This window comes from Crocuta crocuta, unplaced genomic scaffold (genome assembly GCF_008692635.1).
Source record: "Crocuta crocuta isolate KB4526 unplaced genomic scaffold, BGI_CrCroc_1.0 scaffold54, whole genome shotgun sequence".
NCBI classification, from domain to species: Eukaryota; Metazoa; Chordata; class Mammalia; order Carnivora; family Hyaenidae; genus Crocuta; species Crocuta crocuta.
In genome coordinates this window covers 2,458,363-2,589,934 of record NW_027530356.1, presented here as the reverse complement: position 1 = coordinate 2,589,934, position 131,572 = coordinate 2,458,363, and the positions used below count along the sequence as shown (strand labels likewise).

General features: G+C 37.2%; 1 protein-coding gene across 4 annotated transcripts; it reads right to left on the bottom strand.

The window, feature by feature from the left end:
- Positions 1-32,414: 32,414 nt before the first annotated feature.
- On the bottom strand, positions 32,415-80,180 carry AGTR1 (angiotensin II receptor type 1). 4 transcript variants are annotated; one of them, XM_077765851.1, is made up of 3 exons: positions 79,939-80,180; positions 70,010-70,094; positions 32,415-34,426 (listed from the first exon to the last, which is right to left on the bottom strand). In XM_077765851.1, exon 3 carries the CDS (start codon positions 34,378-34,380, stop codon positions 33,301-33,303), a length of 1,080 nt encoding a protein of 359 aa, XP_077621977.1. In that variant the 5' UTR covers positions 34,381-34,426; positions 70,010-70,094; positions 79,939-80,180; the 3' UTR covers positions 32,415-33,300. The 4 variants fall into 4 exon arrangements, with proteins under 4 accessions (XP_077621977.1, XP_077621978.1, XP_077621979.1 ...); XM_077765852.1 differs by having other exon boundaries at positions 79,962-80,180; XM_077765853.1 differs by lacking the exon at positions 70,010-70,094.
- Positions 80,181-131,572: the final 51,392 nt, after the last annotated feature.

The window sequence follows — 131,572 nt, the reverse complement described above, 5'->3', positions numbered from 1 at the left end:
AGACAGCATGAGCAAGGGAGGGTCAGAGAGAGAGGGAGTCACAGACTGAAACAGGCTCCAGGCTCTGAGCTGGCAGTCAGCACAGAGCCCGACGCGGGGCTCGAACCCACGAACCGCGAGATCATGACCCAAGCGAAAGTCGGACGCTTAACCGACTAAGCCACCCAGGCGCCCCATGCATGATCTGTTCTTGACAGAGTTTTATTTTCTCTATTTCTTTCATCATTTGAAACTTACTTTCCAGTCGATTTGCAAGTTTCTTTTGGACTGCTCTATTATCATCCACTCAAATGATTCCATTAGCTGCATCTACCCATTCTGCTTCAGCATGACTCATTTCTGTGTAGGGCTTATCATTTTTACTGTCAGCAGTTCTTCAGTACATTTTGTTTACACAGAAGTCCCAGTGTGCTGGGTTGTGGGGTTGTTTCCGCAGAGTCATTCCTATGGAATGATTTTGTATTTGTCTCTTCCAAGAATTTATGTGTTTTACAGGCTTGGACAAAGTATTCTAATTATTTCTCATGTTGAGATTTCCATACCCAGGGAATATGACCCTCATAGCCATGAGCGGCACAGCTTTGGGGTTCTGCTTTCCTGCAAGTGGTTCCTTTTCAACCTTATTCTACATGCACAACAAACTTCCTTTAGCTCTCTGTGGCTAGAAGGCAGAACTTGTAGAATAGAAAGCACAGCTGGGGTGCCTGGGTCACTCAGTTGGTTAAGTGTCCTACTCTTGATTTCAGCTCAGGTCATGATCTATGGTTGGTGAGATAGAGCTCTGCACTGACACCATGGAGTCAGCTTGGGATTCTCTTTCCCTCTCCCCTGATCATTCTCTCTCTCTCTCTCTCTCTTTCTCTCTCAAAATAAATAAACATTAAAAAAAAAAAAAAAAGAAAGAAAGCACAGCCTTTTATGGCTCCTGGTTATATGCAAAGCTTATTTCTGACTCTTGTGAGTATGACTTCCCCTCTCTCTCCTAATTTGTTAAATTCTAGCTTCCAGCCCCTGTGGCCTATATCTGATTTGGATACCCCTGTGAGTGGTCTCGTCTCTTGTTTAGCCTTAGGACTTCTAGTTTTCTCTTTGGTTCTGGCACCTACGAATTTCCCTATCTTGTACACTTGGCTATGTATTAAAATAGTTGTTTATTTTGATTTTTTGTTATATATTAGTTCACATTTTAATGTTTTGACCAGGTAAGTCTGTATTGTTTGTAGTAATGAAATATCATAAATGGCTGTAAAATTTTTAACAGTAGTGGACTGTTGAAATAAATTATAAATTAGTTATAAGATGAACTAATATGTAACTGTTACAAATTATGTAGCTGAAATACAATAAAATACGAAATGCTTATAATATTAGATCAAAAAGCATGATATGAAATGATAGGATGTTAATTATGTAAAACAATAAAAATAATGTGTAAGAAAAATATCAATAAGAACATACTAGGATGTTAGTATGGTTTTTGAGATTATTATTGATTTAACCTTATTCTCTGTAGAGATAACAGAAAAGTAACTTTGACGAACATTCCTAAAAATTCCATAGAATTCCTCAAATAATAATAATAACAATGTCAGTGAGTGGTACTTTATGACTCTAATATTAGCTAATTATCTGGATAGTGGTTGAAATAAAATACTTTGATGTTGAGGACTAGGGAAAACTAAGCAATTAAAATTGTGATTTGAGAACTAACTGATTTTATTCTTTCAGATTTGATATTACTTTAAAAATAAATAAAGAAATGCAAAGAGTATTCAAGGACTGTGAAGACTTAATGTCTTGACTGGCTGTACCTTAAAAGTAAAAATAGTTTTCAGGAGGCTTACTTGAATGATTTTTCCCTACATCTGGGATTGAATAAAAAGTTTTGAAAATGAAGAAAGTACTTTGATTTCAAACCATTGTAAACATTCTCAAAGGTATTTTGCCATTTGAATTGCAATTGAATATTAATAAGAAGTAACCTTCATATGATTATCTAAGTGTAAATAAAATTCTTCAGTTCAGCCAATTTTTTGTTTTCCTTAGTGCCCCAAGGACTAAAATTTGAATTTTATACTCACTAAAATAGGAAATACTACTAATTATCAGTTCATGGAATAGCATATATATTTGCATTCAAGCGAATTTTTAGAGTTACCAATACAAAATAATGCATGTTAAAGTCTGCCTATGTATATAATTAAAAGCTGATTAACTGTGTCCAGTTAGTGGTTTCATCATAGGGTGCCTTGAAATATATGCAGTTTTAAGTTGTGTAGTTATAAGAAAAAGAACCAAACTGAGGCAAACCAAAATATGCATCAGCATGTACTCCAGATGCAGACCTTATAATAAAGATGTTTCAGATGCTTTACCATCCTTAGACCATTTAATGTATTTATTTGCCTCTTTAACTCATCACCCATTATTTTCTCTGGAAATGCTCACAAGTATAAGTTATATTTCTAATCGTTGTGTTTTTTTGAATTAGCTACATCTCCATTGTTACTTGTGACAGGTTTTCCCATGATGTTTTTTCCCGTTCTGTTTCAAATCATTCTTCTCATCAATGTTTCTTCCATCTTCACTGTTGTTGTTTTGATCCTTTCTCATACATGGAAAATTATAGAATTTTTTCACATTGGGGTAAACTAGCAAGGCTACTTGATACAGTAGCCTTGAGGCTGAAGGGCCACTATCTCAACTCACCTGTCCCCTGCTGGCACACCTTTACCCTTGGAAGTGGCATGCCAAATGGGCAGCCTTGCATTATTCTATCTTGTCTCTATTTCATTAGAATTTCGTCTCTGGAGTCTGAAATTCTCATATGATTCAGCCCTTTTTACACTTATTAAAACTTTTGAGTGAGTGAATCAACACTTAAAATGTATAAAATTATTTGATTAAGTACTGAGATCCTCAAATACATATAGCTCTAAGAATGGTCCCAATCTGCATGCCACTAGTCTTCATCAATGCTTATAGGTAAATGGGTGTGGCTTTCCTGGAATCACTGGGTGCTTGTGGATGAACTGTCTTGAGTGGTTAGGAAAAATATTGTCAGCTGAATCCCAAGATCTTGAGGAAATTTATGTACAATTTTATAAATATATACACATATTAGATGCTGATTTTATACAATTATATTCTACTGCCCTCTTCTCCCATTCTGTCTTTCCTTCTCCTTTCCCCTTTTTCCCTCCCTTTCGTCTTTCTTTTCTTATTTTTTAAAAACTGTTGTTTTAATGTTTATTCCTTTTTGAGAAACATAGAGAGACAGAGTGTGATGGGGGGGGGGGGGTGCAGAGAGCGAGACAGAAATTTCCAAAGCAGGTTCCAGGCTCTGAGCTGTCAGCACAATGCCCAATGGGGGGCTCAGACTCACTGACCTTGAGATCATGACCTGAGCTGAAGTCGGACATTTAACCAACTGAGCCTCCCAGGTGCCCTATCCTCTTTCTCTTCTTAAATCTAGTCCTTTGAGCAATTTAAGGTTATGAGAAATTTCTCTCTTATTTTTTGAATTATACAGTATAGAACTTAGTTTATTTATTTTAAGGAAAGAACTGTGTTCAGGAACAATTCCCTGGAGAAAATAGTCTCAAAATCATATTATTTGAGAAAGGGATACTACTCTCTAATCTTGAATTGGTGTGAAATAAAGAAAAAAGGCTCTTTTAAGGGGAGGCAGGAAGAAGTTAAACATTTACCGAGTTAAATGTTAAAAAGTTAGACACTTTATACTAGGCACTAACTTTGCCTTATGATTTCTTACTTTCCTCTATGTGGTTCTTATTTTATCTTTTTATCTTTAGTGTTCTAGTTCATCTGTCTTTTTTGTATGTTCTTTCAAATCCTTTTTTCAGAATAAACAAGCATGTATAGATAAAATAAGGATTGGCAAAGATGATTGTGAAGGTACCTTTGACCCAGGAGTATGCTTTTCCTTTTTAGTGAGAGTAAAAAAAGTTACCAGATAGTCAAAATTCTGTTCTTCAGCTTTCAAACTGAGGGTGATTTCTCCAGTTCCTTATATCTGAATTAAAATACCTACCAATTTCTGCTCCTGTGAGATAATTTCACTTCAACCTAGAGAACATCTAATTTAAGGTTTTGGCATGTAAGAAGCATTTCACAGATTCCAAGGTCTGTGAGAGCATTTTCTTCTGAAGGAAAAATACAGTAAGAAGTAATACGAGATATAAATTGATAAAGGAAAAAAAAATCCAAGAGAAGATCTTTGTTCCTTGGAATGTTTTTGTTCCATTTTCAAAAATACCTGTGCACACCCTGGCTGTGAAATGAGATCTTAGGAAATAAATTATTTCTTTTTGGGTAAAAGCAATAAATGATAGATAGTGGAGAGAATAATAGACTGAGTGAGGTTCAAGGGAATAATCTGAGGTATTTGGAAAGAGCATGGATTTGGAGAAAGAAAGACATGGGTTCAAATCCCAAAATCCCAGTTTACTGGCTACCTGGCTTAACGTAATTTCCATAACTATTGACTCCAATTTTCTTATGAAAAGAAGAAAATAATACTCATTTGGTTGAGTTGTTCTGAGACATCAAGTACCTACTTCTGTGCCTGGCATTTGGTAGGCTCCCTATAAATAGTAGTTGTTATTATTAATATTAAAAAAGCCCTGGTTTAAGTTCCGGTCTTGGTACTATGTGATCTTGGGCAAATCATTATGTTTCCCTAATGAAGTTCATAATTTTTGGCCATATCTCCCAGGAGAATGTTACATGATAAATGTTGAGAATCATGGCTCTGTCTGGTACATCTGTCTTGAGTAATGGTCAAGAACACCTTGGACGAAACTTGAGGCTTGGCTGTCTGGATTTGAATTTGAGCCTCGATGCTTACCTGTCATTTCACTTTGGGCAAATTGTTGGTTCACTTTTTGGGTCTGAGTTTTCACATTTGTGTTATGAGGATAAAAATAGCACCTATTCCACAATATTGTTGTAGGAATTATATAAGTTAATGTATGAAATCAGCTGGCACATTATACATACTTAGTAAATATTAGATATTAGTGATATTTGGGTTATTTTCAGAGTAAAATTAATGCTGTTATTGAAATGAATCACTAAGAAATGTGGTTTACAGGAGGGGGGCATGGGCTTTGGCATGAGACATAGTAGTGTTCAAGTTTTTACTGTTTCCAGCCTTTCAGAGTTTCAGTCTTTTACATGGAGATACTATTATTCACCTCTTATGGCAGTTGTGAGGGTTAAATAACCTCTTGACTTCTTATTGTAGTGGTGAGAAATTTAGTAGGGGGTAATTCCATTTTCCTGTTACTAGAAGAGTACAATGGGGATAGTAAATCAACTAGGAGCTCATGGTGATGGGGGCTGTTTATAACCTAGAATTGATCTTTAAGCTCCTTAAGGAGCTGGACATTTTATTCTTCCATTTTCTCAAGTTGAGGAACCAGGAAGATGCTCTCTTTTAAATCTCCCTTCTGGCCCTCTTGCTTAAAACAGACAGCTATCATTGATATTACTAACATTTGCTGAGGGCCCAGTACCTACCAAGTTCTTTAATACACATTACTTCACTCTACCTTTCTAATAACTCTGGGGTTGAGCCAGTATTTCTATTTGACGGATGATTAAATTGAGGCTCAGAGAGACGAAGTGACTTGCTTTAAGAGTACATGACTCATGGCAATTGAACAAAGACTTAACTGATCCATTCTGCTGCACCCAGAGTCCTCCCTGTGAACCAAACATAACCTCCCACTGTACCTGTGGGAGGACTATGTCTATCAGTTGAGTCTGCCAGGATAGACAGGTGGAACTCTTGCAATCCACGCTAGCTTGAAGTACACAAATTTGCCCTTTAAGCTTGGAATCAAGACAGCAGGTTTGCAGAGGCAGACCTTTGATCTGGTAACATTTTTTAACCTTGACCTATCTCAATCTGTTCCCATCTGGTTCTGGAATAGACAGCACCAGTGGCAAAAGTGATCTCCATGAGGACTGTGTGCCTCTGTGGTAACCAAACCAATGGGTGATGAGGTAGTGGTAGTAGAGGTTATAAATTCTTGATTTACGTAGCCAGAAGCCACGAGTTTCCCTCCAGGACAATTCTGTTAAGTTCTACCACAGTATACTTTTGATACTGTTTTCCCAAGCAAAACTTGCATTTTGTTCATACATATTGGGTAATTGAGTGTTTATCTGCTCAATTTACATACTGACATTTTTATATGTAATAGACATGACTGTCATACTCAAGAAGACTGATGCAATTTCAGAATATGGAATTATGAAAATAACACAAATAGTAGACCTTTTTGGCTATGCACAGAGTTTTACAAATAGTGACAAAGGAAAAAGTGTGACTTTCAATGCTTATTATTGGTTGAGACATCTTCCACAGAAATATTAGAGTAGAATAATCGATGGCTTATCTTATGTTTTATGATCTACAGGTTCTTGAATGCATATTTGTGATATTTCCTTTTTTTAAATAAAGTTTATTTATTTTGAGAGAGAGAGAGAGAGAGGAGAGAGAGAAAGAATGGGGGAGGTGCAGAGAGAGAGGGAGAGAGAGTCCAAAGCAGGCTCTGTGCTGTCAGCCTGGAGCCCAACATGGGGCTCAGGGTTTGATCCCATGAACTGCAGGATCATGACCTAAGCTGAAACCAAGAGTCAGATGCTGACTGAGCCACCCAGGTGCCCCTGTGATATTATTTCTTAATAAAACTATAGGTATATTCATGTGTACTAAGACAGGCTTAATGAAGAATGTATTTATGATACAAGTTTAACGTGTGTCCCATCGCTGGATTCCCTGAAGTATACTCTAAATTCATGTGTCAATAGTTTATGCCATTATTTTGTGAATAATATAATTACTGCATTTCCTTGTTCTTATAAGGATTCATTTACTAAATATAAAGCTTTAAAATATACCACAAACAAAAAATCTGTTTGGGCACTAAAAAAATTTTTTTTTATAGTTTGTTTATTTTTGGTACAGAGAGAGATAGAGCATGAGTTGGGGGAGGGGTAGACAGAGAGAGGGAGACACAGAATCTGAAACAGGCTCCAGGCTCTGAGCTGTCAGCACAGAGCCCGATGCGGGGCTCGAACCCATGAACCGTAAGATCATGACCTGAGCCGAAGTCAGACGCTTAACCGGCTGAGCCACCCAGGCACCCCTGTTTTGGCATTTTTAAATTAAAAAATATGTGTCCTGGATCCCTGGATCTTGATTCCATATCCTAGTTTCCAGAACCTAAATTCTTATGTGGCAAACACATTACCTTATATAGCAGGGGAATTAGGGTAGATTAAGGTTGTGTACAAGCTAACACTGACATGGAGACACCTGGATTATCTGGGTGGGCACAATCTAAACATATAGGCCCTTGAAAGTGGGAGAGAAAGGCAGAAGAAGAGGTCAGAGTGATGCAGTGTGACAAAGACTCTACCTGTCTTTGTTAGCTTTGAAGAGGGAGGAGGGAGCTATAAGGCAAGGAATGCAAACACCCTCCAGAAGCAGGAGAAGGCAAGGAAACAGAACCTGCACAGCTCTCATAGAAGAATGCATACTTGCTGTCTCCTAGATTTTAATTTTAGCCCAATGGGACCCGGGTCAGATTTCTGACCTACAGAGCTGTAACATAACAAATTTGTGTGGTTAGAGTCACCAAGTTCATGATAATTTGTTACAGCAGCAGCAGAAAACCAATGCAGCATTTAATGTAATTATTGATAGGTGAGGGCTTGTTTTATTTATTTTTTCTTCTGCTGGTACTCTCTGTTTTTCATTTCTGTTTTCCCTGACTTCTGTGGACTATTTGCACAGTTTTTAAGATTTGTGTTTTATTTATGTATAGTGTTTCTGAGTATGTCATATTGTTTCGTTTCTTTTAGTGGTTACTGTAGGTACTATATTATGTGTACATAACTGCTCACAGTCTACTGCTAATGTCATTTTACCCTCCTCCATTTATAATTGGCATAATATTTCCTTTATGTACATTTAGGACCAAATCAGGTAGTGTTATACTTTTTCCTTCAACAGTCAAGCATAATTTGGAAAACTTAAAAGGAGGAGGAACTACTGTATTTACCATATTTTTTTCTTACTGTGTTTTTTCTTCTTTTATAAGGTTCCAAGTTTGTTCCTTTTACCATTTTCTTTCTGTTTAGAGAACCCCCTGGAGCCATTCTTTTAGGATAGGTTTTTCGGTGTCTGTAAGTTTATCAACTCTTGCCAAAATATGGAAAATGTTAAGCCATTTTTTTCTTTGAGTTCTTTTTCAGCTCTGCCCTCTCTCTGGAGCTCTGGTGACACGAATGTGAAGTTTTTAAAATAGTCTCACAGGCCCCTGAGGCTCGGTTTATTTATTTGTTTATTTTTACCATCCATTTCCTCACTTTTTCATATTGAGTAAGTTCTATTCTTTCATTTCTCTGTTGCTTTTCTGTGTCCCCTCCATTTTGTTGTTGAGATTATTCACTGAGATTTTTATTTTGGTTATTTTCCACTTTTAAAATTTCCATTTGGTTCTTCTTTATATCTTCTGTTCATTTGCTGAGACTTTCTTCTTTTGCTAATACTTCTAAGTTTTTTAAAATTTGTTTTAGGAGTGTTCATAATTGCTCAATGAAACATTTCTACACAAGCTGCTTTGAAGTCATTGTCAGCTACTTCTAACACCTGTGTCATCTCAGTGATTTTTCTTTTTTATTTAATTTCAAATTTCCTGGTTCTTGGTGTGATAAATGATTTTACATTGGAACCTAGACATTTTGAATCTTGTATTGGGATGCTGTGGGTCTTACTTGAGCCTTCTGATTTATCTGGCTTTCTCTGACACTGCTCTGTCAGGGGAAGGGACAGTGCTACCTCATTGCTGCCAGAGGGAGTTAGAAGTTCAGGTTACCCACTTAACCTCTTCTGCCACCTCAGTGGAGGGGTTGTTCTAACCTTACTGCAGGGAGGGATGGGAGTTCTGGCATATCATGTGGTCTCTACTGAGACTATAGTGGAGATATATTGAAATTCTTTACTTTCTACTAGGCCTTCTGATGCTACCCCAGTGGGTAGGAAGTGCCTTGTTACGATTGGAAGAAGATAGAATTCCAAGCCTCCCAGTGGTCTTTACTGACATTATGGGAGGAACTTTTTTCTGGCCAGAGGAGATGAAAGTCCCAGCTCACTACTTGCTTCTCACTGAGTCCACCCTGGTAGGGCTGTTGGGGCACCTCATTTCGGCCTCATGAAGGTTGGAATTGTTATATACATCCCTCTTATGACTGCCTTTGCTGCGTCCCAGAGATTTGAGGCTGTGGTGTTATCATTTTCATTGGCTTCCATGTACTTTTTCATTTCTTCCTTAACTTCTTGGTTAGCCCATTCATTCTTTAGTAGGATATTCTTTAGTCTCCAAGTATTTGTTATCTTCCCAGATTTTTTCTTGTGGTTGATTTCAAGTTTCATAGCATTGTGGTCTGAAAATACGCACAGTATGATCTTGATCTTTTTGTACTTGTTGAGGGCTGATTTGTGCCCCAGTATGTGATCTATTCTGAGAACATTCCACATGCACTGGAGAAGAATGTATATTCTGATGCTTTAGGATAAAATGTTCTGAATACATCTGTTAAGTCTATCTGGTCCAGTGCTTCCATGTTGATTTTATGTGTAGATGATCTGTCCATTGCTGTAAGTGGGGTATTGAAGTTCCCTACTATTATGGTATTATTATCAATGAGTTTCTTTATGTTTATGATTAATTGATTTATATATTTGGGTGCTCTACATTTGTAGCATAAATGTTTACAATTGTTATGTCTTGGAGAATAGACCCCTTAATTATGATAGAATACCCTTCATCTCTTGTTACAGTCTTTGTTTTGTCTAGATTGTCTGATATAAGTATGACTACTCCGGCTTTCTTTTGGTGACCATTAGCATGATAGCTGGTTCTCTGTCCCTTTACTTTCAATCTGAAGGTGTCTTTAGGGCTAATGTGAGTTCTTGTAAACAGCATATAGATGGATCTTGTTTTCTTATTCATTCTGTTACCCTATGTCTTTTTATTTAATGTTTTTTATTTATTTCTGAGACACAGAGAGACAGCGTGAGCAGGGGAGGGTCAGAGAGAGAGGGAGACACAGAATAAGAAACAGGCTCCAGGCTCTGAGCTGGCTGTCAGCACAGAGCCTGACACGGGGCTCGAACGCACGAACCATGAGATCATGACCTGGGCTGAAGTCTGACGCCTAACTGACTAAGCCACCCAGGAGCCACTACCCTATGTCTTTTAATTGGCGAGCATTTAGTCAGTTGATGTTTAGAGTGAGTACTGAAAGATATGAGTTTATTGCCATTATGTTTCTTGTAGAGTTGGTGGTGTTCTCTGGTCCTTTCTAGTCTTTGTTCCTTTTGGTCTTTTTTTTTCCCCCCATTTTTTCTCCCCTTAGAGAATCCCGCTTAAAATTTCTTGCAGGGCTGGTTTAGTGGTCATGAACTCTAATATTTGTTTGTCTGGGGAACTTTTAATCTCTCCTTTTATTTTGAATGACAGCCTAGCTGGATAAAGAATTCTTGGCTGCATATGTTTCTGATTCAGCACATTGAAGGTTGGAAGTCTGGTGCTCTGTATTTGTCCTTTGCCTTGTGTGTGTGGGAGTGAGGCCACAGTTTTTTCTGTGGTATTTATCTGAGTGGAGCAGTTATTATCTAAAAGTATTCTGTCTTTCTACGTTGCCCTTTTCCTAGTCCTTTGATTAGAGGGAGCAAGCTTTCATTGGGGCTTATTTTGTTTGTGCTCATTGATGTTTCTGGGTTGTCTTATTATTCAACTTCAGAAAGAGAACACCATCCTGTTTTCCCTAGGGTCCTGAACTCCCTGTCTAGTCTGCTGCCTCTCTCCATGTTTCAGAGTCTTCTTGTTTTTATCTTATATATAATGTCCATGGTTTTACTTAGTGGGAGCAATAGGGAAAAGCACCTCTATTCCATCTTCCCTGAAGTGAATATCCTCAGGGGCTATATTTTTATTATTCCTTTGGTATCTCCAACTGTTCCAAATGCATATGCAAAGTGTCAGGCACTTTTAGGAAAAAAAATATATTTAGGAAATAATTTTTAAGAAACAAAATTTGATCCTTTGTGAAGCACTTATCTATGTTCATTCATTGATTTGACAGATGTTTTTCTAGCTACAGAGGACACCACAGCGACTTCCTAACTGCTCTTGTTGTGTCCACCTGTACCCTCCCTGACATTTATTTTCCACATAGTTGCCAGAGTGAGCCTTTACAAAAGTAAAGCAGATCATGAACTTTTCTCCCTAAAATGCTCCAATGACTTCCCACCATAATCAGAATGAATTCAGAGTGTTTATTATGATTCATTCAAGTAAGAAAAAAATCCCAGAATGAGGAGCACTGGAGTTCTGACCTTGGCTCTGCCACCCAGATAAGGGTGTGACCTGAGAAAACACTGAACTCCTTTAGGCTTCTCTTTCTCGGACTTAAAAATCAGGGAGTTTGGTGACTCATTCCAAACTTGCCACTATCCTTTAATATTCTGTAAAAGTAACAGACATGAACACTTATATACTTATGTATATAGGATTTTTCATATTTGTATAGACATAACGCTTCTTGTTTCAGAAGGAATCCACAAAAATTCTACTCTGATGTCAGTAAGAATATAAACCTTATAGTAACCTACATAATCATTGCAAACTTCACATCCTCCCCACTTTGCATTTGCCGTTATTTCTGCCTGAAATGGTCCTCTCCCAGGTATTACTGACTGCTTATTACTGCTCTTACTGACTTCTTATTACTTTTGTTCAAGGTCACCATCACAATGAGGTCTTCCCTGATACTACCCTATTTGCAGCAGAATCCTTGCCCTACCTCTAGCCCTGGAAATCACTATATTTTTGCCTGCCTTATTTTCCCCATAGTACTTACCACCTATATGTTCTATATATTTTATTATTTACTTATATTCTACTTATTTTACTTGTCTGTCTCATTAGTTACCTTCTTACTTCTTCTAAAATGTAATTTCTATGATAGCAAAGGTTGTTTATTATTTTTTAATGTTTCTTAAGTGCTGCATATCCAACAATTTTAGGAGTGCTAAGAGCTCAAAAATGTTTGTTGAGTGAATATTAAATTCATGTCTGGTTGTGCAGTTTAACTCTACTTTGTCATAAATAGTGACAGAGAGAAAGAGTAGATACCTTTAGATCTTTCTTTTTCTTTTTTTTAATATTTTTAATTATTTCTAGGAGAGAGAGAGAGACAGCGTGAGCAGGTGAGGGTCAGAGAGAGAGGGAGACACAGACTCTGAAATAGGCTCCAGGCTCTGAGCTGTCAGCACAGAGCCCGATGTGGGGCTCGAACCCACGAACCGCGAGATCATGACCTAAGCGAAAGTCGGACATTTAACCGACTAAGCCACCCAGGCGCCCCTTTAGATCTTTCTTTTTGTCAGCCTTCAGCTTTGCTTGTATAGATAAGTTGCCCAGTACACTGAACCGCGCTCCTAAAGGTACATTTCATTTAAGTGCAATATCAAATTATTGCAAAGAATCAGATTCCAGCACCACTTGAAACATGTGAGAACAATATTTAGGCCAGGAAAATGCACAACATACTAATTGTCTCCCGAACCTATCAAGATTGTGTATGCTGGAGTGTGGTCTCACACAAATAGAGGCGTTGATTGACATGGTGCATAGTAGTGCTATCAAGACTGGCTCAGCTATGTGGATATTTTAGCCCTTGACTACTTTGCTCAACGCAGATGCTGAGCTATGGCTGGAGATGTGGGTGGACTTGTAGAGTCCTTTTCAGCATGTACATACACAGCTGCACTTTTATGGACTCCGACGCCTTAGCCGGTGTCCTGTTTCCTCTTTTATGTCTCCCTTTAGCAATGGATTTCTCATCTGTGGACCAAGAACGGCTCAGAGGAAAAGCTGGAACTATTAGCTTCTTAATTTGCTTTGAAGTGACATTAATCTTTCTGTTAGTAATTCTAACATTAGAATTATTATGTGGAAAGGAGCATTTTGTTTAAAAAACTGAAGACATAAATGTTGAAGTTTTCAGTTTGGCCACCAACTTTGAGTCTGGTGAACATCTAGCTTAAGAGTGTACGGAAAAAAAATCGCTTTTAAAATAATAAATCTTTATTTCTTTTGTGCCAGTATTTTTTATAGGCTTAACATTCTTGCTTAGCAGCGACTGGCCACATCCCAGGTCTTACTATGGACATGTGTAGAAAAAATAAACAAGCCTAAAGAGGAATCTTCAGCTTATTTGGTGCCTGTAGCTTTGGCCTCCTTCCAGTTATTCGGGGTCCGAGTAGATTTCTGCTGAGTTGTCAGTCATAAGTGAGGCCTGACATTTCCTTAGCTTATCCATGAAGTCAGTTTTATTTCTCAGGCAGACTATTTATCTTGTTCATTACATTAACAAACTATTGGGATAAGTAACTGGCCTGGACAGAGACGGCTTTCTTAATTCATGTTAGTATATGAGACAAAGTTGCGGCATTGCCATTCTGTACAAAAAAACAAAAACAAAAACAAAAAACAAACAACAACAACAACAAAAAGCTCCAACCAACCAAGAAAACTAAATCTTCTCTTGCGGATTTTATAGAATCTCCAAGTTGTTTTATGCTCTCCCTTGGTCAGAGTGATTTTGCTCATTATGCATTATAGACGGTGAAGCTGTTGGTAGGATTTACCTTCTTAGGTTTTATTTTTTTATTTTCTTGAAAACCAGGGCCTGCACAAAATGCCTTACATCATTTGAAAGAAGATAGACTGGAAATGGAAGCAGTTACTAAGTCCTGAAACATGAGATCCTGAGCCTGAATGGTGGCTTCAAGATTCATTCCCTCCAAGATAACCTGACTTGATAAAGCTAGATTGGTGAGAATCTCATGTATGATACGGTGTGTTTATAAAGTCACAGATCATTTCCTTTACTTTCCTGAACATGTTTTTTTACATTGGTTTCCAGTTGGTCCAGCTGCTGCTAGCAGAGTGTCTCAAAAGCATAACTACCCCAAATATGATAGCTCGCTAGCAGCTGGTGTTGCAAAACTGACACTGCATTGGGATTGCCTCAACAGTGAAGTTGTGCTTTTGCAGAAGCCTCACACTCGGAAATATTTGTCTTTGTGATAAGCTTTTGCATGAAGTCTGTCTCGATGGTAACACTGAGAAGGTGCATCCTGCCATTGGATTTTGTTATAAATCTTTCCAAGAGAGCTTAAGTTAACTGAGAGATGTTAGGCACATTTATCCATTGAGATTCAACATTTTCTACACTGACTTCACAGATATTTTTGTTTCCTGTATCCAATGCCACAAATTGACTCTCTCTCCATTAGCCAATAACTATGTACATTTGGATTTACTTTATGATTTTTGGCCTGAGGAATGCATTATTTCCGTGTAGGTAGAGAATATGGCAATATATAATGTTAAGTGGTCTTTGGGAAGGAAATGGAATTTATAAAAATCATCTAACCCATGTGGATATTTTCCAGCTCATCTTGGTACTCTTTTAATTCAAGCTTTTTCTTAAATACTGTATTTGCAATTTAAGCACTGCCACATGCTGCCACTGCCGTTACAAAGATACATTAGATCGATAGAATGATGCTGCATTCTTTATGACTAGAGAAAATAATGACTTCCTCTGTTCTCTCTAATCATGCTTTTATGGTTTGTTTTCCAAAATACTGCATACTTGACCTTAAAAGGGGAGAAAGACTGCACATTTCATTTAACGAGTAATAAAAAGTTGGGCTCTCATTTTGCATTTAAACCTATGGGGAATACATTTTACTATAAGATATTTTCATCGTGATCTCTAGGTCTCAGGCAATTCTGGCTGACTCTGACTGTTTGAGGACTGTATGTCTCAATAATTGAAAATAGAGGCAGTGGACTTTGACCTATTTTACTTTCTGTGTCTCTAAGTTGAAAACTACTTTTCAGTCTTCCATGATATTTTAGGAAGCCACTATTTTAAGCAAAAGGAAAGAATAAAACCAAACAAAACTCATACTTTATCCTCTCCCCTTCATCATGTACATTTTAATGGTGCTCCCATTATGAATTCTAAAATAAAGGGTGATAATGATATTGTCTGTCGCACTTTATTTAAAGGGTAGAGTGCTTCTTATGTGCTACTCTGAGAGAAGTACTTTATTTGAATACTTTTCTGACTTAAAGCATGCATTTAAGAACGCTGTTCCTTTTCAAAGCTTTAGATCTCTTATATTAGGAAATGTGTGTGTCTACCATCACTTATTTAAATGGGAAGAACCCCCAAAGAACACTAAGTATAGTTAGAACTATTTCAAACATAATGAAAAGCATAACTACTGCATTCCTTTGGAAATGAAATAGCATTGTAGATAAGACAGAAAATTAATTTGAAACTTTCCCTTTAGTTGGTTAAGAACCCAAACTCGCTCAATTTTGGTTACGTAGACCTTACTTCTAAGTTATGAGGTTAAGGAATAGAGTAAGTCTTTTTTTGTCAGTTTCACAAAATTTCCACCTGTCAGTTTGGGCCAGAGAAATTTAATAAAAGTGCATAATATTTGTATAATGTAGTGTCTAGAGTACTTCAGTAATGCCGGTTAATTTAGTAAACTGCAAAATTACACATGGCTCTGATAACTGATATAGTTTAGGTTTTTTTTACCTTAGTTATCGATAATTATACAATATTCATCTTTAAGAAGTCTTTGGAATTTTCAAATAGTATATTTTAGAGAGTACATTTCAAGGAATCCTTATGCCTTATTTTATTCTGACCAGCAATAATTGAGTAGCAATTTGACAAGCCTATTTGTTTTCTCTTGGGCTAATTGGAGAAAAATGCTCAGAGATTCTGTTATTCTCATTATACTTCTCTAAGCTTCAGTAGAGTATTGAATCCATGTTCTGTAGCCTCCTTTCAGAATGAATTATTAGCTTCAGTGAAACATAAACTATTCATTTAATTCATTTACTGGTCATTCAGGAATTTGGTGTTCTATTGCTCTCTAACAGTGTAGAAACATGTTTCACTTATCATTAGGATTTTATTTGATGAATGTCAACTTATTTGCAAAATATACAAGTGAATCGGCATTAAAATTTAATCATAAATTAGTGACTAAATTGTCAGTCTATACATAATCCAGACAATGTACTGCTACTTGGTAAATACATTTTTCAGATTTGTCATTTTCAGTCTTTATAATTGACATTCATAATCACAGGCGCTCACTCCATAAAGGAAAGCAAACAACAAAACTTGCTTGGAGGTTTATGTGTATATAGGAGTGCCAACGGTGGGGGATGATTTTGCTGAGTGTCCACTCTGCGCTGATGTGCAATTGTATGTTTGGAAAGTGAATCACACCTTGACCATTATGGCTTATGAATAATTTTAGTTGCTCAGCTCTGTCTGCTGGTTTCTTTGTCATTGCTTGTAGTAAAATCAGAGTGGGAAGCCATGGGGACTTTCTTATTCATCAGTGGCAGGATTTACTTATGGGATCTTAGAGCTGTCAGAGACTTTAGAGCTCATCTAATCCAATCCCCTAATTTTATGGAGGGGGAAACTGGAACTCAGGAGGTTAAACAACTTTCTCAAGGTCCCATAGTCACTAAGTTGTAGTCTTATTGTACTTCTGGACCATTTCCATGCATTCCAAGTCTGTGGTGTGTGGATGGGCTTTCTTAGGCCTGGAATCTCTGAATTAGATGGATTCCCTTATCTGGTTTTATCTTGTTTATTTTATTGTATATGTATTTTCTTTCATTGTCTACCTTTGCTTTCCATGCCATCTTATTTCATCTCTTTTGGTGGTATCTGGATCTTTGCAAGTATCTTCCTGTTGCTGTGTTGGGCTTAGGGATTCTGAGAAATCAAGCCAGAAGTTTGGCATTATGGGGCTTGAGTGAAAATAAATGACAACTTATTGAGATGTATATCAGGAAGCTTAGTCACAAAGTTGATGGAAAGACTAAGCCTGAACATACAACTCTTTCCGTGTGTTACATGATGCATTCTTTGATGCCTGCATTACCTATTAAACTTTTATAAGTGTTTTTTTTTTTTAAAAATTCAAGTCAGTGCTAGAAGAAAGAAAAATTTACGAAAGGATCAAAGCATTTATTCCTCAATTTCCTTGAGCTATAGTATGAATCCCTTAACATTGGGGAATCTATTCATACAAACATGTGTTTGTCAGAGCAAAAGAAGTCACTCAGTATCCAGTCAATGAAATATCATTCACTGCGTGTGTGTGTGTGTGTGTGTGTGTGTGTGTGTGTGTATCAGGGTGTGATAGATTATTTCCACAAACCTATGTTCCTTTGGGCTGCCAAGGAGATATTACTCAACAAGCTGCTTTGAATTCATTGTGAAAATAATTTTCCCCGAACTCTCTAACAACTTTGCTTTGCAATTTTTTTGATGATTATCAATGTTGAAGATCTAAGATATTTGTTACAATAATTGAAAATAACGTTCCTGGCGTGCAGCTTTCATCTTCTCGAAGTTCTTTTGTTAATGGTAGTCTCAGGCATGTTTGCACCATTGTAAGGAGCGCCGCCCTCTAAAGTATGTACTGGTATACTTAAGAGCTGGTTTTAGTTGACACAAATTAATTGGAATTGTGAATTATTACATAACTCTTCCATTCTTCATTGGGAGCTGTAGTTAAAATGCTGGCACTGCCTAATTAACAGGCTCGATCTTGCCTTGTCAGTGAGGCTAGTCCATAAAGAATTTGATGCTTTCTTTCCTGAAACAAACAAAAACATCTTTGGAACTGTCAGGAAAAAAACAGCAGCTCTTGAAGGCTAATCATTACCAGCTTTTGTCATGTGGTTGTAATTGTTGCATGAATTCTGCTTCAATCAGGGAAAAATATGCTTAAGTGCCAGTAAAAGTTTTTATGCTGCTATGAAATTTTGCAATTTATGGCTTTGTACAGATCAGCCTGTGTTACTAGGCAACACCGTATGTGTCGTTGACTCAAATTATTCCTTAATCCCCGGCATTGCTACAAACCCCAGCTAAAAAACCAAAAAACTATAATAAACTATTGTAACATAGGGTTAAATCTGATGACAAAATTGAAATAGAAGTTATGATGATGAAAAAAGAAGCAGTATTTTTTGAAAAAAATACGCTGGATGGGAAACAATAAGAATATTTAGAGCTTAGCCGTATTCACCTCAGGAAAAAAAAATAGTAGTTCAAATGGATTTAATGATTATGTAGTTCTCTGATTGGCCATTAAGCTGGCCAGGTTTTTGGCACTTAAGCAATCATATTTGTGATGCTGGGTTTAATTAAGAAGTACACTGCAGGATAGTCAATGACCAGGGAAGTGTGGTATTGCCGCTTGCTTGCTGTGTATCCATATGCATTTGAGAGAAGATAAAACCCTGAAAGAGATATAATGGCTCTTTCTCTCCATCTTTAAATAGACAGTCTGCCTGAGACATTGCTGCACAGACTGAGTCTTATAATTTACATGAAGCCTAAGCATTGCCATTTAACAGGCAAGAAATCTTAACTTGTTCCTCAAAGTAATACCAAATTAAATGACAAGGACAGAGTCATAGACACTTCAGAGATGTTTGATGACTCAGAACAAGATTAGAGAAACACTAGAATCAGTGTAGGAGCAGCCGTAGTAACCTTGGTGTATGGTTTGAAGTGTTTTCTGGTTTGAATGTGTTTAGAGTTTTGAGTTTCTGCTATTTTAATTCTTAAGCAGTCTAAATGATACTTCATAGATAGTTACTATGTTAAAAGTAACAAAAATCCAGTTTCAAGCAGAAGCTCCCCAAGGTTCATTTTTGTACAACTCTCACAAGGTAGGAAATGCTTACCAGATGACAGCCCGTGGCTTAGAGACCTAGGAAATAGGAAATTTGAGTTCAAACTCAGGCTGAACTCTGACCTCCCCTGCTGGATCTTCACCTACCATTTGGGAAGATAACACTTCTAAAGCAGGATTGGATTCCTTCCTGCCACAGTTCCTTTGCTTTCAGGTTCAGGGTCTCAGGAGCCGGGAATCATGATCCCTGGGGCATGTGAAAGTTGTCACTGTGAAGAAATAATGACAAGTTGCTGCTGAGCTGGATTTGGCTTATGTGAGCAGCTTCCACATGAACCCAGGCATCTCCTTCCTAATTACCTACAAACCTAACTTACTTTTCCCCCTTTCCCAGATTCCCTGAGGGATGATTTCTCATTGCCTCTAATTGCCTTTGCCTATTATCAGGGTTGACCTATGGTGTGATTTTAAGAGCCCTAGAAACATGTGTTTCAAAGTTCTCTCCCTTCTGTCTGATATTTAAAAGTTGGAATCCCATTTCTAAAATCCCATTTCTTGTAAGATATTGTCCTGTGTTAAAGCAGAAGTCCTCTAAGAGGGCCAGATTTACCTTTTAGGGCCGCAGTGTCATTGCCTGTGAAATGAGGGGTTGCAGAAGATCATATTCAACATTTTCCCTTTCCTAAAGTTGATAGCATGTGAAACTTTATTAGACCCTTTCTGGTGAAACTGAAAAGAGATAGGGGAAGAAAATTTATAAAAGTGTAAGGTATTTAGGAAGTAAGAGATTAGCCCTGAAGGTTATGAAAAGAACATATAGTTCAGGGGGACAAAAGTTAATCTTTAACAACAGTAAAATTAATCACCTGCCACCAGTATTTTTTAAGACATGAGGTTATATTAACACTGATAATTTTTATGCACACATATGGTACATGGAGAGTATGATTACTTAGAATGTGTGGATTTATGTATTAGCTACATAATGATTTATATTTTAAAATAGAGATGATGTCATTTATTTTCAAATGATTGTGGAATATGAGAACTTAGAAACTAAGCCCAGTAGATATGTTTAAATGGGTATAAGGAGAAAAAAGTTGATAAGCTGGTTCCACTTAAAAATCCATTGGATGAATGCCATGAGTGTGCCTTCATAAGTGGACATCCACACAGATCATGGGGGCATTTCCATATGCAAGGCAGTAGATCGTCTCTGGCAAGTAGGAATAGTAGGAAGTCACATATCAGATTGGCAGAAAAATATGAAGATTGGTGGAGGATGAATCCTGAATAAATAAAGAGGCCCTGTATTCCATGAGAAGTTTTTCTGCTTTCCACCATTTTCGACTAGTGCTAATATTGAGCATCATTAGGCTGTCAATAATGGGTGAACAATTCTCTGTCTTACTTGTATGTGTTAGAATTTCTCTAAGGAAATATTCTGACAACCTGCTTTGGGGAGAAGATGAGTCCCTGCTTCAGGTATGGTTGATATTTAGCAGTGGGGAGCTATTGAGATCAATGGCTAGGCTGCTTTAAGTGAGAAAATAAGAGAAACTGGATTTGCTTTCTCAAGGGAGGTGGTAATAATAGAGGAAAGTGTAGAGAAAGAAAGGGTTGCGGGTGAGATGGCATGAAGCTGGGGACTACATAGGGTCTCAGGAGAACTATCCAGAGGGATGGAGGACTTTTGGAATCAAAGGTATCCTTCAGTGCCTATGAATGTGGTGCATGAGTGTGTGTGTGTAATTGGAATTGTTTTACATCTGTATCTCATGGAGCAGGGGCATCCTACAGCCTGCATGTAATAGTGAGATGATGTCTAAACTGAACTGGGGGAAGCACATGGCTAGAATGAGACCATGGAAATGTAAACTTGGCAGACTTCTGCAGATACTTTTGGAGAACTTGAACTTTCTCAGGGAATCTGAGTCAATCTTCTCTAACATTTTAATGGGCCGAGAGGTCCCCTCTGACATCACACATCCATCACTACTCTTGTCAAGCACACCACTGGATGACTCTTAACGACAGCACTGGATACCCTCATGTTACCACCCTCACTGAATTGCTGGTATCATGCTCTTGGTCTTTATAGAAACTTTACAGAAACAGTCATATAAAAATCAGGCCTAAATGAAAGATGTTCCTTAAAAATGATCCATCATGTGACTTTTTATCTGCATCCACAATCCTGTGTGAGAAATTCCCTTAAGGATTCTAGTGTCAAGAATCCTTTCCATTTGGTAACCTGGTCTGCTGTTAATAAAAAGAACTGGAGGTGTTGTAATGTTCTTTTCATCGTAGCGGTAAGAAGTTTGCAAGCCAATATTTTTTTAGTCACAACCAATCTGGTAGCCTGCTGTATCAGCAGTCTTGCTTTTTCTTTTCTTTGGTTCTTANCCACGAACCGCGAGATCATGACCTGAGGGAAAGTCGGACGCTTAACCGACTAAGCCACCCGGGCGCCCCTCTTTGGTTCTTATTTCTGATTTCTATATTACCCTGTTTTAATGTGCTGTTTATTGGAAGCTGCTCAAATTCTCTATGGAAATATTTAGAGTAAAAATAAAATACACCTTTGATTTTATTCAATAAAAGTTTTCATCAGAATCACATCAAACACTAGAAATCCTATAGAGTGCCCTGGGGAAGCTGCCAGCTACACTGTCGTGCCCACATCTTTCAGTGCTGCCCTTAGTGTCTTCTCAGAGGATTAGCTGCCTAGTGGGACCCACACCTTCATTTTGTCTCCTATGGAAGTGGAAGTACAACCACTGGCTTTACATCATGCTACCTGCTGCCTTTTCCCCCAGCATTCATGAGTGAATTTAAAATATAAAACATTTTGGTGTGGCTGGGTGGCTCAGTTGGTTAAGTGTCCGACTAGGCTCAGGTCATGATCTTGCGGTTTATGAGTTTGAGCCTCACGTCGGCCCCACGTCACAGCTTGGAGCCTGGAGCTTGCTTGGGATTCTGTGTCTCCCTCCCTCTCTGCCCCTCCCCTGTTTGCGCTCTGTCTCTCTCTCTCTCTCTCTCAAAAATAAATAAAATTAAAGTTAAAAAAATGTATAAAACATTTTGGACAAGCCTAATAGATTTGCTTACATAGTCCCAGAAATGACACTGCATTCTTTATTACAGTTTTTCCACAAAATAGATAGTTTGGGTGAAGTTCACGTGCAGTGCAATTTGGGAAGGAGAGCAGGAACACATAAAAGAGGTGGGGGGGGAGAGGGGAGAAGAATGTAAAGGAGAGGGGGCCCTAAAAATTGGGAGACCAAATACTTATTTACCACCATGCATGGCCACTAATACACACTGCTTGCATGGTGCTCTTCCCTTCTTTCTTGATACCAGGGGTTCTCGACTTTGGCCCTAGTGACATTTTGGAGTAGATAATTCATCTTTGTGGGACTGTCCTAGGTATTATAGGATGTTTAGCAGCATCTCTGTCCTCTACCCACTGGACGTCAGTAGCAGTTTCCTCACCCAAGTTGTGATGACTAAAAGTTTTTCCAGACATTGCCAAGTATACCCTGGAGCACAAAACCATCCCCAGTTGAGGATCACTGATCTACTTCTCTGCCTTCCTTCCCTGTCATGATAGGTTTCATCATTAGTCTCTGAATCATCTTGGCTGCTGGAACTTTCATCATGTCATGATCATTTTTTCAGCCTGTGGCCAAATTGCCTGTTTTGTAATGTTTCATATGTAACCACTGATTTCTATCTGTCCTGCAGCTAGAAGTAAAAGATGGAGTGGTGAGTGTGTTTTGCCTCATCAGCTGCAACTCTATCCTTATCTCTCATTGCTTTGAGTACGATCCATTTTGTGGTGATTTTCTGTCATCCTTCTAGCACTGTCCTCAGGACTCATGGCTGTGATCTTATCATCTTTATCCTCCCATTTTCTAGGCATAGTAGAAATAAATCACACTTTTGTTTTTATCCAGGTATATTTTTAATTTAAATTTATTCCCAAATCTGAACATATACCTTAAAAGGAAATCTGTTTCAGAATGCAATATAGTTTCTCCACAATGCTTTTCCTTTTTTTCTTTTTCTCTTTTTTTTTCTTTTCTTTTTTCTCTTTTTTTTGAGAGAGACAGAACAAGAGAGTGTGCAAACGCACACGGGGTTGGACAGAAGAAGAGAGAGAGAGAGAATCCCAAGCAGGCTCCACACACAATGTGGAACTCCATGCAGAGCTCAATCCCATGCCCTTGGAATTATGACTGGAGTTGAAATCAAGCATCAGGTGCTCAAGTGACTGGCCACCCAGGTGCCCCCACACTGTTTTGTTTTGTTTTGTTTTGTTTTCAAAAGACTGTCATTCCATTAGGTTGTAAGAAGGTGAAATTTGTGATGAAAATTATTTTAGGAATTTCCTTACCTCTCTCATTTAGGAAATGCTATCTGAAATCTTGGATGGAGAGAGGACCAGAGAGCACTGAACTAATTACTGAGAATGGTTAGCAGTCATAGCCTGTTTATTTGCTAGACCCAGTAAAAGCTCATCCAAAATCAAATTACAATAAATGTAAAATCCAGTGTTATGTTGTATAAGGTCAATTAGTACTTTCCATTAATGAGCCCATGTTCAAGGACAAAGACTATTGAAATTCTAGCTTGAAACCTAGTAAGTAAGTGTGAGTTTAAGACAAAATAAAATATTACTTACATTGATTTTGAATAAGTAGATATGGGCTATAATTTGGAAGGTACCTACTATATGATTTGTGTTTTATGATGCCTCCCCTCTTTTTTTTTTTTTTTTTGGAGTAAGTCAGCATAGTTTAGTAAATATGAGCACAAATGCTGAAGTCAAACTGCCTGTCTTCAAATTTCAGCTCTAGCAGTTGTCAGACATGTTATCTTGCACTGGTTGATTATACAAAATCTCTAAGCCTCTTTTTGTGTCATTGGATAATAATAGAACTGATAAGATTGGTTGTTGTGAGGATTAAATGATATAATGCATATAAGCAGAGAACTCTGACTGTCCTATGTAAGTATTTGATAAATGGTAGCTGTCATTTAGATTTTGCTGAAGATTGGAGTTTGGTGGATAATTGTGACAACAAACCCATTCTCAACTGGTTTAAGAGAAAAGAGAAGTCTGGAAGGTAATGCTAGCTCCTGGCACAGATAGCGACTTTTAAAGTGATGTAATCAGGACTTGGTTTCTCTCCATTTCTTGGTTTGTACTTTCATATGTTGGTTTCATACATGGGCTTTATTCTTAGACTTCCTGTGGAAATTGCAAGAAATTCTCACCTGTCCATTTGGAATAATGAAATGGTTACAACCACTCCTCAAAAATTTTGTCTGACATAGCCCCTTTCAAAATCAGGAAATTCACCTTGATTGAGTCCATTTAGGTTATGTGCCTGTCTTATTGCAGTCAGAGGAATATGATGGGCGGAGTTGATTAGGTCTTCTCACATTCCCCATTGGAGGTACTGGCAATGGGAGTAGAGCCCTACACATGGGAAAGGGTAGGGCACTGAATGGAAATAGGGGGCTGTTTCCAGAAGAAGGTGAAACAGATAGGGGGACTCAAGGAACAGCCATAAAAGTGATATCACCAGTGGAAAGGTTCCTTCCTTCCTTCCTTCCTTCCTTCCTTCNTAATGCTAGCTCCTGGCACAGATAGCGACTTTTAAAGTGATGTAATCAGGACTTGGTTTCTCTCCATTTCTTGGTTTGTACTTTCATATGTTGGTTTCATACATGGGCTTTATTCTTAGACTTCCTGTGGAAATTGCAAGAAATTCTCACCTGTCCATTTGGAATAATGAAATGGTTACAACCACTCCTCAAAAATTTTGTCTGACATAGCCCCTTTCAAAATCAGGAAATTCACCTTGATTGAGTCCATTTAGGTTATGTGCCTGTCTTATTGCAGTCAGAGGAATATGATGGGCGGAGTTGATTAGGTCTTCTCACATTCCCCATTGGAGGTACTGGCAATGGGAGTAGAGCCCTACACATGGGAAAGGGTAGGGCACTGAATGGAAATAGGGGGCTGTTTCCAGAAGAAGGTGAAACAGATAGGGGGACTCAAGGAACAGCCATAAAAGTGATATCACCAGTGGAAAGGTTCCTTCCTTCCTTCCTTCCTTCCTTCCTTCCTTCCTTCCTTCCTGCCTTCCTGCCTTCCTGCCTTCCTTCCTTCCAACTGTCCACTTGCTACATGAATGAATGAAAAACACTTAGTTGTTTATAAGGGCATCAGATTATGTATTTGTGGACTCTCTCCTTTTTTGTTGGTGCATATCTTCAATGATTGAAATGGAGATACAGTTTTAAAGAAATGCCTGCATATCCTCTAGCTAATATACCTTGCTTTGTGTTCATTCAGTACTACTTAGAAACTTGGCTGTAACAATAGCAGCCAGGAGACTGCCAGATCAAAGTAAATCCAGATCTGTAGTCTTTCCCATCACACAGTGCTGGCTGATTCATAGCAACTCTGCTCAGGAGTCTGCATATATGATGTTCTCCTCTCTGTGGTGAACTCTATGAGCGCTTCTTTCTGTTGGTGAACCCCAGCCTGCTTTCAATCTGCCATTTGCCAGAATCAAAGCTTATTTTGTGAAAATTATCATTTAGCAGCTGTATGTACAGATATGGCATAGCAGAACTTCGTCAGGTGTGGAAGGAGTTTCTGTGAGATAGATCCCAACTCATTGGGAGGGTCAGCCAGGATAACTATTTTTCATCTTGTTCAGTTTTTCAAAGGAAGCTTATTAAGATATTGAAAGAATGAAGAAATGGACTCAGGCATATATGACTCATCACCATTTTGATATTTGAAGCAAAGTAATTATATAGTAGCAAATTGGCTTTTAATAGTTTCAAAATTAACATTTATTCATCAAATTTACATCTCTTGTGCACATAGATAAGTATTTTTCAATCATACTGCTTGAAGGGCAAAACTTAGGGTATTTAAACACTTAGAGGATTATTATACAGAGCTTAGTTGTATATGAGTGATTTAGAATTAAATACTGTTAAAACTGAATTCTCTTATTCTAACTTACAGTCTTTTGAAAAAAGATAGTAGTCTAATTCTGGCCCTTTCTAATTGTGGAAAATTATTTCTTTGGACCTCATTTACCTCATTTCTCAAGTAAGGTAGATCAACGTGTTGAACGAAGGTCTTGTCCATTGGATTTGGGCAGGGTGGGATGTGGGAGTCACAGGTTCAATGAGATTTAGAGAACATGCAGGTCATTTGAGCTCCCAGGTGATATGGGGTGCTCATTCCTCCCTATACTACCATTTAATGGTCTAGATCATATTTATTATAATTGTTTTGGGAACACAAGAGTGTTTTATCATTGTGCCACCCCAGGGGGAGGGAGATCTCCATTTATAGTACTTTGTAATAGTAGGTACTATCAGTAAGTCCCCTTAGTCTCATCCAACTGCAAATCCTTCCATATCACCACACCCCTTCTCCTCTAACATACATACTACACTGGATGTCCTGTCCTCACCCTGTTCTGAGAAGATCTATGAAAGTGGGACCCCATATGACTTTCTTTAAAATGTTTTTTAAAGTTTGTAAATGTTTTTAAATTTTTTTTAAAGTTTATTTATTTATTTTGACAGAGAGAGAGAGAGAGAGAGAGAGATAGACAGGGTAGGGGCAGAGAGAAAGAGGATCTCAAGCAGGCTCCACACTGTCAGCATAGAGCCCAACATGGGGCTTGAGTTCACAAATTGAGATCATGACCTGAGCTGAAATCAAGAGTCGGATGCTTAACCATCTGAGCCACCCAAGCGCTCTATACGACCCTTTATTAAGTTAGAGACCAAGAATATATTTTGGGACCTAGACTGGTGTCATTCCTGTGGGATGGCAAATGAGTGATGTTCTGGCTGCTACAAAAAGAAAAAAACACATTTTTTAAATTAAACATTTTTTTAAGTTTTAAAACTTATTTATTAATTGAAGTAAGGTTGACACACAATGTTACATTAGTTTCAAGTGTACAACATAATGATTCAACAAGTCTCTATGTTATACTATGCTCACCACCGGTGTAGCTACCAGCTGTTACCATACAACACTATTACAATACCATTGACTATATTCCCTATGCTGTACCTTTTAGTCCCATGACTTATTCATTCCATAACTGGAAACCTATATCTCCCACTCCCCTTCACCCATTTTGCCCATTCCCCCACCTACCTCCCATCTGGCAACCATCAGTTTATTCTCTGTATTTGTGGGTCTATTTTTCTTTTTTGTTAGTTTTTAGATTCCACATAGAAATGAAATCATATATTATTTGTCATTCTCTGTCTGACTTCTTTCTCTTAGCATAATACCCTCTAGGTTCATCCATGTTGTTGCAAGTGGCAAGATTCCTTCTTTTATGGTTGACTAATACTCCAGTGTGTGTGTGTGTGTGTGTGTGTGTGTGTGTGTGTGTGTACACACATATATAATATCTTCTTTTTTTTTTAAATGTTTTTTATTTATTTCTAGGAGAGAGAGAGCGTGAGCAGGTGAGGGTCAGAGAGAGAGGGAGTCACAGACTGAAACAGGCTCCAGGCTCTGAGCTGGCAGTCAGCACAGAGCCCGACGTGGGGCTCGAACTCACGAACCGCGAGATCATGACCTAAGTGAAAGTTGGACATTTAACCGACTAAGCCACCCAGGTGCCCCTATAATATCTTCTTTATCCATTAATTTGCCAATGGACAGTTGGGTTGCTGCCATATCTTGACTATTGTAAATAATGCTGCTAGAAATATAGGGGTGCATATATCTTTTTGAATTAGTGTTTTTGATTCCTTTGGGTAAATTTCCAGGGGTTGAATTACTGGATCATTTGGTATTTCTATTTTTAACTTTTTGAGGAACCTCCCTACTGTTTTCATCACTGGTTGCACCAATTCACATGTCCATCAGTGGTACATGAGGGATAATTTTTCTCCATATCCTTGTCAACACTTGTTATTTCTTGTCTTTTTGATTCTAGCCATGTGGATAGGTTTTAGATGACATCTCATTGTGGTTTTGATTTGCATTTTCCTAATAATGAGTGATGTTGAGGATCTTTTCATGTGTCTCTTGGCCCTCAGAGAGGGAATTCTTATTGGTCAAACAGGAAGGAAAACATGTAGATATCAGCTATGGATGCTGGTTCCGAAGTATGACATGGGCATCTGCAGGGGACCAGCCTCTGCAAGCCAGGGTTGGCCCGGAGAGTGATGGTTGGCATCGGCAAAAGAAGACACAGAGCCAGCCTCTTCAGGTGGACTGCTCAAATTTATTTTTCAGTTTAGGGTTTTTATATAGCAAATTCAAACAATTATGCTTAAACAATTTACATTTTTTGAGTACAGTCAAAGGACTTAACATTTCTAAGTTTTCTTGGCAACAGTGATTTCATGGCACGTAATTTCCACTTCAACCAATAAAATTTAACCAGGTAGTCATAACAAAGTTTTACATATTCTTTACTACGTATGACAGAGTATTTAAGGATAAGTGAAGTATATTGCCAGAATACATGAGATCACGGTGCCCTTTAGTGTTTAAATTCAGTGGGCATGCAAAAACAGGATATACTTGTACCCGCAGTTGTAGGTAACAGACTCTCACAACCCCTTACTAAGAAAAAACAATGTCAACATTTATCATAGATGATGTATGGAAATGTTTTACGTGGATCAACTAGAATTTGGTCTCTGCATTTACCAATCTCATTCTTTGACCAGAACAATCCATAAGTTGCCTTACAGGCTTGAGGTCAGCAGGCAAATATTTTTCTAACACTTTTTCGTGAAAGTCCTCCACAACTAGTAAGTCTTGTTTTTGTCTCTGCTTATGGCATAATATGTATTCTTACAATTAGACTCATACAAGGAAAATGAATTCTAGGTCTCTTATAGACCCCATGCATACCGGACTGTCTCCAGTTTTGCTAATTGCTACAATATTCATTAGACAGCATCTGATTGAGGGGGCAGACATGATATTTAGGTGCATTCCATTTTGCAGGAAGGGGGGAAATTTGGGCGATTCTGGTTTCATATTAACCCTAGAATAGACTAACAGCAGAAGTGAGAGTAAAAGGTACAGATAAAGTAGAGAAGAAGAATTCTTCTGGGGGTTCTTCTGACTGCATTGCAGTCTCTTCCCTGGGCCTTGCCATCAGGGATGACTTGTGCAGTTTCGGTGTCCGGCAGGCATCAGGCATGGGTGGAATCAAGAACTCAAGCATCTCGGGGCTTTTTGTCTTTTCTTCACTCTCACTGGGGATATGGTTACTAATAGATTCCAAACTTACGTTTCACAACTTCCAGGACTGGGGAAAGGCCGACTGTTCATCAGTATCTGTTTGAAAGATTCTTAAGGAAAGATATCTATGATTGGTTCACTTCAAGCCTGGGCCAGTTAACTGTGGCTTGGGATAGGGTTAGGTAAGAAAATGGCTCATTCTGAGGTGGTCCTGTCCTTGGGTGAGGTGGGGAAATTCCTATGATAAAGGGTGAAAGGACACTGTGTAGATAGTTGCACAGGTGTTCACTGTACAAATATATCAGACAATAGTGAATGTAGTTACAGATGTCATATTTTAACTTTCAAATTTTTAAATTTGAAAAATCTGACCTTCTGACCATTAGCTCCAATATTCTACCTCTTCCATTTTCTTATTCCCATTACATTTATTTTACGGTCTCATCAAAGCTTCCAGTCTGGTTCTAGAGAAGACCTTTTCTTCCCTAACATGTAGCCTGAAATAAACAAAAATCATACAGTTGAGTCTTGCCCCATACTATTGTCAACTGTTCATAACGTGCTTCCCTCCTTAATATTTAGGTCCTATCTTCCTCTGGTTGGTCTGGGTCCAGTGGATACAACATGGCCCTGGGAACCTAAAGATACCAATGCAGCTCTTTTATGAAGGTTTCATCCTTACCATTGAGGCAGTAGGCTACCTCCAGGCTTCTTTTCACTCCTCAGTCTCATCAGCTTCTGATTTACTTCCTTCTCTACCCTCAGGGAAATCACCTTTTGTTCCAATATCCAAAATTCCCTGGGACACTTTTGCTTCATTCGCTTCACTTTTGTGATTTGTCTGGATCAATTTTGTCTTCTCTGGCTCCCTATTTTGGCGTGTTTTCTTGGGGGTAAAAAGTGGCCCAGTGTACAGAGTTATAAAACTGAGAATCTCTGGTATCAGATCTCTATGAACCTTTCCATAGCTGCCAATCATGCTACTTCTTACTTGGCTCTATTTCATACTGCCCACATCAGCTGATTGAAATGTTTACTGTTGGACTGTATATTGAGATGATTGGGCACCTGGATTTCTGCATAATTTTATTCCTTTCTGCATAAATTTTAAAGTATTCCAGAATATAAAGATCTCACCTAACTTTGAATATGTCCATGAGGAGTAAATTATGGCATCTCATCCTAACATTTTGATAAGTAAGAGTTTCCACTTCAATATTAAGTTGTTCTTACTGAAAAAGCAAGACTGATCACTGAAGTTACCAATGTCCATTTCACAAAATGGGATTGGGAAAAACAGTAACAATATAATTTGATGAAATTGAAGTGCAAATGAGGCTTGGAACATGTTTTCATGCCAGCTAATAAATACATGATATAGAGGGTATCTTGTAAATACAGTTATCTGCCAGAAATCTTATCAACTGTAATTTATCAAATGGTTTGGCAAGTCTTAAGTACTTGTAATCACTTAGTTTAAGATGACTGTTGAATTAAAAAAAAGGAACAGTTATATGTTTGACTTGGAGGGAATTCAAATAGGATAAGTTTACACTATAACTTGGGATGAGCTAGAATTTAATTTTTAGAGGTAATACTTTGTGAAAATAGTAACAGAATGTTGAAAAGTTAGTGGTTGGCATTATATTAGTGAAATTAAAAACAATATAAAAGGAAAATAATATGAGACATTTGAAACCACACTTATTCTCAAAATAAATTCCCTGCCCTTTGGAATGTGAATGTAATAGTCTGCTTTGTGGAGATTCTGGCCATCCCGCTAAGGGCTCTCTGAATGCCCTCCACCTTGTCTGTAGCTTCCATCAACTATTTCGTACATCACCTCAGTCTTTTGACCACTGTTCACTGAGTCAGATGATCACATCAGCCTGCTCCAGGTGGACTCCCAAGCCAGTGAAGCCTCTAGTGAGAAAAAGGAGGCAACTTCCCAAGGGGAGCAGAAATGTTACAGTACTTTCTTTAGAGCAGGTGTGTCCCTGCTTGTGCATGTAGTACATGGATCCTTACAGCAATTTTTGCTTTTCTGTTTAAACCTAGTAAATATTTCATGCTGCTGGGGCTGTGGTGAGATATGTTCATACATATATCAATTGTAAATTGTTACAAGTTTTCTGGAAAATATTTGGCAAAATGTATTAAGAGTATTAAAAATGTTCATAAAGTTGTACCACTTCTAGAACTATATCGTGAGGAATTTATCAGGTTCATTATTTGAACGTTTATCACAGTGCAATTTATAATACCAAAAAATAAGAAAAAAACTAAATGCTCCAATTTGAGGACTAGCTAACAGATCAGAATGTGTCTTTCTCTATTTTATAATGTTATGAAATTATTAAAATATTTTAGAATAATAATGGTATAGCAAGCTACTATACTATGACATTATGAGAAAAATCTGTGTACAAAGTATACACATACGACTCCAGTATTATGATTTATAAATGTATGTGTGTATAATGAATACGGAAATATAGAAGAAAATGCCCCCAAATGTTAAAGATGGTAATTTTTAATAAGGAGAACTAAATAGAACTTATTTTTTATACTTTCCTATATTTTCTGCATTTCCTACAATGATCATGTATGTAATTAGAAAAGTCCTACTATTAAAAAGATTATGTGGGGGCACCTGGGTGGCTCAATTTGTTAAGCATCTGTCTTCAGCTTAGGTCATGATCTCAAAGTTTGTGGATCTGAGCCCTGCATCAGGCTCTGTGCTGACAGCTTGAAGCCCGGAGCCTGCTTTGGATTCAGTGTCCCCTTTTCTCTCTGCCCCTCCCCCACTTGCATGTTCTCTCTCTCTCTCTTTCAAAAATAAACATTAAAAGAGGGGTGATGGGCATGGAGGAGGGTACTTGTTGGGATGAGCACTGGGTGTTATATGGAAACCAACTTGACAATAAATTATTTAAGAAAAAAACTACTTTCAGACATAATAAAATAAAAATACAATACAGTCTCTTCCAGAAAAATAAATAAATAAACATTAAAAAATTAAAAATAATTATGTGTAAAATAATGTTTTATTTTAGTGTTATAAAATGAATTTTTTCTTTGTTGTATGAAAAGGTTTAAAAAACTCAAAATGGTGTATTTATTCCATGATGTGGATATAAAAGCTATAAGCAATAGTATTAAACTATCTGTTGTATTAAAATTTAAATGGAAATGGGTTCATATTTAGTTACACTTGTTTGAAAAATAAATCAGCCTCTATTTTAAGCAATGAAGATTGAATACATTGCAATACATTTTTTTAATGTAAATATGTTTGCCACATTTTAATCAAGTAACACAGTTTAGAGATATAGAATACATATACAGGTAGAACATACACTTTTTAAAACAGTAAGGCATACTTTATGGTATACAATCTTTTTACCACAAAATATATATACTTCTCAGATATGAAACAAAACTGATATGACTGGGAAGACACTACTACTTGGGACCAGAGTAACACCTTTACAAGTAGTTTAACTTTTATATATGACTTTAGTAATATCTGCGTACAAATAAGCCAGTTACCTGGCATGCTTTGGCAGTGTGAATCTATAAGACACTTGTTGAATTTCACAAAAGTTTCAGAAACCTGACAACTACTGCTTAGCAAGTCTATGTAGGAAAAGTGCAGTGGCAGGTCCAGGTGGGCCACAGTTGCTAGTAACTCCGCAGGCACAAAAAAGCTTTACTGCCCTTTGGAAATTGGGCAGAGCAGTCTTGAGCTCTGACCTCCTGTTACCCCTCTCAAGGTTGAACACATTCCACATACCTTCATGTGGAAGTCAGAAATAACAGAACAAGAGCAGACTGGGGAGAAGGCATTTCTGTCAGTAAAGTTTTCCTACTGAACACATTCATCCAGTTTCTGACATCATTCTCTGAGTGGCCAGCATCTATCTGATGCAAAATGTGGCAGGATGCGGCTTTACTTTTTGTTTTGTTGCACAGGAAAGAAAAGCTTTTGTTCAGATCTTTAGAAAGGTTTGCTGAGACCACATAACCTTTTTCTTCTTAAATTCTGGAAAGTAGCTAATGCTCCTTTGGTAGTGAAGTGCTGTAGAGGAATGTGTGTCTTGCTCGTTCTTTCACAGGATTACTTCATGGACAGGTTTCAGATGTGTCACTCAACCTCAATGCATGAGGCAGACTTCTTGATGGATGTGTTTCCATTATCGGAGGGGCGGTAGGAAAGTGTGCTCATTTTTGTTGATAGGTTTGAGTGAGACTTGGCCTTTGGAGGGATGTATTTCAGGAGCTGGAGAAAATATTTTTTAAATTTTTTCCCTAGAAAGCCATAGAAGAGGGGATTCAGGCAGTTGTTAAAATAAGCTATGCAAATAGTGATGGGCATGGCGGTGTCAACGATATCTGCAATTTTACAGTCATGTATGATGCCCAGCTGAATCAATACATCCAGAAAAGTGAATATTTGGTGGGGAACCCAGGAAAAGAAAAAGAAAAGCACAATTGCCATAATTATCTTGAAAATATCATCATTTCTTGGCTTGTTCTTCTGAATCTCATAAGCCCTCTTTAGAGTCTTCCAAATAAGAGTATAACTTGTAAGAATGATCAGAAAAGGAAACAAAAAACCCAGTATATTCTTAGTTAAGCCCAGCCCAATGGGGAGGGTTGAATTTTGGGATTCATAATGGAAAGCACAAACAGTGATATTGGTGTTCTCAATGAAAAATACGTTTCGGTGGATTATAGTTGGCAAACTGGCCAAGCCAGCCAGCAGCCAGATAATGATGCAGGTGACTTTGGCCATAAGCATAGTACGCCGAAGGCGGGCCTTCATTGGATGAACAATAGCCAGGTAACGATCGATGCTTAGACATGTGAGTAGAAACACACTGGCATAGAGATTGAAACTGACGCTGGCTGAAGCAATCTTACACAGGTAATTGCCAAAGGGCCAGCGATATTCCATGGCAGTGTAGACAGCCCATAGTGGCAAGGTCAGTAAAAAGCATAAGTCAGCCAGTGCTAAATTTAAAAGAAAAACACTGGCCACAGTCTTCAGTTTCATGTAAAAGTAAATGACAATCACTACCAAGCTGTTTCCAAATATTCCCACCACAAAGATGATACTGTATAAAGTAGGGATCATGACAAATATGTAATTGTGCCTTCCAGCTTTGGGACAGTCATCTTGGATTCTTTTAATACCATCTTCAGTGGAAGAGTTGAGGATCATTTTGATCTCCTGGGTTAATTAGCCTTAGACACTATGCCAGATGCACCTGGAGAAGATAAAAATGAAAAGGTAAAAAAAAAATAACTTTCAGTTATAAACAGATGTTTTATTTTTCAATCATAAGTACAGTAACTTCAATTTAGTCTTAGGAAAATATAGATCATATTTTCTGGAGAAAAACCGAACTGACAAAGGCTAGGATTACACATTTAAATTAATTTTTAGAACATATTGCTTTTCTAGAAAGTAATAAATATCCTCCAGGCAAATAGAAGTTGGGATGCTATGTGAATAAACTTATCTAGGTTCTTTGCCTTTTTTCTAGAAGTAAATCCTAGCTTCCAAACTGATTAAAAAAGCATACTGTAAATCTCAGAAAATGTTACTGAATTAAATTAGTTATTCAGGAATACTTGAGCTTTTCCAGAGGTAGGCAAGGCTAATTAGTTTTTAACCTCTGAAGTATGACATTCTGTATTTTATTCTTCAAACTATTTCTTTCATTTCACAATCTTTACTTAAATATTAAATTATTAGCATCCTCTCTGAAGTGGTCAGAATAGCTGCCTCTAGGTTACTGAGGACTTGGTCATGGGTGGAACTGATTTAAGTGTTTTTTTTTTTTTTTGTTTAAAATTTATTTATTTATTTTGAGAGAGAGAGAGTGAGAGAGAGAATGAGAGAGAGAGAGAGAGAGCGCACACACACAAGCAGGGGAGAGGGAGAGAGAAAATCCAAGCAGGCTGCATGTTGTCAGCCAGCATGGAGCCTGATGTGGGGCTCCATCTCACGAACTGAGATCATGACATGAGCTAATACCAAGAGCCAGATGCTTAACTGACTGAGCCACCCAGGACCCGCAGGGAAACTGATTTAAGAAGGGATAAAGGGGAGGGCTCAAAACTTTGTGGAATAGCATTTTTGACATAGTTTACTAGGCTGCCACATGCAATAACCTCTTTCTTCTTTAACTTCAAACTCAGTGTAGCAAAAAAGACTTAATCTCCTAACATTTGTGCCTGCCAGTGATTTCTGGAGTGAATTCTCAGTTTAACCATTTGTATCACAAGAATGTCAAATGAAAAGAATAGGTCAGGATTAACATGTATTTTGTGGGGGCTTAAGACATCAGTAGTTCTTTAGGATTTTTGGAAGAACCAGATGCTCAGGAATGAACTCCATAAAGACTTCTGCAAATATTTGCTTCAATATTTTACATAATCAGCAATCAAGCTATTCATTTACGTGATTTAGAAAATCTACATATTCTGCCCTAGAAGAGTCCATCAGAAAACCCTTGGGAGAGAGGCTGAGGATGCTGGGGCGGGGGTAATAACATCACAGGATGAGGCACAGACATACTCTGAGGTTAAAAGCTCAGCATCTGGCACAGGCAAGGCTGGATGGGCAGGGCACAGGTGCTGGGTAAGGATTGTCTTGCTCTCTCAGGCGCAGGTCCCTAGATGAGCAGGGCTGTGCATTCCTTTTGTAGTAAAGTGTCTTGGGCAAGAAGAGGAGCAGAAATACGCTCCTTCTAGACTTCCCAGGATAGCTGTGCTTGGCATCCAGGAGAGCTGGATGAACACATATACCTAAGGTAGTATCTATCTTGGTGTAAAGTGGTGCTATGAGAGGGATGAGACTTAGATAGCCAGGTTTTAAGAGAGAAGAGTAGGAAGAAAGAGCTTCTTAGGTGGCCTCTTTGCCTCCCCCAGGGAGGTAGTTGCTCTCTTTATCCAAGGTTTTGGCTTCAAGTCCTCATTATCTTCTCTTTTTGTACTCAGCATTATATAATTTAATGTTTTCCCTCTCTTTTTGTTCATGGGGGCATTAGCATCCACAAACAAGCAAATGTCACATCCTCTGTGGAGCTTTCCTGACTTATCTGGGCCATTGGCTGTTTCATTTGCCGAGTCACTTCAGCACTTTGGATGTAGGTTTTGACTATATCATAATGGTGTTGACCTGTCTTCTCTATCGGTGTGTCAGCTGTGTGAGGGTAAGGCTTGTTTCGAATAGTCTTGTTTACTAATGTAGGCCCTTGTCAATTCCAGCAGACAGATGGTAAGTGTCTGATGAATAAGGCAGCCAGTGGACAGATAAATGAGTAAATAGCATATAACTTAAATGCTAGTAACATAGCATAATGAAGTAGTTTCCGTGGGGCTAATGACACAATTTACATTTTGCTCCTGAGAGGATCAAGATAGAAAATACTCATTGTTAACCCAGGCTTCACCCTGGATAAAAAATCAAAACCAAAACTAAACAAAACAGACAAAAAAATCCTTGGTGCTTTTAGAAATATGTGGTTTCTAAAACAGAAGAAGATGAAAAGAGGGAATAATATAATGGAAACTAGGGCTAGGCTCTCAGGGAGAGATGACCTATTTCTTCCTCACCCAGAAGGATTTCCCTACATTTTGCCAATTTTTCAGTTTATTTTATTATAGTTATGGAAATTATGCCAGTTTAGAAGTATAAATTCCTTGAGGTAAACAAATATTCTCTATTAAAAATTAAATACTTAATAAAAGGTTTATGCGCTAGCAGTCATTTACACCTTAATGTGTATTAATTACTTATTTGTTCTTCTTCTAACATCTGGTTGAGATCAGTTGGATTTTGCCTAGGAAAAAAGTGGAAATGTCAAGGTTAAAAAATCTCAAAGATTAAAAAGCAGCCTGAGTGAACTCCACAATTGAAAACTAGGGCAGAGGTAAATATTTGTTTCAGTTTGGGCACAAGGACACTACTAACAGATAGGAGGGGACAAACTTAATGCATTAGGATCTCTTTGGTGCCCTGAGCTTGAGTGCTTGAAAGCAGGAGGAAATTCTCCTCTTTTTCTTCTTTTCTCTCTTGAGCCTAACTCTAAGGGTATATATCTCAGGCTGGGTCCACTAATACTGTATCTGGAATGAGTAGAATTTTATTGACTAGGTGAGAATTGTAACCATCATATGTATCATATATATACATATATGATATACATGTATGGTTACATATATATAACTTCTACGGGAAAAGAGTGCATTTGAAAGGACCAAGTTTTAAACATATTTTGGACTCTAATTCCTTCACAATCTGAGGTCAGTTTCTTTTTCAGTTCCCATTGATCAATATTGACTCATATTTAATACATAAAAGGTTGCTCTGAACAACTAGGGGAGCATCCCTGGAAATTTTAGTAAGGAATTTATTACTTAAATGAGAATATCACTGGAGAAACTCTGGACATCACATTAAATATACTAATAATACTTTACATAAACGTTTACATAAACGTTTATGTAAGTAATGACCAAGACTTCCTACCAGGCAAAGAAACAACTTTTCCGATTCCTGAGGGTAGAGGAAAGGGGAAAGGAATTTTAGGTGATAGAAACAGTGGAAACAAGCACAGGGAAGCATAAATGAAAATGGTGCATCCAATGGGCAGTCATCTATTTATCCCGTATTCACTGAACACCTACTAGGTGCTGGGGTTAGGGATGCAAAGTGAAAAAGTTCACAGTCCTTCTCCTCCTTTGAGGCATTTGAGTCTAGCTGTGGGGTGAGGGGGGGGAGGGGGATAAGACCTTTAAAGACAGAATTACCTCCAGTGTTGAATACTATACCATCAGTTGAATACTGAATACTATAACAGGGTCATGTGGAATGTTCTGTATTTATCATTGACCCCGTTTTTTTCATGGGGGACTTGGGGAGAGATAAGGGGCACTTCCCAAAGAAGATGGCATTTGGACATTGGAGGATGTATGGAAAACACAGCGGTTAGAACTTAAAGGCAACAGCTGGCCAGCAGAGGTAGAGTAGAAATTGTCATCACTTGAGCTGTCTCCGTACAGATGTCTGCAGCAGTATCTATGGGAGACTGCTCTTGTAAATTTACAGATATTGCACAATCCTCTGGGCAGTGCTGCAGGGTCTGAATGTGCACTGGATGCCATACTGGTGTGTAAGAAATAACATTCTCTGGCACTGTTGCCACTGATAGGCTTCCCTGGAGAAACTTGATTCATAGGAAAGAGGGAAAATGGAACACTTGTGATTAGTAGGCCCCTATGATTGATGCTAAGTGAATGGGAAAGAGTAGGGTTCTTTTCTTTTTGAAGCAGAAAAGGATGCTGTTTTGATGAGGAGCTGAAGGAAAGAGATGTGATCTATTAGGAACAGCAAACTTATGAGTCCTAGAAAGCAGCTACATTTCGTTCTTCTCCTAGTAGGGTTTTAGGCAGGTAGGATATATGGATTAAAAACACAGGAGGATCCACCCCTCTCCATTTTGGGATCTCACCATAGCTTTTACATAAGCTCTGTGTCTTATATGAATTCCATAACACTATTTCTTCTTGGGGGAAAGGAATGGGATTTGGAGTCAAAATACTTAGAGCCTTCTTTTGCCAATTACAAATCTGTAGGCTCTGGGTCAGTCACCCAATTTCTCTGAACATGAGCCTCAGTTTCCTTATCTGTAAGAAATGGGGACAGTGATTTTTATTGCACATGATTGTTATGGGAATTAAATAAGATAGCATGAAAAGTACTGGGCATATCTTTCAAAGAGTAAATGTTTAATTAAATGTGTTTTTAAAATCTTTACTATTATTTTTTGAATGCAAGTTAAACATTGACTTAGCCATGGCTTAAAAAAAACATGAAAGATTTTTTTTAAAGGTTTATCATTGGTAAGTGCCTTCTCTTGCCATTAAAAAGCTAAAAATACCAGGATTTTGTTCTTTCAGAGTATGAGTAAAACAATCATCTTAAGCAGCTGAATAATCGGCCATGAGTCAGGTGGGAACTTTCAGTCTGCTGTAAACACAGGGTTGGCTCCTGGTGGCCACACTACATTTATCCACAATTGCTTTCATAGCAGATGCCTTGTATTTCTTGACAGCTTCCCTCATTTTTAAAAACAAGCCTAAGATAGAAGATCCCTCCCTCCCTCCCTTCCTTCCTTCCTTCCTTCCGTCTAAGAATATTTCCCCAAGACTTTTGATTAGAATATTAATACCTTCTTAAGCTTTTAGGCAAGCCAAAACCAATCTAATTAAATTGTTCATTACATGCTCCTTTTTTAATGAGTTTGCAATCTAAGGGAAAAAAATACCGTATAGTTTCCTATGATAATAAAGAGAGAACTAAGAGACAAAGTAATTATATTTTAGAATAATCTTTTATCAAAGTATCTTTCTCAAATATCTAAAAGGGTAGACTAGTGTTTATAAGTCATTTGCTTTTAGTGCTGGGCAGCACAATAAACCATCCTGTTCAAAAGTCATTGTCTTTATTGCTTTTATTTTATAATTCAGACTTTAGAAAGCAAGTGTTTCTGTTCCTGTGTGTTTTTCCCCCTCAGTAATGAATGAGGCATTCTACAGGGAGCAACTGGTAGTCAGTATCCATTTGTGAATTCATTGAATCATAGAAGTTGGCAGTAAAATTTTTATGGTTTCTTTTTTCAGATTCACTTGTTCTTATTTCTTAACCTTCTGTTCTTATTTTATGGGGTCTATTTGTACCCTTTTCTCTTTAAACATTTTGAACATCTGTATGTTAAGAGCTCCTATCCAATTGCTTTACTATTGGTAGGTCGTAGTTCTTCTCATATAAATTCTATTTGTTTCATCTGTAGACACTCCTTCTTGGCATTTGCTTTTATCTTAGGTTTTATAATCTTTGACTACGAGTTAATCTATAGTGGGAATTAACCTCTTTAGGAGGCCTGGCGTCTGTATGGTGGTGGCCTGTGAAATTTCTGCTTGGGTATACAACACTCAATTGATTTGGAAGAGTCTTTAATGCCAGTTCTCAGCCTAGTTTCCAACACCATATATTTTCTTCAGGTACTGCAGATTAGGCCCCCACCCATTTTCAAATTTTTCCAGGTCTGCAGAAATTATCCAGTCTTTGGTCACAATCGGCAGTAATTTTCCAGTTTCTGGCTTTAACCAAGAAAGCCAGTTTTGTTTGCCATTAGTATGTGTTTCTAATTATCTTAACTTCCATCCTGGTAAACTCATTAAAACTTTATCTTGGCTGTGTAACTGGTATTGGTTCTTTTCTGGCCATGTGGTCTCAATTCTTATTCAGAGCTGTGATTTGATATTTTATGTGCTTAGAGAAAGAAGGGTAATGTTCATGATGCTTAGGTTCATTGTCTTCATATTGAGGAATTTGCCCTATACATTATTTGGAGATAATGGTTAAGTTGCTTGGACCCCAAAATCTTTGGATTATAGTCTTGCGATGATATTCATGCCCACCCCCAATCCCATCATGCCTTTCAGTGAAGCATCCAAGCCCTTCTGGTGGTACTCTCCTCCATGGTGGTAATCCTGGCAGACATGAAGAAGAGAGCATGGCAGAGAGCTTGGTTCCATGGGGCAAGTGACCAGAACTGCTTTTAAATCAGATGCATGAGAGAATGGCTGGCAATCTCAGCCTAACCTATGTTGTTTTATTTTAAATTATTTTTTCATGTTTACTTACTTATTTTGAGAGAGCGAATGAGTGAGTGGGGAAGGGGCAGAGTGAGAGAGAGAGAGAGAGAGAGAGAGAGAGAGAGAGAGAGAGAGAGAATCCCATGCAGGCTCTACACTATCAGCATAGAGCCCAAGGTGGGACTGGATCCCATGAATCTGAGCTGAAATCAAGAGTTGGATGCTTGAGCCACCCAGGTGCCCCTCATCTCTCTACGTTAAATACTTTTCTTGGAGTTGATTTTGTTCACCTGCTCATTGAGGTAGGTGGATGTAGGTGGATGTTTGTCTTAGCACACACAATATGTTTGATCACAATTACTAAAGCCATACTAAATAAGTACTCAAGATTCAGTGTCCTTAATGAATGGCTGCATGATAATGTCTGAGTGGTAAACAGTGGTTTCTGGCACTCTTCCCAAGTCGACATCATCCACTATGGCCTGCCCTCACAAGAAATGAAAACAGCACAGCCGCTTTCTTATTTCTGCACACACCAGTTGTAACCAACTGTGGTGATGGCGGTTAAATGTATTGTCATCCTCAACTAGCCCTCCCCTTTGCTTTCCAAAACAGCCCCCAAGAATAGAAAGAACTCAGCTTTATGAAAGAAATTCAGCAGTTCCTTCCCAAGTTAGGGTATACATTCCAAGGAGAGTAAATTGTGAATCCTAAATTTTTGCTTGTTAGAAATTATTCAATACTTTATACAATATAACACTAAATTACAATTAAATTTCTCTCTGCTTCAGATACTTCTACTTATTATAAGTTATTTTTTAAGCAACCTACTTGTCATGAATGTCCCAAGCCCCCAAACAACTCCTTTAATTCTTGTGATATTTCTTCCCATTCTTTCCTATCCTGAACTCTTGGCTGTTTTTGTTGTATACTTTTTTTTTTTAATTTCAAAAAGAAAAGAGAAACAGGGATGAGGTATATGTCATTAAGTCTAATCATATGCTAGAAATCTTCCTTTGACATATTGGTGCTAGAAAATATTCTTATGTTATATATAGAGGCCCATCGAAGGCTTTAGTGAGTCTCAAAAGAGCTGTGCTTCACCGACTAGGAGAAAAATAAAATAAATCTAACTTGGAAGAAAGCTTGTATATAAATAAACTCCTGTCCTTTTACACTCCCAGATTCCTCAAACTTAGGGACTCAGAGAATTTCCCCAAGGGAATCATAACCACATTTTAAAGAATCAGCATCTCGACCATTCATCAAAGGGGAGGAAACATAATTTTTAACAATATGGCTCTTGGAGACTGTTTACAAGCTTTTCTTTTTCAGCACGTGAGAAAAGGCAGCTCCTATGTGGGCATCTCAGTCAACAGCCCTTTTATCCGACTTGTGAGGAAAACCCACAATTCTGTTAAGCCGCTGAATGTTTGCTTCTCTGAGACTCCAGATCAGCAGCATAAACTGCTTATCTCATTTCAGATTCCACTTTAAGGGGGATGAGGAAAGTTACTGGGAAGGAGAGGAAGCACAGATTAATTCATACTTTTAAGAAATTATGCAATTTTTTATAGAATTTCTATGTGTTATGAGCTTTATGTTAGGAATTACTGGCCACATGGCAATTCATTTCAGATTAAAGTTTTTAACATTTTGGGGCCCATGGGAGGCTCAGTTGGTTACGTGTCTGACTTCGGCTCAGGTCATGATCTCATGGTTTGTGAGTTCAAGCCCCGCGTCGGGCTCTGCTGACAGCTCAGAGCCTGAAGCCTGCTTTGGATTCTGTATGTCTCTCTCTCTGCCCCTCCCCTGCTTACATTCTGTCTCTCTTCTCTCAAAAATAATAAACGCTGAAAGAATTTAAAAAAAATAAAATTTTTAACATAGAAATCACATAATCATAAATTTTAAGTAAAGCTAGAAGGATCAACTATTCCGTGTATTAGACATGTTACCCCAAATTGTCCAATGTTCAAATTGGTCCTACACAATGTAGAAGGAAACTAGGGTTCTAATTTTGGCTTTCTCATTCACTAGCTAGGTGACCTTGAACCAGTCACTTAGCTTTTCTATACCTCTGCATTCTCAGGGAGCTGACATATGGCTAAAGAAATCTCTTGAAACACGGAAACATTATAATCTTTTTTTGGAGTAGCTATATATCTTTTGAAGATAAAGGTAATAATGGCTTGATAAGTAGAAATGACCTGATAAATCATCAAATCAGCCAAAATCTATCAATACAGATGTTATTAATACCACAATGATTTAATAACATTCTCTAGTTAGATACAAGAAATCTTTTTCTTAAAAACAAAATAAATTTTACCTTTTACTGAAGATAAATAAACTCCACATAAGAGTATTATATTGCAGGGATATTGGTTTTTCTCCCCATTTTTTAGATTATCTACTTAAAGAAATGGTTTCCCAGCACAGCATTTGGATAGCTGGTTGTGACCCTAGGTTATTGAGGTCAAGGGTATAGGTTTGAGCCCTCTCTGGACTAGCTAGATTAGTTTCTAGACTGTGAGCCTCTCAGGCATCCCTTGTATTTATTATTCATTGGCAGTTCCACACGAGAAGGTAGACAGATTGTGTCATGGCTGCAAATCAAAATTAGAAGCAGGTCCTACAGTTAGGGAGTCAGGATTATGTCATTTTATGAAAAAGGAGGCAGAATGTGTTATTGTTAAAATAACTCCTACAAAACAAACCTACTTCCAGATTTGTGTGTGTGAGGGGAAATACAACTTTTTAAAGTTTAGCAAATAGCTAATGCGATTCATTTGCCCAAATAAGAACACAGAGATGAGGACAGAGAATTATAAAAGAACTCCACAGTAATATATTATTTAGAATAACATTTAGGAGTATTTTATTAGTGTTTTGAAGTGCTAAGTGGACTTTTAACCTAAGAAAATGAATTTTGTAAGATAATGTTTGATTTTATCATAGAGTTACATTTTTTTGAAACACAGTTTTGTATGCTACTTTTTTTTTTAACACTAAAATGCTATAAATTCTGAGAGCAGAATAGTCTGGCAGAGAAAGCACTGGACTAGAGTCCTGGCAAAGAGCTTGCCCTGTCACTAGCCAGTGACACAATCAGACACTTTGTTATCTCTTAAATATTACAAAATACTTGGAATGGAAATACTAACACTTGTTCCCACCTCTGTTTCATAGATTGTTAAAGGTAAATAGTGAGGTTTTAAGAAAAGATAAAAGCACTTTAAAAATATAAAGTTTACAATATCATTTCTGTAATGCAAGGATAAGTGGAATTTAATGAAAGCTCAGAACTTCAAAAATGAATCGAATTTCTTTTCATTCAAAAATTCAGCAGAAGTATTTTTCATTATTTTTACCTAACACATTTATTTCAAGCATTGTAACAAGGCATTTGATGAATGCTGAAAGAAAGATAAAATGGCAGATCTTGCGTGGCTTCTGCAGGTAATACTTGTGGCAGCAAACGTCTGGGTACAAAGTGGGGCCCTAAGATTGAATCTGACCAATACATATATTTTCTTTGGCCCCCAAAGACTTTATAATATAACTTCTGGGATTTGAATTTTCTGTAGTTTACTAATCCCCACCACTCTCTACTTTCTGACTCTGTTGTTCAGTGCTGTCTAAAAGAAATTAAATGTGAACCACATACATAATTACAAATTTCCTGGTAGCTGTACTAAAAAAGTAAAAAGAAACAGGTGAACTTAATTCTGATAATATATTATTTAATCCAATATATCCAAAATATTATCATTTCAGCATGTAATCAATATAAAAATTGAAGTATTTTACATTTTTTGGCACCAAGTCTTAAAAATTAGGAGTACAGTTTATGTTTCCAGCACATCTCAGTTGAAAGTAGCTGAATGCTTCAAGTGTTCGGTCATCACTGAGGACTGGCTACCCAATTAGACAATACAATGCTCGGTGCTTTCCTACCCGCAGAGCCCTTCCAGCAAAGGTTCTGAAAATGTCCCAGCAACACCAGCATCAGCCTGAGCTGGGAACTCCTTAGGAGTGCAAATCTCAGGCCCCACTCCCCACCTACTGAATCAGAAACGCTGTGGGTGGGGTCCAACAGGCTGTGTTTCATTGAGCCCTCCAGGCTGTTCTGATGCACACAAATGTTTTAAAACCATTGCCTTGCTGGCATCTTAATTTGCAACTCTGGCTTATATGCTGATAATCATGATTAATGGTGGTACAACCAAGTCCAACAAATGACAAAAGTGCCCTCAGCTAAAATGTTTTCATTTGGGCCTTCTGAGGCATCAAAACCTGAAGTAAGCATAACAGACTCCTAAAATACAGCTTGGGAATTATTCATTAGACTCTATTTCTTTCAGACATTCAGGATTGGTTTAGTTAAAGGGTGACCAACAGGATGTTATCTGGTAAAATACTCCTTGCACTTATTCATAAATGTCTGGAATTTCTTTAACTGGGATTGGGTTGGTAATACCCACTTCCATACCTCCAAGATCTACCTGAGGAGGAGATACACTGACGCAGATGAAAGCCAGACTAGCAGTAGAAGAGCGTAGTGATGGGAACCAAAAAATCTGAAGCAGTATGTGATTTACCTCTTATGACCTATGGGGTTTTTAGCTTTTCTCTTAACCTAGGATTCATTTTCTTCATCTGGAAAATGGTAATAATAATGAAGTTAATGATAATGATGAAGTAAACAAATACCTGTCCTGTCAGGCTCACCATGTTGTTGGGAACACGATGAGGTGATGCATATGGAGATATCTTAAGATCCTGTAGATTTGAGACTTTTGTTAGTTTTCTTAAATTTATACTATGGCGTAAATGACTAACTTTCCCCATGTAAGCACATCTGGATAAGAAGAACTGGGAAACCACACTCAGTGCTGGAAGTGGAAGAAGAAGCTAATGTACCAGAAAGAGGTAGAGAGGCTCAGAGAGGAAGGCTGACACACTGCTCACATGCTCCCTGGACTGGACACTTCTGCTAGCTCTAATCATTTTCTTAAATACCTATATAATTTTTAAATATAAATCTCAATGATAAACAGCACTGATTAGAATAAAAAGTTTAGCCCATTCTATCTGCTGTTATTTACCACTCCATTCATTTCTATGTGGGACTACTTGTGTTTTCTAACTAAACAGCCTGTGATGAGCAGCATGAACGCTGGGCCAATAAAAGGTAACAACACTCTGCCAACTGAAAAATACGATGAGATACTGGTGACTGCTGCTTCCTGTGAAAACTTCATTAGCAATAAACGGGTTACCAGATGTCACACGTCAGATTTGAAATTAAAATATATTCCCAGTATTTATGTGCAATCTGAGCGGCAGAAAAAAAAATGAACTCTTCCCAAAAGAGCCGCGTAGGATCCTGTACCACTTTTGCCTTTGACTGTTTATTTCTCCTCTAAATGTAAGATAAAAAGCATCCCTTGGTTTGTAAAGTGGAAATATAGCATTTCTGCACAGAAGGGCTAGGTACTGAAGCGGCGCATTACTCAATGCAGCAAACAACTCTTCAAGGACAAGGGGAGTATTTTTGAATAGTCTCTGCCACACCAAGACCACCATCTCCTCTTGTTTTTAACTTTGCCATAGCAATTTCTCCCTTTCTTGCCTCCGCTTTTGGCAAGCGATTTCTCCTTTTATTACTGACCACAAAACTGTTTAAGTCAGCACCTGTCAACGCTGACTCCACTCTCCCTGAACCTGTTGTAACAATGCTTCCCCCTCTTCATGATAGTACAACTCTCTTCTTGTTCTTTGAGCTAGCTAAGTCACTCTGTTCTTGTCCTCAAAGTCACAAGCCTCCAGTCCACAATCAACCGTGGTTAGGGAGGGAACCCCACAGCTGGAAATAGGACAGCATAATTGCGCTTGAACCAGCAGAAATTTCAAATGCTAAGCCAGTGTGATAGAAATATCTGACACCCTCTAGTTTTTATAAACAAATATTTTTGGCTAAAGAAGTTCTGTGTTCCTTTGCAATTTCAAAATCTCCAGTTATTCAGTTCCAGCTGAAGACCATGGCTGTTTGAAACTATTTACTGTTTTCTTCCCAATTTATTTTTGTTTTGTCTTTTTAAATATAGGTGAAGCCTATAAATCAAGTTAAGAGGGTAAAAGTGAATTATCACTCTTAAGCATCTTCGTGCAGAAATATTTATAGTACTCCTCCCTTATTTGTTGGGATACATTCCAAGACCCCCCAGTGGATGCCTGAAACCACAGATAGTATCGAAGCCTATATATAGTGTGTTTTTTCCTCTACAAAATCAGCTATGATAAAATTTAAGTTACAAATTAGGCGCAGTGAGAGATTAACAACAATAAATAATAATAAAATAGAGCAATGATAACAATATATTGTAATAAAAGTATGTGAATATGGTCTCTCTCTCAAAATATCTTATACTCTATTGACTCTTCTAATGATGGGAGATGATCCAGTAGCTATGTGATGACATGAAATGAGGTGAATGACATAGACATTGTGACCTAGCATTAGACTACTCTTGACCTTCTGACTCTAGGTCAGGAAGAGAATCATCTGCTTCCAGACCACGACTGGCTGCAGGTAACTGAAACTGCGGAAAGCAAAACTGCATGTAAAGTGGGAACTACTGTACCTAGAATTTCTTTACACATAGAAATCCCCCAAAGTATGTACAAGTTCATTTCTGGAACATTAACTGCTCATCAGATGCTGGGGATGTAAGAGCTACTGCCCTTTGATCTTTGCATAAAGGAAGACAGAGCCTCCTTGAAGTGATTAGCCATGTCAGTGGGGAAAATGTCAGTTTAAACTTTTCAGTTAACATAACTTCAGCACAAAGTGACACACAAGTGTTCAAATAAGCTTATTTAATGTACAGTTGTTTTATGCTCCTCTAGGATTTTACTGGTATCTATTTCACAAAGAGGACTTATAAAAGTGGCTTAGTTTTAACATTGGTAATATTTTGAGTTGTGATTAATTGAATGTTTATTATGTGCCAAGCATTGTGATAATTGATTTCATAACTACAAGAGCCCTGTTATGGACTGAATTGTGTCCTTTCAAAAGCCATGTGGCTGTAATGGAGAAAGAGCCGTTAAAGAGGTTAATTATGGGTAAATGAGGTCATGAGGTTGGGGCCCTAATCCAGTGTGACAGGTGTCTTCATAAGAGGAAGACCACATCAGGAATGTGCTTGTACAGAGCAGCAGCTATGTGAGGTTAATGAGAAGGTGGCTATCTGCAAGTGAGGGCTAGAGGTCTCACTAGAAACCAACCCTGACAGCACCTTGATCGTGAACTTTTAGCCTCCAGAATCGTGAGGAAGTAAATTTCTGTAGTTGAAGCCACTCAGTCTGTGGTATTTTGTTAAGGTAGCCCTAACAAACTACAACAAGGCCTATGAGGGTAAGCACCATTATTCCCATTCTTCAGATGGGGAAACTAAGGGTTAGAGGGCAGGTCCATTTTTATCAAAAATAGAATTTCTATTTTTGAGATTCTAAAGTTAAGAAGGTTCAATTATTTTTTTGAGGGGTAAGGTCATCATTTCATACTCTAGTTCAGTGCTTTCCAATGGGGGGTAATTTTGTATTCCAGGGACACTTGGCAATGTCTGGAGACATTTTTGGTTCTTATACAACTGGGGAGAGTGGGGAAGGGGCAATGTTACTTTCATTTAGTTGGTAGAGCCCAGAGACACTGCTACTCATCTTACAAGGCACAGGGCAAGACCCTACAACAACAACAAAAATTCTCAAGTCTAAGATGTCAATTGTGCTGCTCTTGGGACACCTTATTCTGGTTCTTACTTTTTTAAAAAATTCTTGATAATCTGTAGTTCTTGTCTTTTATGGAATAAGTTAATTGTATACTATATTTTATTGGTAGCTTTTGTTTCATGTATTACATTCATACATCCCAGGGAAACTATAAATCAAAAGATAAAATCCTGTTGAGTAACCTTCAGATATCCAAGGCCATTTTGAGTACTTAGGAGGAGCTCTGAAACTGTGAGCTGCCTAAATATCTGTTGTGTCAGATCATTCTAGAAATTACTCTCTCTAAGCATTTTCGGAACTCCAGGATTCTGCATAAGTACACCAGAAAAGATATTAGATTCATTTGAGCTTAGATTCATTATAAGGTCTTTAACGGATTTGATGGCTATTGTAGCGGCCCCAAAGTTGGTTCTGAAATAGGAAGCCACCATGTCCGGAAGTCAAACCCTGCCCTCTGGTGGCATCACTGCCATAGACACTGCTGGGAATCTGACAGGGCCAGAGTCAATCTGCTGTGTTAGGTTCCGAACTGACTGCAATATTTAAATGTAAATTTAACTTTGTATTCACATGAGGGCTTTTTCCCCCTGTGCAGCATAACATATTCAATGTAGTCTGTCATCGACGCTCTCATTAGAATAAAACCAAGTACAGAAAAGTGAGAGAGACAGGATGAACATACCATTAGTTACAAGCCATACTCTGCAAGTTTGGCAACCCAAGAGTTTCCGTTACTTAGTTTGAGTCTCTCTTACTTGTCTCCTCTACTCCACAGCTTTTCTGATCCATAAAGGCACTAGGTAATTGTTTCTGTAGCCAAAGAAGAACATTTCTGGAAAAAGGATTTCTAAAGGGGTAATATTGATAGAGTCCCATGATCAGAATTTTAATTATTGGTTCATGTGGTATTGTCTCTACAAAGTGGTTATAGACTAGTTCTAGAAGTCAAGTGCCATTGTGTTTGAAATACCAGGTAAACCTGAGGAAATTATATTGCCCCCTTTTCCCATTAAGAACTCTATTCTCTCACTAGGAAAACACCACAGTACTTCTTATCACAGAGTGCAGCCTTTTCTGTATACTGATGCCAAACGGGTAACATTTTAGTGAGGTATTTGAAGTTGTGATACGCAACTCCACAGGAGACAAACAAGGTCATCTAGAAGGTCTTTTCATTGAGAACATCAGAGCTTTCAAAAGAGGTAGGCAGCCTTTCCTGGATAATTGAGGTAAAGCAAATAAAAAAAAAAACCCCATAAAGTACAAAAATAAACAATTAGATGGAAACACTTAGAATTAAGAGTGAAAAGATACAGTGAACGCTAATGTCAGGTCTTAATATATAAAACCAAAAGCAGTGAGTGAGAAAGCAACATAATTTAAGAAGTTGAAGGGTAGAAATCAGATGATTGCAGGATTTAGCAAGGGTAAAAAAAGACTTAGTACAAACACTAATCTAGAACTGGGGATAGGAGATTTGGAGGCTTTTTCTTTGTCTCTCTAGAATTTGAGACCTCAGGGCATATCATTAAACTTGCATTGGACTTTGATCTGACAAATGGGAATGAGACCATAAGGCCTCTACCTTGACCTTGGAAGAATGTTGTAAGATGATATGTTTAACATACTGTCCTTAAAAGACAGTTTATTATAACCATTCCTTATAAATAGACTAGATACAGTTAAAACAAGTTTAACACATAACTGAAGTGGAAAGCAAATGTTTATATCAAGAGGCATATATTCAACACTTAGAATTTTAAAAGGAAACATTAACTTTAGCAGAGTCTGTTGGCTGTCAGGCACTGTAGAAAATAACCCAGAAGCTTTGCAGTCACAAAGGTCAGATAAGATCCTGGCTCCATCTCTGACTAATCTTGTAAGTGGTTAATATACTTAACCTCTTTGAGCCTTAGTCTTCTCATTTAAAATGGGATAAAAACTTACTATATACTGCTATTGTGAGGGTTAAATAAAACATGGTATGTTTGGGGGGGAGAGGTTATCTATTGTTATTACCATTATTTATATTCTCAATATATATATACCCACACAATACTAAGTAAATTACCCCATAAAATTCTACTTTATATATGTGTAATTTGTCACATAGCTTATGGTTATTACACATAGCCAAGAAGCAGATTGGAATGATGTTAGGGACCCTGTCCATACCATACAATATGGTGATACAATTTGTTATTAATACCATAAAGCAATGTAAAGGATTCAGGAAGAATCCATTTTCTAAAAGAAGTGAAAGTATGAAGATCTGAAGGGCAGATGATTTTAAGATTACTTTAAGTTGAAGGAGGAAAAAATACCACACTATAGACCTTTGGTTGGTGAATCAAGTCTTAACTAATTAAACGGGAAAAATTTCCTTCAAAATGCAGAATTCAGAGAAAAAATTTCTTTGCCAACAACTCCCCTAGTATTCATGTAAGTCTCTTCATTGAATTATCTGACTTAACATGTGGTAATTGTTGTTCTTTAATATGATTTCACGAGATTCACTTTCTAATAATTATACAGCAGTGTAACACTGTATTGTTTCTGGTAATAACATTTTTGGTATTACTTTATTACTATATAAAATAATGGAAAAACAAATTAGGCTAAATATTTTGTACTCAGAATAGAGCAGGCAGATTTGTAAAGTTCATTAGAACTTTGTGAGAATAACATAACGTGCTAATAATTTTAGAGATCTTGATATGAAATATCTGATTCAAAGGAAGTGTTTAGAATCAGTCTACTTCAGTAGGCGTAGTTGTACACAGGTCAATGATCAACTTAAAGCCATTCTCTAGATAAATTACACAGTTTATGTTGTACCAGGAAATTAAGATGTTCTCTTTCCATAAAAAGTCATTCTGCCGTGGTCTTTCAGCAGCTTTATCTCAATGCGGATCAGAAAGCCACAGAAATTTCTGGTATAGAAGGAAATTGATAGGTCATATTTATTTCTTTTCTTCTTCAGAGAAACACAGGAATATATATGTGTGTATACATACATATATATATGCGTGTGTGTGTGTCTGTGTATATATATGTATATACATATACATATGCCCTTTGTCCCTGTAAAAATGCACAATTACTATATTCTAAATGGTACTTTTGTTGTCAGGTTATTCAAGCAAAGTCTATTTTCACCTGTAATGTAGTTGAACTATTATTATCTACAGTCTTTTGCTTTTATTGAAACAACTTAAGTCAGAGATTCATAATATTTTATTGCTGGAGTAGTCTCTAGAAATTACATGCTCCAAGGTTCACATATTCAAATACTTACAGGGCTGGGAATAACAGAGTTCAGTGAAGCAGTTGTGGTGGTGAATGGAGGATCCTTCTTTTTTCTCAGAGGAGGCGGGGTCTGGGGGGTGGGGAGCCTCACTTCTCAGGTATACCCAATTAGTTATAATTAATTATGATGTGGGGTGATACAAGCTGATTTTTTAAAAAGATAAGCTGGAGATTTAAAATGTTATTTGAAATCTCCTATTTTGAAATGTTTTCAGTTGATGCAAATAATGACAATAATGATAATGATAATAATAACAGTAACACTATAGAACTAAACAGAATTCTTCTGCAGGTCAAGTTTGGTCCAAGGGCTGTCAGTGTATCACCTAGGATCCAGGCCAAGCACTTAATTTTACAACTGAGAAAACAGACTCTAACCCCCATCAGGATTCTGCAGTGTTTTTATATTACACTAAATATTTGAATTACACTTCTTTTAGAAATCCCACCTTCCATTTCCACATTCAACAACAATCTATGATGGAGGAATTGGAGGTAGTGGGAAAACAGAGACGCGATGAGCCGAGGTCATCCTTGCTCCCCTGCAGGCAGGCTGCCCCATCTGGGTATGCAGGAGGGTATTCTAGCTCAGATATGAGAACGGTTTCAGAACAGCAGCCTACGTGTCACTACCTGCTACACTGCTCCCGACAGCAACTTATTTTTCCCTTTTCATTGTCTCATATTGTTTAAGGTACTGTTGGCCCTTTAGAGCTGTTGCTGCATGTCACCAGAGTAGTGTCTCCAAATGGGTGAATACAACATAGAATCTGTGCTATTTGGGTATTCTGGCACGTTATTTTAACATTTATTCAAAAAAATATCATCTAGTGCCAAAAGGGTGATCAATAATGAAAGGCACTGGGGCTCCTGGGTGGCTTAGTCAGTTAGGCGTCTGGCTTTCGCTTAGGTCATGATCTTGCGGTTCATGGGTTCGAGCCCCGCGTTGGGCTCTGTGCTGACTGCCAGCTCGAAGTCTGGAGCCTGTTTCAGAGTCTGTGTCTCCCTCTCTCTCTGACCCTCCCCTGCTCACACTGTCAATCTCTCTCTCTTTCCTAGAAATAAATAAAAATATTTTTAAAAAAATGAAAGGCACTGATGCTATTTCATAGAGTCACATTCGCCAAATGACCTGGTTATATAACTGGCAATGAGGTTAAATTTGAAAATATTTTTAATAAGTGCTGAAAATATTTATCTTCATTGTCAAGTAAACGGTTTCTAAAGTGAACTGTGATGCTCCAAGCATGAAATTCTCTACACATTTGTGTGTGTGTTTTTTAATGTTTATTTCTTTTTGAGAGAGAGACCGAGCACAAGCAGAGGAGGGGCAGAGAGAGGGGGAGACACAGAATCCAAAGCCGACTCCAGGCTCTGAGCTGTCAGCACAGGGCTTGAACTCCTGAACCATGAGATCATGACCTGAGGCGAAGTTGGATGCTTAACTGACTGAGCCAACCAGGTGCCCCTACACATTTATGTTTTTGATACTAATATATTTTCTAGATTGATTCAATACAGGTTTAAAAACACATACAGAACGTACATAAAGACACTATATCTGGCATTGACTGAGGGAGTTCCACAGGATTAATAATGAATATGGAGTATTTCTGGTGAAAGGTAACACTTGGTTAGCAGATATATTTCTAGCCCTAATATAACTTCCTGGACAAGCTGATTTTTCAGTTTTGTTGTTAAAGTAGTTTAGTTCTCATAAGCATATTTTGTATTCTGTAAAAGGACAGCATGTACATTTTGGGTAATTGCTTGGTTGGCTGAAGAACACAGTTCGTGATTTTATGCATAGTGCCTTTGATGGACAGAGTAAGGAGCTATAACAATACTAACCTCTATCTTAATTTTATTTTGTGTGAAAAGATCAAACTTTTTCAAACCAGCGTTTTCAAGGTAAGACAGAAAATAAATATAGAAAATGTTGGTCTGATAACATAAACTTCCTTATAACTCAGGAGGTGTCAAGCTTCCAAACACTGCTAGCAGTTACTTTTTTTAGAAGTCTCTATGCTAGAATGAAGGAGTAGCAGTTCCTGGAAGGTAGTGGAATTTGCTCCATGGGCAGAGACAGGAGGAGGGTAGGAGGATCAAAATGAGACGGGAAAGGGCCACATGGCCCATGAAGGGTCTGTGGCTTCAGGAATGCTGCTGTCTTTAGCTGGAAACATTAAAGGTTTAAGGAAACATTGACCTAAGAGTTTTAGTTAATAAGCAAGTATTATTAGGCTGCTGGATCAAACTCAGGATCCAAGAAAGAGTATTCTGGGTACAGTGGAAGGAACATCTTAGTATCTGAAGATGTGTGTTTTTATCTGAGATACTGTAGTTTCTCCAGAAATTCAATTTCTGTCTTATGTCTTCCATGTCTCTACCTATGGTGTTCAAACTTTCCTCTAGCCTCTTGAACATATGGAACACAGTTATAATAACCACTTAATATCCTTGTACACTAATTCATCTGTATCATTACTGAGTCCGTTTCCATGGATTGATGTTTTTTCTCTTTATGGATTGTATTTTTCTGCTTCTTTGCTTGCCTGGTAATTTTTGAATGGGATGCTAAACACGTGAATTTTGCCTTGTTGGTTATTGAATGTTTTGTATCTTACTAAAATTTTCCAGCTTTGTTCTGGGAAGTTAAGTTACTTGCAAACAGTTTGATCCCTTTAGATCTGGCTTTTACACTTTGTCAGGTGGGACTGGAGCAGCATTTAGTCTAGGGCTGATTTTTTTCTATTCTGGAGGCAAAAAAAGAAAACAACCCTTCTGAGTATACTACCTGATGCCCCATGAATTATGAGGAGTTCTACTCTGGATGGTGGGAACAGGAATTATTTTCTGGGTTTGGATGATCTCTGAGGATTGTCCCCTCTAAACTACTTTTGGGTGATTACTCATACATGTGCGCTGAACTGCAAGGAGGATACTTTGCAGATTACCAGGCTCTTCCTTTGCAAAGCTCTCTACTCTCCGGTACTCTGCCCTGTGAACTCTAGCTCCTTACCTCTCTGGACTCCCAGCTCCATTTCCTACCTCAGGGAGACCTGGGAGCTCCTTCTCAATTCTTCTTCTTTGTGCCATGGTTGGAAACTCACCCCAGGCAGTGAACTGGGACAATCATAGGTTTTATTTCATTTGTTTTCCATCCCTCAGAGATTACTGCCCTTTGTTGCCTGATGTATACTGTCTTGAAAATCATTCTCATATATTATTTCATATATATGTATATATAAACACACACATATACACATACATACCATTGTTTCATATATGTGTGTGTGTTACACTCTATCATCTATCTGTCTATCTATCTACCTATCTATCTAGCTGTTTTAGGCAAGAAGGTAAATCTCTGTAACTCTATCTTGGTTGGAAGCAGAAGTTTCTGGGTTTGAGTTTGGACCCTACATCTTGGGTGCTATTTCATTTTGGAAGAATTGTTCAGCCTCTTCCTCTTCTTTATCTATTTATGACGTGGGGATAATAACATAATGATTAATCAGTGGAATTTTATAGAGGAGACTATGTCATAGTATGTGAGATTAGGCAAAGGAGTATCCATCCATACACTAAAAGTGAACTTTAAAAAGAAAAAAACCCCACCAAAACAGGGTGCCTGGGTGGTTCAGTCGGCTCAGGTCATGATCTCACAGTTTGTGAGTTCGAGCCCCACGTTAGGCTCCATGCTGACAGCTAGGAGCCTGCAGCCTGCTTCAGATTCTCTGTCTCCCTCTCTCTCTCTGCCCCTCCCCCACTTGTGCTCTCGCTTTCAAAAATAAACATGAAAAAAAATTTAAAAAACAAAACAAAATACACCTGAGTGGGATGAAGTTTCTCCCTAGCACAAATCACCTGAACCGGTTTCTCTTGCCTGAACAGGTACATTTGCCTTATTTTTTTGTCCTCACTCCAATTAATGACCCTGCCCTTTTCCTTGTGGTAAGGAGTCTAAAGGCCAAAAGGCAACATGTCTCCTCTGAGAACCCATGGGGCAACACAGAGGTTATGTGAAGCATTTTGCCAAAGCTATACCACCATATTAAGTAGAGTACCATTAAGAGAGTCTGTGTGATTTGTGGTTAAAAATTGATTTTTTTCTTATTTCACCTTAAAGTAATCACTTTTACCTTAAAGTAGTCACCTTAAAGTAATCACCTTTAAAGCAAAAACTCTTGTGAAGTAAAATGCATAACTACAAATTGAGAACATCTGCCCACAATTATAAATATGTGGAACTCATTCAGCTTATAATCAGTATATTTGGAAAGACATTTGAAAAGAAAGTGATCTTTTTAAAGAAATCCTTTTCTGACATATTAAAATTCCCACTCAGTAAAGTAATGTGAGGAAATAATAAAATTGTATGGTTTTTTTAAATTGAATGTTTATTTAGGCCAAACCAGTATGAGGCAGCTAGATTAATTACTTTTTTACTGTTAAGTACTGTACATAGTTAATTGTTTCATCTAAGTCATGTCTGAGCCAAACCTGTGAATTACTCTTCATGCAGGGCAATGATGGTAATTTACATACTCCCTCCATGCTATGGCTTGTTAATATTTTTGATTTGAAACTAGATGTTAAAAGTTTGCAAGAGGCTTTTAAAGACTACTCTGTGACATAACTTCTAAAATTATGGATTTCAAAATTAAGGTTGACAACATGCTATACTAGGAAGTTATTTAGATGATGGAATTATAACACATTTTGTCTGAAAAATATATTTTCCCATCTTCTACCCTGATCTGTTGACTCTTATGGTTTCAGTCTCTTTTCTTCTGCCTGATTTTATGATATAGATATTACTTTGGGCCCTTAGTAGTTTTTAACATACACAAAACCTGATCTCACCCACTGTTTCAGTGTAGCTAATCAGATATTTAACTGTGGCTACATGTGCCTGGTGACCACAAGTGCTTAGAAAGGTGCTCATACCCACCATGAACCGACCAAGCTAAACAGATGACACTGAATCCATTTTTAAAATGTTTGATAATCTTTACAAAACTTGAGTAACAGCTTCCCAGTGATAACGGTACATAGGTGAAAGAGAACTTTAAAAAGTTTTATAAATTCAAAAATTAATTTTTAGCAGATGTCTTTAAAGTAAAAAAAAAAAGATGAAGAATCAATAAAAATTTAAAAAAGTATAATTAAAAAAAGATGTTACAAAGTCTCCTTGTTACTGCCAGCAGGGTCCTGAACGAGCCCCATTAGCACCCCTGGGAGTTTACTAGTAAAGCAATCTCAGGTTCCAGCCACACCTACTGAGCCAGAATTTGCATTTCAACAAGATATTTCAGGTGATTTGTGCATTCGTTCAAGTTGGAAAAACCTAGTCTAGAGGGACATTTAATAATCAGGGTTGTGCATGGACACAATAGTTTGCCCTTCATGTAGACTGGAGAGCGCCCAATCACGGAGCCCACTCCAGTGGCCCGTGGGGCTGCCCTGGAGACACCTGGGAACAGGTGTGAGGGTCTCTGGCCTTTTCAGGGGGGAGTTTAGAGAAAGAAGAGTCCCAGTGAGCAAAACCAAGCAAAAAAATCTATTTACACATAACACAAATATCCGTCAGGTCCATTCATTTAAGAAATGAATTGTATGTTAATCTTTTAGAGGAAAATCAATACGAATCCAGACTTCTTGCTGGGACTGGTGGGAAGGTCCTTGTCTATTGTAGGAGAGTCAAGGAGCACTGACAGGGATGGAAGCTGCTCCACATACCCTTGGAGCACATGCTTACGTTTTTATTGTTTGTGTGAAATATATGAATTTTATGAGTAATTTTACCTAACAGCTGTTTTTTTTTCCCCCTGCTTACAATGCCTGCACTTGCCTCACAATTTCCTTCCCTTGCAGAGGCTTTCAAACTGTTCAACCACTAGAGGTCTGTATTACCTATTTAAAAAATCATACCCTACTGGCTCAACCGTTCAGTTCTCAATTTCAGTATCTATTTCTATTTTTTAAGCTTTAAGATCTTTTTAAGACATAACACCTGGGAATAAAAAAAATCCCAACAGTTTAGGAAATGAAGGGGAAAACCTAGCAGGAACCCTCCCATTTGGAAGGGTACTGAGTCTCCCCTGCTATTTCTAATAGACAGCTGAGCACACCTTCATACTCTGAAACTCAAAACTCCATGGCCAGTCACAGATCAGAGGAACACCACTCATTTTCTGCAAAATAGTTGTTTCCCTGATTTATTTGAAGATGTCTGTGTTTTGCAACTTTAAATTTTAGAGCATTTGCTTTTCTCTTTCAACAAAAGTTATTCTCAGTTTTAACACCGGTTTCACAACTTTTATGAGGGTTTAAAAATAAGATTTCCTTTTATTGGTCACCCAAGATGAGGTGAAAAATTAATGTTCTTTCAGGCTTACTTGATAAGGCTTTTCTGCAATCTTGTAAAGGAACAGTCAGCCTGGGGTTGCAGGGTTCAGGCTGCACTAGAGGTGACGATTGATAGTGGTACCTACTGCAGATTGGGTCCCCCAGGTTTTCCCTGAGTTCCGTGTTTTCCCAGGGATTTTCACTAGAATAGCCCACTTGGGTCTGCCCTCTGCCAGTAGCAGTGCAGGCTCTGAACCTTCCAGAAATCTAAAAATGAGTACCCTGTTTACAAGACACCTGATTAATAATAGTAAAACCTTTCCATAGCCTCATAGAGCAGGCCTCTTGAAACACAGCACACTCAAATATTCACCTATTTTAATAGAATGGTTGAAAATATTACAGACATAAAAGCTGTAATTTACAGGGTATTGCACCAGGGGTTTGCGATTCTGATGCTAGATTTTCATAGATTCTAATTATGTCTGCATTTGGAGTAAGTGGCTACATTTGTTGCCAGGCAAGGTGTAATGCTAAGAGGCTCCCTTCTTTTAAAAGGCATTATTGCATAATGTTCCTGGCCTGTGCTGCTTCCAGAAGCATAAGCAGGTCTAGTGTGGCTTCTCTCTCAGTCTGTCACTTTATTAAAACACAACAATTTGCAAGTGTTATTTAGCAGATCAGCTGGGTTCATTTCAAAGGCTAATATTTAACAGAGAGGGAAATAACCCATCCCGATCCTTTTAAAAAGTGTTTTCTATGTATTCTCAGGCAAATTGCCTAGTGTCTTACATAGACCTCAAAGCTAGGATTTGAGGATAATTTTAGTAATGTCTTACCCTGCTTGCTGACATAATTCAAACGATCAATTCTATAGCAGAAGGAATCTAATTCACAGTGCACTCATTTGTACTACAGACCACATTATTTAAAGTAGTTAAAATTTTCATTTCCTGTCGCATTTCTGTGTATGGCTGGTAGCATATGAATTAGCAATTTCCTCACTGAAATGTGACAGAAAAATATCTGCTTTACCCTATCTTCACCACTCCTGTCAGAGTTCTGGACTCTTCTATTTAAAATGTGCTAGCTTAAACTGGCACCCAATATCACTATAAACGAATATTGACATGGTGTTCACTTATATACATATATGTAAAAAAAAAAGTGCTGATGGTGTCGCAGTTAATTAAGAGCAACAGCAGGAAGGACTCTGGCTCTGGAGAATTTGATGGGTTACATCTGGAAAAGAAACGGTCTGAACCAGGGTGTTGGAGTCAGTCCCAAATTCCAGTTCTTTTCCTGACATTGGTTAGCAAAGTGGGCCCCTTAGGTCAGTGTCTGTGAAAAAAATGAAGCCAATAAGAGAGCCTAGCCTATAGGGTTTGTTTGTTGGTTGGTTGGTTGGTGGATTAAGTAACAAAATGCGGATGAAATGACTGACCAGTGCCTGATCCAGTAAGTGTCCAGTTAATGGATGTTAACTATTATATTCTCTGCTTCGTTGTGTCCACATTTATAAAATAGCAATTTAATACTATGGCAACAATCATAGTTCTCTCTTCAGTGTTGCTATGAGAAGTAAGATTATGTGTATGAAATCGTACCTGGCATGGTTGCTTCCCCAAACTGGTCTCCCAGAGTTTTCACCCATAAAACTAAATTGCAAGTTGGGAGAATTTCAAGGATGATTCATTCCTGAATTTGAGATTTTTTTTAGTTCAGTTTTTGTTTTGTTTTGTTTTGTTTTTTTGAGTGAGAAGATTTGCTACTTAGATTAAATCTTACTTTTTCTGATCTGGGAGATGACTTTAAATTTGTGAGCCTACCAGATTAAGAAAATAAAATACTGCATTGAAATAATAGTTAACTAGAGACAGAAATTATTTTCAGGGAAGTTAAAAAACTGAAATTAAGAATCTGTTCAACCTCAGAAAATGGAAAGCAAAAACATGATCGTGCTTAAAATACTATTTTCAAACCTTTCATTACTGTAGCCCTAGCAATTGAGGAAACTTTCTTTTCCCCAGAACGCCTTATTGTAAGTATCTCCTTTCAGGAGAGAAATCTGTGGGAGAGGGATTTGAAGGAAGCTGTGACTAACTAGCTTTTTATTAGGGACCAAATACTGATTAAATTACAGGCATTATTTTAACTCAACTTGTCTTCCCAATACTATTGGGATTTAGAATTAGAATTGCTGTGTTTTGCAATGAGCGCTTATGAGAACAAAGGCCAGCTACTGACATACAACTGAAAGGGTTTTTCTCAGTGAAGGACTAGACTTGGCAGTTTGGCCTTTATGCAGTGATTTCCAAGGACACAGTGGAGTTACAAAAGAGGTACATGCTTTCTGAAATCAGAGACACTCACCTGGACAGAAGTCCACATCAGTTCAAACTGACTTTCATGTTTTTGTGTGAGAAAAGGAAAACCTCTCATTTAAAGTTATGTATTGGATAGTCTCAAAATGTTCTAGTTCCTTGCCAGGCTGATTTTATGGGATGTCACTGGTATGAGAGGTACTGGGAAATAAATTCCTGTAGTATTACAAATAAATAACTATCTGTACTGTTAACTAGCCCTATGGCCTAGAATTATACCACAAGTTCTTTATGGATCATATTTCAGTTTAGAGAGCCAGCCACACATCAGCAGTCAAGGACTGAAACCCCATATCTTTCTGTCAACTCAGCACCACACCATTTCCAGGAATCTCCTTATATTACCACCACTTTGGAAATCAAATCGTCATTTCCACTTCTGAGTACATACCCTAAAACTCTCCACATGTGCCGGAGAATGTAGAAAAACGTTCACTGTAGTGTTGTTAACCAGCCATTGAGTACTGCTTTTCTAGAATAAAGGAAGTTGCATTTTTTTTTTTCCCATTCTGGTCATGATCACTTCTCATTTATTACTCTTGGGGAAGTCTCTAATGGAGACCTATAGGGCAGCTGGCCCATTTCGGGGAAGCATGACATCAGAGATGCTTGTCTTTTCCTTGGCTTCATCTGCTAGAAATAGTAACTAAGTCCTTTGCCTATGCTGGTAGGAGAAGAGCTGTAGAAAATCAAATTAACAGGAAAGAAACTATCAGTCTTCATTTTCTTGTTTCCAACCTGCAAATACAGATTGTTAAATGCACTTGTTCCCTAATCCTCATTAGGAAATCTTGAAGAATAGCAGGACAGGAAAAAAGCATGGGGATTATGAGAAAACAATACCACTAAAATAAAATGCAACGTCAGGATTGTTGCTTCTCATTCAGATGATCTTACATGTTTAGGACTGGTTGAACTTGAAATTTTCCATTAAATAAGTTTATATCTAGTTATATGTAGACAAATGTCACATTTACAATCCCAAATGTATCTTTTTATTTAGAGTTTTCTTTTTGTTTGACTTGAAGATAAAATAGTTGAAATGGGGAGGCGCCTGGGTGGCGTAGTCGACTTTTCGCTTGGGTCATGATCTCGTGGTTCGTGGGTTTGAGCCCCGCGTCGGGCTCTGTGCTGACTGCCAGCTCAGAGCCTGGAGCCTATTTCAGAGTCTGTGTCTCCCTCTCTCTCTGACCCTTCCCTGCTCACGCTGTCTCTCTCTCTCTCTCGTGGAAATAAATTAAAAAATATATAAGAAAAAAAAAACAATAAAAAAAATAGTTGAAATGGGAAAACCAATATATGAAATCATTTTACATTTGGTAGTATCCCTAGGATGTATTAAGTTCACTGGCATATTTGTCTAAGAAGGCAGAGCTTTTACTAAAAATAATCTAATGGCAATGTCGTGTAGCCCCAGCTCTTTATTGCCTGAGGAGTGTTACTTTCAGGCCCAGAGACAACAGATTACAGGTCAGGGATAGGCAAAGCATTTCTGGACTATACCAAAGGCCCCAAACATGTCAGTTGGGTGTCCAGGAGGAACTGACATTAAATGCAGGATTTTAATATTTAGAGGTTGAGTTATAGTCACAGAACCAACCACTGGGAATTGAATCATAGACCTGACTTCTTTTAAGATTAAAATCTTCAATTTTGGAAACATTTCACTACATTTCAAAGTATTTTAAGTCTTATTTAAATCACTTAGGTTTAATCATTTATTTCTGCTTTTCTGGCATCCATTCTTAATGTCTCTAGTTTCTACCTATTAGTCCTTATATCCTTCGATAACTTGATCTCCTTTGGTTATCCATTCTTTTGTGGTTTCTAAGAATATTGGGCTATTTGATGTGCCTTGAATTTGCTGGCAGAGAACTGCCAATGACCTTTATGCTTTGCTTCTGCCTAGAGGAGTCCTTCCCCAGATGTCCATAGAGTTCCTTCCTTCTTACAAAGGAGACTTTCTCTATATACACTTTTATTTTATTTATTTATTTATTTTTTAAATGTTTTATTTATTTCTAGGAGAGAGAGACAGCGTGAGCAGGGGAGGGTCAGAGAGAGAGGGAGACACAGAATCTGAAGCAGCCCCAGGCTCCGAGCTGGCAGTCAGCACAGAGCCCAATGCGGGGCTCGAACCCACAAACCGCGAGATCATGACCTAAGCGAAAGTCGGATGCTTAACCGACTAAGCCACCCAGGCGCCCCTCTATATACACTTTTAAAACTGCACCTTCCCCTCTCATTTCTAGTTCTAGTCTCCATTTTATGCAACATATTGCATATTTTACTTGATTGTTTTTCTGTGAACATGCACTAGAAAGTAAGTTCTCTGAGGCCAGGGGTTTTTGTCTGCTGCTCACACTTTGTCCTCAGGGCTGAGAACAGTGACTGGCATGTAGGTTCCAAAAAAACTACTTATTAAATAAATAACAGCAGATTATGTTGCAAACTACAACCCTAAATAGAAATAACTTATATTTAATATAATTCTCATTCAGAAGGATTCTTACTGCCATGAAACTTTGATATTTTTATTTTATTAAATTTTTTTAAATATTCATTTATTTTTTTGAGACAGACAGAGAGATACAGAGCACGAGCAGGGGAGGGGCAGAGAGAGAGGCAGACACAGAATCCGAGGCAAGCTCCAGGCTCCGAGCTGTTAGCACAGAGCCTAACGCAGGGCTCAAATCCACAAACAATGAAATCATGACTTGAGCTGAAATACGATGCTTAACTGACTGAGCCACCCAGGAGCTCCTGATATTTTTATTTTAGAGTCAGAGGAAAGAAACTTTACCATTAACCAATACACATTCAATAACATACTTCTAGATCATAATAGTTGTACACTGAAATGTCATTAGGATTTGGGCAGTTAAGTATATATGTGAAGCACCCTATATAAGGCATTAGTGAATGATGGGGTCTGTGATAAACAGTAGAGTTTATACAGTGCCCTACTTAAAGGCATTTGGATTTGAAAAAGAAACACAGCACTATCTGAAGAAAACATGTCTACCTTTGGTTTCTGGTCTGCTTCACCTGTCAGTATGTGGCTGACAGGACCATGAAGACATTTGCTAAGTCACACTGTTTTTAAACTGCATTTTAACTGTATATTCAGGTTTGGGTATGTGCCTGACTCCACATTAGGACAGAAATACTCAACTGATCAAATCTAATTACATTTGCTTCCCAACTAAATTGTGTATCACCTTCCCCTCTTGTGAGAGATATGGCCCCTCTTGGGTCCTCAGCATCTGATTATTGCAAACCTAATTGATTTGCGACATTTCATTAATAAAGTTAACTAAAACTAATTATACATATTGAATAAAAGTTTCCTGTGAAATGAATTATTCTATTTAGCTTAAGGGTTCTTAATTGTTAGAATGAGGTGCTGAGGAGGATTGCAGGATTAGTTTCTCTTGGGATCTTTATCTTTATCTATCTATCTATCTATCTATCTATCTATCTATCTATCATCTATCTGTCTGTCTATCTGTATATCTATGTATATATACACATACTCAACTAATATGGGTTGATGGACAGTGACACCATAGAAAATAAAAACAGAAAAAATTGATTAAATAGGAAAGTTAAAGATGTCAGACATATTCCTAAGAAGATAAAAATCATAAAATAGGTTACATCTCTTCATTTTAAGATGTTAGATTAGATCTGTTAAATTTGTCATGTATCTTAAGGAAGCTAAAATAAAATGTTTTTAACATTTTTGAAAGAGAGAGAGAGACAGAGTGCGAGTGGGAGAAGATCAGAGAGGGAGGGAGACACAGAATCCGAAGCAGGCTCCAGGCTCTGAGCTGGCAGCACAGAACCCAGTGTGGGGTTCAAACTTGGGAACAGCGAGGTCATGACCTGAGCCAACGTTGGACGCTTAACTGACTGAGCCACCCAGGCATTCCTAAAATAAAAATTTTAATTTATTTCCATTTATTGTTTTAGTCATAGTATGGATTTTTCTTCACTTAGTTGGTACATATTCTATTTCTCACTCTTTAATTCAAATGGCATATTCTATTTAACTCATCCATCTAAGCCTAAATTCTAGCAGAAATCCAGGGGTTGCTTACTACTACTTCAGTGGTCCCAAAGCAAGCTTGTGTGCTGTGGGCAATACTTCTCACAAATAGGGCCATTTCCAAAGCTCCCTATTCAACTGTATAAAGACAGACATGTTCAATGTAAAATGAAGACTAGCATTCCTTAATGGTTTAGAGTTGAATAAAGCATGGCTGGTCCATTAGTGTGATATAGATCACATGAGAAGCTGTTGTCATCCGTGACTCGAATTTGCATTGCTTTCACATTGCCAAAACAGGTTGGACTTCTTGCTTTACATCGTTAAGACAGTTGTTTTATCCTCCTGCTCTGGACACTGACCATACTAAGGGGACCCGAAGCAGTGAAATGCCCATCTTGTTCTTCCTGTTTGACTTGGGGGCATCACTGAGGAGCCAAGGTTCAGGGTCTATGTCAAGAGACAGCCTTTACCCACCACTGCCTGGTTTTTTCTACAGCAACTCTCCTTTCCATGGTGACCCATACTGTGTGTTGAAGTATTTTGGCCTTGCCTGGACGAGGGGAGGAGGAAGGCTGCTCCTGATTGGATTTTAGACTTGAAGTATGACATTGTTCCTGTTGTCCCAGGGTCCCCTAGCATTTGTTTAAATTCTAGAAAGGTGCCAAAGACCTAGTCCCAGATAACTTGTTACCTTCCACCAGGTCTGTGCTGTATTATTACATTTCTAAGATATCCTACACCTTTCTGAAATTTAAAAAAGTATCCCTATATGTCTAAATCGTCTTAAAAGCCTTTAAAAGTGTATATTTATTTTGAGAGAGAGCGAACATGAATAAGAGAGGAGCAGATAGGGAGGGAGGGAGAGAATCCCAAGCAGGCTCCATGCTCATAGCAAAGAGCTAGATGTGGGTCTTAAACTCACAAACCTGTGAGATCATGACCTGAGCCGAAATCAAGAGCGGGATGCTTAAATGACAGCCACCCAGGTTCCCCTAAATCTCCTTAAAAGGAATGACTAGTTGAAGTGGAAGGATGGCAGTATGTTTGGTACTAGTCAAAACTTCTCCCTGCCAGCAAAACAGAGCTTCTACATTTAGATGCTAATTCTCTGAGCTCTTTTAGTTATTATTATTTAGAAAATTAAAAAAAATTCTGTTTATTATTGAGAGAGAAACAGAACATGAATGGGGGAGGGACAGAGAGAGAGGGAGACACAGAATCCGAAGCAGGCTCCAGGCTCTGAGATGTCAGCACAGAGCCTGATGTGGGGCTCGAACCCACAAACCATGAGATCATGACCTGAGCTGAAGTCGGACGTTTAACCAACTGAGCCACCCAGGCGCCCGTAGAATTTTTTTTAATGTTTATTTTTTAAGGAGAGAGAGAGAGAGAGAGACAGAGCATGAGAGAAGGAGAGGTAGAGAGAGTGGGAGACATAAGAATCTGAACAGAGCCCTACAGGCTTTGAGATCGTGACCTGAGCTGAAGTTGGATGCTTATCGGACTGAGCCACCCAGGAGACCCTGAGCGCTTTTAATTATTAAAACTATTAACAGTAATCCAAGTGTGAGTTTCCTACCTAGTCAGTTATGTGCTAAGCATATCTAGTTCTATTTTTTTTCAAGCCTAGGAACAGTGTTTCTATACATATATTGTGAATAATAGGTTATTTGGAGTAAACCTGTTACTCTATAAAGAAATCTTTTTTTGTTTGTTTATTAAAAGAACCACCCCTCAAATGGCTACCCTTTACTTTGCCTTTTTTTTTCATTGCTAAGACTCTAGGATTCATATTTGATGATTCCAAACTGGGTGGATATTTCTATTACATATGCTTTTTATTGAAAAAATCATACTAAATATATAAAGGGAATATAGTGTGGATATTTAAATGTTTTTCTCACAGCTAATTATATAGCTATTTCAAATCCTTGATGCTTCGATAACTCAAAGACAAAGTTGTTTTTAATTTTTTGCCTTGTGTAACACACAACCATTAGTCCAGGAACCAAATGTAATTGAACTGCTAGGTATAACTGACTAGAAAGTAATTGAGATTGACATTCTAATAATGGGATCATATTAGTGGAAAAATGGTGACTAAGAACTTTAAGAATATACTATAATGTGTGATTACATTATAGTAATCACTATATATATAAATTTATATATATTTATACTAATTTTGTATTTTCTAATACTAATTTTGCTTAGCTCTGCAATTTCTTTTAAAAAATGTTAAGTCAGCTGTAGTTAAGTCAATGCAATTGATACATATATATTGCTGCAAGAAAAACTAATTTTACAGAATATAAAGAATAAAAAAATATGCAGCATGAAAAATGACCCTATATCTTTTCTAGTTTTGTTTACTTGGAGATATCAGTGATGCGGGTAAAAAACCCAACAGCTATATATTAGTTCAATAAAATTACATGTACCTCTTCTCATAATTTTTAAGAAAACAAGAACCTCTAACTTTAGAATAGTACACAAGATACTTAATTCCATGTATTTTAATATGCAAATAAATAAGAATAAGAAAGTTACTGTGAGAACTATATACCAGATAACCTGCAACTGAGAAAATTAGAATTTAGAAAATACTTTAAAATTTCCAAATAGGTTTAAAAGAGCATAACAATTGCTTAGCAGGTATCAGTGGAAGTGTACTGCATTATTAGTAATGTGTTTACAACAAAGCTATCCAATAAAACTTTCTATGATGATAGAAATGTTGTAAATCTGTGCTGTCCAATAGAGTAGCCACTAACTACATGCACCTACTGGAATTCCTGAAATATGCCTAGGACAGCTGAGGAACTGAATTCTTCACTTCAATGAATTATAATTAATTTACACGTACATTTTAGTAGTCACACATGGCACATAAATGGCACACTGGACAGTGCAGGCCTACAGATTTTCAGTCACTGAATATGGTTTTTATTGATTCTTTTAAAGGTCCTGGTTTTCCCCATTTGTCCTAAGTAGATTTCAACTTGAATTCTTTTGTTCCTGTAAAACAAGCTCTGAAATGCTGTTTACACGTTCCTGGTTCAAATCAATAAGAGATCAGAGTTCTCTAGCCATAAGTTGGTAAAAGGACATTGCAATGTTCAGAAGGTCCTTCTGAACACACCTTTTGTATTCCAATATAGTGCCCATGGATGGCAGCGGGCCATGGAGACAGTTTTACAGGAAACCAAAAGCAAAGTTGCTAGTTAGTGGCAGAATTGGTATAGCTTCAGTTCTTTAGCAAACAAAAAATAACTTAGAATTAAGCATGTTTTGCTTATTCATCTGAAACTTAAAGGTTTGAAAAAGTTAATTACATGGAGGTTTTTTTTTACTCTTTTGTTATTTGTAAGCAAAAAGTCATATTATTTTAAAAGTTTTGTTATAAATGTGTGAATGTTAGAAAGTGGGGCTTCCAAAACACAGGAGAAGGGAGGCTGTTATATAGAAATTTCTATCAGGAACTCCCCTGGATTACTGTCTTGCTTCTTCTGTTACAAGGTGGATGGCATATTACGGAGAAAGAGTTCCTTCTGTTCAGTACTCTCAGGATGTAAAATAAAGCTTCCTATCTTAGTGCCTTGCTAATTAGGACATACATTTCAGTGTACTTTCCCCAGAGCTGGATTTTTGCTGAAAACATGTGCAGTCCCGCCTTCTAAGCATATCTATACATCAAAAACAAAAACAAAACAAAAAATATCCCCCATACCTAAAGATTCCCAGTGGCAAAACTTTTAGAATGTACCCATTTTTGTCTCCAAAATTAAAGCAGCCCTCAATAGTTTCCTAACACCACTGTGGAGTGCCTTCCAGCAACTCTTTCCTTCTTGCCAATGAAAAAAAGCAGAATAAAATCAACATTTATCTACATACCTACAACCTATCCTATCTTCTGCTTTAATACAATGGAATCACAACATTTTCAGGAGATAAGCTACCCTTTTCATTCTCCCTAGAGGGACCAGGGGATGTCCCCCCTGTTAATTTAGGAAGCTGAGGAATTGTTCCTTGGGCTGAGTTTTTGTCAGGAGAAAAAAAATCTTTTGATCTGGAAAATCCAGGAGTCTTTTCATAAAAAATATCAGGCAGGGCCATGTGACAGGAAACGGATGGATAGAGCAGTCCCTGATTACTCATGCTGCCCTCTCGGGTTCTGAGTGTAATGCCTCGCTGCATGATTCATGCCTCCCAGAAGGGTAGGCTATATGAGGATTAAAGGTACCTTGTCTCCGGGGCGCCTGGGTGGCTTAGTTGGTTGAGCGTCCGACTTTCGCTTGGGTCATGATCTTGCGGTTTGTGGGTTCGAGCCCCGCATCGGGCTTTGTGCTGACTGCCAGCTCAGAGTCTGGAGCCTGTTTCAGTCTGTGACTCCCTCTCTCTCTGACCCTCCCCTGCTCACGCTGTCTCTCTCTCTCTCTCCTAGAAATAAATAAAACTTCAAAAAAAAAATTAAAAAAAAAAAAAGGTACCTTGTCTCCAACTCCACCTTGCCCTTTTTCCTGCATCTTACTGGAAATAAGGGAAACTTTTGTAAAAATGAGACTTAGAAAGGCACCTAAGTGGCTCAGTTAAGCATCCAACTCAGCTCAGCTCATGATCTCACAGTTCGTGAGTTCGAGCCCCACATCGGGCTCTGTGCTGACAGCTCAGCTTTGAATTCTGTGTCTCCCTCTTTCTCTGCCCTGGCTTCTCCTCTCTCTCTGTCTTTTGCTCTCTCTCTCTTCAAATAAATCAACATTAAATTTTTTTTTTTTAAATGAGACTTAGAGACATCTGGATTTTCTGAAGGTGATCAGGTCAAGTTTTAAGGTTTATTTTCTTTGGACATATGGTCTCTGGGCATGTGCTTTTGGAAGTGAGTGCTTCACAGAGCCCCATTGGGTGGCTGAGGAGAAAACACAATCATTTCCCTCCTGTTTCTCTTAAAGCCCTATATAGTGTGAAGAGTACTGTTCAGAGCAACCCCTCGATGGCCACATGGAGGTCCTTGCCGAGGGGTTGCAGGTCTCTCACATGGTTTATATTAACACATGAGTATCATGGCAATATTCTAACACTGTTTACCTTTAAAACCATATAAATATATATGTTCTTAAGCTGCATATAAGGAACGAGATAAGAGTGGAGTTTCATTCTTTTCTGCTTCCTCTGTTTCTGTCACTAGACAATGGTATCTGTGACTTGTTGTGCTACCTCCACTGCTGACACATTAGAGAAGACTACCGCCCAATGCTGTGCTATAGGTGTAAGACATTTACCTGGATGCAGAGCTTCTAGGATGGCTTCAGTGTCCTATTCAGATGAAAACTTGGCCATTTTAGACCAAGTTATCATGTATTAAATCTGGAAAGACAAAAAGATTAATGTGATTCACTGAATATGGTCAGATTTTAATTTCTTAATTACCAGAGTATGTATTAACACTACATCTTAAAAATGTTTTTGAAGGGAATGAAACCATCTGCTCCAAGAATATTTATTTCCTTATATAGAGTTAGGTCGTACTAAGTGGCAGCCTGTCCTGGGTACGCCCTCTTTCTGGTTATAGTCCGCGTCTTCCCTCATACCCTAGTAGCTACTCACTGGAGAAGGAAAAAAACAATGTTTTTGGGTAAAATAGTGCAATCTTATTCTAAGACACTTCTGTAGATGTAAGTACTAGTATAAGAAATAGATTAGATTTTTAGTTGTGAATCTACAGTTAAACTTCAATAAATGATTTTTTTTTTTTATTTCTGAAAGAGAGAGAGAGAGAGAGAGAGAGAGCGTAAGCAGGGGAGGGTCAGAGAGAGAGGGAGACACAGCATCTGAAACAGGCTCCAGGCTCTGAGCTAGCTGGCAGCACAGAGCCTGACACGGGGCTCAAATCCACGAACCATGAGATCATGACCTGAGCCGAAGTCGGCTGCTCAACCAACTGAGCCACCCAGGTGCCCCTGATTCTTTTTAATATAAGCCTATATAAGTGTTATTTCACCATAATTTTAAAAATCTTCTTAAAATCTTTTTTTCTGTATTTGTTTTTATTTTTAATTTTAGTAATACATGCATGTGGTATAAACATCAAGTTAAAAAAGAATGTAAAATAAAAGTATATGTGTCCTAGCTCTCTGTAATGGTCTCTCTAGACCCACTTCATAGAGACATTTACCACTAATAGTTTCATATGTATCCTTTTAGGACTTTTAAAAATGTATATACATGCATACAGACGAGTATATCCACATTTTTTTATTTTACACATCCTACTATTCTGTTCTTTGCTTTTTTTTTAAAACTTAACATGGCCAGATCTATACTATATAAATCTACCTCATTTACTTTGATGACTATACACAGTATTCATTGCACTGATACATGATAATTTACTCAACCAGCCCCCAGTTAATGGGCCTTAAGATTTCCTTTTTTTAGTTTCTCTTTCTGGCTGCTTAAAAACATGCCTTAATGATCCTATCTACATGTATGCATTTTTCAAGTTGTGTATCAGTAGGTGAGTTTCAAATGTGATTGTTAAAGCAAACTAACTGCATACTCCAAGTTTTTGAAAGATACTTAAAATAATGTCCACTATGAAGGTTATACCAATTTTTGATACCCCAAATCTGGCTTTTATCAAATCTTAATTTTTTTTCAATCTTATAAATGAAAAGTACATATTTGTCTCGATTTGGATTTCATCAGTTACGAATAGTTTGAACTTTTTTTTTCTACTGTATATAGTTATTCTTCTAGTTTGCCCATTAATGGCTTTTGCTTATTTATTTATTTATTTATTTATTTTAAACTTTATTTATTTTGAGAGAAGGGAGAGCAGGGGAGTGACAGAGAGAAAGGGAGAGAACGAAACCCAAGCAGGCTCTGTATGTGGTCTGCGCACAGCCGGACATGGGGCTTGGGCTCACAGAACTGTGAGATCATTACCTGAGTCAAAATCAAGAGTCAGAGGCTTAATCGACTGAGCCACTCAGATTCTCTGGCTTTTGCTTATTTTTCAATTGGGTTGTTCATGGCTTCTCATTTTAAAGAGCTCATGTTACATTAAACTAACTGGCATTTTATATGTAATGTGTGGCACATAGCTTTCCCAAGTTCCTGTTTATCTTTTGACTTTATTTATGGTCCTTTTTTTTTTTTTTTGCCATATGATCACTTTAATTTTCTTATGGAGCCAAATTAAGCAATATTTTTCATTATGGATTTGGGGGACACTTTTCAGTAAGAATATTTTTAAAGCTGAGGGGCACCTGGGTGGCTTAGTCGGTTAAGCGTCCAACTTTCGCTTAGGTCATGATCTCGGGGTTCGTGGGTTCGAGCCCTGCATCGGGCTCTGTGCTGACTGCCAGCTCAGAGCCTGGAGCCTGTTTCAGTCTGTGACTCCCTCTCTCTCTGACCCCCCCTGCTCACGCTGTCTCTCTGTCTCTCTCTCCTAGAAATAAATAAAACTTTAAAAAAAAAAAAGAATATTTTTAAAGCTGAAAACTTATTCAAGAAGACTATAGATATAGTATAGGTTACTTTTTAAACCACAATGTATACCAACTTTCCTAACATTGTTATATGTAGGATTTTGGCTTTAGAAGAATCTCTTTTTATCCTTATATTTCAGTGGTTTTGTTGTAGTAAAAAAAGATTCCCATAAAATTATTTCTCTCATAAAAATACTACCATCATATGAATTTTCTGAACTCTTATAAGGCACTAGTGTCCCTTAGGAAAAAAAAAATTAGAGAAGGTGTCAGATTTACCAACATCATTCTCTATACAGTTAATAGTGGTTGTCTAAAATTCTGAAATCTAGAGTGAGTTAGGTGGAAAGTAATAGTAATTCTGAGACCAACAGAAAGTAAGAAGTATAAAAGTAATAGAGGTTCATTATAGGAAATTTTGAAAGCACATACAAAAAAAAAAAAAGAAAGAAAAAAGTCACTTTTGATCTTAGCCTTGATCTTAAGAACCCTCCAAAGCTTTTAAGATTTGTTATATATTTTTCCTAGTCTTATCTGGTCCACAGCAATGCAGACATTTAAAAAATATATCTCTTATTCTAATCACAAATCAGTGCTAATATAACAATTTTCATTAGAATACCAATGATCCAAGTAAGGCCTTAATGACAACTTGACACTAATCTACTAAAAACACACACACACACACACACACACACACACACTGGACCACACTCATGATTTATGTCTTATATATTGCTTACCATTAAATTACCATTAATATTTCCTTACCATTAAATATTATTAAATATGTAAAAATGGCTATATAATGTCCCATCATATGGCTTAACCTAACAGGAATTTAAAATAGATTTGTGTTTCTTTCAAGAATTTCTTCTATTAACGCCGTAGATCAAATGCCACAACACGTTCAAGAAATCATTACGTAGGAAACACATCAGATTCTTTTCCATTCCTGATAAAGTGGCAGCAATTAACTGTGTGAAGGTTAAGGGCTGGGATCCATCATGATACAATGTGTTTTATGTGAAATGACATCATTTGAATGGAAAGATTACTGAAGCTGGGTAATGGAACATTCTTGTTTTAGTAGGATACTACATAGATTTAGAAGCATGTAAAATACATTTGAATTGGATACCGAGAAGAGTTTGGGTCAAAAAGTGAAGGGAAGTGTTTGTGATGATGAATGCATAAATGTATAAAGTTTACTAGGAGAAATGCTGTTAGTTTTTTATTTTATTTTTTTCAATTTATTTAGGAAAAAACCTGGTGCAGATTCTCTGTAGCCACAGTCACAAATATTTGGCTCGGTGAGACCAGTGGGACTGTAAAGGGTCATAAGACAGTCACTGCTTTATCATTTATCATTTACCAGCTTTAAGAAACTCTGCTGCTACATGGAGGATGTCTCCTGGGCACTACCGTCCCTCTAAGCCCCAGGTGCATGGCATTATGGCAGGCCTGGGCTGGGTTGTGTCCTAAACCTTAAGTTACAAATTAGACACTGTACTGTTAGGGCTGCTTAAAGTTCTCGATCTAAGCAGCTGGTAAAGTTCCATCTCCCAAGGATGTCCCTTTATCACTGAGAAAATTATAGCTGCTCAGTGCTGTTGACACACCTCTCCTCTCAAAGATGATCACAGGGAACCCAGACTCACTTCAGTCTTTTGACCAACATCAATGAGCCCCTGTCAGAACAGCGGGCTTTTGGCCAGATCCAACTGACAGCTCTCAGAAAATCTCCATGTATGGGAGAAGTCGTTCAGAGACTGAATCATCTGGGGAGTCACTGGCTAAACATAAGTGACCATTTGCTTGCAAACTGACTGGTTAGTAACTATATTCAACCAGTTTTGTGAACCATACTTGCAGACAAGTGGTTATATTAAAAGCTGTAAGAGTGATATATAATTTGAGTTGGAAGGCTGAATAGTTTGTGTATGAAGGAATGACTTGTTCAAGAGAGAGCAATTTTATAGCATCAGAATACCCAAAGGTAAAACGAGTAAATTTTAGGGAAGTTATGAGAAAAAACAGAGCTGTCAAATCTTAAGTTTTAAATAATGAGCTTTCAGAATTTTAGCATTTATTTCCCAACTAAAGGAAGAATTTTTAGAATTCTTCATTATTTTACTTATAGGTAAGATGACAGGCAAATGTTGCAACTAAAATAGAATAAATAGATCCTGTATTTTTTTTTTTCTGTGAGAGAAACAGAACTTGATTTCAAATGATAATGTGAAATAAATTCTCAAATAATTAGTTGGCCTTGAAAAGCATGCAGCCTAGTGTAGAGCAGACAGTGTGGGGTGGCCGGTAAGAGCACAGGAATCAAAATTGCCATGTTTAAATCTTCACTCTACCAGTTACCACATTTGGGTGACTGACTTATCTTGTTATTACTCAGTATCCCAGCCTATAAAATGAAGATAATGCAGTGATTATTTTATAGGGATGTTGTGAGGATTATATAATAACAATATTAAAGGCCGAACATTGTGTTTGGCATATTACATGTGCTCAATAAATGTTAGCTTTATGTAAAAATGTCAGTCTATTAAACAGCCAGTAAAATAACCTTTAGGCAATTCTTCTTCTTTTTTTTTTTTTTACAAATAGTTTATTGTCAAATTAGTTTCCACATAACACCCAGTGCTCATCCCCACAAGTGCCCTCCTCCATGCCCATCCCCTCTCCTCCCTACATCCATCAGTCCTCAGTTTTTGTCAGCATTCAAGAGTCTCTCATGGTTTTTAGGCAATTATTCTTAACAACACCTGGGTGCTGTTTGTACACTTGGGCTTCTCTAACTTCATTTACATTTGAATCACCTGGGGATTTTGTTAAAATACAGATTTCAGTGGGTCTGGGTGGAGTCAGAAAGTCTGCATTTCTAATGAGCTCCCACATCTGCCCACAAGGCTGGTCTTTGCCTTAACACCTAAGATAATTGTGGATGGTTACTCCAAAATTATAGTATAGAGGTTTCCAGTAGGGAAAATGGGAATAAGGAAAGTGTAGACAATATGTACTGATTTAAAATTCCAAGTGATCATAATATGCTTGCTTTACCTTTTCCCTAATGCCTGAAGAACCACTGATTTGCTATTTCAACTTTTATTTTGTTCCATTTCTTATTCTATTCTCTATTTTCCCCCTTGCCATTACAGCTTTAGACTAAAAAATATTATTAATAGTTGGTTCCCCAATTACTAAGAGTAAAGCATCAATTTCAAGTCATTTTATTGTGTATAATAGGATACTCAAATGGGGTTAGCAAAATGGTTTCTCTCTAATGTATCTCTTCTAAACTATAGGGATCTGAAAAATGTATTTTCCATAGCTCTAGCTGAAAACAAACAACAAACAGGCAAGAAAGTGATGTATGGAGCATTCAGTAATAGAGTACAAAGATGCACTGGATGTGGTTCATAGTATCAAAGGAGCTATACTCCCATAAGGAAGGGAAAGTTGTGGTGAATATTATGGAAGTGGCTGGAATCAAACAATGTAACCACAGTAGACATTCTACCTGCTCTGAAAGATAGGACACAAGGACCCTTGGCTTTAAATGGCTTCCCACCCCAGTGGCACTTAGATGACTGGAGAGACTCAGACCCAAATACATACTCAGCTTGACCAACATCTCTAGGGTAAAGGCCATTTTTATACTTTTGTGTGCCCTTAAGGATCTAATATTACTCAGATCCATAGTATTTCCTCTGTAAGTACCTTCTATTGTTGATACATTTCATAATATAATTTTTTATTTTCCAAGTTGGATAAGGGGCGCTTTGATTTATATTCATTGGTAAATAGCTAAAGACATCTTAGGGAGCAAATTAGCAATCACAAACTCTCCTTAATGGTACATAAAGATGTATTTGTTCTCCAGTATTCTTACTCTGAAGTTAACCATTCAAAGTACTTAAATCTATTGATCTAAGTGAGTGTTAATATAATTTGGTGACAAATAAAACAGTTTATATGTGTATAAAAGGAACAATAAATCACATAAAATTTGACCCCAACTGAATGATTATTAATTCCATGATTTAAAATTTTAGGGACATTTAGACTTAGGACTTGGAATATGAAGGTACAATGTGATTATGAAAAACAAAGCATACCCATTTCTTCACCCACTTTCTAAACTAGTAAATGTTAGAAAAGTAATTGTGATATTAGCAACACAATTTAAAATATTCTTAGATATATGAGGGAAACTCTAATAATCATTTGCAAATTCTAGACATTTATTTCTACTTCAGACATCTGAATGATGCATCTATTTAGGAACCAGACAAATAAAACAAAATCTCTTTTAAATTGAGCTATAAGAATAACATAAAATACAGCAGCCATGCAATATTTACAGCATATAGTGAATTCTATGTTAGTAAAATATTTAAAAGATGATTTTGTTTTTAATACTCAACGGAATTATCTTCCCTTATGACCATCTGCTATGAAGAGAAGGAATAAAAAAAATCAGATAGCAAAACTTTTAATGTTAATACAACTACTAATATCAAGATTCGCTTATTTCTATGACTGTTTTAGATATATACTTTGTCTTCTAGTTCTAGTTGTCAAATCTGTCATTAAAATTATCACTGACTAATAAAACATTTGGCAAATTTATAGCTTTATAGATTTTCTTTTGCTGTCATTTATTTTGGATGTATTTTAGAGCTTCGAGAGGATAATAGTAGTCATTTGCCAAATCAGTTAAATATTACCTTAAATCCCTATAGGCACTACTTAATTTACAATGGTTTTATATATTAAGCTATCAAAAAGTTGAATTTTGGTAACTAAAATTCATATAATGAATAAAATAGAAAATAATAGCTAAATTTAGGCTGGAAATGGAACAAAACTTACTTTTGCTTATGGGAACTATGGCATACTATTTAATAAGTACCTACATGACAAGAAACACAAACCATGTAATCCAGTGACTTTAGACACTTTTGTAAGGAGAACCTTAGGAATATTTTGAAGAAAAACAACAGCACTTTCCAGTGGTAATGAGTTTAAAAGGTGATTTACCCAGTTAACTAGATAACATGGGAGAAGAGCATTCCTAACCTGGACTTGACTGCTTTGTCACAGTTTGCTGGCCTGGCTCTATATTTGTTTATTGCCACAGTGTGTCTTCAAGACAGCTTTCTAATCCTTACAACACTTGGATTTACTTCAAACAGCTAAATAAAATTCCAAATGTCCTGACTTACTTGGGAGACTCTCTGGCATAGCCCAGTCATGACTGAGTATGCAAAACACTAGGTAAACTAATGAGTGTGGGCCGTAAGGGCGGGCGCCTGCATCAGGCAGCCAAAACATGCAAGTCTTATGAGACTTGGTCTAGGTCCCTGTAACAAATTTTGAAAACAAAATATAGCAAGTGCATTATCTGCTTGAAAAGGACATGAAAATAGTCACCATATAATTAAACTCTTAGTTTTAAATGCCTCTCAGGTCAATATTTTACCTGGGCTTTCGTTAAGTAGCAGGTTAAATTTTCATCATTTTCCCTCTAGATTTGGGCAAATAATTAGTGATAGTAACAACAACAGTAGTAAGCAGCAGAAACAAACCAAAAAAATGTATATATACACACACACTTACCTCAAACCAGAAAAAACCACCACAGTGTAAGAAACCTGAACAGTCCATAAATTTGGTCTTTTTTGAACAGAACCAGGGTTGGAGAATGACAGTAAAGATTTAAGCTCAGAACTGTTGGGATGGAGAGCATTGGCAAAGCGATAGAAGTGACTGAAAGACATTTTATAAATCTCAAGGAAGATAAGTCTTTCTTTGGCATCAGTGGAACCAGTAGAAGAAAACCAGCTTTCTTCTGAGTTGGATGATGGAACAGTTGATTCACGTTAAGGTCAAGGAAGAGCCGAACCAGGAATAGACAATTCATGATGGGCACAAAGAACAATGAAGTCAGGAAAAAAAAAAAGGGAGAGACAGAGTAGATAACAGGCTTGACACTAATAATTGTGAAACTTTAGCAAATGCTGAGACCTGGCAACTTGGAGTGCATTCCCTGAGCCTTAAACTAGGTTATGGGGACTGTCTGCCATCATCAGAAGGGATGGACTTTTGGAGCCAGCACTGGAAACCTAATGGTTTTCCAGAGTAGACAATTTACCAGGAGAGTTATTTAGAGAGCTTTGAGGGTCTCAAACATGGGCTAAAAGGGTAATTATGTTAGACTACTATTTTTTTAAGCAAATAAGTAGGAAACAAAAGGAATCAAGGAGTTTTATCATTGGAGGGAACCTTAAGGTCAGGGACCTGAGGTTCGGGGTTGTGAAATAGCTCTCCTGAAAGCACACAGCCAGTTCACTGGGGCTCTCTATTCTCCCTGTACTTCCCTGCCCCTGCACCGTCTGCTAGGAGGGTGGCAGACTCCACCACAGCCTGAGAGACATAGGTGGGCCCTTTAGAGCTAGGGGTGGGGGGGCACTATAGGAGACAGGGAAGCAGGCAGTTTCTCAGAGAAGACTTACAAAAGGATTATAGCTTATGCTAAAGGAAGTAAACCCCCAGGGACCCAGGACACTCAGATGGTATCTGTCAAGAGAATCAGGTTGGGGATGAGGTACCTTTAGGAGAAACAAGTTGCTCAACAAAGTTAGAAAAAACAGAACAGTGTGTGCCAGATTTCTTGCATCCTTCACTGTTACTTTCTTTTCTCTGAATGACACTGGAAATGAATGTAGCCAACTCCCAAATTTGATCGTGGGGGAAAATGAGCACCCAAAGTTTTACTGAGAAGAGAGGGCACCAGTAGTGGGATTCTGATACACCAGCAGGAAACAAAGATTAGGTAAAGAAGCCCCGGATGGATACAATAACTGGGTTTGTACTGGCCGCCCAAAGACAATGGGGCAGGGGACACTTTGGGAAAGCCTTGCTGAGGTCTTGGGGAGAAGTAGCAGGCTGGCACTGTAGAGAGGCTGGGCTGGACCGTTATAAGAATTGAAGACTGGGGTGCTAGACAGGTGGTGTGGAGGGAAGGGGCCAAGAAGAGTTTCTCTTCGAATCCCGCCTCAGTTACAAGTGTGTACTGGCCAGGGATATGGGGATTGGGGTGTGAAGAGACGTCCCAGCTTCTCCCCCTCTCCAGTCTGATGAATTAAGGGGCCCCTGGGGACATCTGAAGGTGGGAGAGTTTGTCCCAGGTGGGGGCGGCGCTCAGTACCAAGGACACAGGGTTGGCAGGGAAGGGTGAGGGGAAGAAGAGCCATGCTGGGGCGGTCCCCAGGAAGCAGAGGGGGAGGGTGGGGACACTCTTAACTTCACCTTAGAAGTAGCACAACTTTTAAATCGAAGCCCCGCGGAGTCCTACCAGCTTCTCACTCTGGACACGGTTAAGGGACTAGAGTTAGCTAAAAGCCTCGGGAAGAAAGTTTATTTGGTGGGATCCCATTTCCGAAGGCTTCTGGCTTGTACTCGAAAGAGTCTGGTCAAATCAGAATGACATTTTGGGTGCACGCAGCGAATATTCTCAAATTGTTCCCTGCAACGCAGGCGCCCCGCACCTAATTTGGGGAAAGGCAGCCAGTTCCTGGTGGGCGCCGACCGGAACCAAGCTTTCTCTCTTTCGTCCCGGGAGCTTATCAGCACAGCACCGGAGTTAGGATACCTCGACATGAAACTGACCAGCCCGGCCCCGCAGCCCCCAAACCTGCCTTGGCAGTCCTGGTCGACTCACCCACGTCCGGGGTGCTGAGCTCACGTCGGACAGCTAGTTGGCAGCGCTGGTACCGGGCTTCCGCCCGCGTCTTACGCGTCCCGGCGGTGCGCCCTCACTCCCGGGGTTCGCTGGGACTGCTCCCCATCAGTCGCCGTCCCAGCCCGAAACAGATGCTCGCCGTGCCTGTCACCACTGCCTGGGGCCCTGGACTGACGAGCACGCTGGAATCCTCCGCGACGAGGCAGCTCAGAATTTATAGCGAGGGGCGTTGCTGCTCCGTAGGTTCCAGGGATGAGGCACTGTTTTGCATTCTCTCCTCCTCCGCCCCGCCCCTGGAGACCCTCTTGGTCCAACCCCCTGTCTCTCCAGATGCTGACGGAAGCGGGAGGATGCCACAACAGTCCCCAGTGTCACCTACCAGATCTGTGCGCACGAGGCTCCGAACCCTGCGTTGGGGAGGGTAGTGAAATGAAAGAGAGCTGAGGGTACAGGAGAAACAGTTTACGCCCGAGATAAATGTTTCCCTACTCTCTATCTCTCTTTCCCTCCCTCTCTCTCTCTCTTTTTTTTTTTAACTTGGAAAACTTTTTAAGGACAAATTAGGGAACTTCTTTTCCCTGTAACTCAAACTTTGAGGATAGCGTTGTGGATCATAGATGCCTTAGATTAATTTCAGGTTTACACAGTGAAAGGGTGGACATTTATGTCCTCCTGTTGGGCATGCTATCAGAGTTGCATGTTTAAAACTGTAAAAATAGAAAAACTTGAACAAAATATGACCAAATATTTAAGGAAAACTTAGTATAATTTCTTCACAAGCTATTCTAAAAAAACAAAAGGGAAATCATTTCCCAACTCATGCTATGAGGCCAGTATTGCAGATACTAAAACCAGATAAGACATCAGGGAAAAAGAAAACTCAGATTATCTCTTATGAATGTAGGTAAAAATCCTCAACAAAATATTAGCAAATCAGATCCAGTAACATATAAAAACACCAATAATCAGGTAACATTTATCCCAGGAACCCAAGATTAGTCTACTGAAAATCAGTTGTTATACATCATATCAATAGAATAAAGGATAAAAACCCCAGGAACATCTTAATAAATCAGAAAAAGCATTTGCCAAAACTCATCACCCTTTCATAATAAAAATACTCAACAAACTAAGACTGGAAAGGAACTTTCTCAGTCTGTAAAGTCCATCTGTGAAAAACTAACATGATACTTAATGGTGAAAAACTAAATGTTTTTCTATCTAAGATCAAGAATAAGACAAGGAAGTTGGTTCTCACTTGTATTCAACATTGTGCTAGAGGTTCTAGCCAGGACAATAAAAAGAAATAAAAACCATCTAGGTGAGAAAGGAAGTAAAAGTAATTTTATGTGCAAATGACATGATCTTATATTTAGAAAATCCTAAGGAATCAGTGAAGAAAACTAGTAGACCTAATAAACATGTTCAGCAAGTCTTCCAGATATAAGATCAATATACAAAATCAGTTATGTTTCTATGCACCAACAGTGAACAGTCCAAAAATGAAATTAAGAAAAAACTGCACTTTATCCCAGATCAAAAAAAAAAAAATACTTAGGAGTAATTTAACAAAAAAGGTAGAAAACTTATATTCTAAAGACCATAAGACATTGAAAAAAAGTAAATTAGACCTAAACAAATGGAATGACATTCTATGTTCATGGATTAGAAGACCTACTACTGTTAAAATGGTAATACTCTCTAAATAATATACAGATTAAACACAATTTCTATAAAAATCCCAACAAACATTTTTGAGGAAATTAACAAGATGATCCTAAAATTGGAAGTGCCAAGGGACCCAGAATAACCAAAACAATCCTTAAGAATAAGATCAAGTTTAGAGGACTCACATTCCTGATTTTAAAATTTACTATGAAGCTGTAATAACAAAAATAGTGTTTTGCTGGCAGAAAGATTAACACACAAATCAACAGAATAGAATTGAGTCCAGAAGTTCTAGTATATGATGGCCAGTTGATTTTTGACAAAGGTACCAAGACAATTCAATGGGGAATGAATAGACTTTTCTTTGACATTCTGAATGCCAGTCTGTGAGTAAAATTTGGAAATGCTCCTATACTTATTGTGTGAGATTGAGGACTGCTTTATATTTTTATATGTTTGTAGTGCTATAAATCATTAACCATAATCAGACCTGTACTAAATTTCTCCTTGGTTTTAGAAATGATAGTTTTGAGGACCAGAAGTCTCTTAGAGAGTCAGATGTTTTTGGGTGAAACCTCTTCAAAGGGTGGGCTTTGCTCTTAGGGATATTATTTCATCAGAAAAAAGCAGATGAGAAGGAAAAGTTCCCAAGAAATTAATGGCATCATTATTACTGTGATGAATCAGCTGAATAATGGTTTGGTTTAAACATTGACTTTTCTGGATATAATAACAAATTAATACTATGCAAAAGGATGAGACTTAGAGTTGACTAGAGACAGGGATTTGAAGCCCAGTTTCAAATATATATATACACATGTATATGCATAGAAAAAAATGGATGCACTTTCAGTAAAATGCATGCAATGGTTGTTCTGAAGTTAGTACTTATGGATAATTTTAGATTATATTTGCTTTTTATGCTTGCGTTTATTACCTTAAATTTTATATAACAACTACACCAGGATAGCAGGGTGAACTAGAAGATAGGGAACCTAGCATAGGAACTATTTGGAAAGCAAGAAACATCTGTGTGGACACATTTTGCTCCCACTAAACTTGAAGGTCTGATGGCTACAACGACATGAGTGTGCCTATACCTGAACTTTAGGGTATTCCTATGGTTTAGAATATGCAATTGGTTCTCTCATTTATGACAATTCAGTACTTAGCATTTATATAAGGAAAAACTGTTATAAACATATGCAAAGATTCACAATATTCAGGTTTGTTTCCCAATGGAGGTCCATCCTTGTGACTGTAAAGATGCTAAGAGAAAGATAGGCTTTTGAGATGTATACATGGCAGACATTAACCTAATCTGCTATTGCATGTACTTCAGTTTATTGTCTCAGAGAGAATATTTGGTAAGACTGATGACAGTATGTACTCTTTTCCTATATATAGGACTTCCAGATGAATTCATTGTATATCTGCTGGTGATTGTAAATTGGAACTCACACAAATGGCCAACTACATTACTAAATGGAAAAAAAGAACATTTTCTGTATTTCTCTTGTTCTAAAATTTAATATATTATTAAGCCTCATAAACTTTAAACTTATAGAAGGAACTTTATTGCAAGTTCTCTCTTTTCAGTTTTTAAAATTTTTACCTCTCTGTCTAGATTGTCTCAAATGTGCCTTTCACATCTCTTCAGGTTTTTTATTTCCATCTTTTTGCCCATGATGATCCATTACTAGTCTACCTTCCAATCTATGCCATTTGAAAACTTGCCTATCCTCAAAGACTCAGATCACATGCCAGTTTTTTTTTTTAATGTTTTTATTTATTTCTAGGAGAGAGAGAGAGAGAGACAGCGTGAGCAGGGGAGGGTCAGAGAGAGAGGGAGTCACAGACTGAAACAGGCTCCAGGCTCTGAGCTGGCAGTCAGCACAGAGCCTGATGCGGGGCTCGAACCCACGAACCGTGAGATCATGACCTAAGTGAAAGTCGGACGATTAACCGACTAAGCCACCCAGGCGCCCCTCACATGCCAGTTTTTAATTTTCCCACTCACAGCTGTCAAAAGTCACCCTTTCTCCTTTGAACTTTATGTGACTATTTCTGAAAATATAAAGTAGCATGAATTTATGGAAAGAGATGTTCACTAGAAGTTTAAAGACCTGGACCTATTTTCTGTCTTCTCAAGAGTTACCCATGAAGGTTGGCCAAGCCAGTGGACACCTCAGTCTTTCCTTAAATTTAGGTTTTCTGATATCCTATTTACAAGTTATGTGAACTTGGGCAAGTTATTTAACCTTTTTATGCTTCAGTTTAATTATTAGTAAAATGTGACTACCAATAGGCCTAATTCACTGTGAATGAAGAGTAAATGAATTAATACATGTAAAGCAAATAGAACAATGCCTGTTCTATATTAGTGTTTGAAAAATGTTAGCTTTAAAAAAGAATAACCCCAATAATTCTAAAGAGGTATGTTGTCCATTTATCCAAATATAGTCCCCACTGTAAAAAATCTTTTTGATAAGATAGAGCTCTGTCTTACTCAATGTACTTTACCAAAATTGGTATTCCTGCTTTAAATAGTTTTATAGGAATATAGAGAAAGGAACATTATTGAATATTCCTTTTCTTTTCATTTTTGAATATTCTTGATTGGGGCATGTAGATAGCTTCATTAAGTACAACTAAGTTTTACAATGCTATGTATTATAATGAGGGTTTATGTCTCAGGAAATTTATTTAAATTGCCCATATAGTATACTGTAAGGAACTAATGTGTACAGTAAGTAAACAACTGTTTTACCCCTCTTAATTTCTACCTTTTACATATGTAACTCCTTAAGAAAACAAAATTATAAATTTCACGTATCATTAAATAGACAGTTTTTCTACTATTTCTTATCACCTTCATTTATAAAAATAGAGAATGGACATTTGCAAGGTTCTGTAACTCACTAGAGCATAAGGATATTCTAGTAAGTGTTATCCAGTAAGCTGGCAAGTGTGAAATAACCTGTAGAGACTTGGAACAATCTACAAGAGTGACATAAATGATTCTAAGTTATATTTGGCTTTAACTATGTGTTAAACATTTAGCAATTATTTAAATATTCACAAGGAATGAGGAAACAACTAAGAGGAATAAAACTATTCTTAACTTTAGAGATAAACTCGTGTGTCATAAATGAAGATGGATCAATTTAGTACTGAATTAATTTCACTTTCAAAAAAAAAACAAGCTTAGTATACTTAACAGTAGAAGTGTGGATAGATGATAGGAAAGGGTGAAAAAATACTACACAAATAAAATTCCCAACAAGAGAGTTGTAATATGTGTTTTAAATCTATGAACATGATTATTTATAATCATTGAATAAATATATCATGCTCTGAATAGAGGAACTGACATACATATGAATTGTATCAATTTATTAAATATTTAATTGAAAAGAAGGAAGTTTTATATAATTGCTAAAAAGATGGAGGTGCTGAGAAGTGAAATATCTGGGAAGAATAAGGTAGGTGTTTACGGTGGCAAACAGTATATATTTTGATCCATATTAAAGAATTCAACAGACTTTCAAATTAAAAACTATAGAAAAATGACATTGGTACAGTTGTGTTTGAATTTAACTGGTTGAGTAAAGATAAGGAGATTAGGCTATCCCAACTTTATTTAAATTCTCATTGTCTTCATAATAGTACAACCTAAATATTTCCCACCATATTTCTTATTTTGGTTCAATTTTGGTGGTTGGCTTCTTATTTACTGTTAGATTGTTCACTCACACAATCATGCCAGCTGTCCTTTACTCACTACAGAGGTCATGATATCAGGCTGCCCACTTGGCTGCTGCTTCTTTGGCATCTAGCCACCTTGACAACACCCATGCTGGCCCGGGAAACACTCCCACCCTGCTGACTGAGCTGCAGGATTCCTAGTCCAAGCAGAAGGCTCCTCCCTAATCAGTGAAGGGCATGTCTTTGACAGGGGAGATACTTATAGCCAATCTGAGCTCCACTGGGTTACAGACAATTCCTAATGAATGAAGCTTCCTCTGGACGTTTAGAATTTTTAACTTGACCATACAGTCCAAAAATACTTCCCGCCACATAAGCCAGTTATCTTTAAAAAGGTAAAACTTGATGCACTCACCTGCCACCCTTGTGTTGCTAACAGCTGTCATCTAGTTAGAATTTCATGTACACTAGGTTTCACGCTGGAGGCATTCACAAAGACAGCCTATATAAAAAGTCCACATTTGGATGCCTTGAAAGCCACTTATTAGCAAAGTTTGAGCAATTGTTTGTTGGGAGATGGAGTAAGAGTGTTGAAGTAATGCCATCAGCACACATATGTACCACTTGGAATCCAGTGGTGGAAGTGTGGTTGGGTTGGAGGTATCTCCTCACTAGCAGATTTTTAAAAATTAAGTCCTTTCTTTTCTAGTATATCAGCTAAAAGTTAATTTTATATGTATCCTAATAGGATTATTCTAAGACACTTTTTCAATGGCTAGTGTATAATTTTAAATGGATAAATTCAGGTTCCTTTGGCTGACTCTGCTTGTACTCATACTTTCTGTCTGGTTAATATTCCACGATCTTTCTACATGAACTCATGCTGCTAGTTGTTCATTAAATTGTTCTTGCCTAAGTACTTCTTGATCAATTCTATTATTGTTTGTTCTTATTCTTTCCTAGTATTGATGTTAACTGCTTGGTAATTTCCTGGATCTCCCCTTTGGCACATCTTAAAGATTAGAATAGTTATTATTATAATTATTTTCTTGAATCTTTCTGCAGCCCATCCATCATTTTCTTATTTTCTGCATTGTTTATGACTTGAAGGATATAAATATATTATTCATATAAAACAAATATCTTACTGTGAGGATAATATTCTCAAATATTTCTTAGCAAAGAGATGTATATTTTATTAAAATATACTTTGAACATATTAGAATAAGAAATAAAGTTAGGTAAAAATTAAGGATTAACAGCTAAAATATACTATTATAGGCAAATCATTTGGCTTTTCCTGAATGAACAAAATGTAAAAGTAAAATTCTTTAAATTACTTAAAAATGTAAATCAAGTACTATTTTATTCATATTAATTATCCTTGAGCAACATATGTTGTCTCTTTAAATATTTCTTACCATTTGATTTTTTCAAATATAGCTTACTATTATAGTAGAGACTTAAACCAGTTTGGGGTCTTTAGTCACAGAAGAGACACAATTAATCAGACCACCTGTAATAACTGATGGGTTAGGCATGAGAACATCAATTAGACACAGCTACTGAATGTAAGATGTTCACAGTGCAGGGAGGTAGAATTAGCAGGGATGTATAACACTATGTTTAAATGTTAGAGATATGTTTAGAGATGCAAAGAAGTCCAGAATCAACTCTGATAGCCACAAGCTGGAGAAAGATACCATGCCAATGGAGATGTTTGAGCTATGCTTTGGTGAGGGTATTCTAGACAGAGGTCACTACATGTGCAAATGACACTGACAGTGTGTCTCTTCCAATATGAGTAGAAGGGAAATGATTCTTTTTTAAATCTTGATCTCTTCTGCTGGGACAGAATCCCTCAGCAAGCAAAGATTGTGGTGACCTTATTTACGTCTGTACCCATAGTCTGGCATAACAGTTGGCACATAGTACATACTTAATAAATATGTGTTGAAGGGATGAATGGATGAGGTAAGGATAAGATTTTGAAAGGCCAGGTTCAAGTATTTGTACTTACTCTATGGGTAATAAGCATCTTGGGAGTCATTGAGGAGGGAGTCCTGTGATCTCATTGGCTCTGTCAGAAGGTAAAAAGTAATTCTAATGGAAATGGGAAGGATATATCCAAATGGGACCAGACTGGGGTCTATTGAGTTAAAAATTCCAGGAGATGAATTAAATATATCAGAAAAAAATGAAAAGGACTTAAACTAAAGAGGTGGCTCTAAACGTGGGGCAACAAGCTTCTGAAATGCAGTGGAAAGAATTCATTGACTGACTGGTTGGATATGAAGGGTGAGAGAGGCAGAAAGGAAATGACGAAACTTATGGGTTGGGAGGTTGGGTGGATGGCATTGCTATTAACTGAGATCAGGAATACAAAAAGGGAACATATTTTAGAGAAAGGATGAATTTAATTTTGGATGCACTCAGCTTGTTTTCTTGAAGGGCTTCCAAATAAAGTAGGATCTGGGCTGGGATATGTAGTTTTGGGACTCAGGAGAATGGAAATGATGCTTGAGGTTATAGGAGAAAATGAGGTATACAAAAGACAGTGAAGAGAAAAGAGAGGAAAAAAATGAAGATGAAATCTTGGGAAACACATCTAAATGATAGACAGGGGGAAAGAGTCAGCAGACAAGAGAGCTAACATTGATTCGAACACAAACTGTGAGACAGATGCTGTCTTACTCACTTTGCATATGTTGTCTAGTTTAATCTTCACAACAACTCTGGGAGAGCTTATCAGAAGAGTAGGAGCTTTTCCAGGAAAGGCATCCAGAAACCTTGCTTGGAGTAAATTTTAAGTAGGCATTGGCAAACTTTTCCTGCAAAAGACTAGGTAGTAAATATTTTAGGATTATTAGACAACCTCTGAGGTGCCAAAGAAGCCATAGATAAACAAGTAGGTGTGGCTGTGTTCCAATAAAACTTTATTTATGGACACTGACATTAAAATTTCATATAATTTTCATATGTCAAAATATTCTTCTTCTTTTGATTTTTTAAAACTATTTTAAAATGTGAACTGTAAAATGTATTTTAGGCTCATGGGTCCTATAGAAACAAGGAGCAGGCTGCAGTTTGCTAAATCTTGGTTTACAGAAAAAGAGGGTGTTAAAGGTGGGATGCAAACATGTGTGCCCCCAAAATATCACTGAAGTTTGCAAATAGGAGATAATTGATGATCCATAAAAACTAATTTCAGTAGAAGGGAGGGGAAAAACACCATTGTAACAGGTTGGGGAATAACTAGGAGCTTGGCAGAATAAGTATAAACTTTCTTAACAAGTTTATCATGGAAGGAAAAGACAGATTAAGGTGATACCTTAAGGGTAAGGTGATGACTAAAGATTATTTTTGTGTTGTTTTTTTCATCTTAGGATTTGGTTTCTAGGGGAAGTCATTTAAAAGATAAAAAATGATTTTTGTAAAAATACAAAAAAAATTGGGATTACATCAAAATAAAAAGCTTCTACACAGCAAACAGTCGACAAAACTAAAAGGCAGACTACTGAATGGGAAATTATATTTGCAAATTACATATCTGATAAAGGATTAGTGTCCAGAGTATATATAAAAAATGGAATAAACTCAACATCCCCAAAACAAATAACCCAATTAAAAATGGGCAGAAGACATGAACAGACATTTCTCAAAAGAAGACATAGAGATGGACAACAGACACATGTGAACATACTCAACATCTCTGATCATCAGGCAAATGCAAGTCAAAACTATAGTGAGATATCATCTCATACCTGTCAGAAAGGATAAAATAAAAAACACAATAAAAAACAAGTGTTGATGAGGATGTGGAGAAAAAGGAACTCTTTTGTAGTTGGCAATGCAAACTGGTGTAGCCACTGTGGATAATAGCTTGGAGATTCTTCAAAAAGTTAAAAGCAGAACTACCCTATGATCCAGGAATCACACTTGTAGCTATTTACCCCCTAAATACAAAAATACTAAATCAAAGGGATACATCCTTCCATATGTTTACTGCAGCATCATTTACAATTTAAGGAAGCAGCCCAAATGTCCATAGATAGATGAGTAGAAAAAGAAGATAAGGTGTACATATACAAGAGCATATTATTCAGCCATAAAAATGAATGAAATCTTGCCATTTGCAGCAACATGGATACAGTTAAAGAGTACAATGCTAAGTAAAATAAGTCAGTAAGAGAAAGACAAATACTATTTGGTTGCACTCATATGTGGAGGTTAAGAAACAAAACAAATGAGTAAAGGGAGAAAAAAGAAAGACAAACCAAGAAACAAATTATTTTTTAAGTTTTATTTATTTTGAGGGAGAGAGAGTGTACCCATGTACACAAGATCCACAAGTGGGAGAGGGGCAGAAGGAGGAGAGACAAAATCCCAAGTGATTTGGGGCTTAGTCTCATGAATCAGTGAGCTTAATCTGAGGACCCTGTGAGATCATGACCTGAGCGGAAGTCAAGAGTTGGTTGCTTAACTGACTGAGCCACCATGTGCCCCAGAAACAGATTCTTTCTTTTTTTTTTAAATATTTTATTTATTTCTGAGAGAGAGAGAGAGACAGCGTGAGCAGGGGAGGGCCAGAGAGAGAAGAAGACACAGAATCTGAGCCGGCTGTCAGCACAGAGCCCGACGTGGGTCTCGAACCCACAAACCATGAGATCATGACCTGAGTCGAAGTTGAACGCCCAATCGACTGAACCACCCAGGCGCCCCAACAGATTCTTAACTATAGAGAACAAATTGGTGGTTGCTTTGGGGGTGGAAGGATCAGTGAAATGGGTGGTGGTTGATTAAGGAGTGCACTTACCATGATGAGCACCGAGTAATGTATAGAATTATTGAATAACTCTATTCTATACCTGAAACTAATATTACACTGTATGTTAACTATACTGGAATTAAAATTTAAAAATGCAGAAAGAAAATTTAAAGAGAATTGGCAGGAAAGATTAATACCCAAGCCCCCTAAATTATTATTTCAATATTTCTTATTACCTATAATATGACATTTCTAACATGCTTGCATATGAAAGGAAAATAACGTCAGGGTGAAATGGAACTTTCCTAAATTTCAAGGAATGGAAATCAAATATGTCATATTAAGCCTAGACTATTCTTTGAATAAATTATTTCACAGCTCTAATTAAGACACTATTTTAAGTTACATTTAATTTCACAAGTCCTTTTCCTCCTGCCCTAGAGTTGCTTTCTCTCCACTTCTCTGTCCCTGAGGATATCACTCTCTCATCAGTAAGCTTGATCCTCACTGTGATAAATCCCAGTCCAAAGTCACCCAGAGCCAACTTTTATATATATATTTGGCACATTGGTATTATTTTAATTATTATTTATGATGTTTTTACACTATAATTCTTCCCTTCTGAGGTTAAACCATGCACTTATATTTTCTATGCTGTATCTCCTTCCAAAAATAGCTGTTTGGCACATGTGTTCTTGGACAAATAGTCTTCATCAATAAAGATACACCTATGATGTCTTTCCCAAAGAGTTTTCAGAAACAAAATGTTTTGGATTTTTCCTTCTAACTTATTATATCCGGTGAGTACTCTAATTAAAGATTAGGAACCAAAGGAAATTATTTCAAAGCATAAAATTTCCTGGAAAGAAAGTATCTAATTAGCAAGAAACCTCTTTATTGTAAAACTCAAAATATTCAAGTAAAAGAAACTCAGGTAATAATTAAAAAAAACCAATTTTGTTGTGAAATGTTACACATGTATAGAATACATAAAACAAACATACACTGTAGTGAATAATTATAAAGCAAACATCCCTGTAAGGACCATCAGTTATGACACTGAATTTTGTTCTTCCAAAATTTGTATGTTGAGCTCCCTACCCCAATGTGACAGTATTTGGAGATAGAGCCAAGAAGGAGGTAATAAAAGTTAAGTGAGGTCCTAAGAGTGGGACCTTAACCCACTGGGACTGGTGTCCTTACAAGAAGGAGGAAAGGCACAAGAGAGCTCTCTCCCCCTCCATGTGTACACAGAGGAAAGCCCATGTGAGGACACAGTGAGAAGGCAGGCCTATAAAAGCCAGAAAGAGAGGCCTTAATCAACTCTGACAGCACCTTAATCTTGGATTTCCAGCCTCCAGAATTATGACAAAATAAATGTCTACTATTTAAGCCACCAAATCTGTGATAGTTTGTTAAGGCATCCCTAGCTAACCAATATACCATGCAAGTAAAAAATAGAACATTGCCACAATGTCGTAAGTCCTCAGTGTGTCTCTTTTCTGTCAGATTCTCTTTAGAGGTCACCAGCATGCTGATCTTTATGGTAATTATTTCCTTGTGTTACTTTATACTTTTTCCACATATGAATGTATCTTTAAACAATATAGATTTTAAACTTCATATAGATAGAACTATATGTGTTTGTCCGAATCTTTCTACTTTTGCTCTACCTGAAGTTGGTAAGAATTTTCCATGTTGCTGTGTATAGTGGTAGTCTGTTCATTTTCATTATGATAGAGTATTTCAATGTATGGATGTACCTACCACATGACTTTTTTTGTGGATAGCTATTTGGGTTGATATCTTGGCTAATGTGAGTATTATTTGAATGAACATCCTTGTATATGGCTCCACTTATATATACATTTCTCAAGAGTGCATACCTGGAATAGAATAAGCTGACTCACAGGGTCTGTTAAAATAATAATTTTCAAGTACAAATTATTTTAGAAATGTGACCTCATACTTCTTTTCTTTACAGCAGAAGACAAGGTCACATCTTTTTGCCAAGAAAAAGCCCAGGGGGTAAGAGCATTGATTTTAGATTGGCCATTTTGTGATAGCTTTGTATAACCACTCTCTTAGGGAATAAATTTGAATACTTTTTCTCTTCATGCTGCTGTCACTTGGTGAACTCCATAAAGGACCCTGTTAATGTTTCCAATTCCTATTTTAAATCTAAGGGGCACTTAGCTATCCTAATGTGAAGATTAATCTCCATTTGCAACCTTACACCATTCAAATCCATTCTGTATCCTGTTCTGTTCCTGCGGAGATTCACTACTACTGAAGACATCATTTTGGGCTTCTTGTTGATTGGCTTTTGGTTAAAATTGGTCAATGATAGATTGGGTTTGGCATCTGGTTCTGGCACTTTGTTGGATTTGATTAAGAGGAAGCATAGACAAGAAATCCGAGGGACAAGAGATTGGGGTATTTCTTCTCAGCTCCCTCCCTGTTTTGGTATTGAGTCTGGGGCATTAGTACCACTCTTCCATGTATCTAGTTCATTCTGGGAGACTCATTTTTTATGTCTCCAGTTTTCACTTGTTTCCAGGACCACCATTTCCTTTTCGTCTCTTTAGTCCTGGAGGTGATAATGGTTCCCCACTATTATTTATTTTTAAGTGCCTTTATTGTACCTTATTTGTCCCTTATCCATATCCACACTTTTATAAGGATTTTGAAAGTCTTCATTGATCCTTTTAGGGTAAATCTGTTTCTTACTGGGACCCTGCCTGATGACCTGGATTTTAAATTTCTATTAAATAGAAATTGTGTTTCTTTAAACACGATGCCTATTCAAAATTTTTGAATAGTTGTCACATTTTATTTTAGGTTTAAGTAGAAAGTATTGCTAAAAATGAAAACACCCATCTAAATATAAAGAGATATCAAGGACTGACTAGTGTAATTACACATTAGGTGATGTTCATGAAAGTGAATCAAAATTTGAAATATATGATTTAATTTAGAATCAGAAATCAGAGCCCATATGCCTTGTCTGAAAGTTGGTGACTAATCAAATTATTCATGGTTTTCTAAATCTCTAATACTCAGGGTTTATTATTTGCCCCATTTTATAATTGTGTTTAGGAGACTTTTCTTTAAAATCAACTAAATTATTTCCCTGTATTTTATCTAACTTCCTCCTGTTCTGGTCTCTGCAGAGAGTAGCAAAGCTGAAATTGTTGAAAGAACCAGAATTTTCAACATTTCACTTGTCATAGAGTCAACCTCAGTTTTCCAGCATTTAAGCTTGGAAGAGGGAAATATGCATAGCCTTTCCAGGATTCCTGCTCTTTTGAGTTTAGAAGAGTATATAATCCTAGCTTAGCTTTCATTGGCATTGGGGTTGATAACTCTAAGCTTGGTATGAATCCTTAAGTTTACATTGAGGAAACACATATGTTTGCTAATCTGTTTTTGTTTTGGGTATTTTGATTTTATCAAATTTTAGCCCAAATGATTAAAGAAGTTCATTTTAAAAAAAAACAGTTATAGTTTAATTTGAACATAATATAAAAAAACACTCTTTTCCTATCACTATTTGTGTTACATCAAATGCATAAGCATACAAACATGAAATATTTAAGCACAAACACTCAAAGGCTATAGACATTTAGAGGAAGAAAAATGAAAAATAAGGATCAATGTATTCATTTGACCCCAGAGATACTGTATTACTCTTGGGTAGTTATAAGTTGTGAAGATTTTATTTTTTGAAATATTTTAGTTGACTCCCTTTCAATATATAAACCTGAGTATATATCTGAAACAATAGAAGAAACCTTGGTTTTGGTATGTCAGTGCCAAGGAAAAGGATGGTATAATATTGCCGATGATATTCCTGTTGCTCAGAAAAATGCCTGGCACATATTAGATGCTCAGTAAAGACCATATGCTGTTGAGAAGGTTAGATATCATAAGTTCATTGAAGAGATTCATTCTGATTCTTTATACCTGCTGAATATTTATTAATATATAAGCTTCATTTGCTGTTCTAACAGTTCTGTTGCTTATAGCTTTAGTGTTTTGCATGAGGTTTGAAACAGATTTTACCTCAGATTTTGTGAAGGTTAAATTGGTTAATTTACATGAAACTAATATGGTGCCACAATATTTTATATGTTTAATATAATTTTATATATTGGTTTTATGTGTGAATAGCTAAAACAACTTGAAACAACTGAAATGTCTATCAACAGGTAGGTTCATAAGTAAACAATTTGTGGCATATCCATACAGTAGAATACTGCTTTGCAAAAAAGGGAAAGAAACTATTGTTGATGATTTTATTGGTGATTGATCATGACTGAGAAAGATAATGATCAATATTGATTATTAAGATAAATCTTTATTTCAGTTTGTTGAGAAATAATTGACATATATTACTGTATAAGCTTAAGTTGCACAGTATGAGGTTTGATTTACATATATTGTGAAATGATAACCACAATAGGTTTAATCAAATTCTGTCATCTCATATAGACACAATAAAAACAAAAAATAAATTCTCCTTTTGATGAGAACTCTTTGGATCTACTCTTTTAACAATTTTCCTATATACCAGATAGCAGTGTTAATTATAGTTATCATGTACTTCATCTTATAATTGGAAGTTTGTATATTTTGACCACCTTCCTCCAATTCTCCTTCCCTCTACCTAGAACCATTGTATTTTCAACACTATTGATAATGACCTCAAAATGTTTATATATCATAAAATTAGTACCTTTAATTGACTAATTAATAATATGGATTCATAAGGGTAGTTATTAATAAAGAAAAAATATTAAACATTCTAAAATGGCTTACCTATTAAAATATATGAAATATTGGTAAAAATCAAGCAAAGAGGAATTTCCTTCAATAAATTCATGTAGAGTGATTTGATGATGCACATGGCTATTTAAAAATCAGGCTAATAACTACCCTTGCTTAGAATTCTTCTCATTTTTTGGCTTAAGTGACTATTATAACCTTGTTGGTCTTAATGATAATTCCTCATTTTATTCTTAGCTCTTCACTATGTCCCCAAATTATAGAAGAAAACAAAGTTGACAGATTTTGGTCTAAGTCCAGTGTTCAGAGTAAGCAATTAAACATGTGAAGATTAGTAAAGTAGTTTGTACTTTGCATCTGAAAAAGAAGGAAATGAGAATCAATAAGCAACAGGTAAGTAGGATTTTAAATAGAGCAGTGAGATTTTTGATTGCTGGGTAAATCTGTCTCCAAAGTCTACCACTTTAACCTATTTAGTTTGACTTTTTTCATACAAAAAATACATATTTTTAAAATGTTTATTTATTTATTTTGAGAGACAGGATGTGTGTGTGCAAGAGAGGGAGAGAGAGAGAGAGAGAGAGAGAGAGGAGAGAGGAGAGAGGAGAGAGATAAGACCCTAAACAGGCTCCCTGCTCAGTGCATAGTTCTGACACAGGGCTTGATCTCAGCACCCTGAGGTCATGACCTGAGCCAAAATTCAGAGTAGGATGCTCAAGTGACTAAGCCACCCAGGTGCCCCACGAAAGATATTTTGAATAAGGAGAAAGACATTCAGTTTGCAGAAGAGAAGTATCAGGAACTTAGATTGAAAAGTCTTTGAATTGATAGAAGTATAGATTCTTTAATTTGGGGGAAATCATGTACTTGCTTGAGATCTTTTTTAGTGAACAATCATGAAAATGTTATCCTCAATGCAATTTTAGGACATTTTAATTCTTAAATGCCTCCTTATAGTTCACTGATTTTGAAAAAACACATTGTTGGGCAAACAAGGGACAGTTGTCCTCTGAGCACACATTAGGCCTCAGAGAAGGGCATTTATTTCAGGAAACTCACAACAGTAGAACACATGCAGGCGTATGACTCCTGGGCACCCCCAGGAAGCACACAGAGATCTAGTAGTATCATATGCTATTGCCAGACTCTAAGAAAAGGAGCCTTGGGCTGGGGACTTTTTAATTTTTTTAAGTTATTTATTTTTATTTTTTAATATATTTTTTATGCTTATTCATTTTTGAAGGAGAGAATGGGACAGAGGATGAGTGGGGAAGGGCCAGAGAGAGAGAGAGGGAGACACAGAATCTGAAGCAGTCTCCAGGCTCTGAGCTGTCAGCACAGAGCCCGGCATGGGGCTTGAACTCACTGTCCATGAGATCATGACCTGAGCTGGGGCTGGGGGCTTTTAAACTGAATGTTTAGAAAACTGGCCATCGTAATGCCATAATTAGGAGCTGAGTGAACATCCCTCAAAGATTGTGAAGGGACTTCACATTCTCTTTTCAGTTGTACATGGGACAGTCATATAGTATTAGCTGGAAGCATGGCTTTGCTATTGTCTTTATTTGGAAGTTAAACATGGTTTAAAGGTGTGTATGAGTGCCGTAATGACAAGGGATAGACTGTGGTGGCTTTGTGAAATGTCAGCTTGGACGGGCTCACATTGATTTCTTAGAATTCTCTTCACTATGCTTCCAGTAGGGGTGAGCCACAAGAGACTTTTTGCAAGGTTTGGAGGATGGAAGAGGAGCAGCACACATTGCTTTTACACTCAGGAGGTCAGTGCAGGTGCTATTATGGCAAACTCATGTTGTCAGTTGCTGGTACGGGGCAGCAATCTGGCCTATGTATCACCTTCCTCTGTATCCTCTTTCAGCTTCCTCAACTCCTGGGTAACATACATGTTTAGTTCCAGGATGAAGAGCACCAGCTTTTTTTGTAAGACATTATCAAAGTGGGGGTTATTCAGAGCCTGATTGGGTTGCAGTCCTCTTGGATTCCAGTTTAAGCTTGCGGGTTACAGTTTTTCCTCTCTCTGCCTCATTTTACATCTATCTTCTTAATGGCTTGCCCTGTAGACTTCAACCACTAATATCAGAGGTCAAGACCAGCTCCTACAATTACATAAAATCACTTTCTGTCATAAATCATATATATCTCCTAGTGTTTCTGCTCCTTGTATTAAACTCTGATTAATATAGAATTTAGTACCAAGAGTGAAATAAGCTCTGAAAGAAGTAGGCTCCCTATAGAGGGGCAGAGAAATGATTTGATGTGAGCGAGTGAGATGTGCCCCCAAATAATTTATCTAGAATGTTAAGGAGATGAAGAAATCAGTTTGGGTGGGCACCAGAAAATACTTCAGAAGGACAATATTTAAGCTGTCCCTGAGCTGTTTCTCCTTATACATATAAAGTCAGAAGAGTATGACATTTTAATAGAGGGAATAGCATTAGTAAAGTCACAGAATACTTCCTATTTTTTCTCTTATATTTTCTACTGTATATCTAGTCACTCAGACTAGTGGGAGTTGTTTTCAATTTCTCTTCACTGAACTAACAAGTTAGTCAAGCTCAGAGTGTGACAGGACCACAAAATTATAGCTCAAAGGGCTGAGTACAGGAAGATCAATTACTGGAGCCATCAATACAATGAGTCTACCATTCTACACATTAATAAGCCATTAAACCCAATTGATTATACCTTCTCCAACTCTCTTGAGCCTATTTCCTTCTTTGTGGTTCCCTATCACTACCTTATTTTTAACCCATCCTCATCTTTTAACTGGGATATTGTAATAGCTCCTGTACTGGGTTTAGTAGTGTCCCTCCCAAATTCTTGTTCACCCAGAGACTCAGAATATAACCTTATGGGGAAATAAGATCTTTTGCAGATATAGTCAAGTTAATTCATACTAGATTAGGATGGGCCCTAATCCAATGACTGATGTCCTTATAAGGAGAGGGAAATTTGGACATAAACACAGATAAGAGAGAATATCAATTAAAGATAGAGACACATGAAAAATGTTACATGGAGATGAGATAGCATTAGGAGTTATGCATTTATAAGCCAAGGAATATCCAGATTGCTGGCAACTAACCAGAAGCTAGGAAGAAACAAGGTAAGAGCCACTTCTAAAGGCTTCAGAGAGAGAATGTAGCTCTGACATCTTGACTTTAAACCTCTGTTCTTTAGAACAGTGAGAGGATACATTTCTGTTCTTTTAAGTCACCTGATTTGTCTTAATTTGCTATGCCAGCCCTAGTAAACTAATATAGTTATGAATCTACTCTTCTTCCCTCCAGTTTTATGCTGAGAATGGCTGAGAATCTATCCTCTACATTACCTAAAGCGGAACTTTCCAAAATATAAATCTTTTCATGGGATTCCTCTACTTCAACATTTTGTTGGAGACTTCAGAATAGACTATCATATCCTTAGCATGGCATGGAAAGACCTTCATAATTAAGTCTTCTACAAACCTCTCCCGGTGCAACTCTTTCCACATCTATGCAGACATCCTAAGGCCTAGCTATCCATAAAGATGTTAACAATTTGTCTCAACTCCTCATCATTTTTAAGACTCCCCTCAGGAATCCCTGGTGGATTTTCTTTGATCATTTAAGATTGGCTAAGATCTTTATAACATTTTAATGGAACAGTTTATTTTGTACTTTAATTTTTCAATTGCTTCTTTGCCTTGCACACCAGTAACTAGGCTTTTTGGCATCTGATATTCTTGAATATAGTATGTACTGCCAAAGCAGAATGCTTTAATTTAGTCTTTGGAAGTGTCTATTTAGAGTCCATGGAAGCTGTGAGTGAACTGGATATGCAGGTCCCTAGTAATGAGAAGACCAAGAAAAGAGGTCAAGGTGCTGGGTGATTCATGTGGATATTAATATGTCCTAGGACAACATCAGATCTTGAGGTAGAGAAATACACCAAGATAGGTGCTAATGTCTTCCAACAGTGATGGTGACATGAAGGACATTGCCAGATAGGGAAAGCCTCAAAGAGGCAGACATTTTCTACACACACTGGAAAGAGGTATAGAGGTCAGGAGGTGGCCCTTGGTAGTGAAATGACACTGTCTCTCATTGTGAAGCCCCAGGGAATGTGGTCTCTGATGAGAAAAGCCAGTTTCAATATGGGGGGNAATATGGGGGGGGGGTGGGGGGTGGAAGATGAAATGTTCAGTCAGGAAACGGAGGACAGAAGGCACTCTGTTTATGATTCCACCGATATTCCAGAGGACACAGCAGAAAGATCTGAGGGGAACAATCTATGGGTGTGAGAGCCTAGAGCAGGCTGGGGATTAGTGAAGGAAAGATGTGAGACATGGAGATTTTCATGGCTCCTAGGTTTCTCACCAAGTATTCCCAGCTGTCTCTGGTGTCTGATAGGAGGAGAGAAGGATCAGGTCTCTTCAGAGGGGCCAGCTGTTCCTGAGGTGAATCACTTGTTCTGGGAATTCTTGGTACAGATGATCAAGCTGGTCCCAAGACTTTTGCTGCTCTTATATCCATGATTAAAGTGTTTCGAGTTTTGCACTAAAGATTTGCACTTCTTACTTGAAGATGTGGGAGGCAAAACAAAGTGCATACAAGACATAGTTGCTTATTCCAGGCCCCTTGACTTTTAAGACTGAATTTCAACCATGTGTAGTATTTCTAAAGGAGAATTAACTTTTCAGGTTAATCTTAGACTAGGGATAAATCTCATGAATGGAAAACGACACATGGGGATTTAGAGGGCAGTAACTCCCTTATGTGGGCATTTCTATTCATGGGGCAGAAGAACATGTGCAAGTGAGAGATGGTGTGAGAGAGGTTAGTGTGTAGAATTGGTTGAAGTTTAGAAGAGGAGTAAGTACTTCTGCCTGTGAGAGGAAGATGTGCAAGTAGGTAAGTGAAAGTGCCTTAGAGTTTCTTCCTGAATTGTCTGAATTGAGAATGACTTGGAGAGAGGCTAGGCAGCCAGTCCTGTTGATCAGATGTAGACTGAGTGAGAATAAAAGCTGTTCTGAAACACCAGTATCTTACCCACAAAGAGGTTTGTAGCTCTGAGACCAGAAGAGATAAAGAGATGTGGGCATTCAATCATGAATTCACCAGGTGAGTCGTGGTTCACCAGGTGGAGTCAGGGGGCAAGGGCACTGCATCAGAAGGGTATGTATAGTACCACTCAGGAGTGGAATATCATGAAATACCTGGGAATATTGGGAAAATACAGAAATCACACTGGGAATGTAAATCAAGTGGCATAGTGGACAGAGTGTGAGACTAGCCTGTGGGTCTGAACTTCATGCCTATGCTTTATAAAGAAGACATCATATGATATAACAGTGTAATTGCTTGTATATGAATGGAGGTGGCAGGACGCTAGGTCTCTGGAAACAGAAGCAGGATACAGAATACTTTCTCAATATTTGTAAGCAATGAGTTAGTCACTTGTTTGTCCAAAAGACCCAGATTGCTTCTCATACAAACTGCCTTTTATTATGAAATTCTTGTCCATCCCTGCAGTCTCAAACCACTTTTGCTATTAAGAGAAAGAGCAGTGTTGTTATAGATACTTGAGAATCTGTCAAGTTTTTTCTGGGTAGTTTAGCAATCCCACAGGGAAGGGTAAATAAAACATTGCTATCTTAGGGCAAGAAAGAGACTATGGATAATATAAAACTTTTACAAAGCAGATTTGAAGCGGCATCTGGGTGGCTCAGTTGGTCGAGTGGATGACTTTTGATTTCTGTTCAGGTCATGATATCAGCCAGGGTCATGGGATGGAGCCCCACATTGGACTCCACACTGCCTGCTTAAGATTCTATCCCTCTCTCCCTGCTCATGTTCTCTCTCTCTCTCCCTCTCTCTCTCTCAAAAAAAAAAAACATATTTGGAAAGAAAGATTATATCAGAAAACAATTTTAACTCTTTACTAGTCAAAGAAAGAAAATTTTTAAAGAATGGAAATGAATATACTTTTGGAAGTTAGCAATGTGAACATTTCTCCTTGAAAATTTGAAGAAAGATCTGATATATTCAAATATTCTCTTTAACAATGATTACAAACTTTTAAAATAGATGAACTGTGTCTAAATGATTTCTGCAGAAACCAAAATCAGTAATCATTAATCAATATTTATGAGTTGAACCTAGTTGAATTAGAAAAAAGGATAGTGGAAAATTCAGTTAGATAAAACAGATTGCATATTATTGTGCCAACTACTATGGAGATATCATTATTCAGTTCCTATGCTAAAGTTGTATTTCTCTGTTGTTAGTGATGTTACTACATACTCTTAGCACTTGCCAAAAGAGAAGAATTCAGGCTCAAATGCTTTTTGTAGCTTTGATACTGACTGTAGGGTTTTCAAATCATTCATGGTAAAGGATGGGAAGGAGGAATGGTCAGGGGGAAATGGAGCCAAGCAGAGAGACAGAAAGGTGGGACTCAGTTAAAATAATAAATTCAGCATTACTTAGAAATTTCCAATTTAGAATAGTAGAAATAAGGATGTCCCAGACCTATAAAAACCAACTAGGATTTTACCTTTCTCAAAATTTTTAAATTGACCTTTTGGGAGGTAAAAGAATATTCAACAAATGTTAAGGGAAGAACAGTTTGATCCCCAAATGCATTTACATAGTTTGATATAAGAATTTGCTTAAAAGAATTATCTAATTACCTGTCTTCTGTTTGTTTATTTCTGGATGTCAAGTGTACAGTGTAGAGTTAACCACAGTTTTCAATTCATGTCATAGTATCTACATTGGTCTCTGCAAGTCCTTTCTTTTATTTTGTTTATTTGTTCTGTTTTATACCTATTCCCCACCGAGGCAATGTTACTAATGTGTTTGATGTGCTTCCTTTTATTTATGTTTCTTCTTGAAAATATGCATTGTTGTTGATGTGCATGTTTATTTAATTTATACAAATAGTATCTTACATTGGGCTTTCTGGAAGCAGAGCATGAGACAGAAATTCTTATTCAAGTGATTTACTGAGGGAACAATATCAGAAGGGACGCATGGGAAGCGGGATGGGTCAGGGGAAAAAAACTAACCAAGAATGTGGCCTCATAGGCTAGCTTCAGTCTGATTTCACAAGGAAGCTCTGGAGCACAAATTGCAGTACTGAGGTGAACTTCCTTGATGCAAGGTGAGTGACCTTTGTGTGCACTGCCAGTCACTGGCTGAGGTCCTCCCATTCCTGGCTATGTGGGGAAATACTAATTTCCAGGACCAGGAGGCTCCCAGAAGGGGGCATCTGTGAGCCATTAGCAGCCAACACTCCACCGCTAGGAGAGGGGTGTACCAGCCAGAAAGGGAGTCTAGGCTAGGCATCAGTAGTGTTCATTATAGACTTCCCCTTGCTACACAGAAGCACTTGGCTTTTCACCTTAATTTTATTCTATCCAAGGACAGCTTCTCCAGGATTCTTGTTTGGTTGCTCTTTCCGAAAACTAACAAGAGGAACATTATTGGTACATCAGCCCTGATGTTGTAGTGGGTCCCAGGCTGTACTGATCCTTCTCATTTCCCCCTCCATCACTTATTCTAGATCCCCTCCACTTTGGTTAGCACTTCTACTGGGCTAGCTTTAAGCTTAAGCTTCCCTGACTGGGAATCAAGACCTCTAACCCTACATCGTCAAAAGCTGGAGGGACAGGAAACAAAAATTGCTCAAGTGGGTCACTGGGAGTGATAGTGACCAGTACCACTCCTATTTCTACCACTTGGTTTCTAGACCTATGTATTTTACCAGTGGAGGACACAGCACCATGTAAGGGCTTTGGTTTAATGTGTATATCTCCATAAGATGCCATATTCCAGCTGGTACCTTAGCTGTGCCTTTAAGAAGCCATTTCCTTACTTGGTCATTCTGACACCTTCTATGTGTGCTATGTGATAGACTCATTACATCACACACTTATTTATTCATCACAGCACTTCCTTTGCTTTGAAATGGATCTCCTGGTTTAAGATATTATATGGGATTCCATGAGGGTAGAGCAGACACATTATGATGCCTTAAGTAATGGTGCTGGCTGAGACACAGCAGTCAGAGAAGTCAACCATACTTAAAGTACACGTATTCTTGGTCAACAGAAACCAGGGAGCAAGGGCCTCAGTGGAGTCACCTTGCCACCATATGGCTGGATGTTGTCCATGGGGGGTGGTCCTCAGATAGGGAGCTCAGGATTAGTCTCTGTTTCTGGCAAGTCAGTAATGGCAGTAGCTAGGTCAACTTTGGTGAGAGTGAGCTTGGGATGTTGGGACTGGCAGCATGCCTCCAGCTCTGCCACTATGGCTACTCTGTTCATGCAAATACTGGTAGAGGTTGACCGGCATTTATAGACTAAGTCCCCTTGACTTAATTAGTGCCTCTTCTGTAGAATGTATTTGGCGACCATTAATTGCAATAAAAATATCTTCATAATATGTAGTCACTCTCATAGGTCGATTCATATACCTCTTCCTTTGATATCTCTTTTTACAACATTGTTTCTTCTAGGCCTTTGACCAACCATCCAGGCCATTCTACATAGTCCATGAATTTGTGTGGACACTTAGTTTGGGCAACTTCTCTCTTCACACAAAGAGAAAGACCAGATATGCTGCCCATTGGGAGGACTTCCCCTCATTATTTTAGAACCACCCTGAATGGGTCCTTAGTGCAGGATCAGTCTACTTTTGTTCTATAATCACTTAGTTAGCCAGTCCATTCATGAAACAAGCTCAGGCTTTTTCCTTCTTCATTCATTGGTCATAAATGTAAGCTGAAGAAGTGATGTCAGTACAATAGTGATAGGCTACATGAAGTATGAGACACCTGGTACTTTAGCTGTCTTTCCCCTCTGAACTCAATCCCCAAACCAGCCTGTTTGGGTCACTATAACAAAATACCATAGACTGGATAGCTTATAGACAACAGAAATTTACTTCTTATGGTTTGGATACTGGAAAGTCCAGGATCATGGCTCCAGCAGGTTTGGTGTTTCTTGAGGGCCCGATTTCTGGACCATAGATGGAGATGTCTCACAGTGTTCTGACAGGATGGAAGGGGCAAGGGAACTCTGCAAGGTATCTTTTATAATAACACTAATCCCATTCATGGAGATTCTCCCCACATGACCTGAGAACCTCCCAAAGGCCCCGATTTCTAATACCATCATCTTTGGGGGTTAAGATTTCAACATATGAATTTTGGGGGACACATTCAGACCATAGCGTCAGAGGTGCCACTTTCACAATATCCATTAATAATGGATTACTACTGCTCTCCCAATTTTATTAATTTATTGGTTTGATAGCAGGCTGTATGATCACTTGATTTCCAATGGTCAGTTTCTGTCTGGGCTCTGGAGCAGGCTACGTTGGTGATACATTTTTGAATGATATATTTTTCCCTGCAATAGATGACCTGATCTTGCTCTGCAGGTTTTTACAACAGATACTCTAGAGGTCTTTACCAAGATCTTCCAGCATGCCAAAGACTTCCATGATGTTTACTTTGTCACTGCTGGATCTGTTGCAAAGCTCTAATCTACTTGGGGCACCATTCAAAGCAACTAGCCTTCTGCATGACCCAGTGAAAGAGTCATTGTAGTATTCCCAAGTGTGGAATATGCTGCTTCCAAAATCCCAAACAGCCCACCAAGTATTATACTTTTGTTTTCTTAGTGGTAGGAGGTAGTCTTTAGTTTAAAAAGGATATTCAGTATGCCTCAGACCACAAGATGCCTATATTGAAGAAGCTTGATCATTACAGGATTTTTCTTCCACCCTCTTAAGCTTATGTGGCTTAAAGCATCTAGAGTACTTGACCTTTCTTGCCTATCGGGTCTAACGAACATGATTCATAATATAATGGACCAAAGTTATATTCTGTATGATCAGATCAAACAGTCTCCTTTGAAATACAGCATAATAGAGAATGGGAGAATTAATGTAGATCTTGGGCAAAATTGTGAATATGCTCTGCTGTCTACTCCAAATGGACTCTAACCACTTCTGATTCTTCTTTCTGATGGGTATGGATAAAATGCATTTCTCATATCAGTAGCTGAATATCATGTACCTGAGGCCGTGTTAATCTCTTCTAAAAAGATACCATATTCAGCATAGCTGTTGTAACTGGAGCTGTGATTTGGTCAAGTTTGTGGTAGTCCACTGTCATCCACCAAGATATACCTAGTTTCTTGTGAAGGTCAGATAGGTGAATTAAATAGAAATATTATAGAGCCTACAACTCCAACATATTTTAGATACTTGAAGGTTGTATTAATCTCCTATTCTTTTGGGTTGCAACATTGTTTTTGATTTACTCTCTTGGTGGTGTAGAAGGGTATTCTCAAGGGCTTCTATTTGATGTTTCTTACTATATTGGTTCTGTAGGTCAAAGCATCATTCTGAGGATTTTACCAATGCTTAGTATATCCATTCCAAATACTTATTTGAGAAAATGGAGAAATAACTGTGAGATGGATCCTTGGACTCTCTGTGAGATGGATCTAGGCCAGGACTGTAGTTATTACCTGTCACCCATATGTATCTGCTTTAACAGAGGAGCCACTATGGTGCTTTAGATGCCTGAGTCAGCCTAACTTGGACCCTGTGTCCAACAAGTATTCCCTTCCCTCAGTATTTCGATACCCAAGTAAGTGGCTGTAAGTCCCTTTGGGGGAGAATATGGGGAATCACTGCTATACTCATTTGCCCAGTGTTGCAGAGTCATTTATTATGAGATGTCACTTCTCCTTTAGTTGATAGATTTGTGTCTGAGAAATAGTCATTTAGTTCATACTAATGCTCCAAAGGTTATTTTTCAAGGTAAAAAAAATAATTGGAAACTCTTCAGAAACCAACAGTCTGATTAGAAAAAAGATGAATCACCAAAGAAGAAATATATATGGCAAATAGCATGAAAAAATGCTCCACATTATATGTCAGCAGGGAAATGTAAATTAAAACAACATTGAGATACTACTATATACTTTTTAGAATGGCTGAAACATAGACACTGAAAACACCAAATGTTGGTGAGCATTTGGAGCAACAGGAAGTATTGCTCTCTCATTTACTGCTGGGGAAAATGCAAAATGGTACAGTCACTTTGGAAGACAGTGTGATAGTTTCTTACAAAACTAAACATACTTTTACTTGAAGATCTAGCAATGATATTACTTGATATTTACTCCAAGGAGTTGAAAACTTATGTCTATACAAAAGCCTGCATGTGGCTGTTTATAGCAATGGTAGTTTTATTCATAATTGCTCAAAGGTGCAAGCAACCAAGATGTCCCTCAGCCGATGAATGGGTAAATAAACTGTGGTACATCCAGACAATGGAATATTATTCAGTGCTAAAAAGGAAATGTGCTTCCAAGCCATGAAAAGACATGGAGGAACCTTAAATGTGTATTGGTAAGGAAACTTAAAAGTGTATTGGTAAGTGAAAAGGCTACAAACTGTATGATTCCCACTATTAACATTCTGTAAAAGGCAAAACTATGGACTCGGTAAAAAGATCAGAGATCGCCTGTGTTTGGGGATGAGAAGGGAACAGATGAATAGGTAGAACACAGAGGATTTCTAGGGCCATGAAAATACTCTGATACCATAATGGTGGATACATGCCCTTATACGTTTGTCCAAACCTGTAGAATGTGGAATACCAAGAATGAACTCTAGTGTAAACTATGGTTCATCAATTGTAATAAACGTACCATTTCCAGTGGAGGGTATTGATAATGAGGGAGGCTGTGCATCTGTGGGGTAGGGTATTTATGGAAAATCTCTTTGTCTTCTCAGTTTTGCTGTGAACCTTAAACTTCTCTAAAAAGATGAAATCTTAATAAAAAAATTGGACAGTAACCAGCATTTGTTTACAAATGAGAGAATTGGAAATATAGATTCTACCAGGTGGAAGGTCAGTTTCTAAGATGGTACACAACAGAGTGATTCCTACCTTCACGAAGTTCACAGTCCAGTTATGGAATCAATATGATCCATATGGAAAGGTTACTGAAGTCTGTTAACTAGATTGCCTATTATAGTTTATTACAAAGGAATTTTCTGAACCTTTTTGAGCCCACCCTACAATGTTGTGGTCAGGGAAATTTTAAAAATTTGCTTTTGCAAGCTTAATTCTGGTCCTAGCACTGTGTTCCACGTATAAAATGAGAATCTTCTGCAGACTCAACTCCTCTGACAAAATGTAAATTATTTTCTCCTTCAATTTAGAAAGCTTTAATCAGAAAAGCCCCATATAATTGCTTGCCAGGAATTAGGATAAATTAAAATGCACATAATTCCTGAAATTAGGTGGATTAAAAACAAGGAAATGAAAAATGAACCTCTTCTTTTAACAAATAAATATTCTACTGTCAGCATGGAAAACCCCAAGGAAAAACAAACTATGTTTTCTTTGTAGTAGGGCTCTGCTTCCCCAATATTAGTCCTATCTCTTTTGGTTCCCAGGAGATGCTGTTTCCAGGGAAAGATCTGAAGGAATCTATAGGAGGTAATTTTCATTTGGCTCAAATGATGCACCAGGGATTTCTTAAATCTAAGCTTAAATAGATTAAATTTACTTTTATTTACAGTCTCTTCAAAAACTTTCTTTAAAATCATCATTCTTTTAAATAAAGAGTCTTCACTCACCCCAAGTTCTCCCTTAATTATAAAAAGCCATGTAAAATGCTTCTAAGTAAAAAAAGTTTTCTTAGTTTTGATAACCACTTTTTTAAAAAGGAAACCTTAGTGTTTTCAGTGTGCTCCTTTTTCTTTCCATGGCTTTCACAATTGATCAGATGCCTCAGAGTCATGTGTATACATGTAGTAAATACAAATATAACAAGTATTAGATTTTCTTTTCTAACAAGGGACATTAGAAATTAGAAAGAGTTTTCCATGTTTCCATCTTCAACATTATGTGTACTTAAAAACATGGTTTAACTACATAAAGGTCTAGGTAAAAAACGAGTAGGGAAAAAGATACAATTCCTAGAAACAGTGTCCTTAAGTGCCATCAAGAAAAGGAGGTTAAAACATGTTCTAGCAATATAGAAAGAGTTGTCATCTCCCTTGCAGAGGTTGCCATGTTACAACATAGCAAACTTGGTTTGTATTTTTCTCTCTGACAGAATTCCTTTTCTCTACTTCCCTTTTTGCCAGCTGCTTCCTTTGCATCCTCACATTCTTTAAAACCATTTCCATTGCCATATCACCTAAGAAAGGGCCCCTAAAACCCACCCTGGGCTGATTTCTCCCTCTGCATAGCCCTGGCACTTTCATGTGGCCTTTTCCATCGGACCATGAGCTCTGGACCCTCGGGGACTGTAGGTCTAGTGAGGTGCCAACAAGAGCGGAATTTTTCAATTTGTTGCCTATTGTCTAAGGAAATTTATTGTTTGAGGTAGTTCCTAAGGATTTTCTGAGAGTTGGCAAATATTGCTAATCATATGGTAGAAGTCATTTGGAATGTAAATATGATTTAAAAATATAGTAGGTACCAACCATAAAGGATATAGAAGCTAAAAAAAAATGCCACTAGCTTCCCCATGATTTGTTTTTCCCTTTGAGAATTATTCTCTGTGAAATAAGCAAGCCAGGAGAACTGTTTGTTTTTCCCTAAGCTGTGTTTATGAAATGCTGTGTTTAACACAGATATTTTTCTGAGTTAGATAAAATTTCATACAAGTTCATCTATTTAAGCACAAAACACTTGACCCTCATTTCATTTCAGTCTCCTAATCAATTTAAATGTACCACTGGCCTCACTCTCACATATTTCAAAATTCATTCCACTCTTTCAGCCACCCCTTCCCCTCAAATAACCCTCAGAGGAAGAGCAATTATTTGAGAAAATGAAATCAAGTAAATATGCACTATTAAAAGAGAAACCAAGTAGCCAGCCATATTAAATATATGCCGGGTTTGTGTGTCTGGGTGAAACAACAATAAATATTTATTGTGATGCTTTTTTTTATGAGCATTTCAGGGCCCATCTGTGGTATTAATGGCTTCTCAAGCAAACCTATGCATTAAGGGAAACTGTTTTCATTTAGATAAATGAAAGCAGAGGCAAAGGAAAATGATGCAAGGTTCACCTTGTAAAAGTCACAAATTAGATACCAAGCACTGCCACAGGCAAATTTGAATTCAATAGAATAAAGCTGGCAGCCATGAACATAAGGTAATAGGCTTATCAAATGAGGTTTTTTATTTTTTTATAATGTACATTTTATTGGGACCAGTGTAAAACTAGTGACTAGAATAAAATATAATTTAAAAAGAAAAATTCAATGAGAGGTGCTCTTTCTAAATTGGAAAAACAACCTGTCTCATATTTGCACCAAATAAAGGGCACAGAAAAGTTTTTAAATACGTTCCCCCACCTCCCAATGCCTTATGACTGTCCATAGTGTCTCGGATTCTCCTCCCATGTATCAGTTTCTAACCCCATGTCAAGAAAGGATTAAGAGGATGAAAAACCGAGGTCAACACTTAGGATGTAAAACCAGATGGATTTGGCTTAAAAAATAGTTGTTATTTTGGTCCTTGACATTATTCTGTAGGTACATCTGTCCAACATTTATTGAATACTCATTATGTTCTAGGCCCTATTCTAGGTGCTTTTACATGTATTATCTCATTTGATCCTCACAAAAATGCCAGAAAAAATGGGATTATGTGTTTTGACATAAAATCCATTTATATGAAAATACAAGCACTGCATGCCATAAACATCTTCTACTGAACCACTTGGTTTTAACCTAAAAAATCAGGCCTTGCCCCATATCAGGATCTGTGTTTCCCTTGAACTTCTGCCAGATTTAGAAATCAATAGAAGTGCATGTGTTCTCTTGTTTTTATTTGCAAGCTTGCATTTCTGTCACTTATTCTGTGAGTAGTCAGCAGCATACAACAGACAGATTCCTTTCCTTCATTGCTGGCCTCATCTTCCAGTGGTTAATAGATTCTGTTTCCTATCCTCCATGGATCAGATTAATTTAATATAAACAAAGTCCTAATTAGGTAGGAAGCTAGCATATTATCACCACTCTGGTAGGAGCCTGAGAGTATAGAAACATGACAAATGTGTATGTTGTTAAGGTTGACATATTTATAGACAGAAAATCCTAAAGTATTGTGACATGTGCAAAAGTGGAATCGTATATAAACTAGGGAAGTACATGGAGGAATGGAGCCCACTGACAGAGTATTTCCTCACAAAAGCTTAGGAGCCAGATTTTTAAGGATTAATACATGTATATCAAAGACAAAGGGTCAGACAGGTAGAGAAAATTAGGGACTATAACCAGAAGCATCAGCATGTATAAACACATGGGAGCATGAAACTGCATGTTCAGTCTGGGACACTCTACACACACTGTTATTGCTGAAGCATAAAGTGTGGAAGGTGGGAGAGTGCATTTATTATTATAAATCCTGTTGCTTTAATAAATGAGTCTTCAAATTCAGTGGCTTAATGTAACACAGATTATTTCCTATTCATGTAAGGGCCAGTGAGGGCATTTTTGATGGGAAGGGCCTTTCTTTTATCCATACAATGATTCAGGGGTCCAGGCTCCTTCCATCTTGTGGCTTTACAAACATCTCTCGAGACTTAGTCTTTGTGTCCAGCAGGCAAAAGTGGAAAGAGGCAGTGAGGAGAAGGTACATCTACTTCTTCAAATGCCTTAGCCCAGAAGTGACACCTCTCGCTTCTGCAGACATCCCATCCCCTTGGCAAGAACTAGTCACACTGGTCCCACCTCAATGAAAGGAGAGCTGGGAAATATAATCTCTGACTGGGCAGCCACTTCTCAATAGGAGCTTATATCTTGGAAGGGACGACTACCACATGGGTTGGAGAGCTAGCTGTCTCAGCCAAGAGAAGCTACTTACCGCTTTAGCTATGGTGACTTCTCACTAATCTGTTTGACTAAGGCTGTAGTTAGAGCTGAAGAGGTATGGTAGGAAGCTCATAGAAGGAGCATAGATGGTAGAAGCCCTTTGTTTGTTTGTTTGTTTGTTTGTTTGTTTTCAGAGCAAGTGTGGATCCACTGAAGGGAAGATTGATTCAGAAGATGCACAGATGTAGCCCTATGAGACAAGGAGATTTAGTTATTGAGGGAACAAAATTATAACCTTTGATTACATTGAATCCTCATTGGAGATGTCAAAGAATTAATACTTTACTAAATCACTAATGGAGATCTCAGATTGTTTTGTTTGGGAGCTGTATGAAATCACCTGTACCACAATGATTTCAAGAATTTAGACTGTAAATCAGATGTTAAAATTTTCAGTTTATGTGAAAAGCTCCAGTTTATCTATAAGTTGATTAACTTATTTATTTAGCAACACCATCTACGCACTTGTTATATACTAGGCATGGTGCTTGAAGAGGAAAAGAACTGGAAGTATATTTCTGAGTGGATGCTCTTTAGAAGAGTAGTCCTCAACTTTTTCTATACCAACACACCTAAGGGATACCACGTAGTCACAGGCAACCACAGTAGCTCAAGTGGCACTGATTTCTAACCTGTAAAATATGCTGTTTTCCCCCACTCCTACCTGTCAGGGAAGCAATGCCAGATCTCCATGACAGATATCTATATGTGTAGCTTGAGAAAGTACTATAGATGATTCTGATATGACACTCTTTGTCAGGACATGTCTCTTTCCCATGTTCCATCAATAATTATTGGTTCTGAGATTAAGTTACCACCTCAGTCAGAATAAACGGATTGACATGAGTAAACCAGAGATCTCCGTAGTTAGAATCCAGGATCTCTAGAGAGGAGAAACAGCAATAGGAAACACAGCATTGTAACAGAGACAGGTACATCCCACTAAAGAACTGTTTTAAAAATATTATATACCAACTCTAGCTAAACCATCTCACTATGCAATAGCTACCTAATTACTAAAGACAGCTTTTTGACAGATATAATCTGTGTGCGTATTTTTGCACCTGAAATCAAAAGAAAAAAAGTCCTAATATGCAAATTTAAGATAAAAAATACAAGGAGAAAGTTTCAGAACCTGATGTCTTTATCCAGTTTGACAATGCTAATGTGCTTGAGCACTGTTGAATAAAAATGACCCAATTACAATAGGTGTTGAAAATGAAATAGGTTCCTGGTGAGTCTTAGGTCCTTTCAAAAGCGTGCATCACACAATCACCAAGAACTATTTGCACAAAGCCAAGTGCCTGGTCTACTTATACATTGCTATATAAAACTTCCTCACGTTATTTAGATTAATTAATAACTAGCACAGTCTGTAGCTTTGTAAGAGGCAGAGACTCTATCTTGAATTTTTATGGAAGGAAACAATTTGCTACTATTGTGGATAGATATCAATTGTCAACTCAGATTCTACAGGCCTGGAATAGTTTTTTACCTTCTGTCACTTTGGGGTCAGTTTCTTATTATGAATGAAAAGCTGCCTTTGCCCTTCAAGAAAATGAAATAAAACTGGAATAACCTTCCTGCTTCTACTGCCAGCCTTCCCAGCCTAGGATTTCAGCATCTGAAGAGTTTATTTTTGGATGTCATTAAATATAGCTAGTGATCCTTTAAATGAAATGGATTAAATGGCAAATGGCTTACTATCTTCTACCCTTCAGTTTAGTCACCTGAAAAAATTCACAATTCAAAATATGATTTATAAAATAACCCTAGCTCATCTCTATTTCTATTATTTCTTGGGGGAAAAAAGTTTCATTGGTGATAATGCTGCAGTGTATGTCGATGTGAGTATCTTTCATCAGTATCTTTTGGTGGAAAAGATACTACCCTCAGTTGTCTCACTTGAGCTTTGGAAATTGCCATGACTTCCAAGACTTTATCAGAGGAAGAGACATATAATTTCTCCCAAGATCTATTTTGCCAATGGAAAGTTTCTTGCCTTAGGAATTTTCATAAAAATGTGATATTTTGAGCTATTTTTGTTAATTCTGACAATTTCTTGCAAATACCTCTGTTTGTAAAACCTAAGAATGTGCTGTAGCTGTGACTATGATTTAAGTCATAGTACATATGTATATCTATATCTATACACACGTATATGTATAGTTGTACATTTGTGTAAGTGTATGTAAACATATATGTGTATATATACAACAGATGAAATTAATGTGAACATACTATGAACTGTAAAGTCTTTTTCTTTATTTGTAAATTTTTATTGAATAAATTTGACATATAACATTGCATAAATTTAAGGCATACAACATGTGACTTTGATACTTTTATATATTGTAATATGATTGCTGTTGTAGCAATATTTTTCATATGACATAGGTATAGTATAATATTGCTGTCTATGTTTATTATACTGTGCATTAGACATATCTAGTAAGAAGTTGCTAGGGCTGAGGTCAAAGGGGTTGCTTCCTGCCTTCTTCTCTAGGATTTTGATTGTTTCCTGTCTCACATTTAGGTCTTTCATTCATCCATTTTGAGTTTATTTTTTGTGTATGGTATAACAAAGTTGTCCAATTTAATTCTTTTGCTTGTTGCTGTCCAATTTTCCCAAAACCATTTGTTGAAGAGATAGTCTTATTTATAATGGATATTCTTTCTTGCTTTGTCAGAGATTAGTTGACTACATAATTGTGGGTCCATTTCTGTTTTTTCTTTAATTTTGGTACTTTAATATATATGTTTATGTGCCAGTACCATATTGTCTCGATCACTATAGCTTTGTAATATAACATGAAGTCCAGAATTGTGATGCCTTCAGCTTTGCTTTGGTTTTTCAAAATTGCTTTGTTCTAGCTCTGTGAAAAATGCTGGTGTATTAGAAACTATTATCTAATAGTAGAGATAGTGAATACTTATAATGTAGGCAAACTGCGAGAGCAATACTGGTTATGCATGTATGGGATAGCCCACTTCTGTGTCACCCTTCCTATAATAATTATTTTGCTTGTCCTTTCTAGATCAATAAAGCATGAGTAGACTATCATGTCCTGCTTGGATAGGAGAGAGGAGGGCTAGTGGGTAGAAACAGATGCTCACAGGATCTGATTGTAGTACACTACTTTAAAACCTTCTGAAGAGTAGTGGTGGTAGGAATCAAGTCTTAAAAATATGCTTTCATCCAGCAATTCCACTACTAGGAACTTATCTTCCTTTAAAAAATCAGAAGACTGTAGAAAGATAAATGTATAAAAATGGTTATTCATCATAAGGCAATGGAATAATGAAAATTCCTTTCAAACAGAGAATTATTAAATCAGAGGCACAAATCCAAGTGAAAGGTGACTGAAATTAGTGAAGTAGGCTGGGGATGAGGTGAGGGGGAGTAGAGGCAAACCACACACGCAGCTTCAGTGGATGGTTGCCATGTGCGGCCGTTGGGTCAGGCTTGCTAGTTTTTGATTTGTCAAAATAAACTGGAAATCTCTATTTTCCTTAAGACATTTTCTAAGTTTTAAAATTATATTCAGCAAAAACCAAGTGTAGCTGTGGGCCCTGGGTCACGGGTTGCCACTACACAACATTTTAATGAATACATTAATTGAAAACAAAGCAACCCCCCAAAAAGAATTTATGAAAATCTATTGCAGAACAAAATGCCATTACTAAAAACGATGCTATAGTTGTATCTTTATCGACATATAAAGATGATCTATATAAAGTTGTGTCTTTATTGACATATGCTTATTTGCATATATACTTTGATCCCAAGTTTTACAAATAATGTATAACAGATATTTGCTGCATTTGTAAGTAGAGTGAAAAAGATTTGCAATATGTTCACTAAAACTATCATGGCTATCTCAGGGTGAGGAATTCAGGGACAGTTTGATTTTATACTTTTTATTTTTTTACTTTGATTATATATTGTATAACAAAATTTAATTAAAAACAGCAAAGTGTGTTTTATTTGACAATGGAGAATGCAATATAAAATGTAGCATGAGAACAGAATGAGAAGAACCTAAAGATGGTAGAGAAGGAAATTAAGAATGCACTAAAACTGTTGGAGAAAAATATTAATGCATTCAAAAGTCAATTTGACAAATATGTTTTATCTTATTAGCAGGGTTATTTTCCAAAAGGGGACAAGATAAATAAGACAGAGTCTCTTCCCGCTAGGAGTCCAGTCTAATGAGGATCTCCCAGTGTTACCTTTTAATTGTGTAACTTAGAAATGTAATCACAGAATAAAATAAGGACAGAAGAACAAAGGGATTTAGAAATTGGAAAAACTGTAATTTTATTTTTGTTGCCTGATTTAGAATGTTAGGATAATAGTAGTCACAGAAGTCAATATCATTATGGAATTATGCTTGATTTTAACTGGGAAGATGTCATGACATAATTTAGAGGTATTTAAAAATACAGAGGAAAGATTGAGTACTAATAATTTTATAAGAGATTTCTACACAGAAAAGTTACAGCTGATTTGTGTAATTTGTTTTCTTGGGATGCCACCCATAATTAGATAAGATGCCGTGTTCCAAATATAATGGTTGCGCCCTTTTTGCTAATGTCAAAATCTGTATAAGGCAGGTGTATCTTGGACAAAAATATAAAGACATTTACTTGCTGAAAAGTCTCCTCATCATGAAAAGATGTTAAAAAAAGTCACATACCTCAAAAATGATTCTTTTAGGTGACTAAATTTTAATTTGTGCTTTGTAAAAGCATCTTGTAGAACTCCACACAGACACATTAGAGATAATTAAAATAGACACCTAGGGCAATCACTTGCAAAATGAAACATGAATTGATACAAATGTGCAAATGACATAAAATGGTGATGGAGGTTGCTAAACATCAAAGACACAATGAAACTGAGGGAATGGACGGACTAGAAAGAGCATCTGTAAATAAATGTTACCTGTCGTTCAATATATAGGGATGTAAGGTAACGATCCTGGACACTGAATTCAAAAGAAATGTGCTATCAACAGCCATATGCTGCAAAACGTTTAAGAGGGAAAGAATCTCTGGATTCTGGTAGAAAAGGACAATAAAAGTTCCTCCATAGCTTTTCATAAGCGATAGCCCGCTGCACAGTTCCAAGAGGCACTAATAAAAACATCAGATTTAAGTAGAGGGAATTATGAAAGGATTTTTTTTTAAATGTTGGTGGGATCATATATAGAAAGCCACTTCTTTTAGTTTAAAAGTAGACAGATGATAAAGCTTAGAAAAACAACAGCGTAATACCAAAATGATAAAATCTAAGATTTACTGAAAACTGAATAAGAGATGCATGAAAGAGCACCGTTCACAATCAAGGCTCAAAGAAAAAGCTTAGGTCACAATTCTGTGCTTTTCTAGTGATATCTCTGTTTACAAATCACATTTTCAAACTTGTGTTATTTTTATAAATACCCTTTCTGCAGTGTTTATATTATACTGATGTGAACATTGCACTCCTTTCAAACAAAGCTAGATTGGACCTGAATAAAGAAGCTCTTAAGCCTTTTTTCCTTAAAGACTATACCTGATGGCACTGAGCTTAAAGTTTATCATTCCGATGCACACTTTTCCCATTAACTTCCTCATCAGACCCAGGTTACCAGGCACATTGGGCTTGGGACCCTGGCCTCAGTTCTACCTCACTTTGGACACAGGATGAGAACACTTGCTGAGCCACGTAGGTTTCAGGGCCCAAACCTTTTTCTTCTCTTTGACTTTAGCTATCACTTCCTTTTCCTCCTCCTTCAGAATGAACTCTTTTCCCAATGTGATGTCAGATCTATAACCCCCATTTCACAGGCCATACTATGGGGAAGAAGATCAGGGTGCTTGCTCTGTAAGGACTCCAGGGATTGATCACATTTTATACAAATTTGAGTTATGATCATTTGAAATATTATGACTTAAAATATTAATGAAATTTTTCTGCTGCATCAAACTGGAAATCAAGTGACATTGCTATGGTAACTTTTCTTATATCTATTTCTGAAAACCCAAACGTTCAGGGTGACCTGAGGCTCTGTTTGCCTGTTTTGCATTAATGCTAAAAACCAAGATTGAGAGTTTGTTCCATGCTCCAAATTAAAAGTAAAAACAAAAGCAACAAAATTAAGACTTGTATCATTTCAATGAGTGACAGGTCCAATAATTTGCAAACTGGTCTATTTCTATATCTGGTAAACAGAAATGACAGCTAATTGTGTCACAGTCTTATAGGAACTGGCACTTCTTGGGGAGTGGGGTTTGGTCACCATACAACTCCTCTTTTAACTTTCATGGCTATTATACTTTGAAATCTTAAAAATTATCCTCTGACAATATCATGAATATTCACTAAGTGGTGGAGATAGGGCAGTTTTGGAACCAAAGCTAGATGTCAAAAAACACCAGGAAGAAGGCCAAATATGCCATGCTAATTTAGGAGAGAGCTCTTTGCAAAATATCAGGGATACNTTATACTTTGAAATCTTAAAAATTATCCTCTGACAATATCATGAATATTCACTAAGTGGTGGAGATAGGGCAGTTTTGGAACCAAAGCTAGATGTCAAAAAACACCAGGAAGAAGGCCAAATATGCCATGCTAATTTAGGAGAGAGCTCTTTGCAAAATATCAGGAATATTATTGAGACAATAAAAAAAAAAAAAAAGCAGCATTGAGCAAAACCACATTATAAAGATCATAGATATATACAGGCTAGATGTATCTCTAATACTTTGCATTTATTCCACTGGGAGAAATAGTCTTGAATAATGCCAGTTTTGAATTATGGGGGGGACCTTCAGGAATGCATGCCTTCATTTCATAAAACTCAACTACCCTATCACCCTGAGATCGCCACGAGAGGTAGCCTTAGCCACAGCCCTCTCTCTCCCACTGTACCCTGACTCTTCTGAAGCCTTCAGCTTACTTGAAATTTCTGGGCTCTAATAACCCAGACAACACAAACTCTAGGAGGTCAGCAGTACTTGAAAGTCTGCCTGCAGCTTCAGCTTCACTTGTCTCACGGCTGTATGGTGTCATGCAAGCAAACTTCGTTCAGTTTCTCTAGCAATAGAAGATAAACCAATGTACTCGATTGTGCACTTTTCAAAACTTACTTTGTTTTGGGTGAATTATCAATGCAGATTTTTGCGGGGGTTGTGTGTTCATCTAGAACAATGCTGAAAAGCCTGGATATATGTCCCTGGTATAAATTCCGAGTTTCCTATTATATTAGCATCCAAGTTTCTTAGATTGTGCCTGACTGGTACTTGATAAGCACATAACAGATTGATGGAAAGTACAAAATAAGTTTTGTGATCTTGCCTAGCTGGCTAGACAATATTTGTAATATTTCATCCACACTAAAATACATTCTGAGTTTCCAATAACTGAGTTACTAGGGCACTGTTGGAACTTATTCTGCTGGTTTAAATTAAGGCTGGTTTATAAACAGTAAGTTGAGAACCATTGCTGCAAATGGATTATTTGTGTCCACAATTACGCTGCAGAAAGCAAATTATGCCATATCTCTTAGGCAGCAAAATCCTTTTCTAGTCAACCTATGACGACTGTGTTTTAACTTCCCCATCTTCAAGAAATGAATCCATTCTTTTCAGCTGTAATTATCTTGGCTCAAAAGATGTAGGCTTTTTTTTTTTTTTTTTCTTTTGCAGAGGCTCTATGATTCAGCATAAGAAACAGAAACTGGCCAAAATAAATTGTGCAAAGAGTCCTCAGGGAAAAGAGCTACATAACTAATTGTGGATTCAATTTTGCAGCCAGTATTCTTTCAGTAAGTTAGTTATGTCCATTTAAGGTCATCAAAACAAAAAGCACAACAAATAAACAAAATACACTTCACTTAGGACATTTTGTCCATGATAGTTTTGTATCTTTAATAAAGATGCCCTTGTGTTCCCATTGATGTTGGGCTAATAATGCCACATCTATGAAATTGCAGCCTCTGAAAAGACATATGCATCACTGTCATGCTGTTTCTTGGTCTCACATTGGCTCAGAAAGATAAATACATCTAATGATTATTGTCCCACTTAATGGCCTACTAGATCCATAAGAGATTTCATAGATCAGTTTCAAAGGATTGTTAAAAGCAAAATTATCATCTGAATATGAAATCAAAATCTTCCAGTTTTAGCAAAAGAAGACTAAAGATGGAGGGGAGCTTGCAGACTGGTGAATGTTTGTGGCTTATGGTATGTTTCCTTTTTTGTTATTGTTGTTTTCTTTTTTCTTTTTCTTTTTGCATAGAAAAGCTAGATAGAACTTAAAACATTTACAAAAGGAATTCATATATAGCAAGAATATACGCTAACATGGAAGATGTTAATAGTGCTATTAGCCAGTGTGATTTCCATCATTATCAGCCATTATTCTAAGAATGGTAAGTGGCAGATAAAGAGCTCAGCTGAAATTTCCATCTTTTTTTGTAGTCAGCATGTAAAATGCATATACTATCTCTAAATTGTCACCCTTTTACCACAAATTACTCATTATATTTGCTTAGACTTGTGAAATGGAAAATATTTTATTTAAAGAAAATAAAGGCAGAAAACATTGAGTAAAAGACCTGTGACTGTTTATAGAGTGTGTGTTTTAAAATCTTTAGTAGTGGTCCTAGACTATGAATGAGTAAATAGAAGCTAGGAATTCTCTTGGCAATTAAAAAAAAAAAAAGGAAAAGAAAAGAAAAAAGTGAGAAAAATGAAAAAAAAAGTTGAACTTTTACTAATGTGACTGGAGAGAAGCTCTAAATTTTTTTTAAATTAAAAGTAATTTTGAAAGCCTCGTTGAAAGGGGCCTCAATGAAGCATTTCAGGAAGCTCTTGGAATAATCCATAAATGGCATCTTGATCGGAAGTTATACTGGTTAATATTTACTGATTGAATATGCATACATAGGTGAGTATAATGCTACACACGAAAAGTTAATTCTTAAATGTCACATTCAAATATTAAAATGCAAATAGAATATACAAGAATTTTGGTCTGATCTAAAGACCAGAAGACAGAAGAGGAAGTAAGGAAAAATGGATAGTTTATATTCTCTTTAGGAGAGAATGTGGCCATGTTAATTTATTCCAGGATAATATGGTCTAGTCTTTGACATTTAGTTGCTCTTCTGTTTGCAGAGCTGTTTCTTAGATACTCAGTGTTAGAACAGTGACTTGACATCCCAAAGCCAGGGGATACCATGTTGCAAAATTTGAATTTATGTTAAACTTTTCTTTATACAGAATTCAAACAGTTTGTACTTTGTAAATGCCCAGTAGATAAATTTTAATTCATGTAATGTGCCATTAGAATGGCTGCATATAGAGATAACCCACAGATTGCCAGACCTTCCAGTGATTTTTGAACTACCATCATAGAAAAATTTAATTTTGTTCCTGAGTGGCTTTAGTGCAAAACATATATTGACTGGACTTGAATTCTGTAAGAAGTTTGAATATGTATATAGCATGTACAAAAGCTCTCAGCTTATTGAAAAAAAATTGTTAACTATCTCCTGCCAGTCTGAATGCGTTAGAATTGACTGCACTATATTATGGTCTCTAAAAAATGATATTTAAAGGCAAAGTGTTTCATGAGTGGATAGGCTTTTATTTTACAGAGGGCATTATTATAAACATTAAAATATATTTATTAAAAATAAACATTTGCTTTTATTTACTAGAAATACTTTAAAGGAATAACTATTTGACATCTACTATTTTAAACCAGTGCACTAAAACATTGCATCAGTAGTGTGTGCAGTTTCTAATACATGCTTTTTAATCATTCTTCTTGCTTCTTCAAGCAAAAACAACAATGTACACTCATTGGCATTAAATGACAGAAATCACAGTTAGTAATTCTGGATGAAGTCTTTTGTTAATACCTCATATTTATCAAAAAAATTTCCTGTTCTAGGTTATAATGTATACTGCAATTGAAAAAACACAAATGGTACCAGAGAGCATACGGTTTTTTAATTTCCTTAAAAATAAAAAGCCAGGGAATTAAATGCTTGCTAATGAAGTGTTACATTTCTTAGTTTTCTACAACTCATTTTAATTGAAAAAAATCCCTTAAAGTGTCTCCCATTTTCCAATTCTCAGAAGAGAAATAAGAATGATCTATAAAAGAACATGCAGTTCAATGACTAAAATACTGAGGCAAAAGGAGCCTTTCTTTTAAAAACTTGCATTCCTCATATATATGTGAGAGGAGGTACAGAGTTCACATGTTCAGATTCATTTTTAACAGATTACTGAAACACTCAGATGGATATTTCTGTAGAATAATCTTAGTAGTTTATAGGAGTGACAAATGAACATTTTAGGCTCACCTGACCCCTGGCAACACTGAACTAAATTACCTGTTCTCCAAACAGAGTCCTCTATACATCTCTTTCTTCCTTAAATGCTGATTAAAACAGCAAGAGGCTGATGAAAAATATGTTGTGTTGACACAGGCATAAAGCAGTAATGGAAATGTGTAAAATCATTGTGTGATTCTAGGACCAGGTACAATAAGGATTGTACAATATGAGTAGACTTCCTGAGGCTCATTGCCATCCATAGGGAAGGGCAATTGTCTGAGTTCTGGGGAAAAGTTGAGGTGTTTCACCCAATGGGAACAGGATAAACTTATATCTGTAAGGGAGGTTGGATGACCTGGGTCACTTAATTTCTCCTCTACCCTCTGCCTTTTACTCAAGGAAATGATTATGCTATTCATAAAGGACAGTGTTCCAACATCATCCTTTGGTTTTGAGAAACTTTGTTATTAGCCATGAAATGAATGTAAGAAGCACAAAGTTTTTCCACATATTTAGGATGTTGTTTCTACAGCCCAATCAGAAGCTAAAGAGGGAAAAGGTGATGGAGAATATGGAAGAAAGAGGGAGGGAGAGGCATGCCTGAAGGGAAATCTGGGAGAAAGAAGAGAGAGAAAAAGGGAAAAGTGGGAGAGAAGGTAGAGAAGAAAAGAAATAGAGTGGGAAAAGGCTAATGTCTCTGCCTTTTCAAGGGAAGCATGCTTACCTAGAGTCATGTACGCAAAAGTGCCATTTAAATGGTATCAAATACTAAGTGGATGTGTACCTATGTGTACATGAAAGTACACTTGAACCCCCACGCAATGATATGTGCCGTGTTTACTCAAGCATCGTCTAAAAATGCGGAGTGGGCACTTGGCCTCAGGATGACAGGGACCTCAGTGGTACAATGGTCAGGGCTCTATAGTCTCGGAGAAGATTACAGACTGGCCTGCCAAGCCAGTGGGGCTTTTCACACTGAGAAAATGTTTTTTCCCACTTCCCCAGTGTCCTCTGCTATTTGGCTGACCAGTCTCCAAAATTCTGAAGATGCCTAAAACTTTGTTATAAAGGAATTTCAGCACTTGAGATGTCTTGTTATCCAACCATGCAACACAGCTGTTTTATTTATCTAGACCCTGTCTTTTTCTGAAAGGATGTTTTATCTCATAACTGGAACAGGGAAACTGATAGTATCTACTTCAAAAACATGGAAAGCAATAAGGACTACATCTGAATGAACTTATCTTTTTGATGGGAATATACTCTTCTAGAAAATATGAAACATTTACAGTGTGCAACTTTTACACACCTTCACAGAGTACATGTATTTGTTTTACTCATTTATACACCAGTTTTTGCCACTTGGGGTTCAGAGCAAGAGTGGAGACCATATTCATGAGGCTGCCATTTTTAGAAAATAGATCATGAGAATGGTAGAGCAGGAAACAAACAAAGCAGGGGTGACAATCCTATATAGTAAAGTATGTATCCCCTTTATAAATCATTTCATCAAGGAATTCTTTAAATTCAAGCTAATTGCATGATAATCACTGATTTATCTGACACAGATGAAGGGAAGGATGACATGCAAAGTTAAAATTTAGGTACCACTAATGGGTGAAGATCAATAACAATAAGGGTGAAGGAGGGGGAAAGATATTGATTGCTAGATTTTTAATTCACATACATTCTCCCCTTCCAACCTCTAGAGCTAAATTCTGAGACTATTTTTTGGAAATAAATTACAAATTGGTTAGACAGGTTCACCAGAGGCCTTTTTGCATGAGGGCTGAGGATTCTCCTTGGAAAACACTTACCCTGAAGAAAAAGGCACCTAGAGCAAGACAATGAATGACTGAGAAAGTCTTTGAGTACAACACAGTAAGTGACTCTCAGCTTTATCATCTTGCTCAAGCATCTTTACTCCTTACTCATGGATGAGTCCTATGCAGATTAGAGCAGCTACAAGAGAGACCTGTTTACCTGAAAACTTTACAAGTCATTGGAACACAAAGAACACAGCTTTAGAGATGCCTCTAGACATCATGAAGTAGGTAGGGCAACAGACTCATTGTGAGCCCCTGAGGGACAGTGCTTCCTTGAACAATGGGAACATCAGTTGGCAAGTTCAGTTCCTCAGGACAGATGGAAGAACAACTTGTTGGAGATTGTGATGCCCCATTGGAGTATCCTTGTTTGTGAGGTATCCCTTGGGAATTACACATCTATTTGATGGGGATTTTGCAGTGCACTGAAGGTTTTGACTTTTCTGTCAAAGGCCAGAGCCAATGAAATGTGAGTTACAATTTTTATTGTGATCCAGTTCTTTCATGAAACCCCGGAATATTGAATTTAAACGGAAATTTGTATTTTTGGGTGAGATGAGCTGGGAATTTTGGCCTGGTTTGACATTTCAGTAGGCATTTTGGGTGACCCCTGTGGTAGGGAAGAGACTCCTGGTTTTAACCTCAGAAATGGTCAGAGTGATTTAGCACTTTAAGGGATCTGGATAGAGGGTTATGTTCTTGCCAATAGAAATTGGGATATAAAATACTCTAGGCGCACAGTTAAACAAGCTCAAACCATGGCTAATGTTCTAGGAGCTTTCCTGGAACGTGTCTTGAAAATGTTTCTGCAAGAGCTAGTTGCCACAATAGCCACACTCACCTGGCGGCACAATGATACGTCATCGTTGGTGAAACCCCTTGGTAGTAGATCTTTACAAAATATATACACGATAATGTCCTACTTGGCCAGGGGTCAGACTCCCAGCACCCTCTGTTCCCTGGAATGCAAACTTAGAAGTAAGCAAAAAACGTACTTGTGTACCCAAAATAGACTATGTCTCCAGGCTAAAGCCATGGACTTTCCTTCTTAAAGGCTTATGTGCTCTCACTTAGAGATTGTTTATTCTTACTTAACCAAGGTCATAATAATAGTGGGTTTTCTGGTTTCCCAGCTCAAAGTAGATTATAAGTAACAAGTTAGAAATAGGCAAAAGAATGTTAGAAGCAAACAAACTGGCAGTAATGAAGTGAGTTATTAGGTAAAAAAGGGAGAAGCAAAAAATTAAGAATATAGACACAGTTCTGTGTTTTACAGAATTGTGCAGTGATAATGATTTATAATGATGGTACAGTTATCAAAAAGGCCATTTTATGTTCATCAGTTGCTATTTTAAAAAGGCAGAGAAGAACTTAATATAGTTTTCAAAAATTTACATAAAATGATATAAAAGATAGGTTTGAGCATCCAAAGGGGTAAGTTTGAGCTATCTGGATGAAATGCATAGTCTGCCTCTTTCCCAAAGATGATTACTATATTTGAATTCTCAGAGCACTCTATTTGTACCTTTCTAATGGCACTTGCTGTTTTCATCATTGTATTACAGTCATTTGAGTTCATGCTAAATGCCATTTAACTCACTTGGAGGCATGGAGGAAGCTGGATTTAGTCTCTATCATGCCATGATGTATGCGACTTTGATGAGTCAATCTCTCTGTGCTTTAGCTTTTTTGTTTACAAGACATGAGATTTGGAACAAATGAACTTGAAGTCCTTCCAGTTTGTAAATTGTATTCCTTTATTTAGTAAATTATAAGAATTTTATAGTGATGTGCAGAAGTATAGATGGATCCCGGTTTTACACATTAAGGACATCTGTAGCCACAACTAAGGCAATTATGTGAGCCTATTGCCTGATAAATACTCATTCCTTGCAACATAAATAAAGGCATTTTTCCCCCCAGTGTTACTTGGCGTCTGTTTTTCTTACTTGCCAGGCAACCATTTTCCCTTTTGATATTACTTTGGAAAAAATGCTTTTGCTATTATCTCAGTCCTAGTGAAGTGACCTCATCCATTGGCCCTATAATGGTTGAATGACCCAGTCTGACAAGTCAGCATAAGCTAACCTTTAGGGCAGAGTGATTGGTTCAGCGATGGACATGTGACTCCGGCTGATCCAATAGAAGTCTCTTCCAGAACTTTTTTCGGGAGATACTTACACATTCAAGAAATGTGTAGAAGTTGTACCTTGTTTGTGTTTTATATTTTCTAAAAGAGTATATTCCTAATACAAGTGCATTGAGATATAGCTCCCATTAGTTAATATATGAATCAACATACGTCAGCACATATGTTTCTTTCATTTTCTTAGTAAATTAAGTTATTTAGTAACACAAGTTCATCATAAATCACCCTAATGAGTTCCAAAATTTTGTTGATTTTAGGTATTATTGATGTGACTTTTTTGCATGCATCTGTTCCTTGCTAAATAATGTTCCACCCAGGTGATGATTTGAAATAGGAAATGACATTTGCCCTTTCAATGACTTCTCCATTCTCATACTCTAATTTTAGAACATTTTTATCATCCCCCAAACAAGCCTCATGCCCATTAGTTGTCATGCCCCATTCCTCTGCCACCTATCACCACCCACCCTCACACCCTGGCCTGCACCGTGCTGGCCATAAGCAAGTACTAATTTACTTTCTCTGTCTATCAGTTTGCCTCTTTTGGACATATTATATAGATGGAATCATATCGTATGAGGTCTTCTTGACTGACTTCTTTTACTTAGCATAATGTTTTTAAAGTTCATCAATGTTGTAGTATGCATAAGCACTTCATTCCTTTGTTTTTGTATTTTTGCTCAATAATATTCCCATCTATGGATAAGATACATTTTGTGAATCCATTCATCAGCGAATGGAAATTTGGGTGTTTCCATTGTGGGAATACTATGAATAATGCCGCTATAAACATTTGCATCCTCTTTTTGTATGGACAAATGTTTTCATTTCTCTTGGGCATATACCTAGGAATGGGATTGCTGAGTCATATGGACTCAGAGATCTTAAACCCAGGTTTGTCTGGCTGTAAGCCCTGTTGTGTTCTCTTCCAATTACTCAGGACTCTTTTTCATCTTCCACATAATTTATGTAGAAGAATGTTCTACTGAGTTTTTAACTTCAGCTTTGTTCTTGGTTCTATGGGAAATTGAATGAATAGTAAGTAATTTTCTTCCCTTTGTCTCTCACATTACCCAACATACCACCTTCAGAAAACGGTCTTGCCAGTTTGTTCTGGGCTCTCTTGTCCTGAAGGAAATTGAAACTATTTTGTGTTTCAAAGGCAATAAACAAGCCCCATGTAAGAGGAAAGGATGGGAGAATGGAGGGTTTGGGTTTTGTGAATTTCTAAGAGATATTTAGGTTGTGTTTTCTAAGTGGAGGGAAGAGTTGTGTGTATTTACTGGGAGAATCCTGAGGAGCAGGGAATGAGGTGCCCCCTGTGACTATGAATAGCTATCAAGGGCATCTCTGTGACCTGTCTGGATATCCAGTGAAGGACCAGAAGGTCACATTAATAAATGGAATTATAATAAAGGTGGTGACCAACAAAGTTCAGGCCCACTCCCTGGTCTCCTGGAGACACATAAATTCCCAGGGCCCATGCATAATCTTGAAGGTGATAGACCCAATAATGACCAGAACTGGACTGATTCTGCCAAATCTGGTAGATGCAGCCATATTGATTTAGGGGAAAAATGTTACTTACTAGTAACATCCATTGTAAGTTTATAAAATATGCCAAACTATATACCAGTCTTTTAAGATATATGATTTCAAATAGCATAAATAACTTTTAAAGCCATCATGCTTTTACATAGCATAAGTAACACTATTATTGACCACATAATATCCTTTATTTCAAATGAATAATAACTGATAGTATAATTTCACTGAGCCATAGAGAAAACAATTACCAATATAAGGACCATCTAACATTCCATAATGTCCAGATGTGAAAATTGGCAGCCACTATCCTTACTTTTCTTTCATGCCTTTGGAAAGGCATTTTTAAAACAGGAAATGGTTATGAAACCTATTTAGAAGGAGGCATTTAACAAATTATATTAAAATGAGCACAACTTTCAATGACTTTTTCCCTCTTATGAAAGTGTATTTTGGCCTTAACGTTTTTCACAATCCAAACATAGGTACATATGTGTGTATATATAAACAATCACTCTAGAAAACAGTAATAGTTGATTGTTTATGGATTGCCTAGTAGTGCTTCATATTTACTGGGTGCTTGACAAAAATTGTCTCTTCTGACGTTTACAATTGGAGTTTTTGGTGAATGTGTTTTCATTCTTTTATTGTTAAAAAACAGGAGCTTATGAGATCAAGGAACTAGGGATGCCTGGGTGGTTCAGTCAGTTAAGCATCCATCTTTGGCTCAGGTCATGATCTCGTGGTTCGTGGATTTGAGCCTCTCATTGGGTTCTGTGCTGACAGCTCAGAGCCTGGAGCCTGCTTTGGATTATGCATCTCCCTCTCTCTCTATCCCTCCCATGCTGATGCTCTGTTTGTCTGTTTCTCTCAAAAATAAATAGATATTAAAAAAAAAATTAAAAAAAAAGATCAAGGAAGCTGCCCAAAGGCATACAAGTTAGCTTTTGATCTTGGTCTTTTCTACCATGTTTTGTTCTGAGACTCAATGATTATGGTAATAATTCACATTATATTATTGTATGCTTACTCTGTGCCAGACCCTTGGTTTAGAGTATAAGTGGAGCAGTTGTAGCTAGGTTCTCCCATATTGTCACTTAAACTTAACTGTCATCAGTATTTCCCTCTCATCTCCTCCTTGACTACTTGTTTCTTCTTGTCTCCCTGTTTATATTCCACCAGCACCACCACCTTTTTCATGGTGTTCTGACAGTACATACCCTGCTCAAGATGTTCTAGTAAAACAAGTTATATATGGTATAAAGCAAGGAAAGAAAAACATTAAAGGGGCATTGCATTCATTGCATTTACCAGGCTTCCTGGGAATGGCTGAGTGTGAACATTGGTCACAGGTTTAGGTTTAAGGAGTTAAGGAGAAAAATAACTTACAATGTCAAGTACTGTATGGACATATGTAAACTTTCACCATAATCAACCTCAACATACTGATAAGACCTTTGAAGCAAAGTCTTAATGTAATAACATGCAGTTTCAGAAATACAGAGTAACATTGAGTATAAATTTAGCAATTTCAAAGTGCCTGAGTCAGTTAAGGAATTAACTCCAAACTCAGTGGATCTAAACCACATGGATTCATCCTCTTTATTCTAAATATGGCAACCAAGAAGTAACTTATTACTTGATTAGATTTTGACCAAATACATAAACATCCAGGAGAAATCAACCAAAAATATGAAAGTGAAATGCCAGTTCTCCACAGGCTGGACTTTCTAAATCTTATACATACATACATACATACATACATACAAAGCAAAACAAAAACCTCAAATACTAAAAATAAACCAAAGTAAAATATCACATGAAGTAATTCTTTCCTTCTACTCTAAGTGTTTCTTTCGGTTAAGATAACGTGAAGGAATTCAAATTTTGTTTTGATTCTTTCACCACTTACATTGCCTGCCCCAGGGACTTATGCCTTGCCTGACTTAGCACCAAAATCCTGAAAATAGAGTCAACATTTGGCTTATTATATACCCCTACTTGAAGAGTATTGGAAGCATTAAACTCTGGACTGAGACCAAATGCTCTGATTGGGTCTGCAGATTAAGGATGACTTTGTCTGATCTTGTTTATTTTTATTGTGGGGGCAATTGAATTTTACTTCATGTGTTAAATTTTACTTCATGTTGTATACCAGGAATGAATTAGTACTATTTAAAAGCAAATGCCTAACATGTTCACTTTTCAGTAATCCCCATAGTTTGTTATTTTTTTCATGTTCCTTTTCTATTAGTGGGGACATTTTATATAATACTAGAACTGTAGAAAGACTGTGTTTGCATTTTTCATTGGTTATCAAAATGTTCTTCATTGTTTTATTACTTACACACATTTTCCTAATTCACTGCTTCCTTAACTGAAAGAGGAATGCATTGAAATGATCCAAGTAATATATGTGTTTCTCTGGCTGTGTAGAGAGTGACACATTCATTTCTTTTTCAGCAAGGTAATAGAGAAAAGTGTTTTGGGGATAATTAACCAGGGCTGAGGTCTAAGTTTGTTATTTCATTTACCAATACATTAACATACTCAAGTTTTCTTTCCTTTCCATGTTGACTTATTCTAGTCATTCCAAGTTAAAATTTAACATATAATATATGTATGTAACTTATGTGTATATATACATGTAACTAACATATATATACATAATATATATATACACACACACGTAACGAATACACACACATATGTATAAATCATGGTGATTTGAGAGAATATGGACTCTATGATTGTTTTAGAACATTTATTGAAGATACCCAATTCAAAAAATAAAACATTGTTGTACATGTGCTCTCTCCACAATAGCTAAAACATGGAAAGAGCCTAAGTGTCCATCAACAGATGAATGGATCAAGAAGATGTGGTTTATCTATACCATGGAATACTACATGGCAATGAGAAACAATGAAATCTGGCCATGTGTAGCAACATGGATGGACCTTGAGGGTGTTATGCTGAGCGAAATAAGTCAGGCAGAGAAGGACAAATATCATATGTTTGCACGTATAGGAGGATTAGGAGGAACTTGACGGAGGAACAAGGGGGAGAAGAAGGGCGGAAATGGTGGGGGAAAGGGAGAGAAGCAAACCATGAGAGACTCTTGAATGCTGACAAAAACTGAGGGCTGATGGATGTGGGGGGAGGGGGGATGGGCATGGAGGAGGACACTTGTGGGGATGAGCACTGAGTGTTATGTGGAAACTAATTTGAAAATAAACTATTAAAAAAAAAAAAAACAAAACAAAACATTGTTGGGGTGCCTGGGTGGCTCAGTCAGTTAAGTGTGCAACTTTGGCTTAAGTCATGATCTCACGGTTTGTGGGTTAGAGTCCCGTGTTGGGCTTTGTGCTGACAGCTAGCTCAGAGCCTGGGGCCTGTTTTGGATTCTGTGTCTCCCTCTCTCTCTGATTCTCCCCTGCTCACACTGTCTCTATCTCTCTCTCAAAAATAAAGCATTAAAAAATTAAAAAATAAAACATTGTCAACACCCTAGAAACCCTCATGTCTCTTCCCAGTAACATCCCCTCCCTCCTTCCAAAGGTGACAGCATTCTGGCTTGTAATGCTAGAATAATCTTGAACATTTTAAAATTTACCTGCTAGCTTACAAACAGAGAAAGGGAGCCAAACCATAAGAGACTCTTAAGTACAGAGAACAAATTGAGGGTTGATGGGGGTTGGGGGAGAGGGGAAAGTGGGTGATGGGCATTGAGGAGGGCACTTGTTGGGATGAGCGCCAGGTGTTGTGTGGAAACCAATTTGACAAGAAATTATATTAAAAGAAATTTTACCTGCTAGCCTAATAACATTTGGGTCTGGCTATTTTCTCTCAACATATGCTGTAGAATCATTCATGTTCTTCGTAGAAGTTGTTTATTTTCATATCTAATGTATTCTATGATAGGGCTTCGGTGAGTTATTTAATTTTGTATCATTTTTAGTATTGATGAAATGTTGAATTGTTTCCAGTTTCAGCCATTGCCATTATTGCTAGTATGAATATTTTTGTATATGTCTTCTCATGAACAAATGTACCTTTTTCTGTTGGCATATCCCTAGGTGTGAAATCATTGTGTCAAAGGGTATGCATGTATTCATTCTTCTTAAGTAGATATTGCCAGTTTTTCAAAATAGCACCAGTTTATACTTCTCCTAACAGAGTATTAGACTCCAGCTAACTTGATATTGTTAATCTGTTTGAAAAAAAATTTACCCATTTTGGTGTGTGTAGAGTGATACCATATTTGGATTTAATTTTCATTTCTTTGATGATTCATGAAGTTGAACACTTTTTAATATATTTATCATGCATTTGAATATCTTCTTGTGAAGAGCCTATTCCAACCTTTTGCCCATTTTTTTCTATTTTGTTGTCTTTTTTTGTATGATTTGTAGGTGTCTTTTATATTTTGAGATATAAGTCCTTAATTAACTATATATATTATAATTAATCTTCTGTACCCTTGTGTGTTTGTTATTCATAGACTTGAAGAGAAGTTCTAAATTTTCATTTGCTCTAACTCATCAACTTTTATGGTTAGTGTTCTTTGGTTTTTACTTAAGTGATCTTTGTTGCCCTAAGATCATTACTATATTCTCTGATGTTATTTTCTTGAAGCTCTGTTGTTATCCTTTCATCTCTAGATCTGTGATTTACTTGGTATTAATTTTTCTGTGTGACATAAGGGAGGGTTCTAGTTTCATTATTTTCCATATGGACAGCTAATTCCAAGAACTTAGTTTTAATATATTTTTCTATTTATATAAATATTGTTTATTTTTTAAATGATGTTTTAAAAATTTTGGGGGTAGGGCAGTCTGTTATATTTTTATTAGGAGAGCTCTAC

Bases quoted from the DNA above. Each gene is read 5' to 3' on its own strand.
- AGTR1 (XM_077765851.1), bottom strand. From the start codon at position 34,380: ATGATCCTCAACTCTTCCACTGAAGATGGTATTAAAAGAATCCAAGAT.